General features: G+C 34.5%; 3 protein-coding genes across 7 annotated transcripts; all 3 read left to right on the top strand.

Moving 5' to 3' along the window:
* Window positions 1-6,323: 6,323 nt before the first annotated feature.
* On the top strand, window positions 6,324-83,363 carry LOC123541445 (fibroblast growth factor receptor 3-like). 3 transcript variants are annotated; one of them, XM_053544587.1, is made up of 11 exons: window positions 6,324-6,483; window positions 15,065-15,224; window positions 15,518-15,651; window positions 16,765-16,919; window positions 17,529-17,652; window positions 21,626-21,813; window positions 26,316-26,451; window positions 27,217-27,339; window positions 72,685-72,807; window positions 75,511-75,633; window positions 81,729-83,363. In XM_053544587.1, the coding sequence occupies exons 1-11, from the start codon at window positions 6,408-6,410 to the stop codon at window positions 81,824-81,826; spliced, it is 1,440 nt and encodes a 479-aa protein (XP_053400562.1). In that variant the 5' UTR covers window positions 6,324-6,407; the 3' UTR covers window positions 81,827-83,363. The 3 variants fall into 3 exon arrangements, with proteins under 3 accessions (XP_053400562.1, XP_053400568.1, XP_045182876.2); XM_053544593.1 differs by lacking the exons at window positions 26,316-26,451; window positions 27,217-27,339 and adding an exon at window positions 69,105-69,240; XM_045326941.2 differs by lacking the exons at window positions 72,685-72,807; window positions 75,511-75,633; window positions 81,729-83,363 and adding an exon at window positions 30,451-31,022.
* LOC123541451 (uncharacterized) lies at window positions 45,091-48,668 on the top strand. Of its 2 annotated transcripts, none has more exons than XM_053544606.1 (4): window positions 45,091-45,157; window positions 46,790-46,972; window positions 47,131-47,250; window positions 47,500-48,668. In XM_053544606.1, the coding sequence occupies exons 2-4, from the start codon at window positions 46,837-46,839 to the stop codon at window positions 47,898-47,900; spliced, it is 657 nt and encodes a 218-aa protein (XP_053400581.1). In that variant the 5' UTR covers window positions 45,091-45,157; window positions 46,790-46,836; the 3' UTR covers window positions 47,901-48,668. The 2 variants fall into 2 exon arrangements, with proteins under 2 accessions (XP_053400581.1, XP_053400587.1); XM_053544612.1 differs by having other exon boundaries at window positions 45,116-45,165.
* A 5,469-nt stretch (window positions 83,364-88,832) lies between the features above and the next one.
* On the top strand, window positions 88,833-93,602 carry LOC128557311 (uncharacterized). 2 transcript variants are annotated; one of them, XM_053544578.1, is made up of 4 exons: window positions 88,833-89,743; window positions 91,133-91,337; window positions 91,470-91,589; window positions 91,832-93,602. In XM_053544578.1, exons 2-4 carry the CDS (start codon window positions 91,202-91,204, stop codon window positions 92,422-92,424), a joined length of 849 nt encoding a protein of 282 aa, XP_053400553.1. In that variant the 5' UTR covers window positions 88,833-89,743; window positions 91,133-91,201; the 3' UTR covers window positions 92,425-93,602. The 2 variants fall into 2 exon arrangements, with proteins under 2 accessions (XP_053400553.1, XP_053400552.1); XM_053544577.1 differs by having other exon boundaries at window positions 88,834-89,735.
* Window positions 93,603-100,954: the final 7,352 nt, after the last annotated feature.

Genomic DNA, 100,954 nt, shown 5'->3' with positions numbered 1-100,954 from the left:
AATCTGGATTTAATTTGAGTTTTTTTGTTTACAACGCACAAAAACGATTCAAGGGATAACACTGCTATCTGATTTAGATATTAAAACGTTCGTTAATAATCAAAAACTTAAAAATACAGTAAAAAGGTCATCAGATGTTGGAATATTTGAAAAGTCGCTTAAAGAAGCCGTCCGGACAAAACCTACAAATTGGTATCAGCCCTGACTGTCTGAATAGCTACCTCAGCAGTTTTTATTTAACGGTTAAGAAACAAAATTGAGAAAATTATGAATGGCAACGGACGGGCGGTCAGCATCCAAAATATGTCTGCTCTATCATTCAGTTTTCGTCGGATCTTCACCAAACTTGCTGACAATGTTTGTGGGCATTACATCTCGGCCAGTTTCGATAATCAGCAAAATTGTACCAAGCACTCTTTAATTATAGTCCTTGAATTACTCGAAAAACGGGGAATTTAGCATTGTCCGCTCTTTTAAGTCGAACAGTTTTCATCCGATCTTCACCAAACTTGCTGACAATGTTTGTGGGCATAATATCTCAGCCAAGTATTATTACCACCCAAATCGCCAAATGACTGTTGTAGGGAGGTTGCACCATATACTTTTTTTTAATGATGATACGCAGAAAAAACAACATTCAATGAATTACGTATATTACGTATGAAGTGAAATAAATATAGAATAAAAAGGTTATTTAAGGTCTAACATTGTTCTGTATAATATATATTTGCACTCATACCAAGCTGGGAAAAACTAGAAAAGGCAGGACTACAATATTCACTGAAACATTTTTAATTTAAACTATTATTATAGTAAGATAAAATAGATGTAGAATAAAAAGGTTATTTAACATTGTACTGTACAATACGAGATATACTTGGACTCGTACCCAGCTGAGAAAACCATACTGAACTCGCCTAGCGGCTCGTCCAATATGGTTTTCTCAGCTGGGTACTCGTCCAAATATATCTCCGTATTGTACAGAACAGTGTTAAATAACCTAATATTACTGGACATTGATTGTACTGAAAAATAGGCAGATCGCATGCTATTACAGGATTAGCGGTTATATTGATACACATGAAAAACATCACGCATACCTCAGTTTCTTAACAGAAACTCCTTACTTAAAGGTAAATGACCCTTATCGGAAAGGTCATGCATGTTTGATGTAGACAACAGGTTTATTAATTTGACATTACAATATCGGCAATCAAAATGATATAATTCGTAACACTTACACGCACGTGATCATTACAACAACTAAGATATGATTTGACGATATTGGCATGTTTCGGAGGAAATATTAATCTTATTCCGGACCTTAATAGTGGCTTTAACCAAGGAGCAAAAGGCCAATAGCGTCAAATATTAAAAACACGCTGAAAAGGTTCTCAAATTTTTATTATCGCACAATGTCGCATCTAGTAACAGGAAATGAGACTTGGATATACTTTAATGAGCAACATCGTCGCATTGACAACAGACAGCGGCTGCAAAACGGTCTTTAAATGCAAAAAGTACTAAAATTGTCAAGTGTAAATACTTTGAAGGGATAAACTAAATTTGAAGTCTATACACACTGACATTGTCAGAATATAGTGTGTGTAAACAAAATCTCGGCAGTTTTGTTGCGTTAAACGTCGTACCGAAACAATTCAGGTCATGTGAGAAGTTTACAGCTTTGATGGTGGAGGAAGACCCCAGGTGCCACTCAGTGCATTATTTCATCTTTGGCGGGCACCTGGGTAGAACCATCGACCTTCCGTAAGCCAGTTGGATGGCTTCCTCACATGAAGGATTCAACATACAGAGTGAGGCTCGAACCCACATCGATGAGGGGCAAATGAAGTCAGTGACCCTAAACACTCGGCCAAAAAGGCACTTACTATAGCTAGGTAAAGTCATAGAAAAACATAGTAAACACTCTAGATTCAATCTTGTCAACTGGAACTAAGGCTTGGTCAGAATGTTTGTCTTTATACAATCTACACCTAAATCTGGATTATCAAGGGTCAAACATTAATGTCACTAGTTTGTTAACTTACGAAAGGCCATGATTGATATTCGATCTTTATAAAAGCTGCTTAGAATGTTTGAATATTAGTTTGAGGCTGGAATATCTGGGATTAAAAAAAGGTCGCGAGGCTGTAACATAACACACACATTGTGAACATTCTACAGGCAATACTATTGCTACATCTTATGAATCCAGGTCAATTTTATATTAAAGCAACTGACACGTTAAATAATTCCAAATTATGCCGTAAAATCAGTTTGAAATGTGTGGATCATTTTAGGCACAGGCAGATATCTCAAAAACAAGCAGACGGATATAAACATTTTCTTTTTATATTTTAATGAGATAAATTATTTCTTTTATTTTTATGTTACTCATTTTACTATAGGTAAGATAAGGTAATTAGAATTTCGTTGTAGGATTATTTATTGGACATTTTGTCATACGTTTCCGCGGCTTTTCATAAAGTGATACAGTCACAGCAATAATTTATTCAATAAAACGGTCTTTTTCCGTTTCCATAAATTGACCGAATAACTGAAGTTAAATAAATCTTTGATCTATACCTTAATTACCTGAGAATATTTAATTAACAGTAAGGATATTGAAAAGATCTGTTTTTGCGAGAGTGAGCAGCCTACATATCCGCCTCCGGCTACGAAGACTTCGATGGACATTTCTCGGTTAAAAACAATCGTTCGGAGAACAGTCTTAGAATACAACTTTTTTTCTATTATGTATGTAACAACCTGTGAGGGAATTCTCTATTTAGAATTAATTTTACAAGGCATTGCTGTAAATCATGCTGGCTCGAACATTTTTACTTAACTTTAGTTTCTCAGGGTTGTTTACTTCAATAAAGTGTTCTTTACAAAAGGTCTGTCCTAAAATTTAAATTCATTTTGGTACAGTTTTGTTTTTTGTAAAACATCTTAACCACATGTAATCAGGAGCAACATTGTTTTAGAATTAGCCAGCGCATGTAAAATGTAGGTCACGTGACCAGATACCCGGAAATTACTGGCCGAACACTTCAGAACGACAGGATAATTCATGCACTCTGCTGCGTTTACTTACAATCAGGTCGATTCAGTACGTTGAACATGTTGGTTGACAAGTTCTAGCATATACTTTGAAGAAAATCACCAAGTTGTAAGTGATCAATGGAAGCTATAACATCAATGCAACATCTCGCAAATTCAAGTATGTATATGTGTCAGGATACTGGTTATATGACCCAGGGAATTGTCTACGCCTTTAGTATCTTGAACAATGGTTTGGGTCCAATCGCTAAGGTGACTATGTCTTAGACTAGCTGACAAACGATGTAGAATGTCCTTTGTTAAAACGTAGAGCTGGTGAGACCAAATATCTCAGATATAGAATTTTCCTCTGGCTACCTTGCCTAAATGATTCGTGTACCAATGATTCGTTAATGATTTTAATTATGAGCTAGACAATTTCAGGGATCAGGCAAATCACTAAATGTTTCAAACTAACAATTTTCAATTAGCTCAAACTCCTATAGGCTGGAGACTCTATACTTGACTGGTCTTTTTGTTGAAGTTCCCGTCAGACAATGTCTTTGAATCAACAACATACGAGTCCTATCGCATAGATGCTCGGCCTCTGTCCTCTCAACTCTATATGAATGCCCTGATTCCTGGATGCTCAGCGCCTATATGCTATCATATATAGCATTCAACTACCATATAGGTATATCCCCGATGCCTTGGCTGTACTTCGCCAATAATGCTGAATCGTCTATAAGCTGGAACCCTCCTACTATCTCAGTAGATTACCAAACTCTGGGTCTCTGTCTCAGCTTCCCGATGCTCAGCCTATATATGCTATGGTCTATAGCATTCAATTACCTTTAAGGTAAAGCTCCTATGCGCTGGCCCTATAGCTCGAAACCTTATCGAAATTCTTCTTTAGTCTAAAAACTTCCAAAGTCTTCTTTTTAATAATTTATCCGCCCTGACAGGGTAACTGCAATAGTCTCCTTCTCAAGGTACTGGGATAAATTATTAGTTGAATCCTCGATGTGACTTCTTCAACCGCTGGATACCGAATGAGCTCTCTGTCATCCATCAACCTATTTATACCCCAGCAGACGTGCTATTTTTAGAACTTGTTTCTGATTGGTCCAAATTTAAACATAGCGTTTTACAACGAGTACTTGCTCTATCAAATATCTGGTTCCCTTTAACCTTTGTATATGATATAATGTGCGAAGCTGGGACCCAGCTATCCACATAATGAACCCACATCAGCCATAAATGACCCAAATTCTATTATTAACAGCAATTCAACAATAATTATAGCAATGATAGCATGAAAAGGGAGTCAAGCACTATCTGTGCTTATGTGTTACGTTATCAATATATTAAATATACAAATTATTCTGACAATATGTATGACGTCAGAAATCAATAAATATATGTATCGGTTATGTATGTACTTTTAGTATAGTTTTGTTGGCTCTGGTTTTGCTTTTAGGTGCTGAATTACTAGAAAAGGTCCTGACAACGATGTTTTAATGGCTCTTTCCTTGTTACAAAGAATAATCTCCCATCAGAAACTACTTGGACCATTCTGTGGAACTTTGACATTCTTGGGAAGCATACTGTAAAGTTAAGTAATGGTTTACTTAACCCCAAAAGCCCAATTTGCGGTTCTAAATTCCATTTTTTCATTAGCTTCTATTAGGCCAAGTTTCTTTTTATGAGTTATAAATCTAACCTAACATTATGGAGGCGACACCAGTTTTTTATTTTCAAGTTAACTGTGAACTTGACCATTGGCAAGCGCACTTCGGACATGAGGTTTGCACATCATCGATCTTGATGCCGTAAAATGAACATTTCGTCCAAGAAAATATATATAAGAGACACGGGATCCAAGGCTCAAATATTTTACAGATAAGTGCAACCTTGACCTTTGGTGGGCACAATTGGAACATGTTGTTCTGCTGGATGAGTTGAACATTCCAACTTAGTTTCGATCAAATCAAAGGAATTTAAATAACATGAAGCGGACACAAAATTTAGAAAAGTTCCGCATGTCATACCTAGTAATTTGTGCTAGTTTGTTCGTATTGGCACAAGGCCGAAGATCTAGGTACTATACGACTGCATTATGTTTTACATATGTCATGAATGCTGTATTTATATTTTTAATAAGTAAAAAACTAGGCATATTTTTCGTTATAGCCGGGGTTTTGGTCTTGCCTTGACAGGGCTCATAGCTAGGCATAATTACAAAATACAAGATACTTATTTATTCTATCCATGTCTCTTCTTTGTTTCGTTTCAGCAAGATACATGAACAGACATGTATTTAATAAAAAAAAGCTAGATATTATATAGAAAATTATTTTCTCGAAAACAAATTCTTTTTACTGACATTAATGTTACAAATTGTTATTATCTACTCGGACATTGCTTATAATAGTTGCTGTAAGTGAATGTTTGTACTTATATTCATGCGTATGATTTATGGTGTACGGGTCGGAGGCCTTAATCACAAGAGATTTGAATGTGGCTGTTGAATATTCATTCCAAACACAATAAAAAAATTATATAATTTTATGACAGTGATCAGCCTTAAAAGCTTTAATTTGGCTCAAACAGCTTCTTAAAAAGAATTACAAGAATAAGCTTTACAAAGCTGAAATTCTTGTACGGACAGCTTTAATTTTATCTTTATTATGCTTATTACATGAAGTTTTTTTATAACAAAAGAATAACAAATAAATACTTTGAAAAAGAAAGGAATGTCTTTGGTTTACTATGAAAACAATTCTGGCCATCAAGTGTTGATATAACTATACTGGCTTTCAGGGCAAAAATCAATAAATCCCAGTATACCTAGAAGTTCAAATGGTTCGCCCGATAGCAAGACAAGTGCTGTAAAGAAAGAATAAGTTAAGTTTTAGAACTATTGCATTATTTATTATCATTGTATTAACCATTTACCTGCTAGCTAAATTTCTATAATAAACTTGTCCATCTTTCAGTTTGGGTTTGGACAGTATAATTAAGTGTTAAAAGGGGTGTTTAAAAACAGAAACTGGCTGAATAGCGAACAGTGCAGACCATGCTCAGATTGCACGGATGTGCAGGCTGATCTTGATCTGCACTGGTCGCCAAGGCAAAATCACTTGCCGCCAGCAGGCTAAGGGTTATTAACGTAAATGATATAGATTATACGAAAATCAAGTTATCAATGTAGTTTGACTCATTTATGTTTGTTCTCGTTTCAAAAAACACTCAAGTTTCACTTTCGGTTCGTCATAACACAGGAAACACTCAACTTTAATTAGTTTGAACAGCTTTATTTGAAGTAGATTGTAACTGGTCTTCAGCGCAAAAGTTTGCATTCTATGATGTTAAAAATGGAAGTCGGATTAACACGAATATTGCTTTTTGTTGGAGCCTTGACAATAACAGTCATTGTTGGTGAGTTTATTTTTTATCCTTTGTTTATTATTTCAGGCTAGTATTACAACCTAGTTTGTATTTACATTACATTATTCTCCGCATCCACATGCGCGGAGTATTTGTGATGGCTTATTATGAGTGCAATGTATGTGGTAAATGACGATTTCGTCCTTTTGATTTGCAAAATTTAAATTTTTTATTTTCAATTTCTGACCTGGCCAATAATAATGGCATCAGATTTACAAAAAAAAAAAAACATATGAGAAAAATAAGTTTCATAAGAAGAAAAGAAGTAGGACAGAAATCAAAGAGCAGAAAAGAAAGCTAGTATTATCAGAGACCACGTGGAAAACTCCTTCCCTTCTCAGTTTGAAGAATGCGCTAGAACGAAATAGTTTTCATGAGCGTGTTTTCCATAAACTCTAAACAATCTGAATGTGCATTTCTCAAGCACATATTAATAGCTTACCAATATTATTTTAAATGTAAGCATATCCAAATATTTTGTTCAGTGTCTTACAATAATTACCGGTAGGAGCTGCGCAAATGTTACACGTAATAACCAATCTGCGAGATTTGTACATCGTACAGCGCCAATAACCAATTTGCGATTAGCGCAACGATTGAATCGGGCAACCTAACTCACAATAGTTAAACACGCAAGGTAGCTGCCTTGCGTGTTTTGTAAATCAGTCTGTGCTAAAGACATACCGATTTTATCTTCCGACAAAATTTCTTAAGAGTGTCTTTCATATAAATCTTTAGAGTGTCTTTCATATAAAATCGTTAATGATAAAAATGACAAAAACCTGACATGCTTAAAGATGTGAATTATCCGAGCCGTTCTGTTTTACGTGTACATTACATTAAATAATAAAAATGTGATTTGTGTTTATTTTGAATTAACAAGTTAACTTATAATTTTAGATCAATTTTTCATGTAAACATGTAAAGAATTACCACGTCCATACTGATTTTCTTTATTTTGGATATTAATTTAAAGTTTGCTACTAATTTAAACGAAAAACGAAAGTTTTATACAAAAAAGAATCTGTAATATTGTTCGTAAATATTTGCCACAGTTCAATCAAATCTACAAGTACTTTTGGTCCGAAAAAGGATGGTCTAAAGGAGATAAAGTCACCAGGGTGAGAACCATCTATGTGTAGTCGCGTAATAGTGTTGTTTTTTTTCCAAAGAGGTGCGAGTGCGAGCCATTGTTTACTTAAATTGTTTAGCTCTCCTGGGCACAAAGTGCAAGGTTGAGTTTTTTCATTGTACATCTTGTAGTCCTTCCTCGTCATTTAGCTTGAACGTATCAGATAGAGTCCACATTCCTGATTAGACATTTATTCAGCTCGATCAAAATAATGCACACACAAAGGCAATGCTCTTTCCCAGCATTCATAAAACCCCATCAGAATGTCTGTTTGCCTAGGGTCTACAACAAAGACACCAGTATCGTTATATCACCTCCTGTTCTGTCAGTACTACATACATTGCTATTTGTGGCGCGGAGTTTCGTTTTGCTGCGTTTTGCAGCAACTTTCATACTTGTAATGTTATTTTGGTGACTTACGAATATTTATATCAGCTTGGAAGTAATAATCCATGCAAACTGTTGGGTTTCTATTGAGTTCCGCCACTTGATTTAGTTTTTGCGTCATGTAATTAAATCAAATGTCCCAAATAAAAGCTGATTATAAGACAGAATCTTTAAAAGAATTTGTTACATTTTCTATTATAGTAAATATAATGCTTTCGCATATTAACATGTTTGTCAGCACATTTACAATGTCGTACCATAATCCAATACAAGACCAGGTTTTGGAGTATTTAAATGTACTTTGCTGTCTTTTAAGAATAAAATTACTACTGCAAACATTTCCTTTCATTCTAAAGCTGAGCATTTGTTTGATTAGATAAATAATAAAATTTTGATACTAACAATATGGTCTTCACTGAATGTTTAAATGTCCAGTAAACATGTACTTCGACTAGGTCAAAATTTACATATATAAGAATAACCAGGCATCTTAATTGACCATATGAGCCGTGCCATGGGAAAACCAACATAGTGGGTATGCGACCAGCATGGATCCAGACCAGCCTGCGCATCCGCGCAGTCTGGTCAGGCTCCATGCTGTTCGCTTACAGTTTCTCCAATTCAAATAGGCTTTAAAAGCGAACAGCATGGAGCCTGACCAGACTGCGCGGATGCGCAGGCTGGTCTGGATCCATGCTGGTCGCATACCCACTATGTTGGTTTTCCCATGGCATGGCTCATATGAGAGTGACGAATTGTTGTAATGACCATCCTAGGCTCTCAATGACCAGTTTAATAAGAGGTTAAGTCATTAACCCATCACTTATGTGTACCAAATTTAGAAACTTATCCTGTAAATAGTCCATCATGCCTGTGAAACGTGCTTTAATTGTTAGTTCCGGCCAAACCTCACCGCAGCCAATCATTCAACAGGATTTTGCAAAAAGCATCTTTTAAGCGGCCAGCATGTGACTTGTCACATGAGCCGTACCAATAAAAGAAGGACCCAGACCGCCCACGTTGTTCAGTTTAGCCTGAGTTACCAACCTTGGTAGCTCACTTTCGCTAAAGAATTCTCTAAATTTAAACTGCGCTTGATTTTTGGAATACTTTCATCAGTTCTACTAGTCGTAGAATATAGTAACTGGTAAATGTTATACCCCTCCGGTTCAATTTAATATATGTGTGAAACATTATGTTGGACAAAAGCATTAACATTGTTAACAAAGAATGAACAGTAATAGATTTGTTAAAAATCATTATCCAGAAACCGCTACTAATTTTTCTGAACATTTTAATCTTTAGCCTGCTGGCGGCCAGTGATTCTGCCTTTGCGACAAATGCAGACTAAGATCAGCCTGCACATCCGTGCAGTCTGATCATAGTCTGCCTTGTTCATGCAGACTAAGATCAGCCTGCACTACCGTGCAGTCTGATCATGGTCTGCACTGTTCGCTATTTAGTCAGAAAATTTTGAATGAACAACCCTCCGAATAATAAATGGTACTGCCCAAAGTGAATGATGGACCAGTCCGTTTTAGAAATTTAGCAGACTTAGGGATAATTCTCAAGGACATACTATCCAGGACTTCTGTTTTATGTAAATCGATTAAGTAACTAATCCTTGGAAAATGCTTTTGAAAGAGACTTCCTGGATGAATAGTTTGGGCACTAAGTCTCCACAAGGAATGAATTCAATAGAAAAGTGGAAACTCCACAGGTCGCTCAACACAACAAAAACGAAAATGTTGCAGGCTCGGTTTGATTGAGCCTGTTCATGGACGGTAGTGGAGACGCATGCTACCGTCCACGCCCTCTAGCCCCGGGTTGAGCAGAACTCAACATTTACACATGCAAAAAGTACAAAAAAAAAACTATTTAGAGACATCCGCAGATGTGTTCATACGGCGGTGCACATGGAACCTTCAATGCTTCACTTGTGTGTAATTCCATGAAAAGCAGCGTATGGTCCCCAGTTAAAAGAATGGGTTTGCCCTAAACGAGAAAACAATGGACAGAACTAAACAAACTTGAATTTAGAAAGGGGATCTGATGTTATGGAGCCTGCATATCACAGGAAATGCAGCATTCTATATTAATGACTTTCAAAGATGTCTGTTATATATACTTATATATTAATGTTTTGTATAATCCATAATCAGTTTTTGTTAGTGATACAAGTGAGAATTAAAACGTGTGAAATACAAGTATCTAGTTACAAATGGGCATTGACACGTATAAGGACGTGATAATGCGTTTAATGCCTAAACATTTGGTTGAAAGACTGTAGCAGCATGTACAAAATTTACTATATAAAGTTGTGTTTAGACCACACTTTCTTTCTACATGGTAAAACAGTTATATATATATGTTTTTTAAAACTATGTCAAAAACAGATTGAATGGGTATTTTCGCAGAGGAAGTTGTGAAAATACATTAATTCAGGGAGGACCGATATTTTCCACATGTCATCTTGTAATATGGTTGTATTTTATACCAGTATTATCAGAATGATTTTCACAAAGTTCATGTGGGAGACTAAATTGTAGTTGGTTCTTAATAGCTACCGTTCTATTTTTTAACGGAGTGTAAAATACAAAATTCAGAACGGAAAAGCAAGAAATTTGTGAAAAAAATTGGCACTTTGTGTGAAAGTATGAAGCTTAGCATGATTGTAGATGAATGCGTTATGCTTCATTTAAACCTGAGAAGCATGTTGTGAATATTCGAAATGGCCGCTGAAATTCAAGATGGCCACCATAATCAATATTTCTATAAGAAAATACTCTAACATCATGTGTGGTAAGAAAATAATGAAATTAAACTACAAATAAGATCTATATTCAAACAGAAAAAGTCGAATATGTGAACTAGATCCATATTGGCCGCCATAAAATATTTTTACGCGAAAATTACTCTTCTAATATGCATATTTTGCAAACATTTGAAACTCTGCATGCTTGAAAGCATATCTGTAAAATACGCTCCTCCAAATTTTTTTTTCCACTGAGAGTAGTTAAATGAATTCAAATGGCCAACAAAATTTAAGATTGTCTTCATAACTAATTTTTCAACGAAAATCGTGCATCAGTTTTGCATATTGTGTTAAAATTGTGAACGTTGCATGGTTTTATATATATTTGTAAAATGTATTCTTTAAAGGTCCATTACTAAAACCCGAACGAGTATTATATGAAAACCAGAGTTTGTAGCTGAGACTTCTTATTTACTGAAAATATGGCCCACTGCATCGGATCTGACCAAATAGTCATGAATATGTTCAAGAATAACTAACAAATAAACAAAAAATGTTGCCTATGTCAAACCGAAAGTATGTTTTCCGACTGCTTACGAACCCGTCGAGCATCTTCGGATTTTTTCGGAAGAATCCTCCGAAAAGAGGCTATAATTTATAAATAGATGCAAAATATATTATATGCCCAAACGATAACGTGATTTTTTACAAACTTAGCGCATGGAATTCAACAGTTTTGTAACTCACAAAACCTTCATGAAAAACATTCTTATAATACAGGTAATAAACAGCTATACTACAAGTTTGCGGGAGGACAATTCAGGCCCTTCCCGAATAAAAGTGTTTTTACAACTTCGTCTGCAAACTTTTTCAGTTAATCTCTTTTCAGTATAGTTTTGAGAATATAAATGAATAATTACCATCATGGGAATACAGTTATTTTGTCGCGCGTCTTTAAACGGATATTCGTTTGAAACAATTTTAAAATCACGTGATCCCGAAGAATTTCCGACCGATTACGGAAAAACGATAAACATGAAAGTAGGACAAAATGACCACCCCCACCCCCATGTCAGTCTAAGAAAATACAGAAACAATCATTTGTTTCTCTGTTCTTGTGTTGATTTCAAGGGAATATTGCACGGCTATCATAATGTTTAGTAGTACTATATTACAAAATGTGTAGTCTTTTTTTAAGATTTATGTCTATTCATTTGTCTTGATTTTGCACCTTTAAAGCTATCCAGTTGCCATCTTTCAATAAAATATTTTATCTTTAGATATATACTTCAAATGTATAAAATCCTCATCAAATGTATTTAACTTTATAAGATATATAAATCAAGTTTTCATATATAGCTACATTCATAATTAAATGTCCTGCAGTAACAGCAGCATGGTTTTTAGTGGTCGAACACATTAAATTTATAATACGGTATTTATCTTAACATGTATACAGTGTGTACTATCTTAAACCTAATGCATAGTACTGTAAATACACATAAACATTTTGATTTTATATTAACATAAAAGTTTACTATATGAAATAACTGTTCATTCATCATTATGGAATTTGGAACAAATATACCTTTAAACAATTTTAACACTTACATTGGGTAAACTAATCTAATATGAACAACTAAATTCAGGATGCCCCCCATGAAATATGAAGGAATGTATTAATGGATTTCGTATTTCTACAAGAGGTCATGGTTCCATTCGATTAAAAACCCGTTTACAGCCCTAGTTGCTTATGTTTGTATATCTTGTTTTGTTTTCATCGAATGGCCCCAGATTTAGCCTGCCCCTTTTAGTTTAAACATGTTTTATTTCATCAAGGAATGAAACATTTACGAAATAAAAAATAAAAAATGAGGAAATGGACAGACGAATCTTCTTTGCATATCCCAGCAAAGCTGCAAATGATGAATGTGACCAATTTGCTGTCCTTTCTGTGTAAACAGCTCCGGTCTTGCAGTATGTACTAGTATACAATAATTCTGTCCCACTTGTTATATGCTGTAAGCCCCAGTGTTGTTATCAAAAGAAATGCAGGTCTTCTTCCTAGCAGCATGCTGGGAAGAGCCTTTACATAGTGGGTGAGGTGCCTATGTTGAATTATTCATGATTATTTTAGTGGGACACGTTTTCAGTCTAATCAAAATTGCAACCCCGTCTAGTGACACTGCATTAATCATGGATGCTTCTGATGATGTTGTACTTGTAGAAAAATGTTGACAGCATTCCGATGACATTGTTTCTGACAACAAATTATCAACGTACAGAACCAACCAGAAGTAAACTTTGACTTTTCAGTAAACTTGGCAAAATTAAAAACTTTCTTGTAACAAATTCCTTTATGGAAGGGCGACAACTTAGAGATTGACTGGTAACGTTGAATAGTTGGGTGTAGTCCAATGTCAAGAAACTTGGTACCTACTGGTTCAGCACTTTTACATATAATGTGAAATTTCCCTCTCTAACTGATTTAGCAAATATCAATATGCTTCAATATCAGTTCAAATTTCCGTGATATGCTCCAAAATCTTGAATTGCGGACAAGTAAAGGTTTTATTATTTGGCCAGTGGCTTTAAATATTACAGAATTTTTCAATACGAAGATGTCATAAAAGAAACTGCGTATCGACTGTATGCTATCCAGTAATATTTTAGATGGCCAAAAAACAACTGTCCATTTACTACTGTCTATAGGTTTCGATGCATCCTTCTTTATATGCAATCCACTTAGTGTAAACAAAACCTTATTCTCGCAATACGTCAATGGTCTGTTCTATGCGCAGAGTATGTATCATTTATCTATCAAATGTATTCTTTATGTTACAATATATATACATCAATACGCCCGCTTAGCTCAGTAGGTAGAGCGTCGGTCTACGGATCGCGGGGTCGTGAGTTCGATCCTCGGGCGGGGCGTATGTTCTCCGTGACTATTTGATAAACGACATTGTGTCTGAAATCATTAGTCCTGCACCTCTGATTCATGTGGGGAAATTGGCAGTTACTTGCGGAGAACAGGTTTGTACTGGTACAGAATCCAGGAACACTGGTTAGGTTAACTGCCCGCCGTTTTATGACTGAAATACTGTTGAAAAACGGCGTTAAACCCAAAACAAACAAACAAACAATATGAAATATACCTGTATGTGCAATCCTTACGTGTATCAGTGCTATACACTGGGCACGTTAAAGAACCAGGCTGTCTATTCGAAACGAGCTAGGCTAAGTTAGCCGGACAATCCTGTATCTGATTTCTGATCTCTCTGTCGTGGGGGCTTTGTCTCACTCTGTCCCTCTGGTCAGATCGCTCTGTGTCTGTACTAGTAGAGGATGAATTATGCGCCCTGTGTGGCTGCATTTGAACTATGTAAAGCGCCTTTGAACGTGAAATTGATCATGAAAAGGGCGCTATATAAATCTGGTATAATAATAATAAAATAATAATAATGTTGATATTTTTTACTGAGCAAAAATTAATACTTAGTATCAATATTAACAAGGACAATTTTACAGCAAAACCTTAATAACATATTTATGGCAACAGATGTTTGCATCATACATAGACACCTTCACTGCTCACTTAAAGCATAATATATCAGAATTATTTGATTGGCTTAGTTAACAGTGTTCGTAGATATGTCACCAAGCTTTTAACGTCTCTGCATGAAACAGACGTTTGAAATGTATGACTTAAAAGAAATGTACTGTGTCAAAATCTCGTGTAGATGACAACTGCAAAATGACCACAATCGTATTTAGAATGGGAGCAATATACTTAAAGTTTCTTGACACAGTACCATTTGATCTGATAAATTTATTTCTTGTTTTCGTTACCTTTGTAAGAGTTTATTAGTTGTTTAGATTTTACACTGTACCTTATGGGTAGTCAATGGGTTGCCTTCGATAAAAGGGTAATATGACCTTACCTTTTACGTTAAGTGAGACCTTCTAGTTATAATTCAAGCTGCTGTGTTCTGGACATTGGGTAGTTTGTCTAAGATGATGTTAGAAACAGCACTTAATAACGAGTTGCAACCGTCCATCCACAAGATAAAAACGCAATTCATTAGGGATCTGGTGGTATTTTCTTCCAAGTTTGGTCTTTTTAGACCTATTTGCTTAGTTGTATATATATTTATACAGACATGTACACTGCCGTTCCGTGAGACTTGTTGAAAACGTACATCGTTTCAGTGATAGCGAACTAATAGAAAAAATGACAATATATAATACATCTGTTACAAATTCAAATGAAAAAGTGTTTCGATATATCATTTCAGCTTCTGCCGGTTCACCACCGAAATTCAAAAAGTCACCTATTCATGATGTTATAGGACATACAAATGGATCGCACAAATTCCAGTGCAAAGTGAGAGGTGTCCCAAAACCATTAATAGTTTGGTACCGTGGAAACGAAATGTTATCAAGGCACAAAAAGAGGTAAGCTAAAGCTGCCTAACATGTTTCTCATAACCCAGGCTCCGTCAATGAGTGTTAGGAATACATGAATTTCGCTGTTCAAAAGTTCATCGAGGGAAACATGAATGATGTGCACATTTTAGAAAGTTGAATGACCTTATGATTTATCTCATAGGATCTGTAGACAGACTTGAAATACTTTTGAAGTAAATTCAAGAAACATTTAATTAAAACATTTGTTTAGATGCCACACATAAACTTAATAAATGAGTATGTCTGAAATTGCACATATTTATAATCAGCTTCTCTTTCAGGATCACACTAGGGAAATACTCCATGCGAATTAACAACTTACAGAAGTCTGACAGCGGGAAATATGCATGTAAAGCTTCAAACCAATATGGTGTAATCTGGGGAAACTTCAGTTTACAAGTTGTTGGAAATGGAGGTATAGGTAATTTTGATTCGCAAAGCCTTTGTTCACATATTTTGAAAAAGTCATTGATATACCTGAACAGCAATGTTTTCGTGTAAATTATATTTTGATTATGTAGCACCCAATCACTTCAATAAGATATGATATATTTGACAATAAGCCAAACATTGATATTAGGACTAGTGGAAAAACTAATGGCGGTGGAAAAACGTTAACAACTGTCTATGTAAAATAACAAACTTAAACAAATTAAATTTTACATCGACTTATGAGGTTACTGTGAGAACATTATAGACTACAACTGGACAAAAATACAGTATTTTCGATATCGAAAGAAGTCATTGATACCCGTGTTATAGGAAAAAATATCTTTAATATTATCCTTTGTTATCACGGTTTCTAACCGATGAAAACGTATAGTTTATATATACTAAATATTGCAGATGTTCAATAACGCATTATGAACTTCTTCATACCAAGACACTGTATTTTTATACTTTGTGTAGGTCAAGTTGTATATAATGTAAAACAAACAATATTCATTTACCATCTGTGGTTTGGGCTCAAATCAAAGTTTTATGTAGCAACTGTTTCCTTAATTGCATAATTAATATTGAAATTAACACTATGACAATCTGTTTATCATTTCAACCTTTAGTTTGCTGGCTGCAAGTTGTTCTGCCTTTGCGACCATTGCGTACCAAGATCAGCCGGCAGTAAATTTTCAGTAAATAAAGTAGTGCTGTCCAAATTGAATGATGGACCAGTCCATTTTGGAAATTTAGCAGGGTAAATGTTAACAGAGCTTGGAGCTCGAGCAGTGTAAATAAGATTCGTTTCCTATTACATTGTAAAATGAAACTTGTCAAACGGTTTATGAACACTTCGATTTGTCTAATGTGTATAATTTCTCGTACAAAAGAAGTTCGTATTCCAGAGGAATATGGGTTAGAATAGAACAATACAGATAGAATGCAGATCTTCAAGTAGCTGAAAGACGAGCAAAGAAGTGTATACAAATCTTAGCAAGGAAAATGTTTTTATGCAGACTTTTGTTTTCAGAGACTGTTGAAAAAATTCTTTTCACATACTTACAAAAATATATTTATCATTTTGCTTGTTTAGAGCCTCCCAAGTTTAAGGAAAGGTTGAACCAAGTTAAATTTTTGGCTAGAGCGGCAACAAGCTCGGTAGATCTCGATTGTGATGTCTTTGCTCATCCCGAAGCCAAGATAAGCTGGTGGAAAAACGGAAAGAAAATGAAAGCATTGTCGGGAAAGGTATGAACCGTCGGACAGAAATTAACACATGTCTTTTGTTTAGATTATGCAGGTAAAACAACCACATATTTCTGGCAGTCTTGTGTATGCTCTTGATGTTCAGGAAAGAAATTAATAACGTATTTTTTAGTCTGAATGCTAAAATTCACACGGTTGATTCAGACGAGATTACCAAATTCTCAAAGAACTTGAAATATGGTTATTAAATTATAACTTTACTACCAATGCCCAAGTCATTATTTGAACGAGATGAGATACGATATTTTTTCAATTTCGCCTTTGATTTGTGTCTTGCTTGGTAACAAAGCTGTCGAAAAAGCCAAGTCATCCAATATTGTCTGGATGATAGACAAAGTGCAATTGAATGTATTGTATACCAATGCCCATATAACTGTTGTAGCATATAATTCAAGTTCCAATTATTTGAGTTTCTTGTTAGATACGATGCCGCGTAAGAAGTGTAGAGTGCATTTAGGTACATAGATAATGAAAAGTTGTTTCTATTATCATGAACGGTGTCTAGCGACATTCTTATTTTACTCTTTTTCAGTCGTTCCGGATAATTGATTGAATAACAAGCTAACTTTTCATCTCGCCCTATATTTTCAGTATATATTTGACGGTTATAAGCTGAAGGTAAAGTCACTGGCATTGGAAGACAATGGCAATTACACTTGCACCGTATGGAACGAGTACGGTTCTGTCAATTGGACAACAAAAGTAGAAGTTCAACGTGAGTACTAGCATCGCTTTATTATTTTATCTTCCTGCTGGAGGGAGCCGAAAAGATGGATTGCAGAAGGTTAGGGGCCGACCATTTGAACTTCTGTGGGGTGAGGGGTGTGGTGGGGGTGGGATTTTACTTCGAGCCATTTTTGTGTGCCTTCTATGAAAGTCAGACTGTATTTTTTTCTGAACTTGAAAGACAAAATTTATTTTCTGAGTAAACCGAAGATAATTTCTTTTTTTTTCTCAAAATATACTTTTGTTATTCAAAAGTAACAAGAGTGATAAAGACATACAATATGTATCGAAACAATTGACGAATAACACATGAAATAGCTAAATGTTAGCCTCTTTGATTAAAATTTTATATAAGACGCAATTTGACTCATGTCACAGTTCTTTATTTTGAGCGCAGTAATACACTTCTCTAAGCAAAAACTGGTAAAATAAATGAATCGTTCAAGACTCCATGATGCTTTTCTCCTAAATCCTAAATAAAACGGACGGAGGGAGTGGATTTTTGTCTTCCAGCTTTCTTAGTCGTGCCCTTAAAAGTTAGGTCTTTGGGTGCTCTGGCTTCAGACAAGTTGTTGAGTACATTGGTGTAATTTTACCTTAGATTTACCTTAATTTTATGTTTTACTTAATATGATCTGGTATTTTTTTCGTTAATGAGCCTTTCTCAGCGGGGATTTTATTTACATTGTGTTTTCTAACTTGTTGAAAATAGGGTAAGCGCGAGGTTGGCATGCCCTAAACGCGTTTAAACCCCTCGTTCCAAGGCGGTGCCCCTATTTTCAACTTATTTTCAACTTATTTTCTGTCTCTCGTATATTGTGTTGCGTATGTAGTTTTGTTTGTTGTTGGCATTTTATTAACCGTTCATCTCGTATTTTATGTTGCGTATGTAGTGTGTTTGTTGTTGGCATTTTATTAGCATTGTCTTGTATAACTTGTTGGGAATAGGGTAAGTGCAAAGTTGGCATGCCCTAAACGCGTTTAATTGCCCTAGTTTTCTTTATCTAAGTTAACGACCCTTCCAAGGCGGTGCCCCTATTTTCAACTTGTTTTCTGTATTTCTTGTATTTTGTGTTGCGTATGTTGTCTTGTTTGATGTTAGCGTTTCTTTCCTCTTTCTCTCTCCCCCCCACTCCTATAGCCTCAATCTTCTCCCCTTGCAATTGCGCTCCCTTGTTTTGCACCCCCCCCCCTTAACTATGCGTAAGTTATTGTGCCTACCTTAATTTTGGCGGGGGAATCCTAATGCGGTGCTCGATTGTTTTTTTCCTGCTTAAATGTGTGCGTTTGTGTGCTTGTTCGTCTGTGTGTCTTTGACGGTGCCATACAGTGTTGTTATATCTTACTTGCCTGTTTATCTATGTTAGTTAGTTGTGTGTGTGTGTTTGTCTTTGGTACATCAATGTCTGTGCTACTGTGGTTTACGTTGTAGTATAACTGTGATTAAGGAACTTAGCATTCCCTTTGTATATTCATCCTTGTTCTACTTTCCCCTTCAACCCCCTTCCCCAGCCCCCTTTCTACCCCTTACCCCTTCCTCCCCCTGTATCTATATTTTGCATAAAATTAAAATGTACTTTTGGGGTTTTTAAAGCAACCCGTCTGTAATATTTTTCCGTTACATTTTCTTTTTGTTGTGGGCCCACTTTGCAAATGCGTGGCTCTGAGGCTGTTTTTGTGGTGCTCTGTGCTTCAGAAAATTCTACCCTTACCTATTATCTTTCATAATGTTAAAATATTTGAATAATAATTGCTTTTAGGTAAAACAAAGGTGAAACTCTCTAGACCTAGTACAAGGTACAAGCAGTCTGATGGGTAAAAAGGGGGAGAAATAACAAATATTTTGTATACCTAGACAATAGTGGGTCTGTTTTCTGTTCTCCCATGGACTTCAGCTTAATTATGATACTACTGATACCAGATTTGCAAGTGCAGAGAGCAGAAAATTTCTTTTAAAATGCTCTTAGATCTGAATTCTAGGCTTTAAAATATGCAGTTTTGTAGGAAGTGCGTTTGATGTATACACAGTATTATATATATGTGTGTGTATTTATGCAAGGGTGTAGGATGGCGGGATGACTATCTAGTTACTTATCTAATAATCATAAATATAAAGTGCACAAAGTTTCAAAGCTATAGTGTTACAGAATTCAAGAAATTTAGCCCTAAATAAAAAAAAAATAAATCCACGTAATACTATATAAAGGGCCATAATTCAGACAAAATGCAGAAGACTTATGGCTTTTGATCTACGTACTCACCATATGATGATAAACAAGTCTGCAACGTTTTAAAAAGTTTTAAAGACAGTGTTCTTATAGTATTTAAGTAAAGTGGACCTAAACAAAAATTTTAACTTAGAAATTCAAATTTTCTAAGTACAACAATGGCCGTAATTCTAACAAAATATAAGTTACGAATTATGGTTCCTGGTTTTCTTATCATAAATAAGTGTGCAAGGTTTCAAAGTTGTAGCTTCTATAGTTTAAGAGAAAAAGTGGACCTAAACAAAAATTTTAACCAAGAAAATCAAATTTTCAAAGTACAAAAAGGGTCATTATTCTGAAAAAATGCTTGTCAGAGTTATGGTTCTTAGTCTACTTACTTATCTTATAATCATAAGTATGAATGCAGGGTTATAAAGTTGTAGCTTTTACAGTTTAAGAGAAAAGATGGAACTAAGGAAAACTAAGGAAAAAAATAACCAAGAAAATCTAATTTTCTAATACAAAAAGGATGATAATTCTTATAAAATACTTGTCAGAGTTATGGTTATTTGCCTATTAAGTCACCTAATAATGATATACAGGCTTGCAAAATTTCAAAGCTGTAGCTTTTATAAGTTTTGGGAAAAGTTGGGCCTAGACAAAAATTCTAACAGACGCCGACGATCAAGTGACGACAATATTTCGTAGATTTATTTTGAAAACCCGACAAGCTAAAAATGATGAATATTGTCATTCATGTTCTTACGTCCATGTGTTTGTGTTCTGATCTCAATAAAAATGGTTATCTTAATTTGAGAAAATGTATTATTTCTGTATGAGGGGGTACTGGGGTCCTACTCCGTAAAGTTTTGTAAATTGTGCATGCCAAATCCTGAATTCTAAGTGTATTTTAACACTGAAAGTTATGGTTGTCAGTTGGTGCTTCCCTCCTCCACCTCCCTACTTTTACATTTATGAATAAGAACATATTTCTATTCATATACTGATAATTATCGGTGTAAGATATTGCAGACAAAATTTTACGACAAAACATTAATGCATTCAAATCAATCTGGCACTCTTCTTCAGCAGTGTTCAATATTTTAATTGTTGATGAAAGAAATACTGCTCTTCCTTAATAATTAAGAAAAGGTGTTGTGTTATGATATTAAACTAAAAGCAATTTCGAAGCAAGGAATATGGCTTTCAAAGTAATTGAAATTTTCTTTTAAAAATCTGGTTTTGAGCGACTTGAGAGTCAGAATGTTTTTCAATGTTGAAACCAGAATATCTTTTTTAAAGCAAAACCAAAGTCATGGTTTTTTCTCTCAAAAAAAAAAAAAAAAAAAAAAAAGATCCAGGCCCCGCAGAATATCAAATGGTCGGCCCCTTAGTAGTTCTGTCAAGCTGTTTACGCAAAAAGGATACATATTGTTTTCCTCCACACTTGAATAAACAGATCGAAGTTAATGCATGTAAGTTAAAAAGCATTATTTTATGCATATAATCAAAAATAAGTTTGGTAAGTCAACTAGATGTTACTGAAGCAGAGAGACTTTTAGCTTTACACAAACCCTTACGAAAATGCAAAAAAATACAACATCATCTTTTATTTCTTTTGACTTTGTTTTAATACAATGTACATATATGCAAAGGATAACCAAAACGTTTTAAAACTAAAGAATGTTTTATTTTCTTTAATGTGATGTATATTTCTATCATCATTTTGACATCTTTGGTCTTTCCTTCAAACAGAAAGAATTACAATTGCACCAATTATGGAAGATGTAAAGAACCAGACTGCAATGATTGGCGACAATGTCACTTTCACATGTCAGATAGTGATGAGCGATTCCCAGCCTCTTTTACAATGGCTTCGACACTATAAGGAAAATGATTCATTTGTAAACGAGGGAGGAGAACCATATGTTCAAATTCTTCAAGTAAATATAAAAGCTCTTCTTTTGAAATGTAGCCAAAAAGTTAGAAACCAGATTTGTAGGGTTAAATTCGCATTATATTATTTGTGATTAACTTCCTATTGTAGATACACACATACATGTATTAGTTCAAATTAACGGCTGGTAAAAAGGTATGGATTTTTCAAAGAAAGCCGACAGAACTTTTTCGGAAAAAACCATCAAATTTATACCCTGCTTAATGCTTGCTTTTATCAGTTTAATGATCATAGTAGAATTAGTAAAAACAATAAATTAAATCTAAAATGATTGTGAGATTGGAAAAAAAATCATACTTGTATGTGTACGTCTCTGATTTCATTTATTATTTCAACGAGTGACATTAGTCAAAATGTTACAGTTATCACTAAATCTAGACGTTCATATTAAAAATCAAATTGTAAATCACGAATCTGAAGACTTAAACTTAACTGAATTCCATTTCCGACAGTTTTCACTAGACGTTTATTACGGTACTTAAAGGAAAGTTTTACAATTCGCCCACGTGCATGTGGTTTTTAAAGCTCAGTATCTTTTATTCTTTAAAAATATGTTATTTTTAGACCCTTCTGTGAAAGATCCAAAAGGTATACGGTGTTTGGAATGTTTTCCAGTCATGCCGTCAGTCGGTCCGGCAGACCTGTTTTCCAGTCATGCCGTCAGTCGGTCCGGCAGACATGTTTTCCAGTCATGCCGTCAGTCGGTCTGGCAGACCGTTTTCCAGGCATGCCGTCAGTCGGTCCGGCAAACATGTTTAAGTATGAAGCTGCTCTTTAAGTTTTCTTTCAATCCAAATGGAACTCAGTATTCACGAGCAACAGAAAGAGGACATGAACATGTTGAAGGGGCTTCTATGTCTGACAGTTTTTGTTGAGTGTTTGGTTTTAACAGTTTTATAACTTACACCTTGTGTACTTAACTCCCCAGACAGTTTCCGTTCATTTTACATTAAATGGACAAGCGCATAGTGTCAGTACTTTTATTTCAGACTTTGTTTTAAATATATATCTCTAGACAACATTACAAATTCATATGTATCTTGTGCAATCTATTTATTCTATAGATTCCTTTATATCCAAATGTCTTCATTTATCCATCACCAACATCAAATACCCATATGCATATTGTCAGAAGTTTCATATTTGATTATTGTCCCCGCCTTTTTCGAAGAAAAGAAAGGGATGTGTCCTTCCGTCCTTCAATAATTCCGTCAGCCGTCAGACTTCGTGACAGGTCCATAACTCTGCCATCCCTTAAGGGATTTAAAAAATAACTTGGCATAAATGTTCCCTATAATGAGACGACATGTTATGCACAAGACTCAGACCCTTAGCTTTACGGTCAATGTCACACTTAGAGGTCAAATGTTAACAGGCTATATTTAGTGTCCGGTCCATAACTCACCATTCATCAAGGGATTTTGAAATTACTTGGCACATATATGCTCCTTATAATAAGAGGACGTGTCATGCGGAAAAAAACATATACCTAGCTCTTAGGTCAAGGTCACACTTAAAGGTTAACGGTTAACATGGTATGTTTCTTGTACGGTAAATAACTCTGCCATTCATCAAGAATTTTTAAAATTACTTGGCACAAATGTTTCCTATAATGAGTTGATTTGTCATGCGGAAGTACTTAGTCCCTATGTCTACGGCTAAGGTCACACTTAGAGGTCAAAGGTCAGATTCTAGAATGACTTTGTCCGGAGGATTTCTTCTTCATGCGTGGAGGGATTTTGATCTTACTTGGCACAAATATTCACAACCGCGAGGCACCCTGCTCTTTGAATGGCTTCCCTTTGTTTTCACTATAATTAACTTATATTATAACTTTTTTATTTCTGGCCGTAGGGACAATTGAGACCACTTTGGTAAAACATTCAGGTTATATCCATTTTGACCTATCTCTACCTGATAAGGAGTTTTGTGTGAACTTACATTATATACAGTTTTTAGGATTTACTTCCCTTTGCTGTTACAATAAAAACTTTTTTTTATAATTTGCTATGACGGCCGTATATTGTGACATTCTGGCAGTCTAGTTTATTTTTCCTTACAAATTAAAAAAAACAGAATCGCATTAAATCTTTAAAATACATACATTAGCATTTGAAAGCATTCGCCAATTATAGATTTCTAGACATTTTCAATTTTTATAATGCCTTCATGAATTATATGATATATTGTTATGACTTACGTACATTGTTAGTAGGTTGCCCTATAACTTAGAATATGTTGTATTGTCATGCAGAATGTTTTGCGAAAAAATGTCCCTAGGCGGGGTACGTTGATAAATCTGTTAAACATTCTTGTTTTATTGAGTTCTGTACATTTTTAGCTCACCTGTCACGAAGTGACAAGGTGAGCTTTTGTGATCGCGCGGTGTCCGTCGTCCGTCGTCCGTGCGTCCGTGCGTGCGTCCGTAAACTTTTGCTTGTGACCACTCTAGAGGTCACATTTTTCATGGGATCTTTATGAAAGTTGGTCAGAATGTTCATCTTGAGATATCTAGGTCAAGTTCGAAACAGGGTCATGTGCGTTCAAAAACTAGGTCAGTAGGTCTAAAAATAGAAAAACCTTGTGACCTCTCTAGAGGCCATATATTTCACAAGATCTTCATGAAAATTGGTCAGAACATTCATCTTGATGATATCTAGATCAGGTTCGAAACTGGGTCACGTGCCCTCAAAAACTAGGTCAGTAGGTCAAATAATAGAAAAACCTTGTGACCTCTCTAAAGGCCAAATTTTCAAGGGATCTGTATGAAAGTTGGTCTGAATGTTCATCTTGATGATATCTAGGTCAATTTCGAAACTGGGTCACGTGCGGTCAAAAACTAGGTCAGTAGGTCTAAAAATAGAAAAACCTTGTGACCTCTCTAGAGGCCATATATTTCATGAGATCTTCAAGAAAATTGGTCAGAATGTTCATCTTGATGATATCTAGGTCAAGTTCGAAAGTGGGTCAAATGCCGTCAAAACTAGGTCAGTAGGTCAAATAATAGTAAAACATTGCGACCTCTCTAAAGGCCAAATTTTTCATGGGATCTGTATGAATGTTGGTCTGAATGTTTATCTTAATGATATCTAGGTCAAGTTCGAAACTGGGTCACGTGCGGTCAAAAACTAGGTCAGTAGGTCTAAAAATAGAAAAACCTTGTGACCTCTCTAGAGGCCATATATTTCATGAGATCTTCAAGAAAATTGGTCAGAATGTTCATCCTGATGATATCTAGGTCAGATTCGAAAGTGGGTCACATGCCTTCAAAAACTAGGTCAGTAGGTCAAATAATAGAAAAACCTTTTGATCTCTCTAGAGGCCATATTTTACATGGGATCTGTATGAAAGTTGGTCAGAATGTTTATCTTGATGATATCTAGGTCAAGTTCGAAACTGGGTCACGTGCCTTCAAAAACTAGGTCAGTAGGTCAAATAATAGAAAAACCTTGTGACCTCTCTAAAGGCCATATTTTTCATGAGATCTTCATAAAAGTTAGTCTGAATGTTCATCTTGACGATATCTAGGTCAAGTTCGAAACAGGGTCATGTGCGGTCAAAAACTAGGTCAGTAGGTCTAAAAATAGAAAAACCTTGTGACTTCTCTGGAGGCCATACTTGTGAATGGATCTCCATAAAAATTGGTCAGAATGTTTACCTTGATGATATCTAAGTCATGTTTGAAACTGGGTCACGTGCCTTAAAAAACTAGGTCAGTAGGTCAAATAATAGAAAAACCTTGTGACCTCTCTAGAGGCCATACTTTTCATGGGATCTGTATGAAAGTTGGTCTGAATGTTCATCTTGATAATATCTAGATCAAGATTGAAACTGGGTCAACTGTGGTCAAAAACTAGGTCAATAGGTCTAAAATTATTAAAATCTTTTGACCTCTCTAGAGGCCATATTTTTCGATGGATCTTCATGAAAATTGATCTGAATGTTCACCTTGATGATATCTAGTTCAATTTTGAAACTGGGTCACGTGCGTCAAAAACTAGGCCAGTAGGTATAAAAATAAGAAAACCTTGTGACCTCTCTAGAGGCCATATTTTTCATGAGATCTTCGCGAAAATTAGTGAGAATGTTCACCTTGATGATATCTAGATAAAGTTCAAAGCAGAGTCACGTACCTTCGAAAACTAGGTCAATAGGTCAAGTAATAGAAAAACCTTGTGACCTCTCTAGAGACCAGATTTTTCAATGGATCTTCATGAAAATTGGTCAGAATTTTTATCTTGATAATATCTTCAGTTCAATACTGGGTCACATGAGCTCAAAAACTAGGTCACTATGTCAAATAATAGAAAAAACGACGTCATACTCAAAACTGGGTCATGTGGGAAGAGGTGAGCGATTCAGGACCATCATGGTCCTCTTGTTGAATCTTTTCAGCAAACATGTTTCAGAAAATGTTGGCAACAACTATTTTAAAATGGTATTAACATTTTCGTAATGTATTGTCTTAATACCATTATGTTTTAATAGTCAAGCGGATTTACAAGTACAATTGATGAGCCGCATTTCCTTGTTCTACGTAATGTGACGAAGGAAGATCAGGGTTGGTACACATGCCTGGTTGCCAACACAGTTGGTATGAACTACAGGAGTGCATGGCTTACTGGTAAATTCTTCATTGAAATATGAATGATAGTGGCATTAACCGCCGTGACCAATGCTGTTTCTTGTAAGATATGCGTTTGGAATTATTGTTGATATGAACCACTGGTTCAGCATCAAACAAGAACAGAATGGATTTAAAATATGATATGTCAAAGTTTTGCCCATGAAAGGAACACATTTTTTATCAGTTTGCGCTGATATAATTTACCAGTTTTCTTAGAGAAAGCCAAATGCATATAGAGAAACAAGGTCTCCAAGTCAATTATGTATAAAAGATTGAAACGTTTCTCCACTGAAACAATTTGTCAGAAATAAGCCAGTTATAGATATAGGCAACATGATTCAGATTTATTTAAATAAGTCATTTATGAGTGAATGAAAAGACTGGCCGTACATAAGTCACATCTAAAGAATAATTCATGCTTTCCGATGCTTGCAATTAATTATAATCAATAAATGCTTGGATAAGAATGTCACAGGGACAAGAACAATACCTGGTGTAATAACATTTAAGAAGTATCCGGAATGAAATTTGTGGTCTATGGAAGCTGTAGCATCAAGATCTAGGCAAGCAAATTAAATATAACTAGGTTAATTTTTAAAAGATAGGCCATCAAGTTTCACCAAAGAAGAACATCTTTGTAATGACCTCTATTGTGTAATTAAGACTTCAAAGTAAATATTATTTATAGATATTCAGCTATTCTATTGTATCGGCCATATATCTAGACAACAATGAATGAACAAACAACTCATTATTTTACAGTCAGAGAAGGAAGTGAAGTTAACAATGGCGACTGTCACACCAATGCAACATGTGACCACGGTGAAGGGATGAGCAATTGCAAGTGCAAGCCTGGATACACCGGTGACGGACACACGTGCACTAGTAAGAAAGGATTTGTGATGCAGCATGACAAATATATGTTACCAGCCCCTACATGACCAGCTAGTTTATCCTGTCAAAATAAGATGTGTCACTTTTTGAGAAAAGTGTACCATTTTCATGTTGTACTCTGTGTCAATATGTGTGTTCCTAACAAAATACTCTCATGATTATGACAGTTTCTTTTTTTGCAGGTTTTTAAGGGGTGGTACATTTGATTTAAAATTGATTTTGGATTTGATTATGATTTAAATTTTTCAATATTATATATTTTTCATATAAGTTGCCTTTAGTGATAATTCATTTTTACATCATGATTTCATATGTTTAGTGAGATTCCCTACAATTGTTCCTGTTATTTAAAATTGTAAAATTGTAAGTTTAGCTGCTTTCAAAATTATTTCTTGAACATAAAGTTCCAACTAAGTATTTTCACATACGTAAGTAAAGAAACAAAATATTTACTGTGATTAGGGCAATTAAGGCAAATTTTAACCCGCCTTTGATGTTTTCTTTTCGTTTTCGCGAGAAAAAAAATTTGTCCTTTTTTAAATATCAAAATTAGGTTTATAAGAGAGTTTTGGCAGAATTGTAAAGGAAAAGATGTTAGTTTGAATATCGACTCTTGTTGAATTAAGAAAAACATATATTAAACAGTGTTACACCAAAGACAATTATGTTACGCCAAAGTTGCACTGTGTTACACCAAAGACGAATATCAAAGAAATGTCCATGTTTTTTATTTTAAATGAAAGGGCTATGATTAGAACAAAATTCCTTAACCGGAATATAACCAGGATAAGTATAAAATTTGAAGTTGTTGGTAAAAGCAATGGGTTTTACAAATTTGTCCAGACGAATTTCGTGATAAGCAAATGAACAAAGAGAGATATCTGTAAGGGATGGAATTTTTCTACATTGAAATAGTTCGATGGAACAAATAATATCCCAGTCAATAGATCATTGGCAATTGCTAGTAGAATAATATTTGAAGTTTAAATTGGTAACTGTACTGTTTAGACTTACTCTATATACAAAACATATCAACAAATATATTAAACACTGCATATATTGCAATTAATTATGTAATAGCAGTTCATGTACTTTTCTTATGGTGTAAAACTTATGTCCTTGGAGTAATTATATGGAGACTACCAGTAATTGTATCCATTTATAAAATATATGTACTTTAACCCATCAAGACCTATGTTCATAAAAAGTAAAAATGTTTTTGTAAAATTTGATAATCTTCTTTAATTTGGAATTGTTTACAACATATGCCCTTGATGTAACGTTTTCTGCGGTACATGTAACCTCACAGACTGTTACACCAGAGACATATTTTCTATGCCTGCGATATAGAAAGTGGAAATGTAACACCAAAGACTGTAATTCCAAAGATCTATCTAGCATAAATTTGACTTCAAAGTCTTAGTACCACTCTTAACATTAATCAAAGCCAAATGAATAAAATGACCATCACCTATTTGGAGGGGATGATGTATTTTGAACATGTATGTTGTTTATCTAAAAAATCAGCCAATTTTAGGCTCTTTCGGGTAATTTGAGTTAGTACAGAAAATACTTGAAGATAGCTTGAAGGTAAAACCATCTGAACATCATAGTTATATGTTGCAATCATTGGCAAATGAATTTCTGTCAGTTTTTTATGCCTATTGAAATATGTATATATCATCGACGAACATGAAAACCTATGAATATTGAAACTGATTAATATACAAATCAATGCACAAACAACGACGCATTATGTAACAAATACGCAACAATATATAAATTTCACATACATCTGTGTGCCTTAGTTGATATTGTTAACCCGAGAACGAGGCCATTCCATGGGTAACATGATGATTTGCTAATCTATATTTAGACTTAAGTACTATTTTAGGTGTGTACTATTATGTTGTTACATGGATAACATTATAAATTTTCTACCTCTGTGGTGTGGGAATTTCAGATAGGGAAATACGTATATAAAAGTGAGGTACAATATTCATGAATGACATACTCTAGGTGTATTTTATTCATGTACATTTTATTTTTTGGATTAGAAACACGATAAAAATTTGCTTTTCAGGTAAAATTGAATAAAAATGTTTATTCAGGAAAAGAACCCGAGAAAACATTTGTAAACACAAATGTAATACTTGATTGTATCCATTATCATTTTGAAAAGAATATTGCGCAAGACTTTCGCCTCTGTAAAATTCAGTCTTGAGAGATCATTTTGCAATTGTGCAATATAAAATACATAAAGAATCAAAATTTACTTAACAAATTAATTAAAAGTTGAAGAACAGTAGACCGTATTGATTAAAACTGTCAAAATTATATTTTTGATACCCTGTACTTCTGAATGACAAAAAAAAAAAAAATATTGAAAGTTCTACATATAACAAAATGAGGAAAAATGAAGTGGAGTTAACCATCCTTAAACTCTGAATTCGTGTATATAGCAGAATTAGATATTTGCAAACATGTTTCTTTGAATACCAGATGCATTACTCCACACAAGATGTCTACCATGTTTCTCTCGTCTGGGGACTTTGTCAAACCCGATTAGGTGACAGAGATGCATACGTATGTTTGTCTATGAACTTATAATTACCGTGCGAGAAGCGGGAGATCACGATGGCGAAGGGCGAGACAACTATGGTGAAACGCGTAAACACGAAGCGCGAAAATCTTTCGCAGTTTCGCCATCGTGATCTCGCGCCTAGCTTCGTGTTCCCACATTTTGTACTTTACAGTTGTGATCTTGCGTTTAGTGCATCCATTCCTTTAGCGATACGCGAAGCGTGATATTACAAAGGCGAATCTTGGAATCATGATCTTTTCATAATTTCGTGCTTCGCCTTCGGGATCTCGCGCTTCGTATATAGCTTTCATAGGATGACGATGGGGAAGCGAAAATTCGAGAAATACTCGTAATTTCGCGCTTCGTCATTATGATCTAGATCTTCGAGCATAATGAAAAGGCGATAAGCGAAGCTCGAGATCATTATGGCACGGAGTTGCCAGTAAATTGGAGAATACGATGGTCCTAATGCAATACCGTATACTAATAAACTTAACGATTTTCTTTCATCTTTCCAGATATAGACGAGTGCTCAGGAGCATTTTATCCATGCCTACGAGACTACAAATGTGAAGACAGAGACCCAGGCTATTTCTGTGCACCAATTATGCCCTAATATGTATGACCTGAAGACTATATAAGCCGCCTATATTGACAGTACCCTGTCGTGAGTGACAAGAGGATTATATGTTATTAACTGTATGCACGATTTTTTTAAAGGGGAAATAATACCCAACTATGTGATTTTATATTAGACTTTTCTCTCGACTATTCGTAACGTATATATAATTCTTAAAATCAGCCAACAATTGAAAGAGATACGGATTTTAAGAAGATAACAGACCACGATTTTAAAACTGCCTCAATTAAATGACTTGAGATTATAAGGTAGACGGATTGAACATCAAAACTTTATCAAAAAGACTCGTGACTTTCGGCAATATAATAAGTTTGTTTCACTTGGTCTGTACAATTATTCTTGTAGTGTGTCCAATATTGAATAATTAAATAATAACACATAATATTAGCTGAAAATGTTGTTGAACGACTTCTGTTTCACATACAGGGATTAAATGTATCTTTCAGTTAAGTATTTCTTATTTTTGAATACTTACAAACATTCATCAAACATGATATTAGTTGAGTATCTTGTAATTCTGAAATTTCTCGCGGTATAAGGGGTTAATGATGGTCGCAGATTACATGAATGGTGATGGTTGTAAATACTGTAAAGATAGAATGCACTCTGATTCCAATGGTTCAACAGGCTGTAATGAAATGTTTCAGATTTATATTGACGTTATTTCCGAAAACAAAAACCCAGTTATTTTTCAATTTCTCCATTATTCATGAACCCGCTGCTGTATATCTACAAATAGGACCTCTAACGTGGTCTTTTCAGCAGTTTTGTTTTTACGTAAACCTTAAACACAACAAAACACATTAGTTTAAAAATTATCTCCCTAATGATATAAAGGATATTTGTTTGATTCAATGTAAGAAGGAAATATTTTTCTGCGAGTGAACACCATTATGCAATATTTTCACTTGTGGCACAGCCACGAATAAAAATGCAAATTATTATTTTCACGAGTGAAATATATTTGGATCTTACACGTAAATTCAAACAAATGTTCTTTTTATCTAATGATTTTCAATAGTTTTAACCAAACAATAGCTTAGCCATTTTACCCGTGCAACTTATCTTGCATTGCATTTCCTTTATGTTGTCACAGCGCCTTGATGTCACGGTATCTATGTTGAAACATTGGCAGAATTTGTAGTTGTAGGAAGTTTGAAGATTTCTTTAACATTTCACCACAATGGAGCGTGTATCTTTATGTTCGTATAGGTATTTTTATACATCTTTATCTTACTGAAGTCAGTTTCGCAAAGAATTCCCTGTTATACATAATTCATATTCTTTCGCATTCGAGTGTAGTTCCGTACTAGTGAAAAAAAAAAATTCCCTGATTTCAAACTATGAAACTTTCAGTTTATTCCGACTTCGTGAAAATGCAAAGCATTTAAAACTGACGTCGGGTTTCACCTGAATTTTTGCTTACTGCATACTCGTTTCTCTTCCCCGGTAAGTTACAGTGGAACCGAAAACGTCAATATTGTTCCATAAACAGACTTTCATATCGGGTTCGTGATGTAATTAAATGTGTGTGATTGCATTGACCTTTTATTTAATTCAGTATTGTCGATCTTATTCAGGCTGTTGAACAAATTCATAACATTTACATTACATTTAAATATGTAGACAACATACGAGGGGCGTTCAATAAATAATGTTACTCCGTGTGTTGTTCCGTTACCAGTGTGTATGTGGTTTTTTGTGTGTGTGTTTTTTTAATGCGATTTTCAGCACATTATAGAGAAATTTATTGGCAACAAAATGCCGTATGAATGAAAAATAAATCGGTAGATTCAAACTAAAATAATCATGTGAGCGAGGTGTACTCAGGTATACTAGACCATAGCAAAAATAATTCTGACTTAGCTTTGTCCTGGGCATCCAGAGTAGACTATCCAGGGTCTCAGAAAAAATAGAATTCTTGTAAAATCACAAAATTCTATCAGTTTTCTATCTAAACTCGAGAGTAATTCCATCTGGAATGAGTCTCGAGAGCGATAAATCAAAGTTGTAAGAACTTCGTTCGCAATCGAGAATTAAGAAATTAGTATCAACCTAAAATACAAGATTTTTTTTCAGCGACGAACATCACGCCTGACACATTTTAAGAGGCTTATTCTACTCATCTTATCATTTTTCGAGTAAAAATATACACAAGCCATTTAATACTGATATCATATTTTTTATTCTGGTTTTCAAATATTTATTTAAAGATGATGATTTGTTTAAACTGTTTAAACTGAAAATTGAACTACAGTTCTGTTTGTCGAATATAGTAGAATCAAGGAATTGCATATTACAATCTCAACGGGATTTAAAAATAACCACCGGATTCGATACGGAGTAACATTATTTTTTTGAACGCCCCTCGTAGATACGTATTTAATAAAAAGGTTATTAGCTTTGTATCGGGAAATATGCAATAGAACGAATCCTAAACCAATAAGTATAAACCGCATGTATTCAAAGACCTGCAAGACAGTATTTTGTCATTCAATCGCAACCATAGTGTAAGTGCTTTTGTACTGTCGTTTTCAGTAGTCTTGCTCCGAAAACTACATGTACAGTTTCAGCACATGTGGGGCTATAGCTGGCAAAGGCGTTCTCATTTCTAGTTCATCTATACTTTCATTTTGCTGCACGGCAGCATAATAAACTGGTGTAATAAAGCTTTCACAGACTTTAAATAACTGAAAAGGTTTTTGTGACATGTGCAATGTTTTTGTACCCTTAACGTTTTTATCAAATGTCATAAGTCTGAGAATTTAATTGTTCTTGGATTTACTCTTACTCTGATATTGTAATGCCTATACATTATGGTAATATTTGCCTGTTCTGCTTACACTTTCGACTTCCTTCAAGTCCCAGTTCTTGTATACTGTATTTTTGCAGCCATGACGTAACGAATAAATAAGGCAGATTGAACTGATTTTTTAAATCAGCGCAACTGTCGAAATTTGTGTGGTTTGCCAGTGATAGCATCAAAACATACAGTATAGAAGAATGGGGACTGGAAGGAAATCGTAGTAAAAGTAGAACAGGAAAACATTACTATAATGCCAGGCATCTTCAGTCCACAAAAACTGGTTAGATTAACTGACCGTAGTTGTGTAATTGGAACATGTTGACAACAAGATAACTTGCATTTCCTCTACCGTCCATCAAACGAGCCTGCAACTCTTTCGTTTATGTCGTGTTGAGGTACCTGTGGCTTTCCGCGTTTGCTATTTTAAAACCCAGTAAAACAAACAAACAAAACAAACATTGCTATATAGATTTACTCAGGTTCCGAATTCTTCAAGAAAACTTAGAAATTACATATTTGTACTAGTTTTATTTGGTTGTATATCTAAAACTATAATAAGGCTATGTGATTTAGTGAAAAAAAACTATGATTTATCTATTTAACAAAATATCAATTTCGTTATTTTATCATTAATTTGCGAATTTGCTATTTCAGGCTTTGACATTGGTTTTAAATACATCTAAAGGCAAATGCAAATATGTGGAAATATGTACCAGAACAACTCAACAACGCTAGGCAGGCCGCAAGCCAATGTGTGGAAATACACAGCACAGCAACGCAACCAAGTTCACGTCCCGCTAGGCTGCCCACTAAATGTATAGCAGCGCAACGCAACAATATTCACACACCACTAGGCTCCCACATGCAGAAATGTGTAAATATATAGTAACGCAACGCGAAAATATTCACACATAACTAGGCTGTTGACATGCAAATATGTGTAAATTTGTAGCAGACCGATACAATCATATTCATGCATCACTATTCACGCTATATGCTAATATGTGGAAGTATTTAGAGCAGTCCAAAGTAACCAAATACCGGTATCTCGAGTGCAGGACACGCATGACATATTATCTCGAGTGCACGATATCTCAGCGGGAGCGCACGACATCATCTTATTTCTTATTTCTATCCCTATATTTCTTATCTGGAGCGCGAGACTCCTTATGGCAAGCGCACGACACCTTTGTCGGGCGTTTCGGAAAATTACAAAAATAGAATGTTTGTGTGTGTGTGTGTGCGGGGGGGGGGGGGGGGGGCGGGTGTTAAAGGCAGCCAACTGGGTAATTTCTTATGAATACACACCAACAAACCGGGGATACGCCACGAACCGGGGAATTCCCCAGTTCAATCTAACAATACCACATTAATCCTGACCTTAAAGTTAGTCATCTCTCGAAATTTGAGCCTATTCTGAGCGATAAAAATTCATTCTCCGGTTTGCAGGTTCTAGTCATACATATATCTCACACACAATTAGAATTTTACCAGAGTGTGTATCCTTTGCAATTTTCTGCAGTTCCCCAACTATACAACACACCAAGGTTTAAATCATTATTACTGATTTAGCACGTTTTCGTCATTTTAAGCTCATGGGTGAAATAATAATGTTGATCGTTAATTAATTACCAATTATATAGTTATGTTTTCACCTTCACAAGACGATATCATATATCTCTGTTTCCGAATATTTTGTCCGGCTTATCGTTTCACCATTTCGCTGTTATTGCTATGTTAATAAAATGATTTGATAATAGAAATATTAAATTGAGAATATTATAATATTCAGGAGCATCACTCAAAATATACAGTTTATTTATGATCTATCAATATATATTCATTTTACAAACTTTCAACTTCAAGCGGTGCTTATATATGCACTGCTTTTTCCGGAAATATCTGTCAGTATTAGATCTACAAAGAATTTCTTCAAGCTGTTCACAACGGTGCAATATGTTAACAGATGACACAACTACAGCTGTATTTCAAAGTCTATAGTTGTTAAAAAGAACGTTTGTTACCCGCTCAAAGAAAATATTCAAAGCAATATGAACGTATTGAACAAATTTTGTTCGAATTAATATACTTTTTCCACTTTATTTACATTTCGTTAATTCTTCTAAATTTTTGATATTATATATATCTTTATTTACATTTCTTTAATTCTTCTAAATTGTTGATATCATTAATTTATTTCTTCATTATAAATCTACTTATGGTTAATCATTCGGTATACCAACGGCCTATTACCGGTAAACTGAAATTTACGACTTGCAACTTAAATCCGGCATAAATACTTATTTTTAGCTCACCTGTCACAAAGTGACAAGGTGAGCTTTTGTGATCGCGCGGCGTCCGTCGTCCGTCATCCGTGCGTCCGTGCGTAAACTTTTCCTTGTGACATCTCTAGAGGTCACAGTCTTCATGGGATCTTTATGAAAATGGGTCAGAATGTTCATCTTGGTAAATTCTAGGTCAAGTTCGAAACTAGATCACGTGCCGTCAAAAACTAGGTCAGTAGATCTAAAAGTAGAAAAACATTGTGACCTCTCTAGAGGCCATATATTTCAAAAGATCTTCATGAAAATTGGTCAGAACGTTCACCTTGATGATATCTAGGTCAAGTCTGAAACTGGGTCACATACCGTCAAAAACTAGGTCAGTAGATCTAAAAATAGAAAAACCTTGTGACCTCCCTAGAGGCCATATTTTTCAAAAGATCTTCATGAAAATTGGTTAGAACGTTCATCTGGATGATATCTAGGTCAAATTTGAAATTGGGTCACGTGCCCTCAGAAACTAGGTCAGTAGGTTAAATAATAGAAAAACATTGTGACCTCTCTAGAGGCCATACCCTTGAGTGGATCTTCATGAAAATTGGTCAGAATGTTCATTTTGATGATATCTAGGTCAAGTTTGAAACTGGGTCACATGCCTTAAAAAACTAGGTCAGTAGGTCAAATAATTAAAAAACCTTGTGACCTCTCTAGAGGCCATACTTTTCACGGGATCTGTATGAAAGTTGGTCTGAATGTTCATCTTGATAATATCTAGATCAGGTTTGAAACTGGGTCAACTGCGGTTAAAAACTAGGTCATAGGTCTAAAATTAGAAAAATCTTTTGACCTCTCTAGAGGCCATATTTTTCAATGGATCTTCATGAAAATTGATCTGAATGTTCATCTTGATGATATCTAGGTTATTTTCGAAACTGGGTCACGTGCGGTTAAAAACTAGGCCAGTAGGTATAAAAATAGAAAAACCTTGTGACCCCTCTAGAGACCATATTTTTCAATAGATCTTCATGAAAATTGGTCAGAATTTTTATCTTGATAATATCTAGGTTAAGTTCAAAACTGGGTCACATTATCTCAAAAACTAGGTCACTATGTTAAATAATAGAAAAAACGATGTCATACTCAAAACTGGGTCATGTGGGAAGAGGTGAGCGATTCAGGACCATCATGGTCCTCTTGTTAATGAACTTGCTAAGTATTATCCATAGGGTGTAGGTATGGGCACCCGAACAGACACTGGTATTCACATGTGCCCTGTTTTGGAATTATGTGCGATATCATTATTAAGCCATTTCTTTTCAAATTCTTCAACATTTCAAACCTTCATCTATATATATAAAACAATTGAGTGGTATTTATCATATCAATAAAAGCTATCGAGTAATCTTGATTATTTCCTGTATAGGTACAGCTTTTCGATAAAAAAAAATCTTGACACTAAATTTCCGACGAAAAAAAAATGGTTCTCGGCCAAATCAGTTCTTTTTATTTGGCCATATAACGCCACTGATTGAACAATACTTGTTCATTCACAAAGCCAGTACCTTAGTTTATTTGAAATGCAATAATAATATTTTTCAGCTATGTTTTATTTCAGGTATTTTGTAAATATTCGCACTTAGTTTATTTGAAATGCAATAATAATATTTTTCAGCTATGTTTTATTTCAGGTATTTTGTAAATATTCGCACTAACGCCAAATAGCGGTTACTTCGAGTACAAAGTTGATTTTTACATTGAATATGTTGCATTTTTAATAACGTTTAATTTAGGGTTTCGGGTTTATTATCTTCAGCCGATATAGGGGCTTTTTATTGTTAAAAGGCCAAAGTTTGCATGTCTCTCGAGGCTTCCTTTTGGTTAAGGGAAAGAAATTAACTCTAACTTCACTTCGACAGGTTAGCAATGAAGTACAGAGTTTTTGGTCTCCCAAAAGTAAAGTAGATACTAATACCTCTCAAATTACCATGCTGCATTTGAAAAACGGCTGCATTTTTTATGTCCATTACCTCCTACGATGTTTATATAATCAGCTGTCTACTAGTAATGCAAATATCTATGTCAAGAGTAATAAATACTGCAAAGCCGAGATGTTTTAACACAGTTTTATTTATGAAGTATTTGTCAAATTTAGAGACCATATAAATCATAGCATTAGTACATTATCTGATTGATATTAGCTACTACACATCAAAGAAAAGGATGCAAGGATCTGACTCCAGTACGTTATTAATATTGTTTAAAAAAGCCTAGATCATAGCTAAGTCGTGCAATTATCTTAACACGGAATTTTCATGCTATTTTCGCGCGGTTTTTGTTCAGCGATCGCGCATGTATTGAAATTCATGTTACAAAAATGTTTCAAGAAAGCATAGGCTACGAAGTGTATTGTACATGTCCGAAATAATTTTAGTTTACGACGGTTCTAATAAAATGATAATGCTGCAGCTGCACGGGTTTATAAATGTTCACGTTACGGACAGATATATCCTGTAGAAAAATTGTCACCAGAACCTGCAACCTGAAGCACATTATTTTAATACTTACAGTTCTACAGAATCGTCACGGATTTGCTATATTTTAATAAGCGTCTTATCTTTGTAAACTATCGCTTTTAGAATAATACAAACAATTAAGTTGTAACACAAAAACGAAAATTTCTATTTGTCGAGGCCATTGATATATCTATTGTTATCATTGACGGTCTCGTATATGTGTAAAGTCTGAAATCTCAAAGTCTCGGTACGTTACAGATATACCAAGGATAAATTTTACAATACATATTCTAATTAACCAAAAGGAGAATTTTTCCTGCCGCTGACATTCCTATCTTTCAACTATAAGTATGAATATGGCATACAATTATCTGCACATGAAATTTTCTTCAACTTCAGGTCCGTAGAAAAGCAACGTTTTAAGAAAATTTGTTTGATGGATCAGTTTTGTACATTCAATGATATATCATACCGTATGTATATTGCGGTAGCACGTAATGTGGAATTTTTGGGGAACGAAGAGCGAGAAAGATTGGTGATTGAACTGACAGTGCTGATGAAACAGAAACAATAACAGTAATCTACAGATGAGTTCCAAATGTGTCAGAAAATACAATATGTTATGCATTGAATGAATTCCGATATCTTCATAACTTATCACACATGTACTAATCGTTAATGGAAACTTCAAAACAGAGAAATTTTATTGCCAACTTGAAAACAGAGAAATTTTATTGCCGGGGCTGTGACAAAAAAGGATTTTTATTGAATAGAAAGCTTTCAAATACATAACGACATTATTCATTGTTACATATAAGATTATTTCATACTTTATTCATGTCACTGACCAACACAAAATAAGACAATTCCCTTTTCGATGACACACTATTGCTGTATTTATTATGAGTGCAAGTACATTTATTTTAGTTTTGACACTGGCATACATATGCTTTACTAGTATTAATAGCATTGAAATACTTCTTTTTTTTCTAGGAAACACAAATATATCATAATCATGAAAATACTTAAGACATAAAAGTTTAGATAAAACAACAACAATATCAAATGCATTTAATATACATATGACTGATTTCATTTTACTCTTCCCTGATCAGAATGATTTTTACACGAGCATTTAGTTACTACATGAAAGTGTTATATACGTCTGCATTTGATAGAAAATACTAATGTACTTTGTATTGCGGTAAATTCAGCTGTTTCTTCATTTTTCATTCTCCTACCTTTTTGTAATTATACTATATATACATTTGCGTGATTGAAACTCCAGTAAGTATTGTTTGCAATTAGATCATGTTTAGTTTCAAAAAGGAAAATCATCACAAAATTCGGAAAAAGATTTTCCCAGTGTGGGATCCGAACCCATGACCCTCACAAATTCTGAAAGATTAACGTGTAAAGTAAACGTACTAGTGAAGCCTGGTTTTCTAAAAATAAGATAGAAACAAAAACTTTTTATACGAAAATATATTAGTAACCAAATATATTAATATTAATTGCGATTTTCTCATGCAAGAAATAACGATTTTCATGCAAAAATCAGGGACTGCGTATCATTGCGGAGGTTGATTGAACGATTGCCCGATAATTAATTCTTGTTTCTACATATCAAACCTGAAATTTTACTTTGCAAATATGCGCAAAAGTCTTTTTCAAGAAAATCAAGTTTTCGTTAGCCTGTTATCGGATAAAAATAAATGCTTTGTCACTGTTATTCTTCATGATTTAAGATTTTGTGTTATCTTATTCAAATTAATTACCTCGATTATTATTGTTTTCGTCTTAATTTTAACACAAATTTGCCTTCGCTCTCAGCGAGGGTCATGGGTTCATATCCTACTCTGGGAACGTCATTTTTTACAATTTTGTAATACCTTACTTTTTGAAACTTATCATGATTAAATAGCAAACGGTACTAGAGTTTAAATCTTAATAATGTATACAATGTATATATAATAATACAACATTTCAAAGGTAGGAACACAACAACTGAAAAATATGCTGAATATTACCCCGATTGGGAGATAATCTCAGTAAGTTGTCTGTTATTTTTTGTTGTACTTGAATATACATGATTTCCTTAATCCGAATGATTTTTATAGGAACCACTAATATGTTTTGACTGTTAATTCTGTCTTTAGAGCGAGTAGATGACAACTGCAAATTGTAACATGTTGGTCTACAATGTTGTGTCTGTAAATCAGTTCTTTTATTTAGACAGAATAGAAGGAAAATTTGTCTGCTTAGCACAGCTTTGTGCATGCCTAATCGAAATTTGAAACATGAAATTGATAAAACCAGATACTATTTTGTGCTATATTATGTCTCTGCATCATGCATCTGGTTCGTTCTTCGATTGTTCTATGTCTTTTCGTAAACAGTTATTTTAATGTAAACATCTGACATAGACAACTTTGATTGAATGTCGAAGGATTGACGTAATAAATGTACTTACAAACAGAATACAGAATTTCCCCTATTGACTGACCGCCTCTGTGTTCGGGTGGTTAGAGTCGCTGACTTAAAATCACTGTAATCTCTCACTGATTAAGGGGCATGGGATCGATCCCTGCAACCGACCTTTTATGTAAGGAAGATACTAGTAGTGGGTCTTTCCAGGAACGATTGTTGGGTAAACTGCCCGCTTGACAACTGAAATACTGTTTAAAAATGGCGTTAAACCCATCAATTCAATTTAAACCCCTCGACTGACTTACTCATATATCCTTTCCGCAGCCTTAACGTACTAAAACGTATTGGCGTCTGATGGCCCTTTCACGCTTCCGTAGAAACAACATTTATTACACGAAACTTATTTTGAAAATATTGCTGAAATGTCTAGGTCTGCAGCTCTCAAATACGGTTATATCTTACATCTGCGGCATATACTGGCACTCTCAGACAACATCAAAAATGACATTTTGAGCGATTTGATGATGTTCCAAAATTATCACTGTACCCTTGGTCCGTTACGGACCCCTGTGGGATTTGTGTTTATCCAGAGCTCAAATATTTTTTCATAGATTAAAAGTTGACATGCTGTACTAAAGCCCAGGTAATTTCAATCCGTAATAATGTGCTGAAAATTGGCTCCCCAATAGCAAAAAAAAAAAAAAAAAAGAAGTCCACGCGCATACATTTAGACGGGGTGACCCCTGCGCGTGACCCCTGACTATCTACGAATCAAAATGCGGCTTTCGTTTTCAAGTTTAGCATTTCTACTTTCATTTTATTTACTTCCGGAAATAGCTGAAGGTCGAGTGACGTCATTTTCTGTGCTGTCAAAAACATACATATGCCTGGCGAGATTGCATAAATATGTGCTGGCCGTCCTAAGGTTATATGTTATGTAACAGGTGCTTCCGCATACACCATTTTAATAGCTAGTTCCTCATTTCAACTATACACACGCACCCGTTTAGTTATACACTTGTACCTAATTTAGTCTTTACACTAATTCCCCGTTTTGTTGAAACACACAGTTCCGCATTTCGTCGATACACAAACACCCGGTTTGTTACACACAAATTTCCCCGTTTTGAATGTGAAAAAAACTCATTGCTTAACAATAGAAGATAGCTTTAATCTAAAGCCTCGGATAATTTAAAAATGATAAGAATAAGAGTTGATAGAAATAGGGTAACTGTAGCTGCAGTAATAAAGAAGTTCCCAGTTGGTAGTTTATAATTTACACTCCCGATTGGTAGCGTTTACATGTATGTGTGTGTGTGTGTGTGTGTGTGTGTGCGTGCGTGTGTGCGTGCGTGTGTGTGTCCTTAACATGCCACAGTATGATAGCGGTAACTTTTTATTGTTTTTAAGATTTCTGTATATAAATGCGTCTTATCATGTTGCCCGGAGAAATTTGAGAGGGTCATCTATTTTTGTTTGTACACTGCCTCTCATTATTGTGTTCATTTATATATTGAGTTCACATCTGTAATAAATCGCACGCGCTTTTCAATGAACTTGTAAAATATTTTCAACGAAGGCCATTAATGAAATAATTTATTGAATAGACCTCGTGACTCAGAAAAATCAGACTAGTAGTAAGTTTATGAATATGACTATATCAAACCATAATGGATGAGAATGGCCGATGTATATTTTCGGTATATTGTTTAATTATATTTATTTTTAACCATTTCCGCAGCATGAATGAAATATACAGTAAAAGATTTAACAGGAACCTGTGTAAGTGTACGGTTGCCCTTATTTGCTGTATGCAAAAGAGCAAGAGAGTAATGTTACTAAAGACCCAGTCACACTGTCAGGTTTTAAGGGCTAATTATAACGTTTCTCATCCCAGCGTACCAGATGGCTTATCTACGATAAATGAGCTAGGTCAACCAATTCAAAGAGTATTTGCAATGTATTTCAGATGGTTGATCTACGAGCAAAGTCAACAAACTTTAAATTTATTTCTATGATCTACGACCCAGGTCAACTAATTTTCAATGCATTTCTGACGGTTGATCTACGATCTTGGTCAAGCAATTCTTAGAGCACTTAAGATGGTTGTTCTACGATCAAAGTCCAGGTCAACCAGACTTAAATGTAATCAAAATGGTTGATCTAACATCTGTGAGCCAAGTCAATCGATCGCATTTCTGATGGTGAACCTATAGTCTGCGACCTAGATCTTTAAGTTTTCAATGTAATTTTGATCGTTAATCTACGATCTACAAGCCAGGCCGCCAATTAAAATTTATTTGTCCATCTATATCCCATGAGCTTCGGCCCGATTTCACAGAATTTCTTATTAAGAGATGCATTTAAAACATCTATAGATGTTATAAATAATAATATGATGCTGTGTATTTTTACACACACAATATGCATTCATTAAGATAGATACGGAGGTCTCGTATGCAAATTGTAAATATGTATTTCAGAGATAGAATTGTTTTAGTTCATAAATACTGTACATATTTTGAGCAATCGGACCGAGAAAGTTTTAATGAAGTGTTGTACCTAGTAAATGTAAATACATTCTTGCTCAGTAGCCCGTAGATAATGTAAACTTAACGATACAGATACTAGGTCTTAATCAGTAGACATTCTACGCTCGAATGATTTCAGATTTTCCCTCTTTCCAAGATGGTTGATTTGTATTGAATATATAGAGGGGTCACCGAATCCGTTGTGGTCTTAACAAGCCACAATGAATACTTCAAGGTTTCGTCACCTGTCACCAAGCTAGAAATAACCCGACTATCACAGCCTTTGTATGTTTTCAAAAGTTCCTGCACTCATTTATGGTGTTGTTTCTTTTGTTCCTCAGTGAGAAAATGAGGTAGCCACCTAGCGCAAACCTCACAGGTCCAAACGTTTTTTCACAATTGTTTGCACACTGCCTTTTGATATGCAAGTACAACTGACTATATCTTTCACTGAAAATCGCGCATCCTGTTTGACCACAGCTTTTACAGCAGCGATGTTTGCCTTGGTAACAGAGGTTTAGGGCTACCAGAACGGGTATCATCTGCCACAAATAATTTCCCAGCTTTTAAAATTAACCTACCTAAAAAGTATGCGCAACTAAATGGCCTGAGGTCCATATATACCACACAATTAATCAAATATCTGTTTTGAATCTATATCAAGCCAAATGCGGCATTTAATATAACTACGAATTTCAGCCTTTTCGTCCATTTTACAATGTGACAAGTCAATTGGTCAGTGCATATGACTGCATTATTTCAATTTGAAATAACTCGTCATTTGAAAAGCAATTTGCACGAATTAAACGGATATCTTTAACTACTGGACACAGCATTCAAGTGCAACGAAGTGTTTTAAAAATACTTGGGATAAATCTACGGAAGCCCATTAGTGACAGAACCTTTTGCTGGACCATTGAACATACTGATAGGTATGGTGCACTTAATTGGAAAAAGCCCCCCCCCCACCCCCTTCAACCCCACCTTCGTGCTTCGGGTAAGACTTGGAATCAGTTGTGATACCAGGGCCGTTTTGAATATTGCAGCACATTTCACATGTACCATGTAGAATTACTTTATAGTTAAATCCCTATATGACCGACTTGTCGACATATAAATGAGGTTTTAAAAGTTCCTCTTATAGTATGGACGACTGTCTTAAGTAACAATTTTGCGATATTTAAGAATGATTTATCTTTAAATAGTTTATTCTATAAACAAACTATTTAAAGGTGTTTCATATATTAAAATAGAAAAAGTGGAAACTTCACAGGTCGCTCAACACGACAAAAACGAAAAGTTGCAGGCTCGGTTTGATTAAGCCTGTTCATGGACGGTAGTGGAACATGTATTTCACTGCTTACCTGTGTCTCACCGAGCGACTTGAAAACCCGATGGAAATACCGTTATCTAAAAATAATCAACTGGAATTCTTAGTAGGATTTCTTCCTGTCGACAGCTGCGGATAATGTTCAGAGCTATTCATAGTAATTTCCGTTACTTCCAGGGGAAAATCTTCTCATATCGTTAAATAAGTGTAGAAGTGTAAAATACCCTGATAAATATTAGTCGGACTTATGCAGATGTTCATTATGTTCATCTTTTTGACTTTATCGAAGTAATGTCAGAATACTTACTTCACGTTATCACATTCTAAAATGCTTCAACACGCATCCCGCCGTTATATCAAAGATAAAAGGTAAGGATAGATTTCCTGTAAGCACAGATCACCCCAAACACAGTCATAGAGCCATGCATCGCAAACTAGGCCCACAGCAAAAGGAAGCTGTAACGGAAAATATAGTAGACGGGTTAAACTATTAAAATTCATGAACGGATGACATCGCACACAGTTTTGTGTAGTCAGTTGGAAACCCTTAATTGTAATTGCTGTCTAAAAATAGCTAAATTGTTGGAATTTACGTCCTTTAAATACCTACCAATCATTTTGCACATATTTCATCATGTGATCTATATTTGCTAACGAGATTGTATCAAACAGCTGTGGATTAATTAATAAAAGGTAGGAAGGTATGTTCTTGATTTTAACTTTTTACTCTGTGTAGTGAATATTAAATAGAATATTGTACATAAATTTTAACAAATCTCATAGTAGTCTCATAAAAATGAAATAGATTAAACATCTAACCGATTATCAGGTTACGCTTGCTGCACGGTCGATAAAGCAACATGCAGTTGTTATATATAATGTTTATATAATCAGTATGATTCTGTGTGTCTCAGACTGTGCCTATTTTTTCTAGGTTGCTGCTTTATCAGTTTCGATTTCAGTAGGCATGTCTAGTGAAACATATCATACAGAGTACGGTCATGCAAACCTTTATAAAAGTGTAAATTTGATCCTTTTTTGAAAAGATTTTTCTTTTTCTCATTTTCAGTTTTGTGGGTTTTTTAACATCAGTTAACAATAAAAATTTAAAAAGGATCATCAGAACACTATTTTTGGATTCATTTTACAGCTTGCTCCAAATATATCAACTAGGATAATTTTCATCTTTACAAATTTCTAAGGTGGTTGATGCGAGCCATTACGTTTTTTAGTTTTGTCTCAACAACACAACGACAAACGTCGTTACTGCACCTAGCCGAACTTCCCACCGCCAAAGGTTGCCCCGCCAAACGTCGTTATGTCGCCCGGCCAAGCGTCACCATGCCTGCCCTGGTCTATTATATGGACAAATGCAACAAAGACCATCAAACAATGTCAAAATAGCTCAAATAATATCAATTTATTAAAAATTAGGGATGTCAACGAATACCAAAACTGGTATCCGAATATTCGGTCATCCATCCGAACGAATATCCGGATATTCGTTCCGCACATAACCTCTTTTTTCTGATGACCTAAACGTATTTATATAAGGGCTTATGACGTTTTTCTAGGACCCGTCGTACTTGCAATAAATTAGCGGTCGCCATTTTGAAAAGGAAGAAAGGTAACTCTGACAAGATTTTTCTACTTTCGGTTTAGTTTTATCATGCAGATTGGATGGATTCGAATCCCTTCTGTCAATTATATGTAATTATTTATACAGTCCGGGTCCATAATATATTCTGTCAAAAATAGGCTTTATATAATTGCAAACTCAGTATGAAAAGACGGATTGTGTATTATGTTTTGACACGCTCTCTACGTGACGAAAAATTATAATGCTATGAGCATGAAAATAAATATTTCAGTAATCTGTATAGTTCTACCGAATATTCGAATACTTAAATTAGATCCGAATATTCGGACCCGTGACCGAATAACCGGATATCCGGATATCCGTTGACATCCCTATTAAAAATCAATCAATTTATCCATTTTTTAATCATAGATATACCCAGTGATGTTTTTTTCGTAAGGGAAGGGATATGACATGCTTAAGTAGATTTTTTCCTTTCCTTTTCACTGATTCGTTTAGGAAATTATGTAACTAGTTCTACTTTCTAGTGATAAAATAACAGACTATAGCGATAATAGCTGTGTTATCTACTAGAAGGTAGTTTATAACAGTAGCTACATGAAAAAGAAAACATTTATAGATAAAGGTCTATGTCTCTTACTTTATAACATGTACATGTCATATTATAATTATGTTCATTCAATGACTTGCACCCAGTGCCCATTATTTTCTTTTTCTCAATTTAGGGTTTACTTCCTGGTACGTGTGACTACAGTGTGCAGTGATCTGTACAATGTCAAGGAATAGACAATGCGTTCGTGATTTGGAGGCTATGCGTGTTTCAATGCACACCTTCTTTCACAACATCCTACCCATTTTAACAGGGGATCTTCTAAAATATGCAGACGACCTTGATAAAGCTTACAAAGGTATATACATATATCATTTTCTTTGCAGACAACCGAAATGTAAATTTACTCATAAAATCCAAGGCAAAAGTAAGATAAATTGTTTTTTCTTTATTTAATAAGTTTTATGACGAGATATCATAACTACATTTATATAAGCTCAGATAATTTTACTTCAGATATCAAGATTTCTAAAATTGCCGGACAGTCGGGATGTGTGGTGGGAGGGGTGTTGGCTGTGGTGGGCTTTGGACTTTCCTTTGTTACATTTGGTGCGTCTTTAGGGCTTTGCATAGCAGGTAAGTTATGGTGTCATTGTTTCTATAAAATTGTTTAATAGCACTTTTATATACGCAATTATTTCAACTTATTATAGGTAAAATCACATCAAACCAGTCTGTTCTACTTTCTTGTCAATTTTTGCAGCATTCGCATTCTAAGAAGGGGCATTTTTAAAAGTCGGGTTTTTTTTGTTTTCTTTTCTTCGCTGCAGTTTGCAGTACACCGACTATTGCCATATATCAAAATGCAAATATGATCTTTTCTAGGAGGTGTAATTGGCGGTGCTGGTGGTGTAACTTCTGGAGGTGCTTCTATTGCTGATTCTGTAAAGGCAAGAGATGCTAAAAAGAAGGCAGAAGTTCAGTTCAAAGTATGCAATGAGGCGATCGGTAAAATACTCGAGGATTGTAAATCAATTTCAGACAAACTAGAACGAATCGGAGAAATTGAAAATAGGTTCCCATTCTGTTGTGAATTTTGGAGAAAACTAATGTTCGGCTCTGGTAAAGCAGTTGCTGGCTTCGGTTGGCAAATTGTTGCGAATACCGTTATTAATGCAATCAGAATTGGTAGAACTGTCGACATTGCATCGGATGTAACTTCTGCGGTAGTTCCCGTGTTCCGTACACTTGGAAATACAGCTAAAGGATTACATATTGCTGGCTGAGTTGTGAGCGTTGTATTTCTTAATTTAGATATTTACAGTCTGGTTTCAAATTCAGTAGAATTGCACACGAATGAAGCTCATGATGAATCAAAGAGAATAAGGCAAGCTGTAAAAGATATACAGGATAAATGTCCAACGGAAGAAGAAATAGACGATATGATAAATAAATGTATTGCTGCTTTAAGGCAGTAACACTGTAATCAAGATGTAAAACAGAAAAATGTAACGTCTAAATTGTGCGCTTACATTTTCTATTTCCTTGTTGAAGACAAATTTGTAATATATATTGATATACTCTAAGAAAAGTGTTCATTTTATTAAATATTTGCTTCGTGTGTTAACGTCTCAGTAGTGCAATGCGTGATTGACAGTTTCTAATTTGATCTAAACTGTTTACATACTCTTCTGTGTAACAACCATTTAAAACTGAAATGTTTACCATCAATTGTAATAAGGTCGTCAGTATAAAAAGTAGTAGACAGGTATAATAACATTAGCTGCGATTGGATATTTAGATTTAAATGAGGCGGGATTAATTTTATAAAAATAATTCATATCACAGTCGAATGATCAAGTGCGAAATACTTGTTTAATGGAACATCAACGTACATATTTATCCTACACATTATTTGAATTTGATAAGTTGCTTAGATGTCGTGTTAAACTTTAATTTCCTATTATCATAATTTATTGTTATAAAATCTGTTGTGTTAAAATGTATCAAAGTCATGAAATCGCGTTCCTTTGTCTATAAATGTATAGATTTCATTTTGTACTATCATTTAAACGCTCTAAGAGTGTTCCTTAAATTTTAGTTTAATATCAATTACCATCAAGAATGAAGATCGGTCTCCAAAGAAAACAATTCAGTTCTGTTCTGTTATCCCATTGTATTTTATGCATGTGGTGCAGTTATGCTAATCAGAAACATTGTGAATTTTCATCGTGTTTATGTCACATAAACAATATACTGTTAAAAAATCAAGATTTCAAAGATACATATAGCTGATTTGAAGCACTATTTATCATAAAAGTAAATGCATAAGCTATCATTTGGAAAACTCAGACCAAAATATTAAACATTACTGCTTTTCAAGATATTCTTCTTTCAATATGTTAGATTATGATACCTCAGTTTAGAAAGCTTTAAAATGACATCTGTTATGCATGCTACGTTATACCAGTTGCATTTTCTCATATATTTTCCCTAAATTGATTTGATTGTATATTCTTCGTAAATAGTCAAATCTCGACAGAGCATAAAGCCACTATTCGCTAACCACGATTTTTCGAAAATATCATGTAGTACTACATTGCAACAAAGATAAATTATAGCATTTTATGGCAGGCGAATAGCACAATAAATCCCAGAATCTAGGTTCTCAAGGAGAGCTGATTCTCCGCTAAGTCATACCAAAGACGAAAAGATGGTACTGGTAGCTCCCTTGCTTGGAACTCAGTTAAAGGGTTTTACGACGCGGAGCTAAGATGTTGTAGTGTGTTTTTTTCGGGAAAAGGCCTTTATTAGCTGTAGATAGAAAAATAAGTGTTCAACATAGCTACTTGTATCAACTTGTAGAATGATGCATATGACAAAAATGTTCAATGTATTTGAAACTGGACAGAAGTCTGATATCATCAAAATGGCAGCCATTTCAAAACGTTTATTGTACCGGAAACATTAATCCTCCCCCCCCCCCCCCACCAAAAAAAAAATAATAGTTTTGATATAATTATGAAAGAAAGTAACACATTCTAACTTTAATACACATGCAATTACAAGTACGTGTAATTGCCGCACCTAGCTACAATAGAACATTGTATAGTATTAACTACTCTTTGACAGACACTGCTAATAATACACATTAAATGCAAGTACAGTTATAAATTGTTTTGATTTCGATTTAAGAAAACCAACAGCCGGAATCCCGTCATAACGCTGTGTTACGATACACAATCTAAAATAAAATGACAAATAGCTCCAAGCAAACCTCATGGGTCAGTGTACCCTTTAACAAAATATTGTTACCGATAATATAAATCATATCACCATGTTTAGCATGTTATAATAATTTATTATTATTATTATTATTATTTACCAGATTTTTATAGCGCTCTTTTCATCTATAAAATAAACCTTCAAAAGCGCTGTACAAACTACATATCACAGAATGATATGGACATACAATACAACACAAAAAATATATCAACAACAAAAGGTATTAAGCATGAATTAGGTTTTACTCTACATCTTAATTGTACTAGATATTTTTTTAAGAACAATAAACAATAGGAAATAATTTCCATTGCAAAGCCTGTCAATTTCATTTGAATAATAGATGTAAAGCGAATTCTTTCAATAAAACATGACGAATATACGGGCCATCTATTAAGCAAAATCAGACTGAACAAATTACATTACTTGAATGCTTTTGACAATAAAACAAATCAGTGCTAAATAAAACTGCTACAGGCATGTATATGCACATATGAGCCGCGTCATGAGAAAACCAACATAGTGGCTTTGCAACCAGCCTGGATCCAGACCAGCCTGCTCATCCGCGCAGTCTGGTCAGGATCCATGCTGTTCGCTAACTGTTTCTCTAATTGCAATAGGCTTTGAAAGCGAACAGCATGGATCCTGACCAGACTGCGCGGATGCGCAGGCTGGTCTGGACCCATGCTGGTCGCAAAACCACTATGTTGGTTTTCTCATGGCACGGCTCATATATCATTATGTGCGTGCTTGTGATGCGGATTATTTTTGAAACATTGAATATAGTCACAAAACAGACTAAAGTTATAGTAGAATGAATTTTATTAAATCAGTATGTTGCTAGAAAAGATCTGTGTATTGGAAAATGGACGTGTTCTAACAACAGCAAAGAATGTAACAACTTCCACATTCATTGACGTATCCGGACACGAAAATAACAACAAGGCTGAACCTTTACTTAGGATGGGGGTAGGTGTCCGACAATTGCTTCGAAGAAGAGATTGTTTCCGTTTCTGAACTATTTTTCTGCGTAGCTGTGACTATGGTTTTGGCATTCTTTACAACAATAATTTAAATACAATTTCACTGCAGCGAAAATAAGACACTTCCAAAATGCTTATTTCAACTGCATTAAAATTATTTGCACAGCACCACAAAACACCTTACTGATCGCGTTGTCAAAATCATGATCAGGTTTATGTCTAAAGTAATTTATTTTGACAACCTGTTGGTACCAGTTAGAATATATTGACTGGGGTAAATCATTTTATCGCAGGAAGAACAATCAATATTGAGAAACTTGTGCTGCGACACTTACGGCACGCCAATTGCCAAATAATTACGCAAACCTTAGTTCACGGTCGAAAAACTAGGATTAACGATCGATAAACTAGGTTATTCGAACGTAAAACCAGGTTTTTCGAATACTTAAGAAATAATTAGTTCCCAAGTGTGGTTTATCGTAGAACAACCCGTGTTTTGAGTTCTTATGCGTAAGAATATGTCACGAAGGCCGTAGGCCTGAGTGATATATTGTTTCGCATAAGAACGAAAAACTAGGGTTATTCTACGATAAATCACACTTGGGAACTTGTTACTTCGATTCTAACACGACAGACTAGTATCAACAGTGTTAAAAAAAGATGGTAACTACTTTTTACGACCGTGCTACGCTTCGGATCGGATGACGTCATTGCACGCGAGTGGTTTATTGCAGAATAACCCGAGATAGATTTGCTTTTACTACATGTTTGTAGGTTATTCGCTGGTCGTGTTAGAATAACCTCTATTTTGGAGCGAGATCATAAGATAATGGGAATAAACCATAGTTTATGCTTGTAAACCCAGGTTTGCGTTCGATAAACTAGGTTTCTCGATTGAACTATGAATTTCGGTCGTTATCCTAAGTTCATGAGCTTGAACCTTTTTTTTACGGGCGTAAACCTTGGTTCACGAGCGTAAACCATAGCTGACGAACGTGAACCTATGTCAACGACCGTGAACTTTGGTTTACGACCGTGATCATGGGTTTACAACTGTAAACATAGTTTCACGCTCGTGTATATAGAATAACGGCCGAAAATCATAGTTTTGTTCGAAAAAAAACCTAGTTTATCGAACGTTAACCTAGGTTCACGTTTGTAAACTATGGTTCATGCTCGTAAGCACAAGTTCGTACACTATGGTTCACGGCAAGCCAATTATCCTATAATTACGTTCTTGATCGCAAAACTAAGATTATCGAATACTTACCTATATTTTCGTGGGAAAACATAACACAACGGGCGTAAACCTTAGTTTACGCTCTTGTACCCATGTTTACGTTCAATAAAATAGGTTTTCGATTGAGCAAGAACCTATGTTTACGGGCGTGAACCTGTATTTACGAGCGTGAATCATAGTTTACAAACGAGAACCTATGTTTACGGACGAAAATCATAGTCTTGTTCACGCTCGTATACCTAAGTTCATCGTCATAAACATAGGTTCACGTTCGTATACATAAGTTCACGTTCATAAACATAGTTTCACGTCCGTAAACTATGGTTCACGGTCATTAACATAGGTTAACGTGCGTAAACATAGGTTCACGACCGTAAACCTATTCTCACTCCTGAAATTCGTAATTGATTTTATAATCCAAATATATCGGCCGTAAACCATGCTTTACGTTAACTTTAATAAACTAGGTTTCTAGTTTGAACTACGAATTTCGGTCGTTATTCTATGTTTACGGTCGTTATGCTATGTTTACACTCGTGATCTCCGGTTCATGCTCGTAAAACATAGTTTACGAACGTGAACCTATGTTTACTAGCGTGAACTATGGTTAACGGCATATATCCTATGTTTTCGCTCGAAAATATACGTTAGTAATCAAAAAACCTTGTTTTATATTCGAAATACCTAATTTATCGATCGTTAATCTTAGTTTTTCGACCGTGAACTTTGATTCACGTAATTCAATATTGGACAACTGGTGTGCCCTTATCGTGAAAGCAGTGGATACTGGCTGCGGCTGACAGACATGAAATAGAACTAATATTAAAACTTACCAAGAGTATAATTGTTTAAGTTCTAGATATACATCAATATTCTTACTGTAAGTGATTTGGAGGGGTTCGGAAATATACTCCCATTATTACAGTTAAATCAATCTAAAACGTCTTATGTAATCATGCATTGTTATATTATTGAAAACAAAAACATTGCATATTATACCGCTGGCAAATATACCAGTCAAATCGCGGTTCCCGGAAGAGATACATGTTTTCATATATTTATAGCTTAAATTTTCACTTGAAAAAAGTGGATGGATGACAGCCGCGCGTCTGGCCGACTTTTTGTTCTGATATTTATGTTTTAGCCTCAACCGGAAGTACGGAGCTAGGAATTTTAAAACACCCGTCATGTAGAATCATTAACCGTTTCACATTCCCCAGATATATTAAAGAATTAATAATGATAAATAACCAGTAAGATAGATATGCCTTTAAATCTACCCTGTCCTGTTTATACAGAAAATCGACAGGGGCCAAACTACGAAACCGCTCCCCTGCCACCTTAAACATCATGATGCCTAAAATAGCTCAGGATAAAAATAGTTACGTGGTTTTCCAATAATCAGTAAGAAATATAGAACATTATCTAAAACTAGAACATAAGTTGAAAATAGCTATTAGATTTTCCAGTAATTATTTTGCTGTATATTTTTATTGAATGTTATGCACAATCTACTAACATTTCTAAGCAACATGCCAATGTCAGTTTCGTTTTAATTAGGAGCTAGATACAGTTTATTTGGTCATTATTACTGATACACCTGATGTACATTATGTTCATAGATCACCTAAAGTTAAGAAATGAAATAGTCGTACTGGTCAAGTCATTGTAACAACTATTGATCAAATAGTTCGGTCGTCACGAGCTGGCATCTTGGTATAACCACCGACCTTCCGTAAGCCATCTGGATTGCTTCCTCATATGAGAATTCAACGTAGTTAAGTATGAAACATGTATTACGATTTCTAAAATCAACTGCGAAAAATCCAAAATGGCGGTCAACACGGTGGCACGTTAATTGATAAAGTACAGTGGTACTGGTGAAGTCATTATGACAACTATCGGTCAAATAGGCCGGACGTCAGTGGAGCGTGTTTATTACTTACAAGCATAACAAAGGAATAAGAAAAATATATGAAAACACGTCGTACCTTATGCAGGGAAAGATATTATTCGGAAACCTTGCATATCGTGTTTATATAGCTGAGTTGTTATGTTGTATCATATGTGAATAGTATATGAAACATGTATTGTGATTTCTAAAATCAATGGTGAAAAATCCGAAATGGCGGCCAACATCGTGACACATTTGTCTTTGAAGTAAATTCTTTCTTCTGCTTTTATTATAGTCTTTGTACAAAACTGAAAAATATCCTAGGTCTATTTGTTATACCGAAATGTCTATTGGAACGCTGGTCATCAACTTTCCGTCCTTCTGCTAAAGGGGGAAATATAAAATAATTGGTGCAAGTTATATTTAACTGGTACTACCAGTTAGAAAAAAATTATACTCTAAAAGCAAGACTGAGAAATTTGGAATGTGTAAATGGAGGTACGAATTTGTATAGATTTACATTCTGTATTCTATAAGCGTCTGGTGTGATAAAACGTTATTCACACAATGTAGCAGTACATGTTCATACAAACTAATAAAACAAAAGCTATGCGTGAACGTAAAGATTATCAGACAGAGATTAGCAGCCGCTGTTTATTTTCAAGTATACATGTAGATAATTACTCGTTTGCACGTGTGCAAGATGTCGCTACTACTCTTATTATTTAGCATAACTAGTCTGTCTGCTGTTTACAATAGGTTCTATCATCACCAATATAATAACTGACATCAGAAAAAAAATGAAATCAGAATCTCAATATTGCCAAAAACCGCTGACGTACGGGTTTCTTGCATAAATGCATAAAAACGATGGGGCGTTTAGGTCCGCCTTTTCTCAAAACCTGTAAAGGCTAGAGCTTTGAAACTTTGTGCATTTGTTTATCATCATAAGGCGACTATGCCTGCCAAGAACCATATCTTTGATATACATTTTGTCAGAATTAAGACCCTTTTTGGTACTTAGAAAATTTGACTTTCTTAGTTAATTTTTTTTTATCCACTTTTTACCAAAAACTGTAGCAGCTACAGCTTTGAAACTTTGGAGACTAATTTATCATCATTAGATTTGTATAGGTCTACCACTTTACTTGAATACTATAAGAACACTATTGAATACTATAAGTTAGTCCCCGCGAAAATTAAGGATTGCACAGATATAGCAAAGCAAAGGGCTACGTAGGACTTACATAGGAAATTGTCCCCAAATTTTCGTATATTTCAGGTCAATGACAGTATATAAAATGACTTGTTTTTATTACGTGGATGCCTTGTCTAATAAATAAACGCTACAAAAAGAAAACGGTTAAAAAGCAGTTAAAGTAACACAAATCATATCCGAACTACCACGGGTATCAGCATTTTCAGCAATTTTATACCAAAAAAATCAAAATTCGTCTTTAGCGCTCCCCTCCTCCTAAAAATATATTAACGTAAAAAGTCGATGTTTTCTGATAATAGAAAGATTTTGTAATGGGGGAGGGCTACCCGACAACGAATTTTAAAGATAAGTGATGCTTCGGTACTGAAAATATTAAACGGCGGCGCAACTCTTGTTGACGCTACTATGCATCATTTATTGGATTGTCTCCCTTTATAATCAAGCGTCCGGTCAAAAAATATCAGTAGTATTTGTAAAGAGCTGAAGGACGACAAACCCGCTCCCTGATCATGAATGCATGTAGCAATATACAAGTATTTAAAAAAGGTGAACTTGTATCATCCAATTTTGGTTGAATTTGAACTAGATCAGCCATACAGATGTGCACTTGGTAGCATGTACCGTATCTACCAATTAGTCCCAAAGGCCCGGACCTGCATATGATTTTCACAAGCACAACATATTGCATTAATAATTTCAAAAGGGGGATATATTATATCTCCGAAAACACGTCAAAATGCACCAGATCTGTTTTACAATTCAAATTTCCCCCAAGCTCCCAGCCCCCAATTTGTCACTGTACGTCCATTTGTGTCTTGCTGCATCACTGATAGCTCATGAATTTTGAGGTATCAATCATATAATTTATATGCTACTTTTAATTTTCATATACATGAAAAGCCTATTTTAACCATTTTGCTTATATATATATTACAGTAGTCAACATTCAAATCTATAATTCGGTTCAAATTGCTTCTTACTTGAAAATGTAATCAAAGAAGTACAAGAACAAAACATTACAATACAATACAATACTTCTTTATTGCGTCAAGGTTACATAGGTAACTACAGACAATATAAAAATATAACAGATTGAACACATGTGGGTAACAAAACTAGTGTGACAAAAAGTAAATTACACTGTATTACTATAACATGAATTCTATTATAATTGTAAACATCAATGAAACAAATATTTATTTTTCTACCCTAACTTTACCACTTTTGCATTTTTTTTTATCAATTTAGAAATTTCACTTTCCGTAAACGGTGAATTTAATATAGCATCATCATTATGTAGGGTTGTCTAATCCGCTTCAAACACATCAAATCCGTCCGAATTGGGATTTACCTGTTTAAAATATTCATAAAAATCCTCCATTGCAGGCATTTTTGAATCAGTATAAAGCTGAAGTTCTTACGCGGACTACTTAGTATCAATTCGTCTTTACTGTGCTTATTAGTTTTTTGAATATCAAAAGTATAACAAACCACTGCGTTTCACTTTCGATTCTTCATAACACAGGAAACACTCAACTTTAATTAGTATTTTCAGCTGAAGTGTAAGTGGCATTTAGCGCACAAGTTTCTATTCTATGATGTTAAGAATGGAGGTCGTATTAACACGTATATTGTTGTTTGTTGGAGCATCGACAATAACGGTCATTGTTAAAGGTGAGTTTAGTTTTGTATACTTTGTATAACATTACAAACTAGTATTTCAAGCTAGCTCACTATAAAGCTTAATTTGTTCGACTAACGTTATTTATATCAGCCCGAAAGTAATGATCGATGCAAACTGTTGGGTTTCTATCGAGTCCCGTCACTACATTTTGTTTTTTGTGTCAACTTGTAAATTAAAAGCTGTTTGTTACCAAGTGTCTGTCAAATACCTGACAGCAAACACAATCTAATTGCTAAAAAATCTTTAATAATTTTGAAGAATATATTACATACTCAATAATGTTATGCTTTCGCATATTATCATGTTTGTCAGGAAAATAACCGTTGCGCCCCAATCGATATCAAGATAAGGATTTATATTATTGAAACGTACTTGTCTCTCGTTTAAAGGTTGTCAAACACATTTGAGCAACATTTTATGACATTTTTCAGATTTCATACATTCTGTTTGAGATTAACTTAGGGAACATAAAGACTCATTACATATAATTTGATCCGTACAGGAAATGGACATTTTATTACTTTGCATTAACTTTTGTAATTACTTCCCTTTAATATAAAAGTATATACAAAGTGGTCTTTTTCTTTAGATTTTAATATAATTTCTAGTTTTACATTTGCATTTAATGGATATTGGGACAAGTCAACTACCTGAAACAAAAAGCAAGTTTTAAAACGAATTGTAGCTATGGAATTCATCTATTTTATTAATTTATCTTGGTTGCGCAACCAAGGCCGGTAAAAGGAGGTAATGATAATTTTATGAACTTGCTATTCTAATACATTTTACCAAGATATTTACTTGTCAATGGAAATCTTTGACAAATTTAATACAAGTATGTTTAATTTCATATTCTTTCTTCGGCAAAATATGTTTATTAAATTTATTCTTATCCTAAAATAAAAATCCTTGGTTTGGCAACCAGGATTAGAAAATAAAATATTCAAAATACTTCCAATCAAAGTCTAACATGTATTAAGAACTCAGTGAAAAAAAACCCTGCAAAACTGTTGACACTACAAACGTTTCCTTTACTTTTAAAAGTTAAGATTGTTTCAAAAACTAAATCAATGTTCATTCCATTTCCAGCATTCTTCCATTTTGCCATTTTAACTAAAGATTAAGTATATGCTTATTTACATATTTTAATTATGCTGCGCGCATGTTTTCCCTCAACTTATTTAAAATGTTAATTCAGAATGACAGCATTGGTAACTGAAGAAGCTTTCGTGTGAACGGGCTTTCCGTAAGGATTTTAATTTACCCAACATACAAAACTTTTTCACCTATTTAGGAAAACAGTACGGCAACAAATTGAGTTTAAAATGAGGGCGTAGAAATTTAGCGGTGTGCCGTAACCATGGAAACGGCTACTGAAGCTGGTAATCGCGGAAACTCAAAAACTTTACTTTGTCATATTTCAAAAGGTAGTATTATTAGAAACTTGAATTTTTCATATTTTCATTAAGTTATGAATACCTATTGTTTGCAGTGATTATAGTCTAAATATCTTATTAAGTTTTTCAATTGTCGTAAGCTCGTGCATTTTTTGTAATTAACACGTGCAATCAATCGAGAACCAAAATAGGTGCCTTGTTAATCAGAAAATATTTCTTAGACTTAATTACAACTATGGCTTGAAAATATTTTATAATATGCATGCAATTAAAGTTCTAAAATTTTGGATACGTCAGTATAACATTGCAACGGATTGTACTTAATTCGCTTCCTTTAACAATACAAATGGACAATGAAGTAAAGGGATAACTCGGTAAATCTCGGCTAGGATATTTAACGTATATCATATGAATAAACAACGTTTATTAAATAAATTGTTGGAAAACAAGCGGATAAATTATGGGGTTTTTTGGCGACACTGCCTTTTGTTAGCTGTCAGTCTAAACATGTAATGCATGCATAATTTTTTTTTCTCCTTTTTTGTTGATTGTTTACTATTACTGTAACGAAATCAAAAATTTTAGATTTGATAGTTCTTTTTTTTTTGGATTTAACGCCGCACCGACACAGTTCTATCACTTTAATAATTAATCACATAGCCGGACTTCTTTCCATAATTCAGCAATACCATAATGGGAGTAAAGACTTCCAGTGTGTGTAGAGCGATTCTACCAAAGTGATGCTAATGATCATGTACATGTTTCTATGGAAACCCGGTGCGCCATGTTAACTGCCGATTTCTAAATATCAGATGTCAATGCTAAATGCCAAACACCTTATGCAAAATGTTTTTAAAACGAAATGACATATATTACTAATGGCCGCCAATTTTAATTTGCCACGCCAATATGTGGCAAAAACAGAAAGTACTTCTGTACACGCTATCTTAAAAATTCTTTCACGAAAGTAAAGTACTTCAAATCCTTATGCACGCCATACTTTTCAATTTGATGCCACTAACAAAGCAGCATTCAACATTGAAAACTTAATTTTCCCATGGGAAAGGCTATTTTTCCCATAGGAATGCGGTCCTATCTCATGGGTTATTCATTTTCCCATGGGAAAGCCATTAGAAATGTGGTAAATTTTCCCATGGGAAATATATATATTTCTTGAAATGATAAATCATTATCTTTGAACCTTTATAACATGACTTTGGAAAAAGTTCGTTATCATTTTAATGTTTTTAAGATTTTCCCATGAGAAACCGTTCCCATATTTTGGTTATGAGAAGTATTTCCTATGGCAAATATTTCCGACGGGGAAACTGAACTAAATACCTATTTATATATGACAAAATAATTCTGCAATTAAATGAAACGTAGTACTTAATGTCAAATATTGCCTGTTAAATGGTAATTTTCAAACGGTAAGTGATAAATACGAAACAATAAATGCCAAATGCTTATCACTAAGTACGTACTCAGATAAAGAGCTGAATATATCAGTGTATAAATGCATTCTTTAAATAGTCATTGGCCTTTGTTACATATCTTTGTCTCTATTAAAGGTAATTTCTTAACACTTTAGGGTGAAAAGTTTCGATCACATAATCTCATATCCTTTAGGTCATGTTATTGCTTCAAATCAGACTGATAGAATTTTATATGTGTTCACGTGATTAAAAGCAACAGTCATTACATTAAGGGATACAGATCATTAACTCGTAAAGTTCAAGCATTTGACGATTAACATTCATAATTTGTCAATAAGCATAGACTCTTTGTCATTAAGCATTTGGCATTTAGCATAAAGCATATGGCATATGGCATTTGACATATCTAGATGGCCGTAGCGCCATGCTTATTGCCAAATGCTAAATGACAAACAGTTAATGCTAAATGCCATATACTTAATGCTAAACGCCAAATACTTAATGCTAAATGCCAGTTACGTAATGCAAAATGTCCCATACCTGATATAAAATGCAACATACCAAATGCAATATGCCTATGGAAGGCCAATATGCCATGTTAACTGCAAAATTAATTGTTAATGCAAAATGCTATTTACGACCGACTTAATGTCAAATATTGGCTTTCAAACGGTAATTATCATGGATAGATGCTAATTGTTAGAACTGTTAAAACAATAAATGCCAAAAATGTTCATTGCTAGGTTTTCATTGAAATAAAGAACTGAATATATCAGTGGATGAATGCATCCGTTATATAATCATTGGCCTTCGTTACATAACTAAACGACTAATTCCATGGAAGTATTTTTAGGCGATGTTTTTCAGAACAGATTATTTTTCTAATATCATATGTAACATAACATCTCAATATATTTCTTTTCATTTTCGGTAAGAAGACATGTTATACCTAAAGTTATAATACTGGCCAGATAAGATTACGTAGCGAAAGTAATAGGAAGGTCATTTTTCTACAGCAACGCATAAAACATCCGTTCACGAAGACATTGGCTGGATAAAGTTACTTGTAAATTGATAGATTCCACCGATGGAGACGGATATAAAAATGTTACTTTCGGTTTCAGTGACACAACCGCCATCATTCGGATACGTCCGTGACTACGCTAAAGGAAGTGGCTAATCGTACGGTCCCGTATGAATAGTGAAATAAACCGCAGGTGGCTATTCGTACGGCAGTTTTGTATTACATTGTACTGAAATCATTCAACTGATATGTTTTCAACCGATTTCTTTACTTTTCCTTAATTTTCAGTCGCACATAAACAGGAAATGATTTCGAATATAGAAAAAGGGTAATTTTATGTCTGCATGCAATATTGTTGTCATCGTATGACACATATGCAATAAGTGTGAATAATAAAAATGTCATCTATAGTAGTTCATATCATCGTTTGAATATCATGTAATATGCTTACTTTTTCTTTCATATTTCGGTTGTTAAGACTGGAACTAATTATTGAAAATAATAAGTCTTCTCTCTCTCCCTCTCTCTCTCTCTCTCTCTCTCTCTCTCTCTGTTCAAACCTGAAATATATGTTATATCATCTTTTAACCTGTAACTTGTAATATAATAGTGCTGATTTTAATATTGCACACTAATTTTTGTTTTCAATAAAGGCTTAATCGTCAAAGTGTCGACCAGACAGTCGCCTACCAGTCACAGTCAGTCATTGACAATGGGGACTATCTAGTTCTGTCTAACATAACTTAACTGACACTGTTTTTATTTTCTGATGGTCTCATTCATTTAGTTATGGCGAAACCCCATTTGTTTAACTAACCAGTATCAAACCGCAACATCTCGCACAGTCTCTCGTGAGAAACTCATGATGTCATGCAACAGTTCAGAGCACGTGGTTATTCTTGAAAATCAGTATCAAAATTTTACCTATTTATGAATTTAATTTAATCACATAAAATCTATAAAACAACATACAATTTCTCAGAAAATGTCAATAAATAACGATTCTCTACCGCCTTTTGGTTTTTCAAAATGAAGAGTACCCTGATCAGGTGACAACTGCAGTGACGGACAAAATATTGCAGGCAGGGGTACCAATTTGAAACTTGTGTTCAAATTATGTTGCATGGATTATTTATGCCAGATCAAAAGGAAAATTGATTAGAAATATTGTATATTAAAAGGTGAGTCCATTGCATTTGATAAAATTATAGCGTGACAGACTTCTGGAACGATTCCTGGTCAGGTGTCAGTACGGGATTCATTTTAGCTCAGAGATCCGTAACAGCATATTATATAAACATCTTTGAGCTGAAATTTTAGCTAGGGACTACTGTGCAGATGTAGACAAATTGATTGTGAAACGTACGGGACCTTAATACGAGCCACGCTAAATGATTGTTCGTACGGGACCGTACAAAGAGCCACGCTAATCTATTTTAAGAAACAAAACAACAACATGTCTAGCACATTCGTATCGCATTTTCTGGTAAACTGCCTTTCCTTTTATTTAACAACAGGCTAAATTTTATAACATTAATGCATTGTTTGCAGAAATGGCGCCGTAGAAATGGCATTTTGGTATTTGTAAATTTCTGCATTTATCCGCCGTCTTTACACAAAATCCTATCATGCCCGATCAGCCATTGTTGTTTTCGACGTATTTAAATTTTTGTCACGTGACACTGTCTTCGTTGGTCTACGGAATTCGGCGAAGCCTGGCGAGTGAATTAGTGACCAGCTGGTCATTAAATATTTCATGGTTTTATATCCATTCGTATCTCAACAATATTTGGCCATCCAAGTCTAACTAACGGGTAAATTTGTTAATTAGACTGTTTTCTACAAATCTACAAAGTTATTTGCTTTATTTTAACGGTGATTTTTAACAGGATTATAACTTTAATGGCTATGTATGCTTTTTATGTCATTGAATGCTGTAAAGCACTGAAAATAGAGGTCTCAAGATTTAATTGTTTATATGAAAAAAAAGAAAGAACTAAATTGGTATAATGTAACCTTGTACCATTTCGGTATTTCACTCGAAGCAAGTTGATTCTAAATTGTGCATATTGATAAGTGCCGGAGCAGTAGTACTAAGTTGCAATAAAGAACTAATTCTTGCACTGAGACATCTAGGATTATTCAGGTTGCTCAAATTGGGTAAGGGATTGAGGAGGGGGCTGGTCCGGGGTTTGGCCACCTGAAGTTATTCATTAACACTCGGAATTCGTCTTTACACGTAGTCCTAAATTAACTTTTTGTTTGTTTCTTAAAACAAAATTATGGTATATGTGTGTTTTTAAATGTTTAGAATGTAAGTCATCGTGGTAAAAATATAATTTAGATTTCATTTATTTTTGGTTTTGTCAATATAGCGTGTTTTTGTGTATAAAATATGCGATGTATTGGAATGAAAACGTATAAAGATAACATTTACTGACCATCTTTTTGCAGAATGACACTTTAACATATAGATAATTTCTTCGTAACCGCATGTAGCGGATATATACTGCTACTACATGAAATAAATTTCAGAAAAGCTGTAAATACAGACATACTTTTTCAAAAACATAATATATTCCTTTGACTTTTCCATCCAGGCTACATACAAAATATGAAGTGTACTGAGTAACTTACCAATGGTTATGATATCTCCTGAAGGTTGATTGCATAATACGAGATATCAACAGAGTAACAAAAAGTGACTCATCCTCAAAATGAAAATTACGCAAAGCATTATTATTATTTAACAGATTTGAGCGTACATTCCTGGCAATCGTTTGCAGCACGTGCATGTGAACATATCCCTCCAAATTGAATTAAAGTAGACATTTCCCAACCAAACTGATTCAAATTACACGTTCAAACACTTGGGTTGGTGCCGAAAGAGCAGTTGCTTTAAGTGCCCTTTTCAGTTGTTTTCAATGTGCAGACACATTACAAGCGCATTGACTTTTTCAAATTTATACCAATTTAAATCAAATCTGATAATTATTTGAAAAGGTACTTTCAGCACAGCTTTAGATCTAGTAAATTATTATTTTTTACAAGCCCTTCTCGCTGTACAAGAACTGTAATTTCAAACTTATCATATGCAGTTTTATCTGTACCTGATAATCATTCTTGTTTCCTTGTTTTATATAAAAGAGAGCTAATTTGATTTTTTTTTATTTAAAACGCTCCAGTAGAATACCTCGGTAATGTTGTTATACAATGGCTATGTTTTCCCAAATAAATAACTAATTATTAATTCGTTTCTGTGGAAACTGTAATATGATATGATAGGCATGCGATTTACGTTCTGTGTTACTGTTTTAATACAATAAGCGATAAGATTGTTACAAGTAAAATGATCTTAGTCTGCAAGTGATTATTTGCAGCATTCATCAAAATACAAGAAAAAAAATACATTTGATGCATACAAATGAAGCGTACATCCTCTGAAATAAATATTTTTGATTTTAAAGTAGCCGGTTAATATCTTTTTTATGTGCGCTGTGTTCAAATGTGAAAGAAAAGACAAATGGATTGGGAAACAATTTTAATATGATATTCTTTTCTGTCAGTTTTAATAGAGATTTTAGCCTAAAAAATTAGCAGTAACATAAAATAACGCTAAAAATCAAATTTTAAAGAAGAAATCGTTAAAAAAAAAACAAATCAATAATTATGCACGTGTCATCTATGTAATTTTGCACGTGCGTCCCAAATCTTGGTCATTGAGATTGTAATTTCCATATTGTTAAATCTATATGAACGGGTACTGATGTGATAATACCGTTTGTCAAGTTTCACTAAAAATATTCAGTAGTTTCAGTTTAAAATCATCTTTTAAAATCTGAATTTTCGAACTTGACCAGTTTCATCAACCGTTGTCATGGTAACGAACACCGCTACATTTCTTCGACCGATCTTGAAAGTCACTTCTTGTTTTACTTTATTGTTATGTCATAGTAATAAAGGGTTTTGAATGATTGGGTAAATCATATTTTCATTTTTTTATGATTATTCATATTCTGAAATTACATGGTCGGAATTTCTGAGTAACTTGTACTGCGACCATCGTGAATTTTAGCACAAGACAGCTTTACTTTCCTATTTATATTCGTAATAAATATATAGTACACTTCTTTTATCTGTAATGGATAGATGTGGGCCATTCTTAAATCAGAATTAAGTTAACGACCAATCAAATTTCAAGGTCAAAGTTAAAATCAATGCTAAAAGGTAAATATCTATATAAACTTTATTCCATGTCTAATTATTGATGCTATAGTTGATATTTTACATAGTATGATATATGCTATATCTGAACACTATACAAATAATTATGGCCTGTTTTGAAAAGTGAATACAATTGGGATCATTTAAATTCAAAATGATCGCCATTTGAATAAAGTGCGCCCGGATCTTTTTCATTTTTTTACAGTTTTAATCATAATGATAGCAGGTAATGCATCATAGTATAGATTGTCTATATATACAAGTGTTTGATTGGGAAATAGATCATACATTTTAGTTTTGCGTTCTTTATTGACAAATAAAACACGGTTTGGAGTTTAGATGCGTAGTGATCTAACCACAAAGGCAGAAGAGCTGAGTGATTAATTACGACGCATCTGAACGAATCTAATCACCTCCAACTGGTTACAGATTCTTTTCCTTACATGCCGTATTCTTCAATCAACAGAAGAAATGAAGTGAAACGAATGCTTTCATCTGCATCTAAGAGATATATTTAGGGGAAAATAACTAAAAAAACTTATGAATTCTGATATTTTAGTTCTTTTTGTTTTAATGTATACTATAAATATGCTTAGTTGAAAACTTTTATTTCAGTTGTAGCTTATGATAATATATCAGTCAGAAAAATATTAGAACAAAACCTGATCTTCTTTAAAAGATAATTACCGACCCCTACCCCATTGCATATCTTACATTGATTTTAGGCAAACGCCAGTCAAAAATAAAGGTGGAAATGTTGTTTTTTTGCAACATGTAGAATTTGTTTGGTAAAATGGTACATTAATGGCCATATGTTCATAATTGAGCATTAATTTTTGGCATAAATTTTGTTAGAAAGAAATATTTGAAGAAATATTTTTCAAAATGGCGGATATTCTGAAAAATAAAAGGCTCATACATCCTTAATGACACCGCTTTTTAGTTCTGCCAGAAGCTACTAGCGGATTTTAATGTTTCGTGACTGGCCACATACGACACTGTACATAGCACATTCTATTATGGCGTCAAATACTAGCAATACTTTTGATGATCGAACAGTAGGCAGATTCAGATATAGTTTTCCAGTACACATGTACCGTCGTTTTCTTAGTGGTTCCAGTAAAATGTAACAAGGCCAGAAGAAGAACACAAATAAGAGGCCAAAAGATGCCTTAATTCATAATTATGTATCAGTTACACATTCAGCCAATTTATTTGATTTACTAAGTAACGCATGTACGATAAAACGTAATATATCTAGTGTCGGCCTCTCTGTGACTGCTTCAAAACTATACAAAATCGATATCAGGATTATGTAATTTCACCACGAGTTCTTCTAAGTACCTACCGGCGGCCAAAGTTTCACTATCTTGTAATATTGTGCTTGTAACATTAATACTGATGGTGGGAATTGGGCTGGATCGGACTTGGCTGAGTCAAAAAGTCTCTCTACTTTAATTCTGTGTCAACGGTACAAGCCGATCTTCTACTAGTCGTTTCTTTCTTAATATAGTAACTTGGTCGTACGATTCACTACGGCAACTTTTGAAAGAGTTATCTTTCTTACGGAAACAGATTTTGTATTATACAACAGGGGCTGTTTCAAATGGACGCTATACTAAACTTTCCAGAAATGTGCATTTCAGTAGTTTTTGATATGAAAATATTATAACCATTTGCCCTTTCTGGTTTTTATTCCATTTTGCATAAATGAAATATATTCGTTGAATCAATATTACATTAATCTATTGGATTTAGAGAATGAATTAATAAAGGTGAAATGAAAAGCTTCATGGAAAATTTTATTAGATATATAAATAACTGCACCCAATAATTGAAGTATTTTGCAAAGAGACACACGTTCACTTCTTTCTTCTGTCATCGAATATCCATCCTAATCATTTTTATGAGTTTCAAACCAATACTATATGTATATGTATATGTATATGGTATCTCCTCTGTACTAGTATATATTAATACTACTTACGCTCATTTATGATTTGCATTTTATCCCCCAATATTTTAAGCGAATTTGTGTCATGATGACAATACGATGTCATATATTTTTAAAGGTGTAGGGAGGCCTAATCATAAGTTGATTTTATATCAAAACCACCGTCAAGTTATTCATGACACTAAACTAGTATTTTTACAATTTGACCGCTATTGAAAAGATGAAAAATGGCTAACAATGGGGATTAGTTTAAAATCTAATATTAGGATGTAAACTATGACAATTTCTTTCGTACTAGTGGGTAAAAATGAAAGTTAATTAAGCATTTACACTATTTAGTTCCAAAGACTGAAGAATTATACTTAACTGTTTCTACAATAGATAAATTTATACGTTCACCATTTTTGCCAGTGTCTACTTTTTCATATGAAAATTCCAGCTTTGAAACATAACTACTACTTTTTAAGTTTCGAAACACAATACGTTTTAAGTATGTTGCTAAGAAAACAACCCATTTAATTTGATATCATATTTGAAACATTTAATTCAAAATGAAAAAAATTGGAAATTCAGCAGGTCGTCTAACACGACAAAAATGCAAATATTGCAGCCTGGCCAGATTGAGTATGTATATGGACGGTAGTGGAAATGTATGCTGGCGTCCACGCCCTCTAGTACCCGGTTGAATAGAACTCAGAATGCTGCAAACGTTGGAAAGAACACCTTTTTACTAGATACCTTATTTGAATATTGTTTTTTAAATAGGAAAAAGTGGAAACTCCTCAATTCGTCCAACACGACAGAAATGAAATTGTTGCAGGCTCGGTTTGATTTAACCTATTCATAGACGGTAATGGAAATGCATGCTTGCATCCGCGACGCTTTAGGTATAGGTATACTAAACAACTCCTGGTTCCTTTAGTAATTCAGTGTCACTTTGACTATGCTTGTGCCTCCTTTTATTTGGAGTTGAGTGAAAACCTGAACAACCCAGAATAAGATGGTAAGATTCATACTTAATGTCAGTCCTCTTACTCATATTTGGAGGGCCCATCTTGAGGAAGTTGGCTGGTTAATCGTAGGCATAATTGCCACATGAAAGTGTTTAGACTTGAATGTTAAACATGCACATTATGTATGCCAGTGTACACTCAACGTCTCTACTAACTTCACACTTGAGTTTTTGCTTTAACCTCTGCCAAATTTTGACAGATCTAAATGAACAATATTGAGGTCAACATTGAACTCTTCAAGGGACAGAATATATCTTGACATAAGGTACTTTTCTGAGAGTGTAGATTACTAGATTCAGAAACATGCACGAGTTTTGCAGTGGACATCAGCGGTGCAATATTATTCCGCAAATAAACGAGTGCATATTTTCAATGTAAAAGTTTATCATCTCTTTGTTGCATATTCATTTACTTATTTTGTTTGCTTGGTCGAATTAATTTGAAAATTATTCAAGATAATGTGTGTAAATGTATGTATGAACTTCTGACGCCACGTAATCCATTTATAGTGTGCAAGCTACTTTTTTTTACCAATCAGGGCGAGTTATTTTTCTTATTCCTGAAGACCTATGTGACTGTAGCAATAATTTTCGAAGAACGGATCTACACGCTGAAGAGCGTCGACTGAATGCGCATGTGTACCAATGACCGCCCCTTCGTTAATATTTTTTTTTGAAAAGTACAGGTATCGTATTTCAAAGGAAGCCGCCATATTTTTGTTACTTCGAGGTGTCAGTTAAAGGTAGACGGAGAATCCGATATGATTTGCAAACGACAATTAAATAACACAACGACAATTAAATAAACACAACTGCTTCTGAAATTCTGATTGGTCAAACGTCGATTTCACACTACGCTACGCTCCGTTTCCCTCCCTATCGCTTTCTTTTTCACGAAGAATTCACGTCATAAACTCTGTCTATAAAATAGCGTGTCATTAGTGACGTCACAAGCCTGATATGAAATTTACACGTTGATATTGAAAATGTTTACTAATATTCAATTCCGACTTTCATGAAAATTGGTCAGAATTTTTATCTTGATGATATCTAGGTCCTATTCAAAACTGAGTCACATGAGCTCAAAAACTGGGACAGGTGAGCGATTCAGGACCATCATGGTCCTCTTGTGTTTTAATAGTCAAGCAGATTTACAAGTACAGTTGATGAGCCGCAATTACTTGTCCTACGTAATGTGACGAAGGAAGATCAGGGTTGGTACACATGCCTGGCTGCCAACACAGTTGGTATGAACTACAGGAGTGCATGGCTTACTGGTAAATTTTTCATTGAAATATGAATAATAGTGACATTAACCGCCGCGACCAATCCTGTTTCTTGTAAGATATGCGTTTGGAATGATTGTTGATATGAACCACTGGTTCAGCATCAAACAAGAACAGAATGGATTTTACAATATGATATGTCAAAGTTTTGCCCATGAAAGGAACACATTTTTTATCAGTTTGCGCTGATATAATTTACCAGTTTTCTTAGAGAAAGCCAAATGCATAGAGAAACAGCCATACCAAATTGATATGTCGTTCGTCGGAACTACCGCATCAATAATTTCATTCCCGAGAAAAAAAAATAAAAATCACCCGCCCGCACGTACATAAAAATCTCCGAAAAAAATATTTATTTTTTTCCGATTATGCGGTCCGGAATAATAACGGCAAAACAGGTTTTATCGCCGTTTTAATGCGTCAAAGTGATATTGATCGGATTTCATGCGTCCGTAATACATGTAGCTGATGACCCAAACTCAAAAAAGTCAGGAATTATGGTGTTGTTCAACATTTGTTTTAAATCTGGAGTGTCTGTGCTAGTGCCACACATGGCCTTCGATGTGCCGGTAGGTAATGGAGTAGCCACGTTCTACTTTTGTTCGATACAGTAAAAAGAACGAAGCCCGACTTGTAAGACGTGCACTGGGATGCAGTTAAAAATATTTGGATTAAACATAGAAAATATTGTTCAGATATAAAGTTTTCAAACCATTTGTTATCAGTTGTTTAGTTCAGTATGTTAGATCTAGACCCCAACGCCGAGGCCGACTCCTATCTTAAAAAAATGTTTGTTCACAGATCCTGACCGACCCATCACATTGTCTCGGCCCAAATCTTTTTGAACGTAACTTCTTTAGTACAGCAGTCAGATATTCTATCAAAATGCATTTAGTCAATTTAAAAATTGTTTAGCTTTTCAAATAAGTAGTGTAGATATGAAAAATATTTCTTACAAAATCTGTCCTTTTGTAACCCCAATTTTGCCTGTTTATATATTAATTGGCTGTGAATTGATTGAAGGGAAGAAACTGAAAAACAAACAGACCTCCCCAACTGAAAAAAATTCTAGATCAGTCAAAGCACAGCAAATAACACTTTTAAGGGCGGCCATATTGGGATCATTCTTTGTCCGTCTGTTATCATTTTTGCCTGAAATGAATCTCTAACACAAAAACATAAGCTAGCCTGATCTGTTAAGAAATTATTCCAAAGAGATTCGAGCAATGTCGAAGCATCTGTATGCCCAACTCTGTTTGGTCTCACTGGTCAAGTGGTTTATTACTTCCCCTCACCTCTATGGGTTGGAGTTCCACTAGGGGCACAAAGTTGTTCATGTATCGAAGCCATCTAACTGTGTTTCAAAAGAAATGTTATTCCACACATGTGCCTGTTTTGTCTTAAATATTCCTCATCCTGTGCCATTAAATAGGCACGCCTTCAGATTAATGTAGAAAAATCAAAATTAAAAATAAGACACTCATCCCTTAGTAATTATAATTACAAAGTAAAAAAACAAAGTGATTCAGTGAGTTTTGGCAAGAATTTATTTGCAAAATCATTCATGTAGTCTCTAAAACATATAGAAAAGCTATATACTGTGTTACCCACTGTAAATGTTTGATTTCTGTGTTATTTCTAAAGAAATGTTAACTTCATGTATAACTATAACCGCCTGCTCAAGGGTCCAAGCTGGGACAAAAAATAAAAAACGCCCGCTCGCTCCATGTAAAATCTACCCGCCTCTGAAAAAAATCAAAATTGAGAAAAAAAAATAAAATAAAAATTTCGCTCGCTCGCTCCTATTTTTTTTTGAAAATTTTCCGAAGAACTATTAATCAATTTGGTATGGCCTAATAATTATGTATTAAAAAAGATTGAAACGTTTCTCCACAGAAAAAAATTGTCAGAAATAAGCCAGTTATAGATATAAGCAACATGATTCAGATTTATTTAAATAAGTCATTTATGAGTGAATGAAAAGATTGGCCGTACATAAGTCACATCTAAAGAATAATTCATGCTTTCCGATGCTTGCAATTAATTATAATCAATCAATACTTGGATAAGAATGTCACAGGGACAAGAACAATACCTGGTGTAATAACATTTAAGAAGTATCCGGAATGAAATTTGTCGTCTATGGAAGCTGTAGCATCAAGATCACCGCAAGCAAATTAAAAATAACCAGGTCAGTTTTTATGCCCCCGAAGGAAGGCATATTGTTTTTGAACCGTCTGTCAGTCTGTCGGTCTGTCAGTCTGTCCGCAATTTTCGTGTCCGGTCCATATCTTTGTCATCGATGGATGGATTTTCAAATAACTTGGCATGAATGTGTACCACAGTAAGACGACGTGTCATGCGCAAGACCCAGGTCCGTAGCTCAAAGGTCAAGGTCACACTTAGACGTTAAAGGATAGTGCATTGATGGGCGTGTCCGGTCCATATCTTTGTCATCGATGGATGGATTTTCAAATAACTTGGCATGAATGTGTACCACAGTAAGACGACGTGTCATGCGCAAGACCCAGGTCCGTAGCTCAAAGGTCAAGGTCACACTTAGACGTTAAAGGATAGTGCATTGATGGGCGTGTCCGGTCCATATCTTTGTCATCGATGGATGGATTTTCAAATAACTTGGCATGAATGTGTACCACAGTAAGACGACGTGTCGCGTGCAAGACTCAGGTCCGTAGCTCAAAGGTCAAGGTCACACTTAGACGTTAAAGGATAGTGCATTGATGGGCGTGTCCGGTCCATATCTTTGTCATCCATGGATGGATTTTCAAATAACTTGGCATGAATATGTACCACAGTAAGACGACATGTCGCGCGCAAGACCCAGGTCCGTAGCTCAAAGGTCAAGGTCACACTTAGACGTTAAAGGATAGTGCATAGATGGGCGTGTCCGGTCCATATCTTTGTCATCCATGGATGGATTTTCAAATAACTTGGCATGAATGTGTACCACAGTAAGACGACATGTCGCACGCAAGACCCAGGTCCGTAGCTCAAAGGTCAAGGTCACACTTAGCCGTTAAAGGTCATTTTTCATGATAGTGCATTGATGGGCATGTCCGGTCCATATATTTGTCATTCATGCATGGATTTTATAATAACTACGCACGAATATGTAGCACAGTAAGACGACGTGTCGCGCGCAAGACCCAGCTCCGTAGGTCAAAGGTCCTAAACTCTAACATCGGCCCTAACTATTCATTCAAAGTGCCATCGGGGGCATGTGTCATCCTATGGAGACAGCTCTTGTTAAAAGAAAGGCCATCAAGTTTCACTAAAGAAGAACTTCTTTGTTATTACCTCTATTGTGTAATTAGGACTTCAAAGTAAATACTATTTATAGATATTCAGTTATTCTATTGTATCGGCCATATATCTAGACAACAATGAATGAACAAACAACTCATTATTTTACAGTCAAAGAAGGATGTGAAGTAAACAATGGCGACTGTCACACCAATGCAACATGTGACCAAGGTGAAGGGATGAGCAATTGCAAGTGCAAGCCTGGATACACCGGTGACGGACACGCGTGCACTAGTAAGAAATGATTTATGATACAGAATGACAAATTACCAGCCCCTAAATGACCAGCTAGTTTATCCAGTCAAAATAAGATGAAAATGTGTCACTTTTTGAGAAAAGTATACCATTTTCATGTTGTACTCTGTGTCATTATGTGTGTTCCTAACGAAAGACTCTCATGTATATGACTCGGTTTCTTTTTTGCAGCTTTTTAAGGGGTGGTACATTTAATTTAAATCTGATTTTGGATTTGATTATGATTTAACTTTTTCAATGTTATATATTTTTCATATAAGTTGCCTTTAGTGATAATTCATTTTTACATCATGATTTCATATATTTAGTGGGATTCCCTACAATTGTTCCTGTTATTTAAAATAGTAAAATGGTAGGTTTAGTTGCTTTCTAAATTATTTGTTGGACATAAAGTTCCAACTTAGTATTTGCCTGCAAAGAAACAAAATATTTACTGTGTTGAGGGCAATTCAGGCAAATTATAACCCGACTTTAATGTTCTTTGTCGTATTTGCTCTTTTAAAATATCAAAATTAGGTTATAAGAGATATCCGGTTGAATAGTATGTAGCATAAGTGTAAAGGAAAAGATGATAGTTTCAATATCTACTTGTGTTGAATTAAGAAAAAATATAAACAGTGTTGCACTGTGTTATACCCGAGACGAATATCACAAATATGTCCAATTTGGTTTTATTTTAAGAAATATTACACTTATAATTTCAATATATGAACAACAACTTCTTCACAGTATCTATAATAAGATAAAATGTACATATTTCTGTGCATAAACAGTACTGTAGATTAGGTTTAAAACGGTACACACATATTACATGTATATCTAAGCAAAGTATGCATGTTCGTCACATGTTTGATGTCGTGGGCTTAAAATAAGGTTATTTTACACTATTCTTGCATAAAAACAACTTTTTTTCACTGGATCCGCCCATTTATTAACGGGAGAAAAATCGTGTGCAAACAAGGCAATTCACGTGCTGTTAATACCCGATTTTTATTTTTGAAATGCTTTCCCAGGGACGTATATGTAATTCTGCGCACATTGACATCTGGTATCTGCGTCTTTTTTCTTTCATAAAAACCTCTTCTTGAAGCATTAAAGATGCAATCTAAATCATAGAATGTTTTACTGTATCAGTAACTAACGCCAAATGCGCTGCCCCCAACATTGTTCGTACTCATTTCTTCCCTTGTTTACTTCCCTTTTAGAACTCTGCGTCAATTCAGATTTTGTAGACAACCGTGAATGTTAAAGAATCGCGTGTTTACCTGTGCGATTCTTTGTTTTTAGGTATCATATTTATGATTTTGGTAAGTATCAGTCAGTATGATTTTATCTAATTTCTCGAAGAATTTATATAAACAGCTTGGAAACTTGACACTACGTTCGTACTCACCCGTACTCCAACTGCGTGTCCGTACTCAATATAACTCGAATGTAAAGTTATTATTCTTGAAATTGTGATCGAGTCCACCCAATTGTGAAATGATTTGAACAATAATTGGTAATTTTATGTTTGTAATAATGAGAGACAAACAAAAATCGCTTAAAAACCTTCAGGATGTGCTTTTGATAGTGTTGTTTATTTCCGGGCCCTGGGTACGGATATTTAAAACATGTTTACCGTTTCCAAGAACAACTGGAATGGTAAATAAAAAATGTACCGGAATCGTCAAGTCATCACAAATGAAAACAATACATAAATCGTCGTGAAATATATTTTTATGCAAGAATAGCGACAATACACGTTTGTTTTGTGTATTAACGTCTGCAGAAGCCCTTGGGATATGTTTGTGACCTCGACCGAGTCTGTCAGTCTGTCGGTCTGTCCGCAATTTTCGTGTCCGGTCGATATCTTTGTCATCGATGGATGGATTTTCAAATAACTTGGCATGAATGTGTACCACAGTAAGACGACGTGTTGCGTGCAAGACCTAGGTCCGTAGCTCAAAGGTCAAGGTCACACTTAGACGTTAAAGGATAGTGCATTGATGGGCGTGTCCGGTCCATATCTTTGTCATCCATGGATGGATTTTCAAATAACTTGGCATGAATGTGTACCACAGTAAGACGACGTGTCGCACTCAAGACCCAGGTCCGTAGCTCAAAGGTCAAGGTCACACTTAGGCGTTAAAGGATAGTGCATTGATGGGCGTGTCCGGTCCATATCTTTGTCATCCATGGATGGATTTTCAAATAACTTGGCATGAATGTGTACCACAGTAAGTCGACATGTCGCACGCAAGACCCAGGTCCGTAGCTCAAAGGTCAAGGTCACACTTAGACGTTAAAGGTCATTTTTCATGATTGTGCATCGATGGGCATGTCCGGTCCATATCTTTGTCATTCATGCATGGATTTTATAATAACTACGCACGAATGTGTGGCACAGTAAGACGACGTGTCGCGCGCAAGACCCAGCTCCGTAGGTCAAAGGTCCTAAACTCTAACATCGGCCCTAACTATTCATTCAAAGTACCATCGGGGGCATGAGTCATCCTATGGAGACAGCTCTTGTTAAAAGATAGGCCATCAAGTTTCACTAAAGAAGAACATCTTTGTTATTACCTCTATTGTGTAATTAGGACTTCAAAGTAAATACTATTTATAGATATTCAGCTATTCTATTGTATAGGCCATATATCTAGACAACAATGAATGAACAAACAACTCATTATTTTACAGTCAAAGAAGGATGTGAAGTAAACAATGGCGACTGTCACACCAATGCAACATGTGACCAAGGTGAAGGGATGAGCAATTGCAAGTGCAAGCCTGGATACACCGGTGACGGACACACGTGCACTAGTAAGAAAGGATTTATGATACAGAATGACAAATATATGTTACCAGCCCCTAAATGACCAGCTAGTTTATCCAGTCAAAATAAGATGAAAATGTGTCACTTTTTGAGAAAAGTATACCATTTTCATGTTGTACTCTGTGTCATTATGTGTGTTCCTAACGAAAGACTCTCATGTATATGACTCGGTTTCTTTTTGCAGCTTTTTAAGGGGTGGTACATTTAATTTAAATCTGATTTTGGATTTGATTATGATTTAACTTTTTCAATGTTATATATTTTTCATATAAGTTGCCTTTAGTGATAATTCATTTTTACATCATGATTTCATATATTTAGTGGGATTCCCTACAATTGTTCCTGTTATTTAAAATAGTAAAATGGTAGGTTTAGTTGCTTTCTAAATTATTTGTTGGACATAAAGTTCCAACTTAGTATTTGCCTGCAAAGAAACAAAATATTTACTGTGTTGAGGGCAATTCAGGCAAATTATAACCCGACTTTAATGTTCTTTGTCGTATTTGCTCTTTTAAAATATCAAAATTAGGTTATAAGAGATATCCGGTTGAATAGTATGTAGCATAAGTGTAAAGGAAAAGATGATAGTTTCAATATCTACTTGTGTTGAATTAAGAAAAAATATAAACAGTGTTGCACTGTGTTATACCCGAGACGAATATCACAATTATGTCCTATTTGGTTTTATTTTAAGAAATATTACACTAATAATTTCAATATATGAACAGCAACTTCTTCACAGTATCTATAATAAGATAAAATGTACATATTTCTGTGCATAAACAGTACTGTAGATTAGGTTTAAAACGGTACACACATATTACAAGTATATCTAAGCAAAGTATGCATGTTCGTCACATGTTTGATGTCGTGGGCTTAAAATAAGGTTATTTTACACTATTCTTGCATAAAAACAACTTTTTTTCACTGGATCCGCCCATGTATTAACGGGAGAAAAATCGTGTGCAAACAAGGCAATTCACGTGCTGTTAATACCCGATTTTTATTTTTGAAATGCTTTCACAGGGACGTATATGTAATTCTGCGCACATTGACATCTGGTATCTGCGTCTTTTTTCTTTCATAAAAACCTCTTCTTGAAGCAATAAAGATGTAATCTAAATCATAGAATGTTTTACTGTATCAGTAACTAACGCCAAATGCGCTGCCCCCAACATTGTTCGTACTCATTTTTTCCCTTGTTTACTCCTCTTTTAGAACTCTGCGTCAATTCAGATTTTGTAGACAGCCGTGAATGTTAAAGAATCGCGTGTTTACCTGTGCGATTCTTTGTTTTTAGGTATCATATTTATGATTTTGGTAAGTATCAGTCAGTATGTTTTTATCTAATTTCTCGAAGAATTTATATAAACAGCTTGGAAACTTGACACTACGTTCGTACTCATCCGTACTCCAACTGCGTGTCCGTACTCAATATAACTCGAATGTAAATTTAAAGTTATTATTCTTGAAATTGTGATCGAGTCCACCAAATTGTGAAATGATTTGAACAATTACTGGTAATTTTATGTTTGTAATAATGAGAGACAAACAAAAATCGCTTAAAAACCTTCAGGATGTGCTTTTGATAGTGTTGTTTATTTCCGGGCCCTGGATACGGATATTTAAAACATGTTTACCGTTTCCAAGAACAACTGGAATGGTAAATAAAAAATGTACCGGAATCGTCAAGTCATCACATATGAAAACAATACATAAATCGTCGTGAAATATATTTTTATGCAAGAATAGCGACAATACACGTTTGTTTTGTGTATTAACGTCTGCAGAAGCCCTTGGGATATGTTTGTGCCCTTGGGATATGTTTGTGACCTCGACCTTCGGTCTCGGTCACAAACAATCCCGGGGGCTTCTGCAGACGTTAATACACAAAACAACGTGTATTATCCCTACAATATAAGGATAAAAGCTTCGACGTTGTTCACTAACTTATATAGGTCACTGTTAACACGTAATTATGTTTAAATACGCTTCGTCTTTAATATAATGTTTTTTTTCCAAGCTTTGGTGAATGAATTAGAACCCAGAGAAAACGACAAACTTACACAAAGTATGTAAACAGGAGAAGTGGGTCAAATTGACATTGAATTTATTAAGTTCGTTGAATGAAATTGATGAAAAATATATTCTAAGCATATATTTGTACTTCCGTTAAAATACTAAAATACTTTAGTTGATGTGACATAAAGTGAAAAAACTTGCCACCGGTAACAATTTTAATGTTTTATATACATATATATTTTATATATTTATTTTTTATCAGCTTACGTCCAAATTATAATATAAAAAACAATTATATCGGTAAAATATCAAAGGCATTATTTGATTCTTTATGGGCATGACAAAAACCGAGACAGGGGCTTGGGAAATATATTATTGAGGTCTCACTTCTTTTGTAAGAATAGCAAAATCAGTCAATACGTATGCGAGAGTGTTACACATATAATTAGTTATGATGCAATAAGTAGAATGTTGATTAAATCTAAATATGTAGCTCGCAGAAAATATTCAGGATACAATTTATTTTGTTGAAATGAAAACAAAAATCCTTAACCGGAATATAACCAGGACAAGTATAAAATTTGAACTTGTTGGTAAAAGCAATGGGTTTTACAAGTTTGTTCAGATGAATTTCGTGTACACGGCTACTAAACCCTAGCGACACCATCAAAAAGTGGTGATAAGGAAAAGAGCTATCACCGGTTTCAAAATGTAAACAGTTTAAGTAAAATTTATATTTTACGGTACATTTTCGTTGATATAATTTATTTCAAAAATCGGAGAACATTTTTCCTATAGGCTGACTGTAATTACGTTAAGAGATTATGTAAATTGTGGTGTCAAGAGCTTTCCTCCTGATTCCGACGTTTGTAAATTATGACATCTGTATGCATTCCAACTAAATTTTGATGCATAGACACACTCTTTGAACACTATCGCGCATGCAAATGGTCTAAATATGTTACTCACATAGACATACATAACTATTGAAAAATTCTCCCGTAAAAAGAAAGACACATGCATTTTTAAAAGTGGTGGCGCTTTCGCATCAGTGATGGCGCTGTAGAGAAGTGGTGGCGCTGTGGCGGACCGTTAGCGTTAAAACGTCTGACTACAAATTTCTAAGTAGTTTTATTCATGAGAAATAAGGTATGATTACAGGGATTGCCATTTACCTTTTTCAACTTAATTTTATTTTAGAATTGAGAGAAGCATGAGTGTGAATAATGATGGAACAACTAATATTTTTTATTACGTTATAAACCTTTTATATATTCAAATATCATGCAGACACTGTTTATCCGTTGCAGATGGGAAGTCTCAAGCGAAAAGGCAAAAGTGGACCTCTCCAAACAACTAAAAAGAAGAGCAATATCTTGCCAAGCAATTGAACAGAAAACGCCACCACTTTTAAAAAATACTGGCACAAATTATTTAAGGGAAATTTCATTACCGCTAATGTTTGCCTGTGTAAGTGTAATAGACATTTATACCATTTGCATGCGCGATAATGCTCTTATAGTGTATTTATGCATCAAATTACAGCTCGAATAAAGACAGATATCAAAATCTCTCGACACCATAAGTTTCATAATATTTTAATGAAATTACAGTCATCCTGTAGTTAAATTGTTCTTTCACGGCACCACATTCTCCGATATTTGAAAAAAAAATTGTTAATACAAATATAAAACAGATTGTAATAATTTATAGTTTGAAACTGACGATAGCTGCACCACGGAAGTGTCGATAGCTCTTTTCCTTATCATCACTTTTTTGTGGTGGCGCTAGGGTTTAGTAGCCGTGGTGTAGGCAAACGATCAAAGAAAGATATTTGTAGGAGATAGAATTTTTCTATATTGAAATAGTTCAATAGAAGAAATAACATCCTGGTCAATAGATCAATGAATACTTGTTGCAATTGAAATAATACTTGGAGTTTGAATTGGTAACTGTACTGTTTAGACTTACTCTATATACAAAACATATTAACAAATATATTTGCATATATTGCAATTACTTATGTAACGGCAGTTTATGTACTTTTCGTATGGTGTAACACTTATGTCCTCTGTGTAATTATATGGAAACTACCAGTAACTGTATTCATTTATAAAATATATGTATTTAACCGATCAAGAACTATGTTCACAAAAAGGAAAAATGGTTTGTAAAATTTGATAATCTTCTTTAATTTGGAATTGTGTACAAGATGATGTCCTTGATGTAACGGTTTCTGCGGTACATGTATAACAAATGGTAATGTAACCTCACAGACTGTTACAGCAGAGACATATTTTCTATGTCTGCGATATAGAAAAGGGAAATGTAACACCAAAGACTGTAATTCCAAAGATGTATCTAGCATAAATTTGACTTCAAAATCTTAGTATCACTCTTAACATTAATCAAAACCAAATGAATAAAATGACCATCACCTATTTAGAGGGGATGATGTATTTTGAACATGTATGTTTCTTTACCTAAGAAATCAGCCAATTTTAGACTCTTTCGGGTAATTTGAGGTAGTACAGAAAATACTTGAAGATATTTTGAAGGTAAAACTATCTGAACAACATAGCTATATGCTGCAATCATTGGCAAATGAATTTCTATCAGTTTTTATGCATATTGAAATATGTATATATCGACGAACATGAAAACCTATAAATATTGAAACTGATTAATATACAAATCAATGCACAAACAACGACGCATTATGTAACAAATACGCAACAATATATAAATTTCACATACATCTGTGTGCCTTAGCTGATACTGTTAACCCGAGAATGAGGCCATTCCATGGGTAACATGATGATTTTCTAATCTATATTTAGACTTAAGTACTATTTTAGGTGTGTACTATTATGTTGTTACATGGATAACATTATAAATTTTCTACCTCTGTGGTATAGGAGTTTCAGATAGGGAAATACGTATATAAAAGTGAAGTACAATATTTATGAATGACATACTCTAGGTGTATTTTATTCATGTACATTTTATTTTTTGGATTAGAAACACGATAAAAATCTGCTTTTCAGGTAAAATTGAATAAAAATGTTTATTCAGGAAAAGAAACAGAGAAAACATTTGTAAACACAAATGTAATACTTGATTTTATCCATTATATTTTGAAAAAGAATATTGCGCAAGACTTTCGCCTCTGTAAAATTCAGTCTTGAGAGATCATTTTGCAAGTGTGCAATACAAAATACATAAAGAGTCAAAATTTACTAAAAAAATTAATTAAAGTTGAAGAACAGTAAACCGTATTGATTAAAACTGTCAAAATTATGTTTTTGATACCCTGTACTTCTGAATGACAACAAAAATTATTGAAAGTTTTACATATAACAAAATGAGGAAAAATGAAGTGGAGTTAACCATCCTTAAACTCTGAATTCGTGTATATAGCAGAATTAGATATTTACAAACATGTTTCTTTGAATACCCGATGCATTACACCACACAAGATATCTACCATGTTTCTCTCGTGTGGGGACTTTGTCGAACCCGATTAGGTGACAGAGATGCATACGTATGTTTGTCTATGAACTTATAATTACCGTGCGAGAAGCGGGAGATCACGATGGCGAAGAGCGAAACAACTATGGTGAAACGCGTAAACACGAAGCGCGAAAATCTTTCGCAGTTTCGCCATCGTGATATCGCGCCTAGCATCGCGTTCCCACGTTTTGTACTTTACAGTTGTGATCTTGCGTTTAGTGCATCCATTCCTTTAGTGATACGCGAAGCGTGATATTACAAAGGCGAATCTTGGAATCGTGATCTTTTCATAATTTCGTGCTTCGCCATCGGGATCTCGCGCTTCGTATATCGCTTTCATAGGATGACGATGGGGAAGCGCAAATTCGAGAAATACTTGTAATTTCGCGCTTCGTCATTATGATCTATATCTTCGAGCATAATGAAAAGGCGATAAGCGAAGCTCGAGATCATTATGGCACGGTGTTGCCAGTAAATTGGAGAATAAGATGGTCCTAACGCAATACCGTATACTAATAAATTTAACGATTTTCTTTCATTTTTCCAGATATAGACGAGTGCTCAGGAGCATTCTATCCATGCCTGCGAGACTACACATGTGAAGACAGAGACCCAGGCTATTTCTGTGCACCAATTATGCCCTAATATGTATGACCTGAAGACTATGTAAGCCGCCTATATTGACAGTACCCTGTCGTGAGAGACAAGAGGATTATATGTTATTAACTGTATGCACGATTTTTGTAAAGGGGAAATAATACCCAACTATGTGATCTTGCGTTTAGTGCATCCATGCCTTTAGCGATACGCTAAACTTTTCTCTCAACTATTCGTAACGTATATATAATTCTTAAAAGCAGCCAACAATTGAAAGAGATACGGATTTTAAGAAGATGAGAGACCACGATTTTAAAACTGCTTCAATTAAATGACTTGAGATTATAAGGTAGACGGATTGAACATCAAAACATCTTTTTCTTTATCAAAAACGACTCGTGACTTTCGGCAATATAAATAGTTTGTTTCACTTGGTCTGTACAATTATTCTTGTAGTGTGTCCAATATTGAATAATTGAATAATAACACATAATATTAGCTGAAAATGTTGTTGAACGACTTCCGTTTCACATACAGGGATTAAATGTATCTTTCAGTTAAGTATTTCGTATTTTTAATTACTTACAAACATTCATCAAACATGATATTAGTTGAGTATATTGTAATTCTGAAATTTCTCGCGGTATAAGGGGTTAATGATGGTCACAGATTACATGAATGGTGACGGTTGTAAATACTGTAAAGATAGAATGCACTCTCATTCCAATGGTTCAACAGGCTGTAATGAAATGTTTCAGATTTATATTGACGTTATTTCCGAAAACAAAAACCCAGTTATTTTTCAATTTCTCCATTATTCATGAATCCGCTGCTGTATATCTACAAATAGGACCTCTAACGTGGTCTTTTCAGTAGTTTTGTTTTTACGTAAACCTTAAACACAACAACACACATTAGTTTAAAAATTATCTCGCTAATGATATAGAGGATATTTGTTTGATTCAATGTAAGAAGGAAATATTTTTCTGCGAGTGAACACCATTATGCAATATTTTCACTTGTGGCACAGCCACGAATAAAAATGCAAATTTTTGTTTTCACGAGTGAAATATACATGTATTTGGATCTTACACGTAAATTCAAACACATTTTTTTTTATCTAATGAATTTCAATAGTTTTAACCAAATAATAGCCTAGCCATTTTACTCGTGCAACTTATCTTGTATTGCATTTATGTCGTCACAACGCCTTGATGTCACGATATCTATGTTGAAAAATTGTCAGAATTTGTAGTTGTAGAAAGTTTCAAGACTTCTTTAACATTACACCACGATGGAGCGTATATCTTTATGTTCGTATAGGTATTTTTATAAATCTTTATCTTACTGAAGTCAGTTTCGCAAACAAATGTCCTGTTATTTATAATTCATATTCTTGTGCATTCGGGTGTAGTTCCGTACTAGTGAAAAATACAAATTATATCATCACTGCTTTGAAACCATGAAACTTTCATTTTGATTTCACTGATACACTCCAGTTTTTCACTGAAAAACATAAAATAAATATTTTGTCAAGTTTATTCCGACTTCGTATAAATGCAAAACATTAAAAACTGACATCGAGTTTCACCTGAACTTTTGGTTATTTTTCGTTTCTCTTCCCCGGTAAGTTACAATGGAACCGAAAATGTCATCCGGAGTATGTAAGCCCGATCGGGATATAACGAGCATCATTTCGATAGGTATAAATACTACTTTCTTTCTTTTGCAAAAGCTTATGATGTACGGAATTGTGTCAGGGTGCCATATCATACACAGGAACTTGGAGGTCAAGGCCCACTCCTCTCTCCGCCCCTGCCAAATTTAAGCCAAAATTTTTGGTCTTTTCTAACATACTTAGCATATGTCTCAAACACTGAATATGTTTTGTTACAAAGTCAACGTGTTTTAAAAATTGCCATATACTATCAATGCAACTTTTGTGGTCAACTCACTGAGCTAACTGGAAGGACTGGCTGTTTAAGCGATTGAGGTTACATTGCATTCATTCGATTTTAATAACTTTTTGTATCAATTTACATTGTTAATGTGTGTAAGCTTGGGTTGAGCGTCTTTTTAACAATTTTTCAGTCATATAAACGACGTAGCAGTGAGCACAATGCTCAACTTTATAGTGCTGCCTCAATAGAACATCACATCGTAGACACGTGAAATGATACCCCACCCAGTCACATTATACTGACACCAGGTTGACCGCTCTAAGCCCCAACGGAGAAAGCTACTAGTACCAATTTTCACGTCTTTGGTATGACGCGGCCAGGGATTGAACCAACGACCTCCCACTAGGCTACTCAAGCGGTACAACATTGGTTAATGATTGTACAAGTAGCAATTACAACTGATTAAGATATAGCGTGTACATCGTAATTATGTTATTATTTATCAAACTGATTGCTTCAAGTGATAATATTCAAACCTGTTTTATTCCTACATATCACAACCTCCAAAGGCCAATCTATAGCGGTAAATCACATACCGATCCTTAGTGTCGGTATGCACCACAATACTAACCTGAGCCCCTGCAAAGCGTAAATACCTCGACGTTTCGCGGCTAGTGCTCACATATTGTAAGGGCTCGGGTAAATATAGCTATGCATAACTCCATTTCGGTCGGTATCTGTTATGTATACACCACTAGGCAGGGCAGATGCAAATATGTCGAAATATATAGCAGAGCAGCGCAACTGTATTCATACACCACTAGGCAGGCCACATGAAAGTATATGGAAATATATTATAGCAGAGCAACGCAACAATATTAATACATTGCTAGAGAGGCTACATACAAAAATGGGGAAATATATAGCAGGGCAACGCAACCATATTCAAACAATGCTCGAAAGGTCACATGCAAATATTTAGAAATATGTAGCAGAACAACGCAACCATACACATACAACGGTATGCAGCCTATATGCAAATTTTTGGAAATATATAGCTGAACAACTCAACCATATTCATTAAACGCAAGGCAGTGTACATGCAAATATGTGGAAATATATAGCAAAACAACTCAACCATATTCATACAATGCTGGGCAGGCCGCAAGCAAATGTGTGGAAATACATAGCAGAGCAACGCAACCAAATTCAAACACCGCTAGGCAGGCCACCTGCAAGTATGTGGATATTCACACACAACTAGGCTGCCCACATGCAAATATGTGGAAATATATTATAGTACAGCAAAACAACCATATTCATGCACCACTATTTAGGCTACATGCTTATATGTAGAAGTATATAGTAGACCAACGTAACCATATATATCGAGCGCAGGACACCTTATTTTGATCGCATGACACTTTATCTCGTATCGGGAATGCACGATATCTTATTTCTTATTTTTACCCCTATATATCTTGCGAGACATCTTATGGCGAGCGCACGACACCTTTATGGAGCGTTATGGATAATTAAAAAAAGTTTGTTCGGGTTTAACGTCTTTTATCATATAAACGACGGTGTCTATGTGCAGCAGTGAGCAGAATGCCCAACTTTGTAGTGCTGCCTCACTGGAATATCACGCCGTAGACACGTGACATGATACCCCACCCAGTCACATTATACTGACACCGGGCTGATCAGTCCTAGTACTATCATTTTAATGCTGAGCGCCAAGCAAGGACGCTACTAGTACCATTTTTTATGTCTTTGGTATGACGCGGCAAGGGATCGAACCCACGAACTCCCACACTCGAAGCAGGCGCTCTACTACCAACTAGCGAGGCAGTAAATTTTAAAAAAGTGAATATGTGTGTGTCCTTAACAAACCGCAGTATAATAGTGGTGACTTTGTAACAACTTTTCAGTTTGTTAGAGATTTCTGTAAATAAACGCTTTCTATCATGTTGCCCGGAGAAAATTGACAGGGTCAGCTTTCTTTGTTTGTATATTCCAATATTGTGTACATTTATATATTGAGTTGACATCTGTAATAAAACATTTTCAACGAAGGCCGTTAGTGAAATATTTCATTGAATACTCCTCGTCACTGTAGAAATCAAACACGTAAGTATATAAATATGACTATATCGAACTAATGATGGATGAGAATGGCCGATGTATACTTTCGAAAAATGATTTAAACGTATTTTTTCTAACCATGAATAAAATATATAGTAAAGAATTGGAAAGAAAGCTGTTAACTTTAAGGTTGCCCTCATTTGCTGTATGCAAAAGAGCAAGAGAAAAATGATAAAAAAGCCCCAGTCACACTGTCAGGTTTTAAGGGCTAATTATAACTACGTTTCTCATCCCAACGCGTTAGATCAACCTATTCGGAGAGTTGACCCGAGTCAACCAATTATCTTTATATTTCAGATGGTTGATCTACGATCTACGACCCAGGTCAACCAATTTTCAATTACTTTCAGATGGTTGATCTACGATCCATGTCAGCCAATTCTTAGAGCATTTAAGATGGTTGTTCTACGATCTACGACCCAGGTCAACCATATTTCAATGTAATTTAAATGGTTGATCTACTATCTGTGAGCCAGGTCAACCAATTCTGAATGCGTTTCAGATGGTTAATCTAGATCAGTCATTTTTTTAAAAAATATAATTTAAATGGTCGTGTTACCAGCCAGATCGCCAAAATAGAATTCATTTGTCGGTCTACGACATACGAGCATCGCCTCAACTTCAAACAATTTCTTCCTAGAATATACATTTAAAACATCTGTAGATATTGATAACGATAATGTTAAATTGTATTTTACATACACAAAATGCTTTCATTAAGATAGAAACGGAGGCCTCATTTTTATGCTAATTGTAAATATATATTTCAGAGAGAGAGAGAGAGAAGGGGGGAGCGGTTTTAGCTCATAAATACTGTACATGTTCTGTTCAAAAACTTAATCGGACCGTGAAAGTTTAAATTTCAGTAAATATTCTCGAACCTAAACTTATAGACCACCATTCATAATTAGTTTTGATATTGTTTTTCTTTGCATATACTTGCGTATTAAAAAACTAAAATCTCTCTGTTCTTTAAAATTGGGATAAAATAATTTGGTCCTTTTTCGCAACGAAACAAATAAGGTTCCCAATTCATTTCAAAATAATTTGCTCAGAATTATAGACACCTCCTTGTTTATACAACCAATTGCATGAATTAAAAAGATGAACCACTAGACTACCGTGCCACCTATTCTGGTAATTTTTGTCGGATATATGGAGATTCGATACTTTAATCACTGATTTTTCAATAATAATTTAATCACTGATTATTCAATATTACGCACATTTTTATTTAGTTTATTTAAGCGTTATATAGTGTTACAAAATGAAATACTTCATGTACAAAAGTGAAAAGCTGAAATAGCTTACTCCACACCATGTTTTTAACAAAAATCCATCGTTATATTTAACATTACATTTCTGCAGGGATATTTTTAAAAAGTTACACAGGCAGACACATATTTTCTGACAGTATGGAATCAAGCATTGATATTAGACCGTAGTTCCGTGCTAAATGTGTTCAAGATGATTGCTTTGGGTCAGACTTGGAATAAATTGTGATACCAGTGAAGTTTTGAATAGTGCAGCACATTTCACATGTACCACGTAGAATTAATTCATACTTTAATCACCATATGCACAACTTGTCAACATATAAATAAGGTTTTAGAAGATAAGACGGAATTTCCACGTATAGTATAGATGGCTCTCTTAAGCAACAAAGTGTTTTATTCAAGAGTATTTTATCGTATAAACAAATTATTTAAATATATTGAATATATCATGTTTCAAACACGTAGTTTACTGCTTACCAATACATTTGTCATAATCGGCTTACATCCAGCGACGCAATGTATTCTGCTGCTTGATAACCCGATAGAAAATACGTTATGTATACTAGTCAGCTGGAATCCTTGGGAACCAACCATTTGGTGATGGGGTGGGCTGAGAAGCTGACTTCAAATCACTTGCCCCTCATCGACGTGGGTTCAAGCCTTACTCGGGGCGTGGAATTCTTCATGTGAGGAAACCATCCAGCTGACTTACGGAAGGTCGATGTTTCTACCCAGGTGAAATAATGCACGGAGGGGCACCAGAGGTCTTCGTCCACCATCAAAGCAGGAAAGTCGTCATATGATCTATAATTGTGTCGGTGCGGCATTAAACCAAACAAACTAAAATAAAGTATGCTGTAAAGTGTAGTTTCAATGTATGAATAGTAACCTATACTATATACATAGGCATAAGAGCAGGGAGGTTGGTTAGGGTGCACAACCTTTTGAGTGTAAATATATATATTGATAAGAATATACAGAAAATTTTATGCTAAAAGCTCATTAGAATTCTGCATTTGACTTTCGAAACAAACATCGATGGTACCACTTCCAACATAGTTCTAGCACCCTAATAAGAATTCATTCCAACTCAAAAATGTCTCTAAGAATAATTTGTCAGAAAAAACCTAGAGTAACCGACCGCCATATTTCTAGTGTTGAAGTCTTCTTAGAATTCAGGATTTGGTATGTACAAATTTCAAACTTACCGGGCGAGGACCCCCGTACTCATCTAATACAGAAAAATTGCAAAACGTTTTAAAAATATGATGACCATATTATTGAAAACGGTTCTGAAAAAGATAGACCAAAAATGAAATAACAATATTTATAATTTTTAACTTTTTATTTTGAAAAAAAATCAGGTAAAATACAAACATTTTTTCTCAGGTAATAAACGCAAACGACTTGATGACAGAAATTCTTTCATCTTAAAACTCAGCAGAATGCAGGATTTAGGGTTTAAAATACCAAACTGTTTCAGGATGGGGTTCCCCCTCCCGTAATAACCCTAACCATGGCCTCCCAATTTTGAAAAAAAAACGTCTATACCCTGCTATACTGTGTATACACTATTTCATTCAGGGTGCAACCAACGCACCAAAACAAAATAAAATCTTTAGGATAACCTACAATTCAGACCTCAGAGCTTTGTTTTACCTAAAAGAAATCATTAAAGAACATAGGCGAACTTTATCAGACATTTGAATTGCTTAAATATACATTAGGTAAGCCACACACGTGTATTTAGGTTAGCTTTTAGTATTATTACCTATTAAGTTGAGATGCCTACGCTTGCACATGATTTTCATTGGCATAATTTATTATAATATTAATAATTCCAAAAGGGGATATGTTATCTCCAAATATACATCAAAATGCACTAGAGATACTTGTAGATTTTTTTCCAGTGGAGCATTCCCCTGAAACCCGCTAATTTATCTCTCAACATCCATTTTGGCTGGCTATACGCCAGGTATCACATAGTTTATATGTATGTACATAAATAGCAGTTTTAAATGTTTTGAATATAGAAGTATATGAACTATAATTTAAGGCAAACTGCTTCTTATTTAAAAAAATAATCAAAGACATGCATTTCACTATTTCATAGATATTTTTTAAAGAAAATTACTCAATACAGAACGCATTTCTTGACTTCTTTATTATAGTGTTTGAATACAAAAAATATTTTGAAAAAAAAAAAAGAAAAAAAAAAAGAAATTATATCCAAGTAAAAGCCCAGCCATCCTCCTCTCCCACCAGAAGTTCAAATGTCTCCCTAGCAGAATATCTTCCTGTAATGTTTAGGCCTGCTTATACTTTCTACCGTGGGAAAATGTTCTTACATTGTAAACTAAAAATAGAAGTTTTAAATTTCCTAAACATATCTGTCAAACATACGCAGATGTTCACTATATACATCTTCTTAACCGTAATCTCACATATCACTTTGAAAATGGATTATCTCGCATGCATCGGTATCATATTATATCAAAACAATTTAAACGGTTGACATCACACACAGGGTTGTCTACTCCAATCATTTTGCACATATTTCATCATGCGATGATCCATTTTTGCCGATGAGGCACTAAATTGTTCTTTTTATAAAATAGCTGTGGATATTAAAAGGTAGGAAGGTTTGTTTTAGATTTTAACTTTGACTTGAATTGTTTCTGTCTTGTAAATATTACAATGAAATACTGTACATAAATTTTAAACAATGACATATTTTCACAACAATAAAACAGAATAAATATCTAACCAATTTATGGTCGATAAACTAGAGTTTAAGTAGCAATATGCAGATGTTAAATATATATATATATATATTGTAGCTAAAACAATGCTGCTTCAGAGATGTCATATGCTGTTCTGGATCTCTGTGGATCTCTGAGCTGAAACGAACCCCGTATTAAAACCTAACCTGAAACTGTGCAATAAATCTGTCTCGCTATAATTTCATCAAATTGCAACAGACTCACATTTTACTTTAGGCCTAAAAATAATTGTTTGTTTCCGGTATCTTGATCTACCCTAAAACTTTGGCCCGATCCTAAATGTTTGTATGGCCTTGATTTTTTTTTTTAAACTGCATTTTTATGCTTTAAACATGGCCAGTGATGTTAGAAATCAACTTACTGATGCTCTAAAGGTATAACCCCCTTATTTGTATTCATTTTCGACACAAAAAAATAATTCTGAAAAGTCCCACAATAAAAATAAATCAAAAAGAAAAAAAAATACCGACCTACCTACATGTACCCTAATCTTTTTGAGCATGTTACCAGAAACAAACATTTAGGGTTGGATATATTTTTAATCCATTTTTCTTTTGATCTGACATAACATTAACTACGCAACACCACCTGAAAACGAGTTATATACGTTATTTATTGAATATTTTTTGTTATTCAAATTTTCTAAGATCTGTTTTATAAATTAGTAAAATATGATTACATATCATTAGGAGGGCCGATACATATTTTTGCAAGGCATACGTACGTTTTTGACAACACAGAAAATGACGTCAGACGACCTTCAGATTTTCCCGGAAGTAAAGAAAATAAAAGTACACAGGCTAAACTTGAAAACAAAAGTCGCATTGGTCTATAGTCAGGGTCCACGCGTATGGGTCATCCCGTCTAAATGTATGCGCGTGGACTTTTCCAATTTTTGCTAATGGGGAGACAATTTTCAGCACTTTCTTACGATTAAAACGTTCCTACGTCTCTGTTTTAATTTTTTTAATATCAGACCCAGTCTTTTCAGAGAATTATCTTTTGTTTTCGTAAGGGAAAACGATGGGGCATACTTATTAATAAGTAGACTTTCCCTTTCCGTTTTGCCGGCTTGTTTTTGTGTTGGAATAACCGAAGATGCTGATTTGTATTGACAGTGTTAGTAAATATTACTGTTGATTGAAAAAGCAAACATTAAATTTTATAGATAAATGTCTATTTCTCTTACTTCATGATGTGTATATATTATAACCATTTCCTTTAATGATGTTCATTTTCTGAATTCAGGGTTAACTTGCTGCTGCAAGGTACGTGTGACTACAGTGTGCAGTCATCCGGAAACCAGTGCGCTTAACAATGGCAATGAATAGAAAAAGCATACGTGATTTGGAAGCTATGCGTGGTTCTATGCATGAATGTTTTCACAAAAAAATACCTATTTTAACAACGAATCTTCTAAAATATGCTGACGATCTTGATAAAGCTTACAAAGGTATTATGGTATTTTCTTTGCCGTGAAACTTACTGTACATTTATAAAGTCGAAGGCAAAAGTAGAATAAATTGTTTTTATTTTATATTTAACCATAACTACATTTATATAGGCTCAGATAAATTTACTTCAGATATCAAGATTTCTAAAATTGCCGGACAGTCGGGATGTGTGGTTGGAGGGGTGTTGGCTGTTGTGGGCTTTGGACTTTCCTTTGTTACTTTTGGTGCGTCTTTAGGGCTTTGCATAGCAGGTAAGTAAAGGTGTCACTGTATCTATGTACCATTTAACTGCACTTTTATGAATGTTATTATTTCAACTCATTAAAGGTACAATCACAATTGTTACAATCAAGTTTGTTATACTTCATTGTCAATTGTTTTAGCATTCGCATTGTAGGAAGGGACATTCCGAAAAATTGCCTTTTGTTCGTTGCAATTTGCAGTTCATCCGACTATTGCCAGATATCAAAAATGCAAATGTGATCTTTTCTAGGAGGTGTTATTGGCGGTGCTGGTGGTGTTACTACTGGTGGTGCTTCTATTGCTGATTCTGTAAAGGCAAGAGATGCTAAAAAGAAGGCAGAAGTTCAGTTAAAAATATGCAATGAGGCCTTCTGTAAAATACTCGAGGATTGCAAATTAGTTTCAGACAAACTAGAGCGAATTGGAGAAATTGAAATCAGGTTCCCATTCTGGTGTAAATTTTGGAGAAAACTAATGTTCGGCTCTGGTAATGCAGTTGCTGGCTTTGGTTGGAAAATGGTTGCTAATACCATTATTAATGCAGTCAGAATGGGTAAAGCTGTCGACACTGCAACTGATGTAACTTCTGCCGTTGTTCCCGTGTTTCGGACACTTGGAAATACAGCTAAAGGATTTCATATTGCTGGTGGAGTTGTGAGCACTGTATTTCTTCCTTTTGATATTTACAGTCTGGTTTCAAATTCAGTAGAATTGCACACGAATGAAGCTCATGATATATCAAAGAGAATAAGGCAAGCTGTAAAAGATATACAGGATAAATGTCCAAAGAAAGAAGAAATAGACGACATGATAGATAAATGTATAGCTGTTTTAAGGCAGTAACACTGTAATCAATATGTTAAACAAAACAAAAAAATGTAACGTCTAAATTGTGCGCTTAAGTTAACTATTTCCTTGTTGAAGACAAATTTCTAATTACGAAAATCTATCAAATAATGACATACGCTGAGAAAATTGTTCATTTTATGAAATATTGGTTTCGTGCGTCAACGTCTAAGTAGTGTTTACGTGAAAAAGTATATTATACAAACATGTATATTGATATACACTAAGAAAAGGGTTCATTTTATGAAATATTTGCTTCGTGTGTTAACGTAGTGTAATACGTGAAAAAATTGATATTATAATTACTGACAGTTTCTAATTTGATCTAAAAATTAATGTTTACATAATCTATCTGTAAAAACCATTTAAAACTGAAATGTTTACCATTTGTTGTAATAAGGTCGTCAGTATACAGGTATTTTTACATTAGCTGCGATTGGATATCTAGACTTAAATGAGGCGGAATTAACTTTATAAAAAGAATTCATATCACAGTCGAATGATTAAGTGCGAAAAACACTTGTTTAATGGCACATTAACGTACATATTTATCCTACACATTATTTGAATTTGATAAGTTGCTGAGATGTTGTGTTAAACTTTAGAATATCGTTTGATACTCCCAGAGAGTGAGCAAATGTGATTTTCTTCCATTATATACTATGACTTAACATCTTTTTATCATATAAATGAATAAAAGCTGCTGATATTGCTGCTGCTGATGATGAATGGTAATAATCAATGGGAATAATGATGACTGAATGATAAGTTTAACAATGAATAACGATGACGCTGTTGATTAATATTTATAATGATGGCTGATGATAACGGTGAGGATGTTTATAATGGATAAGACAGATTATGACTGATGATTGGATAGACGGTGATGATGATTGAATAAATGACGAATGACAATAAGCACAATGTCATGAATATTGATGTATGATGATGATAATGGGTGAAAGCTGGATAAATGATGATGACTTATGATGATAATAACGATAATCATGATGAAAATTAATGATGAATAATTATGATAAGTGATGAATGATTATCATGAATAAAGCTGTTAAATAATGATGGTGATGAATTAAAGAAATGGATAAATGATGATGATAAAGCATAATGACTGACGATGATTTTACTGAGACGCTCAATAAAATGTTTAAAATACACATTTGCGTACATAGTTATCCCATATATATGTATACTTTACTTTTAACAAAATTATTTACATAAAACTTTAGCCGACCACCTTTCAAAATTTCAGATGAATATAACTCACTTTTGATCCTGACTACGTTTGAAGGTGCGAAAGAAAAAAATATATAATAACTGGAAATAATAGATAAACAGCATAATAAGAACCTTGATGGCCGAACGGAAATGTATCTATAATTTTATCTAAAAGACAACGAAATCCGTTATTTCCGCCATTCTCTTTAAACAACCCATGGTTTCCGAGTATAAATGTACGGTTCGTGTACAGTACGGGGATTAGGAACAACCTCACGCGCCTACTTTTAAAAAAAAAATTTTGTTGGGTTTAACGTCACACCGACACAACTATAGGTCATATAGCGACTTTCTAGCTTTGATGGTGGAGGAATACCCTAGGTGCCCTATCCCTGCATTATTTCACCATTCTTCCACCGACTTTCCGTAAGCCAGCATGATGGCTTCCTAACATGAAGAATTCATCGCCCCGAGTGAGGCTCGAACCCACATCAGTGAGGAACAAGTGATTCAAAGTCAGTGACTTGAACCATTCGGCCTGGGATGCTCCTTATAAATGTCAGTGAAGTGGCAATTAATGAAGTGTAATTACTGTTGTCACTGAGAGAACGATAATAGAGCATATAACGACTCACGCGTCATGGTCATAATGGCTACGGGTAACTGAAACTGGCGATAGAATCACACGACAGATCTAGACAGCATTTAAGGTGGAATGCGCCCCAAAATGTTTTGCCGAATTTCGTCCTGAAATTTATACTGTACAAAATTCAAGATATATGCGACTGAGCTCCGGTTTTACTTTGTCGCCATATTATTCGTGTTTTTTTTGCTATTGTGTCACAAACATGGCCCCTGACGTCACTTTTCGTGCAACGACCAGTTCCGGGTGCTTTCGGCAGTTTTCCTTTCTTGCGGTCTGAATTTAATATATTTGAAATATACAAAATAGTTAACACTTTGCGTTCAGAAAATACTACTCAATGGTATAAAATTCAACGAATTCAGATTTACGCTTAGGACGTCAGAGACGATATTGTGACGTCATACGGAAAAACTCACATCAAGTTTTGTTACAAATTTTGCCTTAAAATTCATTTTATAAAAAATCGACTTGATAAAAAAAACGTAATGTTTTTGTATGTTGTTTTGCAGTGTGTGTACGTCTAGAAGATACATAATTATAATTAAGAAGACACTGTCTCAAGAATAAATTCTCTGCGTCTGACCAGCTGCAATACTTTATCGTCATCTGAAGGTCTTTTTTTTCTAAAAAAAATAGAGTCTGTTCGCTGGACTAGCTTCTCTGCCTTACTATGACCTCACTGTCTTTGTCTCTTTGTCTCTCTCGTGCGGAAGGTCAGCATTATGCGTATAGAACAGACTCTTCTCTCAACTCGTAATCTCGCACGAATGAGATATGGAGATTGATGTCTAAATTGGTTCACAATAAATTAATCCTTGTAAAAATATTAATTTCATATCAGATACAGGATCTGGTATACAGTTTTTGTACTGATTATACATGTGAAATGGAGCAACAGTCCGACATGCGTCGATAAATATTTCTGGTAAAATCAGGCAAACCATCATATCATAAAATTACACTTGAACGAAATTTCTGAATGTTTAAAACATTAGGCCTAGAGCTGGAAGGTGAAACCCTGCCCCCCCCCCCCCCCCCCTCTCTAGGGATCTTTGTAGACCCCATTAGTTTTGAAGCCCCTTGTATGTAGATCATATTTCTGAATTCTGCCATCTGGCAAGCGGGTTCTCTATGAGTTACAGCCTGTTATTTACGTTACCTTAACAGTTATTTAATAAATGATAGAACTGGAATGTGGTGATTTATATGGTAGAAACAACCAGAATCATTAGCAAGTGGGTTCAGTGATATGCAGAATATGCTGTTGTCAATGTTCCCGCCCAGTTTTGTTCTCTAAATTGATCAATTCATTTTGTAATTTACGTTACCATTATAATTTATAAAAAATACTCGTATCAATTACTTCAGTAGGTTTAATTGTCAGAAAATATCAGATATGTCTAAAGTATAGTATTTTCAGATACACAATACATTAATATTTAAAAATGTCTTGTTCAACAGTTTTAAGAACAAGTACGTTACCATTCTTATATACGTTACTAAAAGTTACGATATATAGATTTTCATTTCTCAGTCAATAGATTGTTTATGTAATCCTTATAATTATTTCAAACTTAGACAATGCAAGTATCTTATCAAGTTCGATATAAAAATGCATATAGCACAGCACTGACATTGTAACCTACGTTATGATACGTTACTTAATGTGTATTTTAGTAACTGAAAAATACACGCTTATAACTGCTTATCTGTTTAACCAGATAAATTCACATAAACCAAAATTGAGAAACGACTAAGTTGCGGGGTTCAGGCATCTAAGTCGTCATAATCACTGTCTGTTTCGTATATGTTGTCAATTATATTAGTCATCTCTACTTCTTCATAGTCATCATCAGAGTCATCAGTCACATGTGCCGATGTGTCACAATTTCAGCTAGACTCATGTCCATACCATTATATGTACTCGGGACATTGCCAGCACGTACTTGATACTTTGCAAGAAACATGTCATATATAAGTTTATTGATCAGTGATGTGTATGAACTACTTCTGCTAATGTTGCAACATACACCTGTTTTTCCCCTACTAATTTGAGGGATGTAACTTTCCCTGTGCGAACAAAATCACTGGTTGTTTCAACCAGTCTGACAGAGTATTGCAGGCGAAATTGAGCAGATTCTTTCTCATTTGCTTATCAAGATGTTGTGAGCATTTATATGGCGTCTCTTATTGCCTGTTCCAGTGTAAAATAAAACAGTATTTCGTTGTTTTTTTTGAAGATATTGTTTTCACTATCTGACATGAATGCATTTCAGTCACATGGTACTTTGGTCTTTACTCCTGACACGTAAGAATTTGGAGCAGATTCACGTCTTCCACGCTGATATGATTTGATCGACTGGGGACTCTAAGTGTCAGTTACAAAATCGACACGAGCTGTCTTAGGTAGTTGAATGAACACAGCTTCGGCTACGTCTTGGAATGTTGCAGGGATGGTTACTAAGCTTTGCAGCAGGGCGTTACTGTCAATCAACAAAACAATGTCATCTTTTTGATGGCTGCAGCCTCTACATAGTGAAGTATTTTTTGACTTGTCTGTTTTCATTGGCATTCCAGTCGCAGTAGCTATAACGGCCAGGTGACAGGTCCTAAAGGAAAAGAAAGTGTCAATTCTAGATCTGTGTTGTGCTGAACAGCTAAAAGTACCAATTGTTCATACACGTTACGTTCTGCTCTTATCCGTAGTATTTTGTTTTAAGAACTGGTTTCTTTCCTTTTAACTTCAGCTGTGGCAAATATATTAACTTTTCTTCTCTTAATGGGGTCTTGGAAAGGCACTGATTTTTCAATCAATCTTCTTTTGATAATCCATCCATTGTTTTTTCACCTATTTCAGTTGCCTTAAGGTCATGAGCGACTTCTGCTTTCGCATGAATACCAGACCACATGCAGTAAATTTTATCTTTGTTGTTTTATTATTTCGGCCTGTAATGGGTTCGTGAAGGATTATATGCCATCATAATCCTGTTAACTTCTTCACTCAAGCCTATCTGAACAAGTTATACTTCTTTGTGGTCGGACATGTCTTCTCTATGTACGTCTGCATTCTGAAGTGTTGCTTCAACATACCTGGTGCTGTAATGACGGGTCATGCACCAATGGAAATATGCAGCATAGTTTCTACTGAAACCAAGTATGCCAACCACAGACTTTGCATGTCTGTTAATTGTCTGCTCTGTAGTTATATCTACTGCATTTCTCAATGCCGGTACAGAAGACCCAGATACACTAAAACCATTACTTCAGAGTAGATCATCTGCACCTGGATCAATATTCATCAATGTTAACAGGTAAACGAGGAGGTAGCGGGCATAATTATTGCGGTCAAATGCGAAGAACAAAGAGCACAGTTTGTACAGAGATGATATATGTAAATCAAAAGCATAAATCTGTGTTGCTTTGAAGAGCAACAATATCACATGAATTATGTCTATATACATTAACCAAAATTGAGCAGTTTTGCCACTTTCACCCTTTCTGATTTCTGATTTGAACTGCTCACGTCTGTTGAAATTCTCTTTTTATTTCAAACACTTTTTCTTTGCATGAACTTTCAGTCTGTTTCTGTAATATTAGTGCCTTCTTAAATGCTTTCCTTACGGGGTTCTGTCTCTTCAAACTTGCATAGAAGCAAACGCTCAAGAACTTCCATTACAGTCCTGTGTACATTTAGGGTATGGTTGTAGCGTTTACCTGGTAATACTTCATCAAGTGAACCACTAGAACAAATTCCTTATTCTATTTCAAGTTCTACAAGACCATTGTCCTTCGTTAATTTTCCTACAGGCCCAAATATGGAGCAGATTGTGTGAAATACACCCATTCTAACATAACAATTATGTTACCAAGTCCATCTCTAGACTGCAGAACCAAAGAATATGCCTTCTTAGCAACAGCCGAGTCACATGTCACTATAGTATATTTCTGGCTAACTTCATTACTTGCATCTACTGACGTTTTTAACATATGCTGGACTGTAGCATTATCATTGATTGAATAATTCCAAGGTGCCGTATATATGAAACAAGTTTGAGCACTCACTCTCTGCAAATCATTTCACACATTTGTAATTTATTTATTTATTCATTTATTTATTTATTTATTTATTTATTTCATTCTACTTCATCAGTTTCATTTCACGATCATGAAAAATGATTTTCTATTAATCTTGTTTAAAGAAAACTATATATAATTTATGTAATTAGTAATTTTCGTTACATAGATTTATAATTTGTGATATATTTATACGTTTTAAAATATATAATACATATTTATGGAATTTGTACACATGTTACATATATGTTTAAACAAATTAAACAAAATATTTTACCATATCCCAAATATTTTTCGACTTTTGTAAAAAAAATAATTTTTATAAATTTGAAACTAATATTGTCAACATTATATCATTTTATCTTCTTTACTATACATTATCGCTTATTTTTTCGTAATAATTAGAAATATTTCACAATCGATAAAATTATGTCAAACTCTTATCTGTTATAACCACAACCTCTTTTTATAACACTTTTGACATAGACATTTCAAATAAAATATAAAATCACATAGTTATATTTTCGTCACAATTTTTGGTAACGTACATTTGATCACGTAAGGCACATGCCTATAAGTGTCAATTTTACCTTCAAGATATAGATCTGTATATTCTGTCTTTATATATTGATATATTGTGTAGCTAGTAAACCATTTATGGGTAACTGTATTGCCAGTCAGTATTTTCTAGAAATTATTAATGGTAACGTATAAAGTAGGCTGTAACGTAAAAAGAACCCGACTGCCAGATGGCAGAATTTCTGGAATGATAGCTCATGTTATATGCTTTAAGAAAATCATAGCGTAGAAATATCCCTAGAGGGGGGATGGGGGGGGGGGTGGTTATTGTCAGCTCAAGGTCTACATGTTTAAGTACCTAATTAAATCATCAACTGACCGCATACTAGCTTTTTTTACAAAGCTAAGTTAGCATTTTGCATTAGACTGAGAAGGTAAGTAACAGAAAAGACATCTATTGTTCAAGCTTTGAATCCGCATTTTGAAACCATCAATAGGAATAACAAATGGATAATAAAAAGTGGATATATTGTCCATAAGTTTTGGCCTTGCCCTCAATAGAGAAATAACTACTGCGTAAGTATTCTTTATGATTTAAAAATATCGCATGTGCAAGTATGCAGTAACAAAACGATTAGCCATCAGTTTCGGGGTTGTGGGTTGTAGTCCTCAGTCTAACATCTTTTTTTTTTAAATTTTATCTCCAAATTTTACAGGACGGAAAATTAATACACTTATCTATTTATGTTATATGGTTCATTTATTGAAAGAAATATGCTTGTATTCAAGATATTTTGTAGCAAGTGTCGAATAAAAATCTTTAAAGGTATCTTGAAGACAAATTACTCCCGAAAATAGATACTACAAGAAAAAACGGTAAAAATTCGTGAAAATCGTTGCAAAAGACATTGTAAGAATAAAAGTAAATACGGTAACTTATAGTACTTGTAGTACATTATACTGAATTTAAAAAACAAAATGGTCTGCGGTAATTTTTACCCGTGGTAACGTGCGTGAAAGTCAGACGATTAACTATAAAGGTTATTTGTGTAATCATAGATCTTTTCAGGATACAGTACTGCGTAAAGTAACGAAAATGTCCGAAAATATTAGCGAAGATTAATGAGTGCCAGGTCAATTACTTACAAACAATTGTACACTAGTCCATGGCATCTGAAGTTGAGATCGAATATATCGTGAAAATTTCTTATAATACATACATTTCGTTTTTAACACGAACGTGAGTTGTGTAAGTTAAAACACATTCTTTTATACTCTAACGTCATATAGCCTAAAACCATGTGGGGGTGAGGGTAAAGTTATGTTATATTGCGAAAAGTTGAAGTCGGTGACCCCTAAGTATTTATGTGTCTACTAGACGTACACACATTGCGAAACAACATACTAAAATTATACTTTTTTTTTATTGAGCAGATTTTTAATAAACTGGATTTTAAGGATAAAATTTTAGCAAAACTTGATGTGATTTTTTCCGTTCAGACGTCACAAAATCTTCACTGACGTCCCAAGCGTCAATTTCATTTCACTGAATTTTGTACCATTGAATAGTATTTTTTTTTGTGTTCAAAATGAACATTATTTTGTATTTTTCATTTATATGACATTCAGAGCCCAGGAAAGGAAAAACGCCGAAAACACTCGGAACTCGGCGTTGCACCAAAAGTGACGTCAGGGGCCATGTTTGTGACACAATAGCAAAAAAAAAAAACAACGAACAATATGGTGACAAAGTAAAACCAGAGCTCAATCGCATATATCCTGAATTTTTTACAGTGTAAATTTCAGGACGAAATTCGTCAAAAATAATTGGGGCGCATTCCACCTTAAATAATCAGCACCTGCATCATTAGCATCGTCCATAGTAGAGGTATTCTTGTAAGAAAATGGATATTCTTTAGAAATCCAGTTGTATATATTAATTTTAATGTTTATATTTTGTACGAGTACAATAAGTGCCCACATGATTTGTGGAAACATCTAGAAAACGCATCTATCACAAACCATTAGCTTGTTTATTACATCATTTTTTAA

This window comes from Mercenaria mercenaria, chromosome 1, assembly GCF_021730395.1.
Source record: "Mercenaria mercenaria strain notata chromosome 1, MADL_Memer_1, whole genome shotgun sequence".
NCBI classification, from domain to species: Eukaryota; Metazoa; Mollusca; class Bivalvia; order Venerida; family Veneridae; genus Mercenaria; species Mercenaria mercenaria.
This window is presented reverse-complemented; position numbering and strand designations above follow the sequence as displayed.

Coding starts and splice junctions, on each gene's coding strand:
- LOC123541445 (XM_053544587.1), top strand. CDS start 6,408: ATGATGTTAAAAATGGAAGTCGGATTAACACGAATATTGCTTTTTGTT. Junction 15,225..15,517: donor TTATCAAGGCACAAAAAGAG/GTAAGCTAAAGC, acceptor CTTCTCTTTCAG/GATCACACTAGGGAAATACT. Junction 27,340..72,684: donor TGACGGACACACGTGCACTA/GTAAGAAAGGAT, acceptor ATTATTTTACAG/TCAAAGAAGGATGTGAAGTA.
- LOC123541451 (XM_053544606.1), top strand. CDS start 46,837: ATGTCAAGGAATAGACAATGCGTTCGTGATTTGGAGGCTATGCGTGTT. Junction 46,973..47,130: donor CCTTGATAAAGCTTACAAAG/GTATATACATAT, acceptor ATTTTACTTCAG/ATATCAAGATTTCTAAAATT. Junction 47,251..47,499: donor TTTAGGGCTTTGCATAGCAG/GTAAGTTATGGT, acceptor GATCTTTTCTAG/GAGGTGTAATTGGCGGTGCT.
- LOC128557311 (XM_053544578.1), top strand. CDS start 91,202: ATGGCAATGAATAGAAAAAGCATACGTGATTTGGAAGCTATGCGTGGT. Junction 91,338..91,469: donor TCTTGATAAAGCTTACAAAG/GTATTATGGTAT, acceptor AATTTACTTCAG/ATATCAAGATTTCTAAAATT. Junction 91,590..91,831: donor TTTAGGGCTTTGCATAGCAG/GTAAGTAAAGGT, acceptor GATCTTTTCTAG/GAGGTGTTATTGGCGGTGCT.